The sequence below is a fragment of the Motacilla alba genome, chromosome 5, assembly GCF_015832195.1.
Source record: "Motacilla alba alba isolate MOTALB_02 chromosome 5, Motacilla_alba_V1.0_pri, whole genome shotgun sequence".
NCBI lineage: Eukaryota > Metazoa > Chordata > Aves > Passeriformes > Motacillidae > Motacilla > Motacilla alba.
The window spans coordinates 59970412-60108617 of record NC_052020.1 but is presented as its reverse complement, the minus strand read 5'-3'; the positions used below and the strand labels follow the sequence as shown (position 1 = coordinate 60108617).

The window sequence follows — 138206 nt, the reverse complement described above, 5'->3', positions numbered from 1 at the left end:
CACCCTGTGCCAGGGCCTCCCTACCCTCCCAGGGAAGGATTTTAATGAGGCCCTCAGGATTATTGCAGGGTTTATTAATTGGGGTGTTGTTTTTTCAATTAACATGAGGGAGCAAAAGGAGCCTGGAGAGATGAAGAAGTGGGAAAGGTCCGGATACTTTTGCTGTCGTGGCCAAGCCAGGAAGCTGAGAAGGTTCAGGTGTAGGGGGTCCAAACCAACTTTGCTCTAGAGTTCCCAAAAAAAAGAGAAAAAAAAAGAAAGTAAGGAAGAAAGAAAAAAGCCAGATTTTGGAGGGATTTTTATTCTGCTACTTTTACAAAATCTCTGAAAAACGCTTTGTCTGGACCCACCCAGAGCTGCTCGTGGGACCAGCGCCGAGGTTTTGCTCCTGGCGTCAGCTCCCCGTCCCTTTTGTGCAGCAATTTTTCTTCCCACTGAGGTCACAGTGGACAGAAAGCCCTGGTTGTTTGGAAGCGGAAAGTTTCCTGTAGAAAAACATCCAAATGAAACATTTCAGCACTGGGAAACCTTGCCTCCCACCCGCTCTGGCTTTGCTTGGTTCTTGCCATGGAAAATCCCGCGGGTTGCAAACCCACGGCTCATCCCTGTCCTCCTGCTCTGTCTGGGATGCACAGAGCACAAAAAGGCACTTCCCTCTGCTTATCCCTCCTGCCAAGCACGGACACAGAGTGTGTTCAGTCACTGATCAGCTTCCTGGGAAGCCCAGGGAGGTGGTTTTTGATGGAAGTGGACGTGACACCTTGATTTTCCTTGCCAGGCTGAAAGCAGGTGCCTGCCACGCTCGGGAGGTGTTACAGAGGGAGTCAGAGACCTCAGGCTGGAATTAGCTCAGGTGGCACTGCACTGAAATTGCCCATCCTCATGGAATTTTGCAGGGGAGGCAATTCTCAACCCATCTGTTGCTGGGTGATGAGGAGCACAGACAGTGATGTCGGTGACACGGCTCTGCTCAGGCTCCAGAGGGGCTGGGGACATTCCAACATGAAATTCCTGCAAGACACGCAGAGCTGTGTGCTCCTCACCCTCAGGACACTTTTCAGTGCCCCTCTCTGGACACCTCCTCGCTCTGGAGCCCACTGCAGGTGCATGAGGAGCTGATTTCTCACCTCCACTGTGCTTTGGAGCTGTTCTCCCTGGGCTGCACTCGCAGGTCACTGCCCAGTCTGGTGCAATCCTGAACTGGTCTGGCTCCTTTCCCTGCTGGGACAGTCCCAGCTGGTGGCAGGATTTCTCCTGCGTGTAGATGTTAGGTTGCCATCAAGGACCTCCTGGTTTCCCTCTCTCCAAATGCCTGAGCTGTGGGCAGGACAAACCTCCAGTGCTCCAGATCACAGAATCACAGAATTTCTAGGTTGGAAGAGACCTTTAAGATCATCGAGTCCAACCCATGTTCTAACACCTCAACGAGATCATGGCACCAAGTGCCACATCCAGTCATTTTTTAAACACATCCAGGGATGGTGACTCCACCACCTCCCTGGGCAGATGATTCCAGTATTTGAGCACTCTTTCTGTGAAAAACTTCCTCCTTAATTCCAGCCTGGATCTCCCTTGGTGCAGCTTGAGACTCTTGTTCTGTCATCGGAGAAAGAGAGCGACCCCCAGCTCACCACAGCCACCCTTCAGGAAGCTGCAGAGAGTGATGAGGTCACCTCTGAGTCTCCTTTTCTCCAGGCTAAACAACCCCAGCTCCTTCAGTCATTCTTCATACGGCTCGTGTTCCAAGCCCCTCAGCAGCCTCGTTGCTCTCCTCTGGACACGCTCAAGCATCTCAACGTCCCTTCTAAACTGAGGGACCCAGAACTGGACACAGCACTCGAGGTGTGGCCTCACCAGGAAGAATGACCTCTCTGCTCCTGCTGGCCACACCATTCCTGATCCAGGCCAGGATGCCATGGGCCTGCTTGGCCACCTGGGCACACTGCTGGCTCACGTTCAGCCGGCTGTCAGCAGCACCCCCAGGGCCCTTTCCACCTGAGCACTGCCCAGCCACACCGTCCCCAGCCTGTAACGTTGCAGGGGGTTATTGTATCAACCCCTGGTGTTCCCAAACCTGAGGAGGCTTTCCTGCCTCACACCTGGGCACTGCTGCTCCACACCTCATTCTCCTGCCTTGCCTCCTTCTCCTTTTCCATGCCATCCACAAGACAGCAAAGGGAGAGACACAATCCCAGAATCATGGAATGGTTTGGGTTGGAAGGGACCTTAAAGCTCATCGCATCCCACCCCTGCCATGAGCCTGGACACTTTCCACCATCCCAGGTTGCTCCAAACCCCATCAAACCTGGCCTTGGACACTTCCAGGGATCCAGGGGCAGCCCCAGCTTCTCTGGGCACCCTGTGCCATGGCCTCACCAATGTCTCCTAGATGTTTCTCATCCAGGATGAGCAGTGCACATGTGGGATCCCACCTGGGCAATCCCGAGCAGTGCAGGTTGTTCCTGGTGAGCTCCTGGCAGCATCAGGGCTCTCAGGCTTGGAAGCAGCTCTAGGACAGCAAGGAAAAACACAGCACTGATGATACTTTCCATGAAAATGGCAGCTTCAATCCCAAAGGACAGCTCCAGCCTCCAGTGTGGCCCTGCCCAGCCATGGGAAGGGGTTTAGTGGTGGATTTAGTTCTAGGTTAACATTGGACTGAATGATCTTACAGGTATTTTCTTAATGATTCCATGATTCTATGAAACAAAACTGGGAATCTCATCCCTCCTGAAAATGTTCATCTGCATCCTCTGGCATGTGTCACTTCTGTGACACCAGGATGTCACAGGGAAATCTTGAAATCAGACAGAAAATGTAGGGAAAAACTACCTTGGAATGATCTCCTTGACTGCATTTCCATCAGCCTCCCATGCCAGCTGCAACACAGAGGACAGGAAAAGTAATAAACTGTTTAAAAAGTCATATTTCAAGTTAACTACCCTTTTCTGATGCTCCAGAACAGCCTGTGCTGGGCTGAGCCAGAATCTTGGAAGAAAAATGAAGGGTTGTTCTTGCTTGGTCTGAACTGGTTCGTTGAGTCATGCTCTTAGTTAATCCCTGGCATCGGCACAGCACAGAATCCTGCTGGAGGGGAAAAACTCACTCAGGGAAAGTTCAGGCCGTTCGTGCTGCTCCGCGCGGGGCGAGCAGACAAAGCCCTCTTGTTTCACAGGCGGGGGAGAGCCGGGAGGAAGAGGGAGGCGAGGAAGGGCGAGGGATGGTGGGATGGAGCTGGAGAAGAGGCGGATTTGGGATGCCTGCCCACGGCGTGCTGCTCGCCCAGCCCCAGCCAGCCGGGACACATTTTTCCAATGCTTGAGCTGTGTCAAGAAGAGGCATTCCCTGTGCCAGAGGGGTGCGTGCCTCGGAGAGGCAGGACAAGGCAAAGCACGGGCTCAGTGGGGCGGGAAGAGCAGGATCTGGGGAGGAATTTGGGGAGGAATGTCAGGTCACTGGAGAAGAGCCTGCTGGTGGTGCAGGGAAAAGGTGGGATGGGAAGAGCAGGGTTTGGAAAGGAACATCAGGGCCCTGGAGAAGATATCATTGACGGCATGGGGAGAAGGTGGGATGGGAAGAGCAGGGTTTGGGGAGGAACATTTTGGCCCTGGAGAAGATATCATTGGTGGCATGAGGAAAAGGTGGGATGGGAAGAACGGGGTTTGGGGAGGAATGTCAGGTCATTGGAGAAGATACCATTGGTGGCATAGGGAGAAGGCGGGGAGAGCAGGGCTTGGGAAGGAACATCGGGGCCCTGGAGAAGATATTGTTGGTGGCATGGGGAGAAGGTGGGATGGGAAGAGCAGGATTTGGGGAGGAATGTCAGGTCCTTGGAGAAGATACTGCTGATGGTGCAGGAAAAAGGTGGGATGGGAAGAACAGGGTTTGGGAAGGAACGTCAGGGCCCTGGAGAAGATGTTGTTGGTGGCATGGGGAGAAGGTGGGATGGGAAGAGGAGAGTTTGGGGAAGAACATCAGGGCCTTGGAGAAGAGCCTGCTGGTGGTGCAAGGAAAAGGTAGGATGGGAAGAACAGCGTTTGGAAAGGAACATTTTGGCCCTGGAGAAGATACCATTGGTGCCATGGGGAGAAGGTGGGATGGGAAGAGGTGCCTGATGCACCAGAGTGGTGGGCAAGCTTTTCCAAGCAGGGAAAGCTTTCCCAGGCAGGGTGGTGGGTGCTCCATTTGTACAACAGCTCTGATGCAGGCAGAGTTTGGAATGTCCCTCCAGAACAGACACAAAGCAATTCCCTTGGCAAACACTGTGGAGACACTTTGTGCTCTCTGCTCACCTTGAGAGCCCCTTCCACCCCATCCCATGCCAGGAGAGGCAGTGGGACAGGAATGAAGGACCTTTTTCCACCACACACCTCCAGGCTGAGCCAAGCTCTGGCCTCACAGGAGTCTCAGCAGGTCAGGGCTGTGACAGGACACATGGCACAGCTTCAGGCACGCCACCACCTCCTCCTCACCTCCACTGCTGTCATCAAAGGGTGGCAGCCAGGTGAACGCCTCTTGCTCTTGCTGGCTGACTTCCAGGGCTCAATTAGAAATGCAAAACCGGTTAATTAGGGATGCCTCAGAGCTGGCCACCAAGCCAGACGCTGGTGGGTCTCCAGGGAAGATCTCTGAGCTTGTGCTCTGGAGGATCACAGCAGCCATCAGCCAAATGTGATCTAATAAGCAAATAAATAATCTGCAAATCAACTGCAGCTCTGACAAGTTCCTGCATTTGCAGTGCCCTGGAACTGCTCAGGGCAGTCAGGTTGGGTAATTCCTCCTGCCTCAAAGTCAAGCTGGTGTTTTGCTCCTCTGTGAGGAGCAGACCTGCAAAAGCTGTGGGAGGAAGGGGAATGGCTCTGGGGGCACAGCATCGGGCCAGAGGTTCTCCTGCTCACCCCATGGAGTGAAATAATTGAATAATTAGTGAATAATTGCTGCCCCTCGTGCTCCTGGATAAGGGATGTTAATGCCCAGCTCTCGTTTTCTATCCAGCATCCCATGGGATGAACACATGGGTGAACTCTTGTCTGGGCAGGGGATGTATTCATATTCCAGGTATTATTATATTCTGTAGAATATCATCTAGCCCATAAAATCACGTCACTGCACCTTTTATTCTCTTTACCTCTGTATTGTCCCTCTCATCTCAATGTCACCCACCATCTACATCTGCAGCGACTTCCAGATCAGGCTGGAGACAGAATGAATCATAAAAGTCACTTTGCATTGGCTCACTCCTAGAATATTCCTAACCTTAAATCCTTACCCAGCTTAAAGGAAGGTTTCCACATTTCAAAGGGGTGCTCTTTTTTAATCCCACCACGCTTCCCAGGTAAGCCTTCCCTGGTTGCCTCTGTTGGGAAATGAGGTCGTTGTGCAGCTGCAGGAGCCCAAATTGTGTTCACACTTGAGTTTGCATTAGATAGGGGATGGAGAAAGGAAAAAAACAGAGGGGAAACTCTTCTCTTGGAAAATGGGAAATCAATTCCAAGATGACAGAAGATGACCATGAATCCATCTGGGCTGCACAAGGACAGCTTTGCTTCTTCCCTGGGAGGGTGGGCAGGCCCTGGCACAGGGTGCCCAGAGCAGCTGGGGCTGCCCCTGGATCCCTGCAAGTGTCCCAGGCTGGGCTGGACAGGGCTTGGAGCAGCCTGGGGCAGTGGGAGGTGTCCCTGCCCATGGAAATGGGGTGGGATGAGATGATTTTTAAGGTTCCTCCAACCCCCAAATAATTTCTGGGATTCTGTGACATGTCACTTAAGGCTCAGGTGGTTGAAGTCGTGTATGGGGGAGAACATCACCCTACCAAATAACGCCCTTTTGGGGGGTAATCCATCTGCAGAGCCAGCTGGGTGGATGAAATCCACCTGTTAATATATGATTTCCTCTAAGTTTGTAATTTAGACCACAGCAGCAATGCTGCACTTCATGGAGTGGGTTTTTTTTTTTGAGGACAGCTGCCTCGTGGGATCTTCCTGCCAGTCTTTAATCCTTTAATGTGAGCTTTATGGATATTCTATGGAGCTTAGGTTTTAACAGCAAGCTGAGTAGCCCCTCCCTGCCTTTGTTAAGGCAACATTACACCTGGCCCTGCTGGTGCTGCAGGTAGAATCCATGGTGGGATCCTTTTTCCCTGCCCACCAGAGCTTAAATTCTTGTTTGTGCCAATTTTCTCTTTTTTTTTTTTGTCGTCAGCTGCTGGCTCTGTTCAACAGTCCAGCTGCACAAATCCACAATAAAAGGAGGAAACACCATCCAGCATCTCCCACCTGCAAGGCACTGGGTTTCTTGGGGCTTTTTGGACAGATAAAGATGAGACTCTGGTGTTCTTCACAGCAAGGAGTGACAGAGAGCTGGTTCCTCTGGTTATGTGTCTGCTTTCCTGGGCTTTCCCTGACCTGAAAGTTCCACCCTGCTGCATTTCAATGCTTGGTCACCTATGGAGAGAGTCGCTGGCAGGCTGTGCTGGTGTTTGCAAGGACTTCCAGGGCTTCAGCTTCCTCCTGCTCTTCCCAGAGTCTGCCCAGGCAGTTCCTTGGCTTTTGGGACTATTTGTCAGGGAAAAGGGTTTAAGGAGCTCCTGACACCTCTGTCCTTCCACAGGGCCCTTCTCCTTGCCAAGAAGCTGGAGCAGAGCAAGGTTGGTTTGGAAAATATTTTGGATTCTGACCTTTGGAGCAGGGCCAGCATGAAACAGCCACGATTCCCACAAACTGTGGGACAGGAGTCCCTGCCACGGCCACCAAATCCCCCTGGGAGGGTGACAGAGGCCACCACCCCGACCAACAGAGCTGTGCAGGGAGATCAGCCGGCCCTGGGAGAAACTCTTGCCGTGGGGTGGCTTAATTATATCCTCACTGGAGCAGCTCAGGGCCCTTTGATGTGGGGACGTGGCGCAGGTATCTCGAGAGGAGATGTCTCCACATCAGCCGCCGTCTAGACTCCTGTGCACAGCTGGGAGGGGGTGACTCAGCCCATCTGCATCCCCCCTTCCTGGGTGACTCTGAGTGACAACGGAATGGCAGCCCTGGATGGAGGCCACCACGCTCCCAGGAGCCCGTCAGTGCCCCGGGCACGGCGTGAGCTGCTCCACGCAGGCAGGGCTGGCAGGTTGCTCTGTCTCCTATGGCTGCTCCATGAATGCTTCCACAGGCTCCCAAATCCACTGCACGGGATGTTTTCCCTATATTTCAGGTTATCTGTTTGCATCGTAAGAGTTCAAGGCCATGTTAAGTGTTCCAGACCAGGTTGGAAAGGGCTTGGAGCAGCCTGGGCAAGTGGAAGGGGTCCCTGCCCTTGGCAGGAGGAAGAAAAGGATGGTTTTGAGGCCCCTTCCAACCCAAGCCATCCTGGAATTCCATGATCTTGTGCAATGACCAGCAACACCACCCCAGTACTGGGCATTTGCTGCCCAGCTCCCCAGGCTGGACATGGTCCCACCAACCAGGGACAAGTCGTGTCCAAGTCCTGCAAAATTTGGGGTGAAACCATGACTTAACTGGAGCGTGTGTGTCACCAAAATAGCTCCTAGCAGGGAGTTGAGCTAATTAAAGTCCATTTAGGGGAAGGAGCTGCCTTTCCTGTGGCAGGAGACAGCAGCTTCGTGGGCTCTAATGAAGTCAGGGAGGAAAGCAGGGACGTGGTCATGGATACAGGGACGCTGCTCGTTGAGAACCTTCAGGGAAGGAACCACTTTGTTCAATTACCTGGAAATGTAGGAACATTCCCAGGCTCACAGCAGGGAGGCGTGAGCTGATGGCACCTCTGCACCATCAGCTGTAGGGTCAGCACAGCTCCTCCAGATGTGACAGGAATATGACTTGCCCACCAGCACCGGCAAGTTTCAACACAGGGACATGAAGAAAAACACAAAATAAATTAATACTTTTTTTCTTTATTCTCCCTGTTAGGCCTTCAATGGTTTTGTATTTTCCATGACCTGGGAGAGTGGTCCTGCATCCTTGGGCACCTCTGTTTTGGCTTTCCTAGCTCCCTAAACCACCCTCACAGAGAAGAATTTCTTCCCAGTATCCCGTTTGTCAGTGGAAAGCCATTCCCCCTTGTCCTGTCCCTCCATCCCTTGTCCCCAGCCTGTCTCCAGCTCTCCTGGAGCCCTTTAGGTCCTGGAAGGGGCTCTCTGGAGCCTTCTCCTCTCCAGGTGAACATCCCCTGGTCTCTCAGCCTTTCCTTTGGGAGAGAGAACACGCTTCCCAAATCCAGAAGAGAGGCAGACTGGAGTCCTTCTAAGGCCAGCTCCTGTGCCAGCAGCACCTTCCCTACTCGGCGTTTTTCCCACTTTTGATCTCAAGAGACGGATGGAAACATCTGACAAGCAAATGACACCGTTCCCTCCCAGCCCTACCCCACCATGGAACCGCTCCCTTCCAGGTCCTGCACCCGTGACCTTTGGGACAGTGCCATGTCCAGGGCCTGAGCAGAGATTTCATCCCCCAGTCTTGGTGGGTTACGGGTCTGGTGTCCCTCAGCCACGTGTCTTCTGCAATCCAACCTTGCAGAAATTCTGGCTTTCCATGATAGGGAAAGGGCTCCCCTTTCCCCATCCTGCCCTTGGAAGGTTGGCTTAACCCAGCTCTGGATTTGTGTCTCCCACCACTCGCCGCTCCCCCGATAAAGATCCATGTGAAATTTATCTGGCCATCTTTCATTAAAATAAACCAATTAAGCAACGCTGAGGAGCCTCTGATCCAGGCCAGCTCGGTCAGTTGGTGAATCCCTGTTTCCAAAGCATCTTCCCTCTCTGTTCACCCTCACATCAAAGCAAGCCAGGGACCAGCCCCGTCCTTGGAGCAAAACCTGTCAAGAGATTGGGGAAACAGCTGATTTAATGCCAAGGAAATTAGTAACCAAATCAGTTCTTAGCCAAACGGCTCCTCTTCTTGATCTTGGGAAAAGTGGTGTTTAAATTCTCGATCTCATGGTTTTAGACTCAGGAAATGTGATTACACATCTGTCATTATTTTACTCTTCAGTGTTGATGGCTCATATTAAACAAACCACATTCCTGCATCGCTTAGTAATCTCTGCTGTTCCCTTTCCTTGCCGAGGAGACAAGTCCCAGCTTGACATCCCCATCCCTGTTGATCACAGCTCTGCTGTGAACCAACCGGCAGAGCCGTGCTGGCTCCAGCCGCGGGAGCGTTCGCACCTCCGACCTCTTTTCTCCAAATTCCCACAACTTCGCAGCCCCCTTTTCTCCTAAACAACCACTGGGTGAGGAGCAGGACATCCACACCCTGCTGAGATCCATGTGTTTCTCGGAAAGGTGGTCCAGCCTTCCCCTGTCTTCCACCGAGCAGGTAAGAACACGCGCTTTGGGCTTGGACACCAGTCAAAAAGGGTTGGTCCTTCCAAGCAGAGCACAATTCCCAGGGATCCCGGCGCCTCACCAGCCCAGGAGAACGTGGAGAGCCCCACGGCTCCTGCGGGATGGGCTCCCAGCGGCCACGCAGGAGGAACCTGCCCTGAAAAACGCCACCTCTGCAAGGACACTGAGCTTTTCTCTTGGTGGCTTTATCTTCCAGCTGTGCTGAGACAACCCCGAGCTCGCCATGGAGCTGCTGGAGGAACCTGACTCATAGATGTTCCCAGCACCAGGTAGGAAAACGAAGGCCTTTTTCAGTGGTGTTGTGGTTGAAGGGAGTGGTGGGGCAGGCGGTGACCTGGTACTGGTGGGGACATCGGAGACATGGGGCTGTGGTGTTGATTGAGAGGTGCCTATCCAGGTGTTTCCCATGGCTTGTGAAATCCTTCCCACCTGCTGGAAACTCAGCAGAGGATCTCAGGGAAAGCTTTGCCTTCTCCTGCTGAGGACATGGTTGGCCAAGCATTGGCAGCCATGCTCCTTGTGGCTGTGTTTTTCCTTTATCATGGCATTTTTGGCACAAGAGCTGTGCCAGGAATGGTGAAGATGCCTGGAATTCTTGTGGAGGGATGGTATGGTCTGGGGAAAACCCCGAGCTCCCGGCGCAATGCTGTTTGCTCGGATCTTGGGTTTTCCCTTGGTTTTGTTGGTGTGATTTCCATCTTTTGCCTGCACCAAGCCCCAGATTTGTCCCATCCTGGGAGCTGCCAGAGGTGGAAGGGTTGGAGCAGACGGGATGTGCTCCTTGTCAGCAAACCCACCATGTTTGTGCCCGACTGATTCCTGTGGGAGAAGCGAGGCTGGCGTGGCGTCGCCCTGTTCCTGTCAAAGACGAATCCATTTGGCTAAAAACAGCTCCTTTTGTTCTCTGCCATGTGACACGGGGAGTTTTCCTCCACCAACCCCTACAGGATGAGAAGGGAAGGTCCCGGTTAAGTGGGATCGAAGCGAAATGGTGGTGGGAGTGGGAGGGCAAGGCTGGGCGTAGGCAGGGCACCACTCCTTGCTGTGGGAGGCTGGGTGAGGTCCTGGGGGCACCTCTGCTCCCACCCTGCACCCAGGAGCTGGGAGAGATCCCATTCCCTTGGCACAGGGCATCCAGAGCTCCATCTTCCACAGCCACCCACCCGAGGGTGCTTTGGGCAGTGGGTGCAGCACTCTGCCTTCAGGTCCTGGTGCCTGTTGCTTCCAAGCTTCCATAACCTGAGGAATGAGCTGGGATTGCTGAATTCCAAGCTGCCTGTGGCCTTTGGGTTTTTATTTGGGTGCATGGCAGGTGTTCCTCGGGTGTTTTTGTCAGGGATCCCCTCTGGATTGCATTGGGTCACACATTTTGGGGATAAGGGCTTAGGAGCACTTGATGCTTCGTGGCTGATCTCTCCTTATTTGAAGTCATCTGCAAGGTTGATGTTGGCACAGATACTGTCAGACTCCTGGAGCGAGTCCAGAGGAGGCCATGAAGGTGCTCCAAGGCTCTGGAGCCAGGCTGGGAGAGCTGGGGGTGTCCAGCTGGACAAGAGAAGGCTCCAGGGAGAGTTCAGAGCCCCTTGCAGGGCCTGAAGGGGATCCAGGAGAGCTGGAGAGGGTCTGGGGACAAGGGATGGAGGGACAGGACACAGGGAATGGCTTCCCACTGCCAGAGGGCAGGGATAGATATGTGGGATATTGGGAAGGAATTCCAGGCTCTGAGGGTGGGCAGGTCCTGGCACAGGGTGCCCAGAGCAGCTGTGGCTGCCCCTGGATCCCTGGCAGTGCCCAAGGCCAGGCTGGATGGAGCTTGGAGCAGCCTGGTACAGTGGAAGTTGTCCCTGCCCATGGCAGGGGGTGGAACAGGGTGGTCTTTATTGCCTCTTCCAACCCAAACCAGTCCATGACTCCATGAAACTCCTCTGGGCCCAGGGGAACACGGGACCTGGCCCTCTTGGCAAGCAGAGCAGCCTGGGAGGAGTGTTTGTAGGATTGCTCTTTTTAAACAATTAAGAGCTTCTCCAGCTCATTTCCTTCAATGCCCTCACAGAGCAAATCAGCTTAATTAGCAGTCTAAGTGAATAATTAATTTTCTCACAGGTTTTTTTGATAGCTTCTTTAAAGCAAGAGGGTTCGAGCAGCTACTGGCACGACCATGGCTCAGTCCTTTAGCTGGTGCCTGCAGACCCCGAGGCCCATTAATGCCCTTATGGGCAGTGGAAATGGCCAAAAAATGGCACAAGAAGGGACCAGTGGCATGGAGAAGTTTTCCACATAGTTCTCCACCCCCAGCATCCCATGAAGATAGATGCAGCTTATCCATGTCCTAGCAAAGCACTGAGGTGTGACCCTAAAACCTGCTGCCCAGCCAGCTGATAGAGAGAGGTTTGAGGCTCCAAAGCCATAAAAATCAGGTTTATTTTCAGCTTTGCCTCTTCTTTTAATGACAGGAGGGTCTGCTGTTGTTTAGACCTGAGTGGAGAGACTTTAATTACTACTTTGGTGCCAAGGATGTAAATATGGACTCGGGGAAGCAGTGAGGGTTATTAAAAAGAAAAGACTGTAATTGCTGGGCCCCTCCCTCTCCATCAGATTTTCCTCTCGCTCCGGTTTGGAGAGGACCGGCTGATCCAGTCGGGCTGTCTCTGGCCAGGGGTTGCAGGCTCTCCCTGAGGAAGGGGAGCATCCAGCAGCACCCACCCAAGTCAGGATGGAATCACCTTTATGCAGGCAGGAAAACTTTGTGGAATCCCTGGGCTTTAGCATGGCCACACAGAGATGCTTGCAGTGTGAGGAGCAGGGCAGGCATTCTGGGTTGGTTTTCCCTGGGGAGATCTTTTTGCCGTGGAAGAAACTCCCAGCCCAGCTGTAAACAGCTTCTCTCTCTTAGATGCAAGCACTCCCATGCCTTTTTTTTTTTTTTCTTTAAACTCCTATCTTTGATTTCATTTAATAATGGATGAATTATCAGAAATATGTGCTGGCAGGCAGCCCGGGTTTTGTCAGGAGGCAAACGACTTCAGTAACGCGTCGGTTGAAAATATTTTGAAAAAGAAAAAAGAGAGCAAGAACAAATAAAAAAAAAAAAAAAAAAAAAAGAAAGTCAGTCTATGCAAAAGCCTCCAGGGGTGGGAAAAAACCTAAGCTGATTGCAGAAATTATTTTCTCTCCCTTTTCCTTCATGCCTGTGCTGAGGGTAGGATTGTCTCACTGAACTCATCTCTCCAAGAGCACGCTGTCACTTCTGTGGGGTGCAGGGGGAATATCAGGGCTCCGATGGAGGAGCCCCATCTCCTCCAAAAATGTTGGCACAGCCTCTTGGGAGTGGGGGTGCAGAGCTGTGACACCCTTGACCGCATCTCAGGCCATGCACCCAAATCCCCCACGCCTCGGTGGATCCGCGGCCGTGCCCGTCCCCGGGGCGGCACCGCGGGCAGCAGGGAGTGGGTGCCAAGGGGAACTTCTGCCCCAGGGCTGGAGCGTGTGGGGTGAAGCAATCCCAGGCAGTCATCGGGCAGGAACGGGGCGAAGCCAGGGCGAGCAGAGCCGGGGGAAGGCAGCACCTCCCTGGCGGCCTGCTCCGACACGCTGCACGGCCTCCCCGCGGGCCCGGCTCCTTCCATCCCTTCAGAGCCATCCCAGCACGGGCCGGGCAGAGAATGGAGCGAGGGAAACGCTGAGGAGAAGGATTTGGGGGTGTTGGTGGGTGAGAAGTTCAGTGTGAGGCGCCCGTGTGAGTTGGGAGCCAAAACCCAGCTGGGTGCTGGGCTGAGCCCACAGCGGGGGCAGCAGGGAAAGGGGGGATTCTCCTCCTCTGATCCTCTCAGGTGAGACCCCACCTGCAGAGCTGCCTCTGGCGTCTCCAGCATCAGGAAGATGTGGAATTGCTGGAACAAGCCCAGGGAAAGTCATGGGGTTGTTCCAAGGGCTGGAGCCCCTCTGCTCTGGAGCCCGGCTGGGAGAGCTGGGAATGTTCCCCTGGAGAGGAGAAGGCTCCAGGCAGAGCTCAGAGCCCCTGGCAGGGCCTGAAGGGGCTCCAGGAGAGCTGCAGAGGGACTGGGGACAAGGGATGGAGGGACAGGACACAGGGAATGACTTCACTCAGGTCAGGGTCAGATGGGATACTGGAAAAGAATTCTTCCCTGGGATGGTGGGGAGGTGCTGGCACAGAGCAGCTGTGGCTGCCCCTGGATCCCTGGAAGTGTCCAAGGCCAGGATGGATGGGAGTTGGAGCAGCCTGGGATAGTGGAAGGTGTCCTTGCCATGGCAGGGGTGGAATGGATGATCTTTAAGGTGCCTTCCAAGCCAAACCATTCTGGCATTCTATGACTCCATGATCCCTTTGGTCATCCTGCTGGCTCTGGACATTTTTGATGGCTTTGGGATTCCTGTTTGGGATCCCAGCTCTGGTGACCCCATCACCTCCTCCCACAGCCACGGTTGCTTTGGCTGTGTCAGGGGGGATTTCCTACCTGTCTGATTTTACAGTGGAAATGGAGAGACAGGGAATTGCATCCTGAAGCCTGACTCCATTTCAGCTGCTTGCTCCAGCTGGTGAATTTAGCTTTGTTTCCCTCTAGAGAGTGATTTCTCCAAAGAAAGCAAAGCCATGAAGAAGATCCTCGAGGTTCCCCACGGGATCCTTGGCCCTGGCAGGTTTGGGATCAGTCCCTGAGTCCTGGCAGTGTGGCTGAGGCAGGAGATGCTCCTGAGCCAGATTCCATCCCACTCCTCTGCCTGAGTCAGAGTGAGTCAGCCCTCTGGATTGCTCTCCTGCTGCCCCGAGCCAACCCAGCATATTTATTAGTTAATTAGTTTGCATTTCCTCCTCCTCTCCTCCCTTCCCTTCGCAGCAAGCCCTCTCCCCCATGTTTCCTGCAAAGCAAACTTCGGGGACCTGCATCCCATAAACATCCCCATCACCCACCCCCAAAACCACCACCCTTCCTGCAGAGAGGCCCAGCTCTTGGTCCCCTGTTGGATTAAGCTCTTTTCTGACCCAGGGATGGTGCGACTGAGAGGTGTTTTAAAAACGTTTCTTTTATTTTTAATTTCATGTGAAGGGTGAATATATACTATAGATTTATTTCACGCTATTTCAATCAGAAGCCAACTATTTCTTCATTACAATGCATGATAAGCATTTCTTGGCCTATCAGCTTATTTCCCACAGCCTCCTGTCCATGCAGTGGGTGGCAGGGGGGACCCACGCTGCTCCCAGCAGAAGATCCAGGGTCCATCCCAGACTTTTCCCTACTAAGACCCAATTTTAGCCCTGAAATGTAAGGATTGAAGTTATTTTTGTGGCCATTTTCCGTGGCAGAGGAGCTGCACCCACAGGAAGGGTGCAGGCTGTTATTGTGACATCCCAATGGGTTATTAGCAGAGGGGGAAGTGTGCTGAGGATTGCAGGGAACAGGAGGAATTCTTGGTGGTTTGCAAACTGTCCCCAGCGCTGGTTTTGCTCCATATCCATGCTCTTCCCAGACTCCTGGGATCACAGGATGGTCTGGGTGGGAAGGGATCCCATGAGCAGGGACATCACCGATCAGGATCATCCATCTCTGCTTCCCAGAGTTTTATCCCTCAGGGAAGTGCCTCAGCTGGGTCCCACAGCCTGGCTGAGCCATAAACAGCTTTGTCCTCACCAAAAAAAAAAAGGCTGGAATTTAGCAAGAAACCTGGGATTTAACTGAAATCCTGATAAAAACCAGGGCTGGCTGAAAAACCTACAACCACTCCAGCTGGGGAGAGGAGGAGAGGGTCTGTCCCCAACGGGGAAAGGGATGGGAATGGAGACAGGAATGAAGGTGGAAATGGAGATGGGAAAAGGGATTTGGGATAGGAACAGATGTGGGGATTGGGATAGAGATGGGAAAAGGAATAGGGATGGAAATGGGAATGAGGATAGGGATGGGAATAGGGACAGAGATGAACATAAGGACAGGGGTGAGCATGGAGAAGGGGATGAGAATGGTGACAGGAATGGGGATGAGAACAAGGATAATGATGGGGATGGGAACAAGGATAAGGATGGGGATGGGAATGGGGACAGGAACAAGCATAGGAACACGTGTAGGGATCAGGATAGAGATGGGAAAAGGAATAGGGATGGGAATGGGAATAAGAATGGGATGGGAATAGGGACAGAGACAAACATAAGGATGGGGATGAATATGGAGAAGGGATGGGAATGGACAGGAAGGAATGGAGATGGAACAAGGATAAGGATGGGAACAGGAATGGGGACAGGAACAAGCGTAGGAATGGGAATCTGATGGGAATGGGGACAAGGATGAGGACGGAGAGAGGGAAGGGACAGAAAGGGAAAGGGAGCAGCCTCACTCCTGCCGGCCCAGCCAGCCCCGGTAATGAGCAGCTCCCCTGCCCCTGGCTGCCCCGCCTGGGTGGGGAGGGGTTTTTCCAGCGCTGAGGGTTTGCAAGTGAGGCACCAGAAAGCAGACGGGCAGGAGCAGGGAATTTTTATCCCCGTGAACTCAGCGCTGCCATTTCACTTGGAAAACCCATGGATTACCCTGCTGTTTCCTTGCACCCTTTGTTCTTCCTTATCCTGTTTCCCACAGGAGATGGGGAGACCTGGAGGAGCTGGGCAGTGTTGGGTTTGATAGGAATCAGGTCCAGCTCTATCTCATCTCTGCTGGAGAAAAAAAACCAACAAACCCTCATTTTCTTTGGCTTTGCTGATTAAAGTTTAATTACCTTGAATGCAAATGATTCATCAAAGGAACACAGATTTTTTTTTTTTTTGTGAGAAGTTCATGTGTAGCCTGGGAAGGAAAGTGTTTATTGAGGTGTTCTCTGAGCAGGGTCTGCTCAGTGTCAGGAAAAGCTTTTGGGCAGAAACAGGGAAAAATTACTTTTGCTCTGTTCCCAGCTCGCTCTCTTTTCCCTGAAAGATCTCCCTGAGCACTTGACAGCATCACACAGCCCATTGCACAAGTGACTTATATTTTCCTGCTCTCCAGGTCTGCAAACCCATCTCTGGGAATTGCCCAGACAGGGGGAAAAATGGGGCCTTTGTTGGTTTTCCACGATCTTTGTGTGAGTTCATTCTCTGGGAGATCTGATTGCAAAACCAGTCCTGGAGTCAGGGAGACAATTCCAGGCAGGTGTTCCCACTGCACTTGGGGAGCCTCTTCTTTTCTTTTGGGGTGTGTAATTCCTTTATCTTGCTGATCTTTCCTAGAGATGCCTCTGTAAGCCCAGAGCAAGACTTGCTGGGCAGCCAGCAGAGTTAGCAGGGCGGACAGGAACTATCTGATCCCCCAAAATTAAAGGGAATGACAGTGTGGGAACACAGCTTGGAGTGTAAGCAGCTTGTGCCATGAAAAAATCACCTCAGCTTTGTATCCTGATGGATTTAAAGCAGGTAAATGACTCAGGAGGGTTTGCCACCACCATGGCTTTTATTTACAATCCCAAGGGAGCTGATCCTGCTGGGATGGGGCTGTGGAGCGGAAAGGACCTCTCTGCACAAATCCCCTCCATGAAAACCCCTGGAAATAGAAAACAAAATGATGCTGTTTCTTGCCTTTTCCAAAAATAACCCCAAATCCTCTGGAACATCGTGGGTGGAGCCTGGGCTGCTTATCCAGCTTCTCCCCAGTCTCCTGCAGATGTTTGCAGGAACGAGGTGCTCAGGGGTAGCCAAATTCCCCCCAAAACCCCAACCTGGGGAATGGGGCCCATGGATGCTGCAACTCAAGGATGCTGGAGAGCCTCGGGGTGATGGGCAACTGTCCCCCCCAGGAATCAGACATTCCCGAGAGCAGATAAAAGGGATCGGGGCTGGCTGCCTGCCCATGGAAAATCCCAGCCCAATCTTCTCACCTGGAGCTGTTTGCAGACTCTTCTCCCCCATTAGCATAAGCAAAGCTGCCTCCGTGCCATGCTGCCTTCCATCCCGCTCAGCTGCCACTCCTGTTGGGATTTGAGGCTGTTTTTAATGTCATTCCCTCCTCCCCCGTGGCACTTGGAGCAGGACCAGCCTGGCATGTCCTGTCCATGGGCAGACAGACGTGTCCCGGTGGCCTTTCATCAGCTGGGCACCAGCAGATCCAGCCCTGCCCCGCAGCGTCGCACCCATGCCATGGGTCAGCCAGGGAAATTCCCTGGGCTGGCCACTCCTGCTGGGTTCTTCTGGGAGCCCTGGGAATCGCTGAGAATTCCAGGCTTTCTGTGCTGCCAGGCTCTGACCCCCAAGAGAACACTGCATTGACCTGAGGCCGTGGAGAAGCTTCCAGAATGGAATGACAGAACTGGGATTGGGGGTGTGGGGTTTGGATAGAAGTGTGTGATATCACAGGGTGGGAAACTCAGAGTTTGGGGTTTAAGAATGGAGTAATGTATACAAAGTAAGATGGAGGTTTTAGGGTGGAGGCTGCTGCTTCTTCACCTCCTTCTCCATGGCTTTGGGTGGTTTTGTGTAATTGGATGAAAAAGTCACGGGTGGTTGGTTATTGGGTTAAAAGTGAAAATAATTGAGGTGTCATTTCTTAATTGGACAGTTTATCCTTAAAAGGTCTTGTAGAGAGAGAGATGGGGCTCCATTTTTAGTTTGTGAGAGTGAAGTGCTGGTGAACTCAGGGTTTGTGAGACTGTGACAGAGATAAGAACTAACAAACATCTGAGTCCCAACAAGAAATAGCTATCTCTTGTATTTAATCCCAACCCTGGCAAAAAAAGAAGCCAAGAATCCACAGGTGCTGTGGGAATGATCCTTTTGCACCCCTAAACACCCACTTTTCCAACTCACAGCAAAAAAATACATCATCCAAGCCCCCAAACACCCTGCACTTTGCAAACCTGAAGGCGTCAAAATAATTGATCTGCAGGTGTTTGGAACCCATTTGCATCACGCAAAGATATTATTAATTGCCAATTAGTAGTCAAACAGCACTAATGGCACCTGGCACAGGGAGGCAATAATCAGCTGGGCTTCTGCAACTGGAAAAACACCCGGCCCTGTGTAATTAAATGTCTTCTCCAGGCTCACCCCACCCGGCTGGCCTGGGCACTTGTGTGGGGAGCTTCCCACGCCACTGGGATGGTAGGACAGCTCCAGGATGGGACAGCTCTGGGATAGGGCAGCTCCAGGATGGGATTCTGCTGGTCCCATAGATGTGTCGTCCTCTCCTGGGATGGCTGGGGAGGAAAGGATCTCTCCATGGTGTGTGGAAGGAGCTGCACAATTCCAGGAGCTGGTAGGAGCAATCCCTACACGGGGTTATTGGGGTGTCTGAGGGATGAGATGTGGATTAGGTTTAGGTTTAGGCTGGGTGTGAAGCCTAGCTCAAGGGAGGGCAGGCCTGGTGTTCTTCATGTAACAGCTTGAGATCCAGCCCTGTCATAAACACAGCCATGGGAACGGGATAAATCCAAGCTGGCTCTGCAGGTAGGGCTGTTTGCTGAGCTTGGAGAGGCAGGAATGGAAAAGGCTTTTTGAGCCGTGGAAACTGTCCTGGTGATACCTAAAAACCAGGGATTGATACTCGGAAAAAGAAACTGGGAGGGTTATTTCTCTCCTTTGTTCAGCTGATTGCCTCCTAGGAGCACTGGCTGGGCAGATCTGTGTGTGCAGCAGCATTCCATGTTCCTGAGAAACTGGGAAAGCCTCAGGCACAGGGAATATTGCTGGAAAGAGGGGGAAATCCCCACTGTGGGCGAGGGGGATGAGGACATGGCACCAGCCTTCACCCAGGGGCAGCTGCCCTGGCAGAGCACAGGAGTCCTGGCTGCTCCAGGGAGGGATGCTGCAGCTCTTTCCTCACACACAGAGCACAAAAGTGGAGACTTTTTGAGATTTTATATTTTATTTTGGGGGAATTTTTGGTTTGGGGGTGATGAGCCAAGCAGTTGGTGTTCAGGTAAGCCCTGGGGAGCTCCAGGCTCTCCAGAACACCACGGGGCTGGAGAGAGCCCTGAATCCCTGCTCTGACAGCCCTAACCCTTCTTTTCTTCAAGGCAGCATCTTTCTAATCACTGGTGCCATAAAATAAGTTGCTCCAAGTCTGTGCTGAGGGCTTGTGGAAATCTGGGGTGTGGGATGTGCTGCCACATCCAGTGGGAGGCTTTTGGGGTGTAAATGGATTCAAACTGCCAGAGGCCAGGGTTAGATGGGAGATTTGGAAGGAATTCTGCCCTGTGAGGGTGGGCAGGCCCTGGCACAGGGTGCCCAGAGCAGCTGGGGCTGCCCCTGGATCCCTGGAAGTGTCCAAGGCCAGGCTGGACGGGGCTTGGAGCACCCTGGGACAGTGGAAGATGTCCTCGTCCATGGCAGGGGGTGGCACTGGATGAGCCTTAAGGTGCCTTCCAACCCAAACAATTCTGGGATTCCATAAATCAGGGGAGCTGGCTGGGGGTTTGATTAGCTGGGATGGCTGAGTTTGGGGACTCCCCTCTGCAAAGCACCAAAGTTAGGGAATCCCTTGAGAGCAAGGGGTCTAAGGGCTGAGTTTGCACCAGGAAAGTTGCAAAGGGGGAACCCTACACTGCAGAAAATCATGGCAGGAGGTGGAGGCATCTGTCCCTGGGCTTTGGAGCAGGATGGGATCTGGGCTGAGCCAGGATTGGGTTTATAGGATGGGATAACACAGCAGGACCATGATCTCTCTGCAAAAAACGCATTAATTTTAAAAACAGCAAGTGCTGCTGGAGCAGCTGGGAGTGGGGCCACAAGCAGGGTGGCAGTGAGGTGACAGTTTCCCAGGGTTTTCCTGGGGTGCCTACAGCATCCTTCACTCCTTTTTCTTCCTTCAGGGAAGGCCTTGGACAAAGAAATGTTGGCACGGGCCAGAATTGTGCAAACATGAGGTGGGCAAGGCTGAACAAGGAGCACCTGGGATTTCTCCCTCACTGCCCATCACTGGCTTCCAGGAGCTTTATTTTTAGTATTTCTTTTTAAAAAAATATATTTGAATTGAAATAATTCAATTTTTATATTTAGTATTTCTTTTTTAAAAAAATATTTGAATTGAAATAATTTGGATCACTGAAATAATTTGGATTGGATTGAAGTAATCTCCTGGGATGGATGAGAGTCAGGGCTCTGCATTTCATGCCCCTGCAGTAATGGGTGTCAGGGTTCTCCTTTAAACCTCTCTTTCCCAGGGCTTTATATCTGGATCATAAAAATTCAGAGGAAGGAAAAAAGGAATCGCATAAAAGGAGGTCGTAGGCACAGCTGCTTTTGGTTTATTGTGCTCACAGAGCTCATAAACAGCTTGGTTTGGAAGGGGAGAGGGCCAGGTCCAGCTGCTGTGGGATGTTTGGGGTAGGAGCCCAGGCATTTCGAGGGTGCCATGAAATTGTGAGCTCGTGGAAGAATGGATTGAAGTTTTGGTGGTGCCCTGATTACCCCACAGACACAGGTCCTGCCCTGCTGGGGTGGGACCCCAAAATGGGCTAGAATCCTAAAATCCCAGAATTATTTGGGTTGGAAGGAACCTTCAAGACCATCCAGTTCCAACCCCCCTGGCAAAGGCAGGGACTCCTTCCACTATCCCAGGTGGCTCCAAGCCCATCCAGCCCGGCCTTGACACTTCCAGGGATGGGGCAGAGGTTTGGGGGCTTCCAGGGCAGGAAGGGACATTTCGGGGTGGCCCAGATCCGTCCCCAAAGCTGTGACTCTTCCCTCCTGCCTTGCACCAGCTCCCAGACACAGCCCTGGGGAAGGGTGAGCCAGCTCTTCCCCTCCCAGTCTGCTCTAATGAAACCTGGGCTCCTGGGACAATCCCAGAGCCTGGGAAGGCAGAGAGGGATCTAAACATGGAGCAAATTCCCTCCTGGACGTGCAGGACCCCAGGCCAGCACTTCCCCCATCCACACCACCCATGGTGGGTGGCTTGGGCACTGTGCTCACCCCAGGAGCTCCCACCCCCCAGGATGGAAATCACCTGTGCACCTAGGGCACATCCCTGAGCCTCACCTGGCCTTGGTGTCCCCTCAGCCCCTTCAGGTGTCCTGCACATCCCAGGGAACGATGTCATTTCAGGGCCACATTTTCCAGAAATTCAATTTGGTGATGGTCTAGGAGACACTGTTCTTCCAGGAGGGGCTTTGCTGACTTCCCGAGGGATAAACACTTTTGGAGCAGGGTAACCCTGCTGGGTGAGAGCTGGGGATGGCATTGTCACCGTTCAGACATGTCCTTTCCTCTGTGCCACGGGGTGTGGGGCTGGCAGGGGAAACCCCCAGAGACCCACATCTGCTGCTTCCTGGGGAAATGGCATGTCTGGGAAAGGTTCCACTGAAAGCTGCCCTTCAAACCAAACCAAACCAAAATGATGCCTTTTCCTGCTGCAGGGAAGGGAGGGAGGGCAGCAGGAATCATGGAATTCCAGAATGGTTTGGATTGGAAGGGACATTAAAGACCATCTCATTCCAAACCCCTGCCCATGGCAAAGTTTCCACTAGCCCAGGTTTATATATAAATGACCAATTGCTATATAAAAATTATATATATAATATAGAGACGTCTAAATATATAGAATATATATATAAATAATTATAGTTATTTCATATATTATATATAAATTTAAAAATTAATGTATATATATATATATAAAAAATTATAATTATAAATTTTTACATGTGTATATCCACAGCCTTTCCCTGCCAAAGGAGCACCCCAAAATCCCATCTGGAAAAATCCACTGCAATAATGCACCATGGTTTTTCAAGCCCTCAAATGCATTTGCTCAGTTACAGGTTTACAAGAACATTCCTGAGCTCTGACACTAACTTACAGCTAAATAAGCAAACAAACACATAAATGAACTGTTTGCTGCCACAGCAGGGAGATATTCCCAATCCATGACTAAAGCTGGGGGGTTTCAAGGCTTTTTGGGACATGGTGCCAGCTCCAGACTGTCCCATGGGTGCCAGAGCTCTCAGTGACACCTGTCCAGTGAGATTCCCCAGGGAACCAGGCTGGGATAAAGCCCAACCAAAACCTGTGGTGGTTTTGGAGCTGGTGTCCAGTGCTGGTTCACTGTGCAGCCCCAAAAATGGGATTTTTAGCCCTGGGGGTGGGATGGAATGAGAGAGGGGGAAGGAGAGGCTTGGGGAGAAAAAAGGAGGTGACCAAAGTGAAGGGATACAGGGATATGGGACCACAGCAACGTGCCCAGGGACCCAGAGAGCTTGGAAACCCTGGGAGCTCAGGGACCTGGGGAGCTTGGAAACCCTGAAATCTGGAGTCCCTGGGAGCTCAGGGACCTGGGGAGCTTGGAAACCCTGAAATCTGGGGTCCCTGGGAGCTCAGGGAGCTTGGACACCCCAAAATCTGGGGTCTCTTGGAGCTCAGGGACACAGGGAGCTTGGCTGCCGCTGTCTGGCTCCTGTGTGCCATTAATAAACACAAAGGGATTAACGAGCTATTTGTGGGAGCCCATTAGGCAAATATTAGCCCAGCTATGGATCCTCCTGGAGGCCGCCTCAGTCCATTTCGTGAAAATCAATTCTCTTTTGGGCAGGCGTGGGGAGAGGCCGCGGCGGCTTCAAAAAGCAGAGGAATTGCACAAATCCTGCCTGGCAGCACTGGCACCTTTGGAACCCTTCGTGTGAGGTGCCTGGCTTGATCCAACCCCAGCATCCTGGTCTTGGTGCTCCCAGGACTGGGTTTAGGCCGTGTCGATGCTCCCAGGACTGGGTTTAGGCCGTGTCAGTGCTCCTAGGACTGGGTTTAGGCTGTGTCAATGCTCCCAGGACTGGGTTTAGGCCATGTCAGTGACCCCAGGACTGGGTTTAGGCCGTGTCGGTGCTCCCAGGACTGGGTTTAGGCCGTGTTGGTGCTCCCAGGACTGGGTTTAGGCCGTGTCAGTGACCCCAGGACTGGGTTTAGGCTGTGTCAGTGACCCCAGGACTGGGTTTAGGCCGTGTCAATGCTCCCAGGACTGGGTTTAGGCCGTGTCAATGCTCCCAGGACTGGGTTTAGGCCGTGTCAATGCTCCCAGGACTGGGTTTAGGCCGTGTCTATGCTCCCAGGACTGGGTTTAGGCCGTGTCTTTGACCCCGGTGGGAAGTGATTCCCACTGTTTCCAAAGGGGGTTTTCAGCCCCGCTGTGACTCAAGCCCCAGGCAGGGTTTGAGCCCTGGCGCCCCTGGGGTGCCAGAGGGGTGTGAGGGGGATGTGGAAGTGGTGAATGGAATGAGATGGGCTTTAAGATCCCAAATCATGGAAACGTGGAACCATTTGTCCCCAGCTGCTCCGGGCTCCTCGAGCCTGGTGGGAGCAGCGATGCTCAGGATGAGCCCCTGGAGCTGCTGGGGTCCAAGGGGGCTCTGCTTTTCCCTGCCTTGGATTCCCCTCCCCTCTCCCCTTTGGCATCCATCCCTTCCCTGCCAAATGGAGCGCTGACCTTGGCCGGGGCCGCCGGCAAGGCCCGGAGCACAAACAGCTCTTCAGAGCAGCAGTAAATCATTGATGGGTGCCTGATGGACACATGGGGCCACGGCCAAGCTCCCTGGGCTGCTCTGTCCCTGGGCATGCAGGGGGGGACTGGGCTGGCTTTTCCCTGCTGCAATATCCTGTTTACAGAGCGCCAGCCGGGTGTCCTGTTTCCACGGGCAAAAGGTGCCCGCCTGCTTTCCCTGGGGATGGGAACAGCACCAGCAGAGTGTTAGCATTAGGGTTAGGACGAGGATGAGGGTTAGGGTTATTCAAAGAGCACCCCAGAAAGTTGTGCTAGCACCAGGGTTGTTGCAAACCACGCCAAGGAAAGCACATCCCGGCAGGGCAGTGCCACCCCAGGGCACGGTGGTGTGGGTGGAGGGACAGGGTGGGATGGGAGTCTTTGTGTCCTTCTGTGCTGGGGCTGGGGTTTGGATTATGGGGATTAAATTAAATTATGGGGAATTATTAAATTTTAAAAAATAATTATTTAAAATATTATTTTAATTAATTAAATGATTAAATTATGGGGAAATCCTAATTTAACTGGCTCAGGCTGTGAGGGTTCCGCTAGGATCCCTTCAGGAAGTGCATTGGAGGATCTCCAGTTCTCCCAGTGTGAATGTGGTGCTGGTCCATGACCCCTCACGCCCAACCCATTCCTGATGCTGCTGCACTTTGCACAGAGCAAACCCAGTCCTGCCCCCCTGGCCCCTTTTCCCAGCTTTTTCCCAGATCCACCCTGGATCAGGTTTGGAGCAAAACCTTCGGCTTCATGACCCCATTCCCAGATTTCTCCATGGCTCCTGCAAACTTGTAATCAAGCCCTGCTGCCATGGAAAATCCATGGGCACAGGTGGGCAAGGAGCTGGATCACCAGGATGCCAGGGGGAACGTGCCCCCACACATCCTCCTTTGGAGCACTGATGGATGCCGGGGCTCTTTGAAGTCTTTCACCACCCAAACTCCACTTTTTTTCCTTAATTTTTTTTTTTCAGCAGAGAAATCCCCAGTTTTCCTCCCACCCCACCCCACTGAGGGGGGGATTCTCTGATGTTTTGTAGGTCAGGGCTGCTGGTGACCCCCCTGAGGGGGCCCTTGCTGGGCTTTTTCTCTCCCGTTCCAGCAGCCCTGAGGTGTCTGCCCCTCTGTCAGATGGGGCTGGGATCATGGAGTGGTGTTGAAGCCGCAGAACAGACAGGCTAAAAATATTCCCCTGCTCGCTCCTGTGATCTTTCCTCCCCGTCTGCCCCTCCCCACCGCCCTTTCCTGCTCTACACCACAATTCCATGGGATTGCAGCAGCTCTGCCAGGCTGGGAGCAAACTCTAGCAATAACCTCCAGGCCATGAAAAAGCCCTTTGGGGCCCCCCAAAACAGAAAGGATGGGAGGGGGGAATTGGGGTTTTTTAAGAGGGAAATGAGAGTGGGTTTGGGAATAGGGCTGCGGGAAAACCAGACTTACTCCGGAGAAAATCCCTGCTCACCTCACCCTGAATTTAGCAATAATTTGCTGATGAACCCCAGCCTGGTGGCCCGGGTTGGGTGAGGAGGGGGAGATTCAGTTTGGGGGCGATCCCGCCATTCCCTCCGGCCATCCCGAGGAATGTCCCGGGCTCCAGTGGCATGGCTGCGGCTGCTGAGGAGGATGAGGGCTGGAGGAGCTGGGAATACTGCGGGCTAGACCAGCACAACGCACCCATCGGCACTGCCCAGCCGGGGGATGCTTCCCTGCCCGGTGCACGCTTGGATTTCCTTGATGGTTCCAGCACTCGGGGATTCAGGCTGGATTTCCTCATTTTCCAGCCTCGTTGGGTTTAAATCTCATGCAGCTCCTTTTTAGTTTTGTCCTTGCTGACTTCCCAGCAAAGGCTGGGCACGGTGAATATAGAGGGGGATTTTGGGGGGCCAGTTAAATGTAGTACAATCCTCCCTCGGCTAAAATTGGATGGAAAGAGCCCCTCTGGAAGCGCCCCCTGAATTCCTGGGGAGCCAGGGGAGGTTTGGCATTGCCAAAATTCCAGAATGCTCAAGGAGCCATCCTGCTCTCCACCTGGCTCCTGAGCTGGGGTGTCCTCAGGCCTCTCCCAGGGATGTTCCCCCTTTCCTGCACCATCCAGGGCTGGCTCCTGCACTCTGGGATCAGCTTTCCCAAAATTCAGCTGGGATGGATGGAGTTGGAGCTGTCCGCAGGCGGGTACCCCCAGGGGCAGCACTGGGGCAAAACCCTTGAGGAGGGGTCCCAATGTGTGCTCAGGCTTTTAATTATTTACTATTATTATGTATTAATTTTATTATTAATTAATTATTAAGCTCAGACTTATTAATTATATTAAAACCAAATTGAAGCAGAGGCTGGACGAGATCTCCATGAATTGGGTATTTATGGCCAAAAATCAGGTGGAATTCTCCTAAAAGAGCCCAGGAAAAGCTGGAGAGGGTCCCTCCAGCCTGGTTGCTTCTGTGCTGGGGGGACAAGGACTCACCCACCCCAGCTTGGGCAGGGAGGGAGGAAGAGCTTCCTTGGAAATCCCCGTGAAATGCAGGAATGGGAGCGAGCTCCAGCTCCTCTCTGGAGTTTATAGCAACGCTCTGGCTGTTGTGGCTCCACGCCGGGGATTCTTTATTTAATTTCTTCCCCTTATGGGCTGAGAAACCTTCCCAGCCCCAGCACAGCCCTCTCACAGTAGCTGGGGTTTGTTTTCCTCTCATGTCCAGGGAGGAATTTCTAAATCCCAGCCGCAGCCAGAGCTGGAGCCCTGGAATATGCTGAGTGGGAAGGGGCCCTTCAGAATCGTCAAGTCTGATGCTGTGCCAGGTGTCATCGAGCAGTGGTGACACCCCTGTCCCCAAATGCACCCCACAAGGCTTGTGGGCAGCGCTGAGGTCCCGGTGCTGCTGCTCCAGGGTCAGTTTTCCTAGCAGGACATCCCAAAAATCCCTAGAAATGGATGCTGGGCACCAACAGCAGCAAGCCTGTGTTGGCACGACTGATCCACCAGCCTTTGGGAAGGGGATGGGATGCAGAGAGGGATGTGTTTAGTTGTTATTTTGTTGCTTTTGGAATAATAATTTTTATGCCATTAACAAAATCCGAGGGACACTGTGAGATAAGAGAGCTCCCACGTCTCTGTGTCCCTCCCTGCCAGTGACAATGCCAGCATTGAAATTCTGGGATGGGAGACACTCGCCTGGTGATAATGCAGGATCACAGTGAGCTGCTGCTATTTCCTGTCCTTTCCATATAAATGCATCCAGTGCGAGAAAAATCTGTGTATTTTATGGGAATGGTATTTTCAGTCATAACCGCACCACCTTTGTCTCTTTTTTTTTTAATTATTATTTTGAGATAGACTTAGCAATGCAAAAAAAAACCCCAAACCAACCCCAAAATAATTCAACTTTTTTTTTCCATTTTCCATCTGCATTTCCGCTCCTCGGGACTTGGAGGGAGATTAATTCCAGAACTGTGAGGGAAATGTCACCAGAGTCTTTGGGCTTTTCCTCTCACAGAGAGGACCCTGGCTGGGGTCCATCTTTCCGAGCTCTCTTCACGTTGCAGCCTGGGATGGCTTTTCCTGGAGTGTCTCCTCCAGCCCTGGGATCATCTCCCTTTGGAATGAGCTGAGATTTTTCCCCAGGCTCCGGAGCAGCGTCGCGCCCGCGCCATCCACGTCGGTGTTTATGCATCGCCTCGCTGGCATCCCAGAGCTCTTCCTGCTGCTTTATTTAGCCTCTGCAGCAAGGCAGGCGCTGGGCTCCTGTATCCCTGTGTTCCACAGGGCCTGGGATGGGGCTGGATGTGCTCAGCAGGACCCACTCGTCCTCCTCAGCACCGCAGCAACGGGGCCGTGTCCCGCTTGTGCTGCCCCACAGCCCCAAAATGATTTGTGGGTTCAGGGAAATGAGCCAAAGGGAGCCTTTGCTTGGTTATCCCCATGTCAACTGCAGGATAGATGTTTCCAGAGGGAGTTTTTTGGGGAAAAAGACATTTCTGGCTGGAATGCCAGGCCCTGCTTGGACGGGATGCTCTCCATGCCCTTGGCAGTGGCACCAGTGGCTTTGTAAGGACTCGAGCAGGAGGTGTGGGGTAAAAACCCTCTCCCAATTCCACCTGGCATGGACAGGAGGATGAGAGTGAGCCCAAACCCAGGGGATATCCAGCTCCAGCCCTGCAGAAAGCCAGGCTGTTTTTTTTCCACGAGGAGAGCGGCACATTGGATTCCCAGCGCCGGTACCGTGCACTCCCATAATGGAATTACCCAGCACGAGCTGTTGAGCTGCAAACAGATTTGAGCAAGGACTGTCAGGGTGTTCACAGCAGAGCTGCTCTTTATTTAGGGCTGGGAACAAGCGGCTCCTCTCTCCCAGAGCCTCGGAGAGACTGCGGGGGCCGAGGCGGCCTCGCAGGTCAGCCCGAGGAACGCCTTTAGACAGTTAAAAGTGAGGAATAAATAACTCCTCCAAAAACAATCTCGCCAGATGGCACTTCTGAAGGAGGAGCGGCTCGGAGATGCTTTGCTGCTAATTTATGGTGCTGCTGCTGTTGCTATTCCGGGCCTGGGTCACCTATGGAGAGGGATCTGTGTGTGCATCAGCTCCAAAGGGTGGCCGGGCCTCACACGAGTGAGCCCCACTCACCTTCATCCAGCTGCTGGTGGGGGATTTAATGGGAATGGGGTTTAATTCTGCTCCTGCCTCAACCTGAATCCTAAAAGCTGGGATTCTATGATCTCCCAGGGCTGGGGATACTGGGTTGGATGTGGGGGGTCCCCTACACAAGGGTGTTGGGACCCCCTCAGAGGACATGCGAGTCCCTTCCCTAGGAGATCATTGAAACCCAGAGTTGTTTGGATTAGAAGAGATCTTTAAAAACATCTTGTTCCAACCCCTGCCACGGGGAGAGACACCTTCCACTATCCCAGGCTGCTCCAAGCCCTGTCCAGCCTGGCCTTGGACACTTCTAGGGATCCAGGGGCAGCCCCAGCTGCTCTGGGCACCCTGTGCCAGGGCCTGCCCACCCTCACAGGGAAGGATTCCTTCCCAATATCACATCCATCCCTGCCCTCTGGCAGTGGGAAGCCATTCCCCTTATCCAAACTCCCTCTCCAGTTCTCTTGGAGCCCCACTGGCAGGGGCTCTAAGGTCACTCCAAGCTGGACACCCCCAGCTCTCCCAGCCCTCGGGAGCAGAGGTTCCCCAGCCCTGGGAGCCTCCTCCGGCCGCGCTCCCCGCTGAAGGATGCTCCGCTCCGCTGCCGGGCACCTTCGGCGTCTCCATCCCGCAGGGACGGTGCCCGTGTGCCCTCCCGGGGGATGCGATGCTCAGGCTCTTCCCAGAGCCTTTCGTGGGCGCCGTGGCGGCGTCTGCCCGGCTCCCCACGCCTCCTCCGGGGCCACCACTCGTCTCTCAAGCCCGGGTTCACCCCGTCCCCGACCCCTTCCCCTCTGTCCCGGGCACGGCGCCGGGGCGGGAGGCGGTGCCGGTGCCGCTCGGGGCGGTGCGGGGCGGCCCGGGAAGGGGCGGGGGCGGCGGGATGGGCTGGGCTGGGCTGGGCTCGGCACGGCTCGGCTCGGCTCGGCACGGCGGGGTTCGGCACGGCTCGGCTCGGCTCGGCACGGCACGGCACGGCACGGCTGGCACGTAGCGCGCTCCCGCAGCCGCAGGTAGGTGCGTGCCCGGCGCCCCGCACCGCGCCGCCGCTCGGCTCAGCCCGGCTCGGCTCAGCCCGGTTCCGCTCCGTTCGGCTCCTTTCGGTTCGCTTCGGCTCAGCCCGGCCCGGCTCGGCTCGCCCCCGCGGGGCCGTGCCGCGGGTGGGCCCGGCGCGGCCGCTTGTTGCGCTCGGGGGCGAGTTGGAGCCGGAGCGGTGCGAGCGGCCCCGGCTGCAGGAATGCGAGTCATTTCCTCCGCCCGCCCGCCCGCGGGAGCTGCGGCTCCGCCGGAACCCCCCCACGGCCCCCGACGGCCGCGACACGGCCGCGACACCGCCACGGCCACCCCGGACCCGCTCCGGCGCTGGGCGCGCTCCCGGGGCGCGCTCGCCCACGGGACCCCTCGCCCCTGGGTCGCGCTCGCCCACGGGTCCCCACATCTGCGGGACCCCTGGTCCCTGGGTCACACTCGTCCCCACATCTGTGGGACCCCTGGGTCACACTCATCCCCACATCTGCGGGACCCCTGGCCCTGGGTCACAGCCACCCGCAGATCTCCTTGCCCCGGGGTCACACTCGCCCATGGGTCTTGCTCACCCGTGGGCCGCCTTGTCCCCTCACCCACAGGTCTCACTCACCCTTGGGACTCTTTTCCCTGGGTGGCACTCACCCACAGGTCCCCTCACCCATGGGACCCCTTGCTTTCACCCACAGGTTCTCTCACCTGTGGGTCACCGTCACCCACGGGTCCCCTCATTCCTGGTTCACAGTCACCCATGGGTCCCCTTGTCCCTGGGTTACACTCGGCCACGGCTCACGTCACCCATGACACCCCTTGCTTATGGGTGACACTCACCCCCAGGTCCCCTCACCCACAGGTCCCCTCATTCCTGGTTCACAGCTGCCCACGGGTCCCTTTGTCCCTGGGTCACACTTGCCCGTGGGTCCCTTTGTCCCTGGGTCACACTTGCCCGTGGGTCCCCTCTCGCCCCTGGGTCTCACCCACAGGCCCCCTTGTCCCTGGGCCACACTCACCCAACTGTCCCCTGGGGCACACATCCCCAGTGTGTCCCCTCACCCGTGGGTGCTCTGTGCCTGTGCCAGCTCTTCTCTGTGGCTCATGGTGACCCCCAGGTCCCCTCAGCCGTGGTTCCCACCATCTCTCGGTTCCCATACCTGTGATCCTCTCATCCATGCATCCTCCTGTCCCTGGGTCACAGCCACTTGTGGGACCCCCTTGTCCCCGAGCTCCCCTCACCCTCGGGTGCCCCCCACCCCATGCAGGTGCTGGGGGTGCCTGCTGCTCCCTGGGGGTGTCTCTGATGGCCCTCTCTGCATTTCCCACCGGGAATGCCAATCCCTGACACGTTCTGGAAGCAGCCAGGATAAATCCATGCAGCTCCTAAGCCGGGCTTTATCTGACCCGGTGCCCTGGTGGCAGCGGGGAAATTGTGCTGAGCTTTCCCAGCCCCATCCTTGGTGTTCCTGTGTCCTTTGACTCGCCCGTGGGAGTGAGGCACATCCCGACCCTGCCGTGCCCCTGGCTCTCTGCCACCTTTCTGCCATCTCCCATTCCCGAATCCTCCTCTTCCTGCTCGTGGCCAGTGCCTTTCTGGCCATCAGGATGTTTTTCCCTCTGAGCCGAACTCTGCTTTTCCAGAGCTGCTTCCGCGTGGCACCGATGGAGCTTTGCTGCTCTGCCTAATTCTGGGCTGCTTTGTGTTGGTGTTTTTCCACAGGGCTCGCTCTCCCTCTCGGAATCTTGGATAGAGCTGGGATTAATTCGAGCTCTCTTGCCTGAAAGAGATGTTCCGTTTAAAATTCCCAATCCCGAAGGCATATTGGAGTTTGGTTCTAGGTACTGGATTTTTACTATGGGGTTTTAAAAGGGTTTCTTTTTTTTCAAGCTGGGTTTATTCAGGCTCTTTAAACCCCGAGTCTGTAAGCAATTATTCCATTACATGAAAGTCAGGACGCTGAGAAAGATTAATTCAGACCAGATGTAAAAATAAATGGGAATTTGAAATTAAGATGATGTCAGTTCCCTCCTGCTAAAAAAAAAACCCGGCAGCCTTTGGACTCCAGATGGAGTATACAAACCATGGCGCTGGTTAAAATATCTGCCTGCTCTTTCATTGAGTTTTATACTGCTTTTTTCCCCTCCTTGACTGAAAAGTGGGCTTAGGATATTTTTCCCAAAAAGCTTTCCCCGACTGTGGCCGGAGCAGGGAAGTTGACGGAGGCTGCGGCGTGGCTGAGGAGCTTTCCCAGCTGGAAAACTGGAGAGCGGCGCTGCTGAGGGAAGACAAATCTCCCTCTGCCCGCCCCAGGGTTAAAAAAATCAGGAACTTGGTTTGGCTTTGTTTTGCTGGATTTGGAGCCGGAGGCGAGGACGCCTCAGAGGGCAGCAGGAGCTCCGGATAGTCCAGGCATGGATTTGAATTTTTGGCATAAAATGGAGCTGGGTTTTGGGTTCTTGTGTGTCTGCAGAGCACTTTGCATCCCGTTTTTCCCCGCTGTGTGCAGCAAGTGTGGCGCATTCCCCGGAGTGGGAATGGGTTTGGGCACCAATGCCACGTAGAGGAGCCTGTGAGTGGGATTTTGGGAATGGGGCTCCCCAAAAGTGCCTCCTACTGGGAAGGAAGGGTTTGCCCAGGGTCAGAGCATCTAGGGGGTGTGTTGTTATAGAAAATAACATAAACATTCATCATTGCATATTATTAATATTAATATTTACGTTGCGTTATTAATTATTTAATATTATATTATTAATTACATTTAAAATATGACTTTAATTTCTAAATAGGGAGCTCCGTGGTTTGGAGACTCAGGGCGGTGCTTTCTGTGGCGCAGGGATTTGGGATGGTGACTCTGGCCCTTGGGGCTGCTTTGTGGTCCAGGGATCCCGCAGCCAAATCCCAAGGGATTTATGGCAGCTGCTGCTGGTGTGGGCTGCAGCCTGCCCACGGGGAGGGGAGCAAAGGCAGTGCTCCACATCCGTGTGCAGCCTTGGGAGTGATGCCTGTCATCCTGGGAGTGGGATCAGAGCTCTGGCAGCTTTGGGCTTCTTGGTGCTTGGGGATGGTTCCTGAAATGCCTGGGAATGCCATGGGACAGGCTCTGGAGCTGGATGGGGGAGCTGGGCTGCCCTGAGCACAACCCAGTCCTGATATTGTTCTAATCCCAAAGGCTCAGGCAAAGTTTCCTGGAAGGAAATCTGATGGAAGGGGCTGGTTCTGGAGCAGAGGAAGGAGGAGGAAGAGCAGGCGCTGTCCCTCCCTCCCTGGAGCCCTTGCCAGGAGAAATCCATCTCTGTGTCCATCCCTGGCGGAGGCAGGGACGCTTTATTTATATTTTAGTGCTCCAAAGTCAGGGAGTGGAGAGGCCTGGGGTGGCTCTGCTGCGGGCTGGATGGAAAATCAGCACTTCCTGGCTGGGTTCTGCTCTGTGCATGCAAGATAGGCAGGGCAGCAGCTTCCTGAGCTGCCGTGGCTCAGCCCGTGTTTCCCCACGGAATGTGATGTCCCATGGGGCTCATCCCCAGCAGGAGGGGACATCATCCCATTTTTAGGATGATCCACATGGCCCAGCCATTCCTGCTCGTTGCTGCTGTCCCACTGCAGTAGCCAAGGGGGAGGAGGATGAGGAAGAATGTTGAAGAGGTGGAGACAAGCGAGCTCCTGGAGGAATTTTCCTTGGAGAGGCGTTTTGGATACCCCCAGCACTCGGGGGCATCTGCTGAGGCTGTTGGGGGCTGAGTTTGCCCAGGCTGAGTTTCCAGCATCCAAATAGCTTTTGTGGTGGATGAAGTAATGGAATATTTATAACCGAGTCCTTTTTCCCAGTGAAGGTCTCTTTCATCTGCCTCCCTTCATTAGGAGGAAACTGTTGAGTTCATGAAGAATTGGAGACGATTTTAATTACGGGGCAACCGCAAGCAGGAATTAAGCTGGGTTCTGGGTTCGGAGAAGCTGCATTAAGGGACGGCCCTAAAACTTGTAATAACAGCTCTGTGCATACCTGTGCCTGTGATGTGGGGTGAGACCCACTCCAGACTCTTCAAAACAAGAAATTCCTGCCCCGTGAATTCACCTTCCCATCTCGCCCCGCGCTCCGGGCAGCCTCTGGCTGCGGGATGGCCCCTGCCTACGGGTGGGTCCTGGGCTGGATCCTTTCCCTCGTCCCTGGGGTGCCTCAGGAGGGCTGGAACAAAAGCCTGGAGGTGGGTTACATCAGGGAATCGTGGAGTTATTTAGGTTGGAAAAGACCTCTAGGATTGTAATCAGCCGTTCTCCCGGCACTAAGCCATGTCCCCAAGTGCCACAGCCAGGCAGTTGTTGAATTCCTCCAGGGATGGCAATGTCTGATAAGGCTGCAGTTTTTTTGAAAAGTGGGTGTTTTGGCAAGGAGGGATGGATTTGGTTGATGGAGAAATGGACAGGATCTGCCTGGAGGCTGGATTGAATGGGGGGCACCGGGATGTCTGGTGGGTACCGCAGAGGGACAAACCTGACCCAAACCCACGAGGATGGAGACTCATCCACTTCTTTTAAATCCATTTAAATCCACGGAGAGGGAAAAACGCTGCCCATCCACCCAGCCTCGCTTCACACGCACCGAATCTGGAAGAAAACCCCACCTCAGCCAGCAAGTTCAAACCATGTCCAATCCCCACCCTGGAATTACATCCACATTTCTATTTCTGACGAGATCCTGCTCCAGCACCTCCATCTGAACCCGTCCCAGGCTCTGCCTGCCCTCGGATGTGTTTGCAGGACCCCGGGATGAACAAATCCCTCGCCGAGTCAGCAGCGCCAGCCCCGGCTGCTTTTCCCCGTTTTTTTTGTGGGATGTTTTCTTTGCAGCGGAGCTTTGTGACAGGATTTATCCCATGGCATCAACACCAGGGAGGGAGACAATATTCCAGCAGCCTGGGCCTGGAAAACACAGTGGATCGAGGAATTTTCTCGGCTCTGGAGTCACGAGCAGTTTGCAGTGCCTTCCTATGGAGTTTTGATGCTCTTTTCCTCAGGGAAAAACAGGGAAAAGCAGGGAAAACGTGGCTGGAGGACCTGGATCTCCTCACTCTGCTGATCCATGCCCAAGTCCTCATTCCCAGTGTTTTTTCCAGCTGACTTTGAATGGAAAACCCTTTGGAAGACTGCCCAAGGTGGAGGTTCCTGCTTGGAGTGTGGGGTGATCTGCGTCAGCCCCTGTGCTGTGGGGCAATCCAGGGGGGCTCTCCCTCCAATCCAGGATCTTTCCAGCTTGGACTCAGGAAGGTTGGGCTAGATCTTTAAAGGTCCTTTCCAACCCAAACCATTCCATGCTTCCATGTTTGTGCCTCCTACCAGCGTTTCCTCTGGAGCAGCAGTGACTCGGCGAGGGCAGCGGCACGGGGTCCCAGGGAATCAAAGCCGACATTGTGGGAACGAGCAGCAGATGCTTGGAAAGAATTTCCCGGCGTCTGGCTGGGGCTGCTGCAGGCACAGCACCCTAGGAAAGGGCTTTGTGTGTCCCCTGCTGAATCCCTGCAGCTCCCAGGGCTCACAGAGCCCCCAGGAAGCACCTGGAGCTGAGGGAATCTCTGTAGGGACCATCCCTGTGTGGTGGGCTGATGGAATGTTCCCATTCAGCAGCAGGAGCTGGGATGTTTTCTAGATGAATACCAAAATACATGGATTGGGGTTGGGTGGTTTTTTCCCTCTCCCGTGTCCATGCTCTGCTGACGCCAGCTCGTGTGGTTTAATCCCTGGTGCTCTGGGATCAATCCAGGCTGCGGGAGGAGGAGGAAATGCAGTGACTGGTGTGGGGATGAACAGCCCCAGAATGCCAGAGAGTGACAGGACAAGAGGGAGTGGTTTTAAACTGGCAGAGGACAGGGTTAGATGGGATATTGGGAAGGAATTCTTGGCTCTGAGGGAGGAGAGGCCCTGGCACAGGCTGCCCAGAGGAGCTCAGGCTGCCCCATCCTTGGAAGTTTTCCATGTTGGACAGGATTTGGAGCACCCTGGGACGGTGGAAGGTGTTCCTGCCCATGTGAGGGAGAGAATCCCAGTGATGGATTCTCCAGTAGCTCAGCAGTGAGTGCTGCCCATGGCTGGAATTTCGAGCTGGCTGCACCCCCGGAGCTGCCATGGGAAGAAGCTTTTGTGCACCCCTGGGACTTGAGGAGCCTGTGGGTGGGAGCAGGACACGGAGGGTGCTGCAGGAGCCCCGGGACACGGCTGCTTTGCTGGGCACGTGGCCCCTCCCCAGCCCAGCCTGCACAAGCCACATCATGCCAGTGCCCGGGAGCTGCCGGGCCAGGACGTGCCAAATTCCTTCAGCCCTGGAACCAACCTGGATCAGCCACGGCCGGGCACGGCCCCAGAGCGTGGGGACCGTGGAGAGGCGCCAGGCACGGCCACGGTGCAGAGCTGTGGTTTGTGCAGGGATGCAATGCATGGATACCGTGAGATTCCAGCACAATTTGTGGATGCCACAGTGCAGTGCTGCCATGCACAGATGCACTGCAGGGATACCATAGTGCTCCAGCTCAATGCATGGGTGCCAAAATGCATGGGTGCAATGCGTAGGTGCAATGCATGGTTGCACGTCTGTGCTGCACGGATGCAGTGCCTTGGTGCCATGAGGTTCCAGCTCAACGCATGGATGCCACAACGCGCAGGTGCAATGCATGGCCACGGATGCAATGCATGGATGCCATGAGGTTCCAGCTCAATGCATGAATGCCGCACTGCAGTGCTGCAATGCACAGGTGCAATGCATTGGTGCCGCGATGTTCCGACTCAATGCACGGGTGCCACAACACATGGATGCAATGTGTAGGTGCAATGCGTGGCCAGGTTGCACATCTGTGCTGCACGGATGCAATGAATGGATGCCATGAGGTGCCAACACAATTTATGGATGCCACACTGCAGTGCTGCAATGCACAGGTGCAATGCATTGGTGCCGCGATGTTCCGACTCAATGCACGGGTGCCACAACACATGGATGCAATGTGTAGGTGCAATGCATAGCCAGGTTGCACATCTGTGCTGCACAGATGCAATGCATTGGCGCCACGATGTTCCAGCTCAATGCATGGATGCCACAACGCACAGGTGCAATGCATGGCCACGGATGCAATGCATGGATGCCGTGAGGTTCCAGCTCAATGCATGGATGCCACACTGCAGTGCTGCAATGCACAGGTGCAGTGCATTGGTGCCACGATGTTCCAGCTCAATGCATGGTTGCCACAATGCATGGATGCAGTGGAGGGCCATGATGCACGCAGATGCAGCGCAGAGAATCCATCATGTACCACCGTGATGCATGGCTGCAACGTGCAGGTGCAATGCATGGCCAGGATGCAGGCATGCAATGCATGGGTGCAACACGTGGCCGCAATGCACCATCCCAAGGCACGAGTGCAGGGCATGGATGCAGTGCACGTTTGAAATGCAGAATCCGCGACACACGGACACGGCCTCCGCGCCGCAGTCCCGGAGTGCCCTGGCCATGGGAAAGCATCGCCTCCAGATTTCCCAACTTCTGCGAAACCCCAGGAACCACCAACAAAAGTCACCTCAGGGCACTTTTGCCCGAGCTGCTGCAGGAATTCCAGGCTTTCGGAAGCCAAAGGCGCTTCCATTTAGACCAAAGCAAATATTTGGTGACAAGGGAGACGCTCTGCTGTCCGGGTGCCAGCGTGAATCTGGGCTAGGAAAAGGCTGAACTGGGTCAGAGTTTAAAGTCCTTCCTCGTGGTGTCACGTGGGAATTCGTGTTCTCGTGGATGGTGGGGTGAAAAGTGCTTTGGGAATATTCACCCTCGGCAATGAGAATTTCCTGGGGTCAGCATTAGGATGTATTTGTTGGCTCTGAACGGCAATTCCGACCTGCAAATCCCTGCTGGTGCTTGGATTGTTTTATTTCACCCCAGTGAAGAGCCAGAACTGGGGGGAAGGATGTTGGAAGGGATGTGGGGATCCTCTCAGGAGACCCCACAGCATTTCCTTGCCTTTCCATGGCTGGCAGGGAAACCTCCCGCTTCCAGCGCCGCTCCTTGCTGCCCCATCCGGGTTCTTCCCAGTGGATAAACTTCCATTTATTTTAATTATGCCAGAAAAGCCTTTCCTGAGGTTTTCCTGAACCCCAGCCGGGAGAATCAAACTGCTGACTCAGGTTTTTGGGGCTGGTCCTAAAACCATGGGGTTGGCTGTGGTGGGGTGGCTGCGGTGGGATGTGCCCAGAGTTTTTGGGGGACACCCCAACCATGAGCCCACACCGTGTGGGGACACACTGGTGGGTGGGAAGGATGGGGGGTGCAGCTGGGGAGCTGAGGGCGCCGTGCCCAGGGCTCATCCCCCTTTTTTCCCGCAGGGATGGCACCCGCGGAGCCCGAGGCCGCCCCGGCCCGCCGGTGAGGTGCCCCCCAGCAGCCACCCTGAGCCCCCTGCCCAGAGCACGATGAACAAGCTGCCTTTCCACAACAACAGAGTCATGCAGGACCGGCGCAGCGTGTGCATCTTCCTCCCCAACGACGACTCCCTCAACATCATCATCAACGTAAGGAACGCCCCCTCCCGAGCCTGGCATTTCCCTCATCCCCCCCGGGGTTGTGTTTGCACGCCCTGGGTTTCCTTTGGAGCCTGCCTGGCCTCGCCCTGCTGGGGAAATGCACACGAGTTATTCCCCTGGAGGTTGCAGTGGTGTTTCACGCTCTCCTGGGTCTCCTTGATGGATGTGATGCTGGCAGCAGCGGGGTTTGGGGAGGGTGACCTGCTGCTTGGCATGGCACGAGCCCCATCACTCCACTAATCCCTTCTGGATGGCTCTTCAGCCTCCTCTAGCCCGGGCAACAAACAGGAGGGGCTTTGGCTCTGACTGGGATGGAGCATTGAATGTTACATTTCCCCACTCCTTGTTTTTGTTTTTTTTTGTTAATTCGCCCCCACCCAATGTTGCTTTTGAGTCAGGAAAATGTTGAAATTCCTTTCAGGACTTAAAGGGAGCTTATTAAAAAAAAAAGATGGAGAGAGGTTTGGAAAGAGGTGGATAATGATAGGATAAGGGGAATGGTTTTAAACTTGAAGAGGAAAGATTTAGATTAGATAATAGGAATAAATCCTTGCCTAGGAGGGTGGGCAGGCCCTGGCAGAGGTTTCCCAGAGAAGCTGTGGCTGCCCCTGGATCCCTGGAAGTGTCCAAAGCCAGGTTGGATGGGCTTGGAGCAACCTGGGATGGTGGAAGGTGTCCGTGGGGTGGAATGAGACTGTGAATGTTCTGATTTCTGCCCCCAAAACATCTCCCCAGTGCTGGGTTCCTCCCCCACCTCGAGCTGCCTCGTGGTTCTCTGAGCATCCCGCCCCTGGCAGAGCTCTGGTCCAGGCTTTTGAGCCCCTCAGCCCATCCTGTCACCCCCATCCTGCCCGGGGTCCTGCTCAGGGGTTTGGTGGGCACAGACGCATCCAGGGCTCATTTAAGGGTTTTTTTAACAGGTGAAGATTTTGTGCCAAGAGTTACTGGTGCAGGTGTGTGACCTCCTGAGGCTGAAGGATTGTCACCTCTTCGGGCTCAGCGTCATCCAGAGTAAGTCAGGGGCTTAAGTGTGAAAATTACCACTCTTGGTGACCAGGAGGTCACAATTCCCCATCCCCCCTCACTAAGGGGTCACGGTGGGAGGCTGGGGACACTGGGGACGCTGATGCCACCTCTGTCCCTTGCAGACAATGAGCATGTGTACATGGACCTGGCCCAGAAACTCTACAAGTACTGCCCCAAGGAGTGGAAGAAGGAGGCCAGCAAGGTCAGCGGTGAGGTCTTGCATGGAGAGCTGACGGCAGTAAGGCCACCTCTGTCCCCGTCGCAGGTCACTCCCAGGACCCGGGAATGCTGCCAAGGGGTGGGGGGGGCATTTGGTCAGTGTGGGGCTGGGGGATGGATGTGCAAAATCACAGCCCTGGGGTTGGCACGCTGAGTGTCACCATGTGCCCCAGCTGGGGGTGTGTCCTCCACGCTCCATCCCTGGAGCTCTGGGGTTTTTTTTTCTCTGATTTTTCTTTTCCTCCTTTATCCTTCAGCAGAATTTTTGAGGTCCCTTCTTTCAAATTCTAAAATCAATTTGGGTTTTTGCTCCCCAAAGCACCTTTTCATTCTTTCTGTGCTGAGGGGGTGGTGTCCAGGCTTGAGTGCTGGTGGATGATGGTCTGGGAGAGGGAGAGCAGCAGTGAAGTGTTGCAGAACTCCTGGGCTTGTCACACCCAGCCTTTAAAAATCCAAATCCCCCTCTTTTCCTGCATTTTATGTGGAAAAATGGGCACCAAACTCTTAACTGAGGAACAAAAATGCCATCAGTGCCGTGGGGGGGCAAGGGGTGGCTGTGACAGACCTGACCCCAGAGAGATGAGGTGAGGGGTGGGGTGTGATGCTGGGATCCTCAGGAGATGCCTGAAAACCTCCTCCATTCCAGGGCATCGACCAGTTTGGCCCCCCCATGATCATCCACTTCCGAGTGCAGTACTACGTGGAGAACGGGCGGCTCATCAGGTAGGGCGTGCCCCCTGCCCGGGCACCTCTGGGGGGCTGAGCCCTCCCAAAAGCTGGGGCTGGGCGTGGCTGGGTGCTGAGCGGTTTCCCACAGGGGCAGGTGGGGACATTGCCCCCAGACAAAGCCTTTTGGGGGGTGGGGATTGTTGTATTCGGGTTGCCCCCAGATGAAGGCAGGAATGATGAATCTGACTCTGTGCTCTCAGAAGGCTCATTTATTGTTTTATAATACTATATTATATTAAAGAATGCTAAACTGCACTAAAGAATACAGAAAGGATATTCACAGAAGGCTCAAAAGATAATAATGAAACTCGTGACTCTCTCCAGAGCCTGACACAGCTTGGCCCTGATTGGCCAAAGAGTGAAAACAACTCACAGAAACCAATGAAACAATCACCTGTGGGTGAACAATCTCCAAACACATTCCACACGAGCACAACACAGGAGAAGCAAATCAGATAATTATTGCTTTCCTTTTCTCTGAGGCTTCTCAGCTTCCCAGGAGCAAAATCCTGGGTGAAGGGATTTTTCCAGGAGATGTGAATGCCACAGGGGGTGATGTGTTTAGGGGTTTAGCACGGCCTGATTTGAACTTACCCACGGCTGGGTGGGAGCTGCAGCTCCTGCTTTGGGGCTAAAATGGTGTCCAGGGCTTTGGGGACACAGTGGCACCTGCACAGACGTTTTGAGGGGGTTGCTCCAGCTGGCTGGTGAAGCACCTGTGCATTTGCAGAATTTCAACAAATAGGGAAGAGTGAGCAAAACCCTTCGGTGAGCCCTCCCTGTGGGCTTCCCAGCGGGTGTCCCCTGGCTGCTGACTCCTCCCTGTGTCCCTTGTCCCCTCCCCAGTGACAGGACAGCTCGGTACTACTACTACTGGCACCTGAGGAAGCAGGTGCTGCACTCCCAGTGTGTGCTGAGGGAAGAAGCCTATTTCCTGCTCACTGCCTTTGCCCTCCAAGCCGACCTGGGAGACTTCAAGAGGAACAAGCACTACGGGAAATACTTTGAGCCCGAGGCTTATTTCCCTGCCTGGGTAAGGCATCCTGCTGTGCCCCCTGCTCTGGGCTGCTCAGAGCCCTCTGGCTGCATCCTGGGTATAAATGAGGTGTGGGGGTGGAATAGCTGCGGGTTGGGGCTGCTGGGGAATTCCCTGTGAGCTGCAGGGATGCTCCTGGGGGATTCTCTGTGGGCATTGCCCCACTAGCATCAGTTCCCTTTGGGGACTGGTGGCACAGGATCCCAGAATGGTTTGGGTTGGAAGGATCTTAAAGCTCATCCAGTTCCACCTCCTGCCATGGGCAGGGACCCTTCCACTGTCCCAGGATGTTTCCAAGCTCTGTCCAGCCTGGCCTTGGGCACTGCCAGGGATCCAGGGGCAGCCACAGCTTCTCTGGGCACCCTGTGCCAGCACTCCACCACCCTCACAGGGAAGGGTTTCTTCCCAAAATCCCACCCATCCCTGCCCTCTGGCAGTGGGAAGCCATTCCCTGTGTCCTGTCCCTCCATCCCTTGTCCCAAGTCCCTCTGCAGCTCTCCTGGAGCCCCTTCAGGTGCTCAAAGCTCTCCCTGGTGCCTTTTCTTCTCCTTCCCAATCTCTTTTCTTGGTTTTGTCCCAAAATCTGCCCACTTCTCCTTTTTTCACACATGTCACTGAGGAGTGGTGGCCCTGGGCCCGTGTCCCCAGCCACACAGGGAGCCCATGTGTGACTCTCCCTGCCCCAGCACAGCTGTCACCATGGAATGGCCACGGAGCACAATTCCCAGCAGGAAATCCTGCTGCCAAGAAGTCACTGGCTGCTGTAATTATTTTATTTTTGCTTCGAGGTGTCTAGAACAAAGCTCCAATTTGCCCTTTTCCCTTGAAACCACCACTGCCAGGAGCCAGCACGGGGCAGCTGGACAAGCTTCTCTCCCCCTCCCAACAGGTGGTAGCCAAGAGGGGCAAGGATTACATCCTGAAGCACGTCCCCAACATGCACAAGGACCAGTTTGCCCTGACAGCCTCAGAAGCCCATCTCAAGTACATCAAGGAGGCCGTCAGGCTGGACGACGTGGCCGTGCACTACTACAGGTTGTACAAGGTGAGCCCTGGCCCTGTGGCTGTTGGGATCTGAATTTTGGGGATGCCCTCCCTGAGAAATAAATGCTGTTTTTTTCTCTCCTGGGAACAAAGCTGGGAGAGCGTGGGGTGTTTTAATTGAATCCCAGAATGGTTTGGGTTGGGAAGGAGCTTAAAGCTCATCCAGTGCCACCCATGCCATGGGCAGGGACACCTCCCACTGTCCCAGGGTGCTTCAACCTGGCCTTGGACACTTCCAGGGTTCCAGGGACAGCCACAGCTTCTCTGTGCATCCTGGCCTTCACAGGGATAATTTCTTCCTCACATCTAATCTAAATCTCTTCTCTTTCAGTTCAAAAGCATTCCCCCTTATCCTGCCACACTCTGCCTGTGTCCAAAGTCGCTTTCCATTTTTAATTTGGCACATTAATCATAGAATGGTGACTGGGGTGATTGTGGGCTGAGGTGGGGTAGATTTGACCACTTCATGCTGCCAATTGTGTATTTAAGAGCATTTTTTCCCCCTTAGGACAAAAGGGAAGTGGAGGCCTCCCTGACTCTGGGGCTGACAACACGGGGCATCCAGATTTTCCAGGTAGGTAGTGAAGGTGATGCCTCAGCTCAGCTCCATGCCCCTGCCTGAATCCTCAGCCATGGCTCCCTCTCCTCTTTTTGCAGAACCTGGATGAGGAAAAGCAGCTGCTCTACGACTTCCCGTGGACAAACGTGGGGAAACTGGTGTTTGTGGTGAGTGCCACCATCTCCACCTGGAGCACTGCTTCCAGCTCCGGGGTCCTCAATACAGGAGGGACATGGAGCTCTTGGAGCAGCTCCACAGAAGGCCACGGAGATGCTCCCTGGGCTGGAGCACCATTTCCTATGGAGCCAGGCTGGGAGAGCTGGGGGTGCTCACCTGGAGAGGAGAAGGCTCCAGGGAGAGCTCAGAGCCCCTGGCAGGGCCTGAGGGGGCTCCAGGAGAGCTGGAGAGGGACTGGGGACAAGGCATGGAGAGACAGGACACAGGGAATGGCTCCCAGTGCCAGAGGGCAGGGATGGATGGGAGATTGGGAAGAAATTTTTCCCTATGAGTGTGGTGAGGCCCTGGCCCAGGGTGCCCAGAGAAGCTGTGGCTGCCCCTGGATCCCTGGAAGTTTCTAAGGCCAAGCTGGACAGGGCTTGGAGCAGCCTGGGATAGTGGAAGGTGGAAAGGGGTTGCACTAGGTGGTCTTCCAAGCCCCTTCCACCCCAAACCCTCAGTGATTCCACGATCCCCAGGCAGGGCATCTCCTGGGCGAGGATGTGGGCATGGGACACCGACCTGGAGGTGGTGACAACCCATGGCGTTACTGAGGAGCTGCAGCAGGGCTGGGTGAGAGCCGGAGCCTCCTCCTCTTCGGGGCTGACCCCTCCCTTGTCCCACGCAGGGCAAGAAGTTCGAGATCCTGCCGGACGGGCTGCCCTCGGCGCGGAAGCTCATCTACTACACGGGCTGCCCGCTGCGCTCGCGCCACCTCCTGCAGCTGCTGAGCAGCAGCCACCGGCTCTACATGAACCTGCAGCCCGTGCTGCGCCAGGTCCGCAGGCTGGAGGAGAACGAGGGTAGGTGCTCCAGGCCCCAGTCCCGCCAGGACAGGCTCCCCCGGGGTGTTCGCACCTGTAAGAGCTCCTGGTTCTTCTGCTTAGGGATGGGTGCGAGCCCTGCTGCTCACCCGGTGTCCTGGTTCTGCCTCAGCACAGGTTTCCCAGTGTCTCTCGTCCTTGTGAAAGCATAAGGTCTTCTTCCTCTTCTTTCCTCTCCTCATCTTCTCTTTCTCTTCCTCATCTTTCTCTTTCCCCTCTTTCTCCTTTTCTTATTTGTTCTTGTCGTACTCCTCTTCATCCTCCTCATCTGCCTCAACTTCTTCCTCTTTCTTATCTTTTTCTTCTTTTTCTTCCTTGCCCTCTTCATCTTCTTCCTTGTTCTCATCTTCATCCTCCTCTATCCTCCTCTTCTTGTTTCCCTCGTCCTCACCATCCTTCTCATCTTCTTCCTCATTCTTATCTTCATCCCACTCTGCTCTTGTTTTCTTCCTCCTCTTCCTTCTCTTCCTGTTTCTCTTCCTCCTCCTCTTCCTTCTCTTCCTCTCCCTCCTTCTCTTCCTGCTCCTTTCTCGTCTTTCCCCTTCACATCTTCCTTTCTCTTCCCTATTCTCCTCTTTCCTCTCCTCTTCTTCCTCCTCCTCTTCTTACACCTTGTTTCATCATCCTCCTCCTCCTCATCTTCTTCCACTTGTTTCATTGTCTTGCTTCTCCTACTCATCATCTTCTTCCGCCTTGTTTCATCTTCTTCCTTCTCATCCTCATCTTCTTCCTTCTCATCTTCTTCCTTCTCATCCTCATCTTCCTCCTCATTTATTTTCTTCTTTTCCTGCTCCTCCTTATTTTCTGTCTTCTTTCTCTTCTTCCACGACATCTCTTCCTCCTCCCCTTCTCCCTCCTCCTCCTCTCTTGGAGGAACAGCCCAGCACAGGAGCTTTGGATCTCCTGCCCCGCCTTCCCTGACGCCACTGGGACAGAGCCATCTCCAGCTGTGCCAGGGCTCGGGTGACAATTCCTCTGTGTGCCAGCACACCCATGCCCTTCCAGAGGGTCCAGTTTGCCCTGGGGGGGGGTTGTGGGAATCACTCTGATTCCGTGCCCCCCCTGCAGAGAAGAAGCAGTACCGGGAATCCTACATCAGCGACACGCTGGACCTGGACATGGAGCAGCTGGAGAAGCGCTCGCGCGCCAGCGGCAGCAGCGCCGGCAGCATCCGGCACAAGCGGCTCTCCCGGCACTCCACCGCCTCCCACAGCAGCTCCCACACCTCCGGCATCGAGGCCGACCCCAAAGCCCGGGAGATGGGGCCCGAGGACGGCTTCGCCGGCGCCCACCGCAAGCTGAAGACCTGCAGCTCCATGACCAGCCACGGCAGCTCCCACACCTCGGGCGTGGAGAGCGGCGGGAAGGACCGGCTGGAGGAGGATTCCCAGGACGACGGTGAGGCGCCGCCGTGGGCTGTCCAGGCCCTGGGCTTGGAGGGTGTTCTGAAGGGGCACGGCTGACTTGTGCTGTCTGCTGGTGTCCTGCAGAAATTGAGATGCTGGTGGATGACCCCCGGGAGCTGGAGCAGGCTGGGGAGATGGAGGTGAGCCCCGACATGTGCGTCTACATCACCGAGGACATGCTGCTGTCCCGCAAGTTCAACGGGCACTCGGGTAAGGTGGTGGCTGCTTCTCCTCCCAATCCCCCGGTGCGAGTCACGCCTTTGGGAGCTGGCATGAGATGGTCTTTAAGGTCCCTTCCAAGCCTGGTCATTCCGTGTTTTTATTGGTGTTTGGCAGAGCAGAGTTAGCCCGAGGTGTCTGTTTGGGATGCTGGGAAAAACTGGTCACCCAATGGGTTGAAGGAGAGATGGGGTAAAGAAAAGAGGAACCTCTCTCACGTTGTGCCAGGGGAGGTGTGGATTGGACATTGAGAAAAATTTCTTCGCGGAAAGGTTTGTCCAGCCCTGGCCAAGCTGCCCAGGGCAGTGGTGGAGTCCCCATCCCTGGAGGGATTTACAATCCGTGTGGATGTGGCACTTGGGGACATGGGGCAGTGGTGGCCTTGGCAGTGCTGGGGAACACTTGGCCTCCATGATCTTGTCTGGAGCTGTGCCTGCACCCAGAAAGTCACTCGCAGCTCTGAGCTGGCAGCTACTGGGAGGTCTTTGGGGATGCCAGGCTCCCTGGGGACAGCTTTGGGTGCCACTTTGGGGCACATTTGGGATGCTTTGTTGGCGACGCTGTTTGCAAGTGGAGCTGTGTTGTTACGATATTTTATGAGAATCCTTTGCCAGGATTTTCTTTTCCTGAGAAGCTGAGAAGCCTCAGGAAAGAAATGTAAACAATAACTGTCTGCTGCTGTGGAATGCAACAGCTGCATCTGTGACTGGTCCATGATAATTGCTTCTAATTAGTGACCAATCACAGATGCAACTGCGTTGGACTCTCTGAGAGTCACAAAATTTTATTATTTATTCTTTTTTATTCTTGCCTAGCTTTCTGATGAATCCTTGATTTCTATTCTTTTTAGTACAGTTTTAATATACCATTTAAATATAATATATATAATAATATAATAAATAGTATTATATATAATATAATTAATATAATATATAGCATTTTAACATAATATATATACTAATTTAATAAATAATATTATATATAATATAATATAATATATAGCATTTTAATATAATATATAATTATATAATAAATAATATGATATATTATATAATTAGTATATCGCATTTTTGATATTATATATCATCATATAATAAATAATATAATATATAATATAATTAATATAATATATAGCATTTTAATATAATATATAATATGTATAATAAATAATATTATGTATAATTAATATAATATATAGCATTTTAATGTAATATATAATAATATAATAAATAATATGATATATAATATAATTAAACTATCGCATTTTTGATATTATATATCATCATATAATAAATAATATATTATAATATAATATATAATTATTATAATATATAGCATTTTAATATAATATATATAGTAATATAATAAATAATATGATATATAATATAATTAATATGATATATAGCATTTTAATATAATATATGATAATATAATAAATGATGTTTTATATAATACAATTAATATATCACTTTTTTATATAATATAGATAATAATAAATAATATGATATGTTATATAATTGATATAATATATAGCATTTTTAATATAATATAGATCATAATATAATAAATCAGCCTTCTGAAACATGGAGTCAAGACTCCCATCTCTTCCCTCGTCCTGCTTCCCCTGCAAATCCCGCGGAGCTGTTGGGCTGGAGGCGCCTCATTGCGCTGAGGGAGCCTTTGTCCCCGTGGGCAGCAGGAGTGGATCCCAGGAGAGCTCAGCCGCCCCAAAATAACCTTGGCGCCCTCCTTTGTGCAGGACTCATCGTGAAGGAGATCAGCTCCTCCACCTCCAGCTCCTCGGAGACGGTGGTGAAGCTGCGGGGGCAGAGCACCGACTCCTTGCCCCAGGTACGTGGGGCGGGAGCTTTGGCATTCCCCGACCCCTGCGGGCTCCCTGCCAGATCCTGACCCTCCTCTTGGCTTTTCCCAGACCACGTGCAGGAAGCCCAAGACGTCGACAGACCGGCACAGCCTGAGCCTGGATGACATCCGGCTCTACCAGAAGGACTTCTTGCAGTTGGCCAACCTGTGCCAGGACACGGCGCAGAGCTTCACCTTCGGCTGCGCCCACGGCCTGGACGAGGACGGGCTCTACTGCAACGGCTGCCTGGCCCAGCAGTGCATCAACATCCAGGACGCCTTCCCCGTGAAAAGAACCAGCAAATACTTCTCCTTGGATCTGACCCACGACGAGGTGCCCGAGTTCGTGGTCTGAGCGTGGGGAGGCTCCGCCGCCGCCTCGCCCCAGCCCTGCCCTGCTCCCTGCAGACCACGCTGGAGACCTTGCCCCTGCTGGAGGAGGGGCAGGGTGGGGATCCCCAGCACGGGGTGGATTCCCGAGGAGTTTGTGCCAAACACAAGTTGTCTTATTCCGACTGGCAGGAGCACAGCTCCGCTGGAGCTGGCAGAAGCTCACCTGTGGCCTCTCTCCCCCCTCCTTGCCCCCAGGTGACTCTGGGGTGGCTGGAAAGTGCCAGACTGTCGTGTTCAAGCCAAGCCAAAGAAATGTAAATAACCCTAAAGGCCAGTATGGGAAGGGAGAATCAAGCAATAACCAGCCAGGGATCTCCAGGCCTGGTGATGTTCCGTGGAGGAAGGCGTGGCCAGCAGCTCCTGGGGCAGAGCATGATCCCAGTTTTTCCAAAAACGCGTGCTGGAGGTCAGGCCACAGCAATCCAGCCAGGTGGATGATGGCTGGAAGCTCTCAGAGCCATTTGCAACTTGTTTTTATATTTTTCTCTTTTTTTTTTTTTTTCATTTCTTTTTTTTTTTTTTTGAGAGCAAAACCCCAAAACCAAAAAAAAAAAAAAAAAAAAGAGCTCACCCTCCCCAGAAAAAGAAAGCAAAGCAGGATGGAAAAAAAATAAATCCTCTATAAGGATAATGCAATAATGCATTCCAAACATTGACTGTCTAGAGAATACATATATAAATATATCAAGGTATGTATGTTTATATATGTCTGGATCTTACAGACCCATTTGCATTTTACTCCTGCTCTGAAACACCTTTTATACAAAGATCTGCCTCTCTCCTTTCATGAACTCTATCAACAATCCTATTTTTTTTTCCTAAGCACTACTAAGGTGAGAAAACAGACTTTCCTCCAGAGGAGAATGTGCATCCTTGCCTTGTCCGTGTGGCTCTTCCCACTGCATCTCCCTTCTCTTTTCCCAAGGCTTCTCGTGCATCCTTAGGTGTCTTACAGCTGGAATAATTCTGCCAGAGGATGATGGTGACGTGCTAGGCAAATCCAGGGGTGGTTTCTGAGTGTGTCCCAGGGAAGGCAGACAGCCCAGGTGGAATATTTGACTATTGCAGAGTTAATTATCACAGCACAACGCCTTTGTAGTGGATATTTTTAATTAGAGTTTAGCCATTGACAGCCAAAGTTTTGCCATATTTTGATACATCACCTTTTCTTTTTTTTTTCTTTTTTAACTGGAAGCTTTTCTTAAAAAACCAAACCAAAAAAAGAAAAAATAATTATTTTATAAATAAGCACAATCTTATTTTTGTAAGAAATGTTGGGGGAGGGAGCTGAGAAATGGAAGCTGGAACCAAAAGAAATGAAGAGTAGCTATAGGCACAGTGCAAAAAACAAAAAAATAAATCTCTTGGGATGTTGGGACATGGGAGAGCTGCTGTGGGAATGTGGGACTGTGGCACTGGCACCGTGCCCCCACCCCAGAGCTTGATCTGGCCCTGCCTGAGGGGTTTTATGGGAAAATATCCAATGCTGGCAGGGCAGGATGCTGCTCCCTAAAGCATCCTCATCTCCCTAAATCCACACAGGGCAGCTGGAGGGATGCTGCTGGGGCTCAGGGCTCTCTGCCCCACTCTGGTTTGGGGAACACCCCACCAAATACCCCAAAACCCTCTCTTTGGGTGCTGGGATAACATTTGAGTCCAGCCCCCATCCACAGCTGGGTTTGCAGCGTGTGCACCGGCAGTGTGAGTTTCCATGCTGGCACGGGCAGGAAAATTCCCCAAATTCATCCCCAGCCTCTTTCTCCCACCTCTCCCAGCCTCTGGGTGCTCTCCATGGGACCCTGACCCTGCAGAAACACAGAGCTGGAGGGGAAAAATGGGATAAAACGTGTAAAGAGATGCTCAACACTGCTGAGAAATGGGGAGAGGGCAGCCCCATCCCAGGATCCTGCGCCCAGAGCTGGGGGGAGCAGTGGGGTTGGGGTTGGGATGGGATGGAGCTTGTCCCTCCCAACAGCAGCAGGGAGCAGGGGGACACAGAGGTGCCACTGGAGCAGGGGGACACAGAGGTGCCACTGGAGCAGGGGGACACAGAGGTGCCATTTATTCCCAGTTTTCCCCCAGGTGGCCGTGCCCTCCTGCCCTTGGGGCTGTTCCCCCTGCAATAAGGATCTGTCTGTCTGCACAAAATAGTCCTTTCTGTGAAAGGATCTTCCCATCAGGGCTGATGGGAGAGCCCGGTGACTGTGTTGCAAAAGGAGCAGGGGAAAAAAGGAAAAAAAAAAAGGGAAAAAAAAGAAAAAAAGAAAAAAAACCTCCAGGAAAATCAAACGGAAAATCCCCGGAGCGAAATTCTTTTGTACCAATGAAGTTTGTTGTGTGCCTTTTGCAGAACGGCTGGACGTGACAATAAAGTGACAGTTGTTTGCATCACTTTGGCTCTTGGAGATGTAAAGTGCTCCCAAGCTTCGGGGGGAGATGGAGCAGGGCTGAGTTTAAGGATGAATTGCATTTATTGTGTTCTCTGCTCTGGGATCCCAGCTCAGGTTAAGGCAGCTCCTGCCTCAGGCAAGGCAGTGGATGGGCTGAGCCTTTCAATCCTGATTTTTTTTGGTGGCTTTTTGGTGGTTTGGGGTGTTTTTTGGTGGTTTTTGTGGAAGTTCCAGCCACTTCCAACACTCTGGAGTTGGGAAGAGGAGCAGGGGGAGCTCCTGAAATAAATGGGAGTGTGGAGTGTCCATAGGAAGGATCCTGGTGGGATGCTCAGGGGGGTCCCCAACCTTCAGGAGCTGGGGGGATGAAGGGGTGAACCCCTCCTTGTGGAGCTGGGGGGGCAGAGCCTGTCCCAGCCCCCAGAACCCCAATCCTGCTCCTCACCCTGGGCAGGGCACAGGCAGCACTCCGTGTGGGATGAGTGAGCCCATCCTCTGCTTCCCTCTCTTCCCTCCTCCTCCTCTGCTCCTCAGGGACAGTGGGATGGGGATTCGGGAGCAGCTCCCAGGTTTGTTTTCCCCAAGGGAGGAAAGGTTTTCCTCAAGGGAGGAGGCTCCACGGCGTTGGTTCAGGAGGTGATTCCCAGCAGGATCCCGAGCTGATGGTTTTGGGTGGATTCTCCGGTGTCTGATGGAAGGTTTGTGCTGCCTTTCCCCTCCACAGCACCCAGGACCACCCTCCCGTCTCCCACTGGTGCTAATTAAACTCAGAACATAATTGGCCCCTTCTTTTCCGTGTGGCTTCGGGCCAGGTTTGCTGATCCTGGCGCCTCCTTCCTCCAGCCAAGGAAAACTCTGGAAGGCACCAACACCACAACTTCTCCATGTCCCCATTTCCAGTTTCTGGAGCCCCTCTTGATCCTCAGCGGATTTATCCTCTCACGGGGAGAGGGTGTGGAGTGCCAGGGCAAGGGGGAATGGCTTCCCGCTGCCAGAGGGCAGGGATGGATGGGAGATTGGGAAGGAATTCCTGCCTGTGAGCATGAGGAGGCCCTGGGATGGAATTCCCAGAGCAGCTGTGGCTGCCCCTGGATCCCTGGAAGTGCCCGAGGCCAGGCTGGAGCAACCTGGGACAGTGGGAAGTGTCCCTGCCATGACAGGAGTGGAATGGGATGAACTGTAAGATTCCCTTCCGACCCAAACCATTCTGGGAATCCGTGAGGAAGATGATGATGATGAAGAAGAGCCCGTTTTCCATGGGGAAGCAGCATCAGTGAAGCCTCCGGGGTGGTTTCTCCCAGCACACAGCCCTGCCCCGTGGCCCTGGATGCAGCCGGGTCCCGTTTTGAGGCTGAGCCCTGGATCCTGCCTCCCTCTGCCATCCAAACCCTGGCACGGGGATGTGGGGCTGTGCCCCTCTGGGTGCCCCCGCTGCCCCTCCCCTGCCGCCCCCAGCACCCACACTGCCAGGAGCATCCAGCCTGTTCCGCAGGCTCCAGAAATAATTGCATGTTCCCGGCAAATTCCTTTTGTCCTCTAAAAATATCCCTCGGCCCCGGCGCTGACCATCGGCCCTAATTGCTGATTCCTGCTAAAAATCCGACGTTTTCGGGGCAGGAGGGAGGAGCAGGAGGGGATGAGCCGCTTCTGGGAGGGGGGCTGCATTGTCTGCTGCCAAGTATAGCCTGCAGAATTCACGCCTGGCCCATAAAACCCCGGAATTTTCCTCCGAACCAGCTGGGAAGGGTTTGTTGCTCCGGCCAGCCCCCGTCTGGAAGGGGTGAGGAGGGGAGGGAGCTCTGCCCTCCCCGTGGGCTGCGCTCAGGAAAGGCTAAATGGGGATGGATTTAATCAATCCCTCTCCTTTTGATGCCTTGACCTCCGTTTTCCTGCTTCATCCCAGCACGGGGGAGCTCCCCAGGGGAGGGAAAGGCCCTCGAGTTCCCATCCTGGCCTTTTCCCCGGGATGCTCCCTGCTGCTCCCTGCTGCCATTCCAGGGGTTTCAACCGAAACCCTGCCCTGCAGCCACCTCTTCTCCAGTGGCTGCGCTTCCAAACTGTGCAGCTCCCATCCAAATCCCGAACCGGAGAAGTCGGAGATTTGGGATTCATAAGGCGATCACGGGCAAGACATTTTAGGGAGCAAAATGCGCAAGGCTTGGGGCTGTTTCGGGATGTTTGGGGCTGTTTTGAGATGTTTGGGGCTGGTATGGGATGTTTGGGGCTGGTTGTGGCAGGTTTTGGGCTGGTTTGGAGCGGTTTGGGGATGTTTTGGTGCTATTTTGGGATGATTTGGGATGTTTTGGGGCTATTTTGGGATGTTTGGGGCTGTTTTGGGATGTTTGGGGCTGTTTGTGGCTGGTTTTGGGCTCTTTTGGGGGTGTTTGGGGATGTTTTGGTGCTGTTTTGGGATGATTTTGGATGTTTTGAGGCTGTTTTGGGATGTTTTGGGGCTGTTTGGGGCTGTTTTGGGATGTTTGGGGCTATTTTGGGCTGGTTTGGGGCTGTTTGGGGCTGTTTGGGGAATTTCTGGCACCCTGAAATCACCACTGGAGGCAGAGCTTTTCATTAATGCAGTTCCAGGGGGTGCCAGGGCTGCAGGGACAGCTCTGGGTGGGTTTTTGGGATGTTGGGTGCTGTGCCAGGGCTGCAGGGATGGCTCTGGGTGGGTTTTTGGGTTTCTGGGATGCCAAGGTGACGTGCCAGGGCTGCAGGGATGACTGTGGATGGGTTTTTGGGATGTCCCAGGGGGGTACCAGGGCTGCAGGGACAGCTCTGGGTGGGTTTTTGGGATGTTGGGTGCTGTGCCAGAGCTGCAGGGACAGCTCTGGGTGGGTTTTTGGGATGTTGGGTGGTGTGCCAGGGCTGCAGGGACGGCTCTGGGTGGGTTTTTGGGTTTCTGGGATGCCAGGGTGCTGTGCCAGGGCTGGGCAGGGTGGAGGGCAGCGGAGGAAATCCCTGATGGCAGGAAGCCGGTCAGCGGGGGTTGCTGTGGGAACGGGGGGGAAGCCGGGGCGGTGGCAGCGCGGCTCTGCCGAGCCCGGCCCGGGAGGGGGGACACGCAGCCCGCGTCCCGGAGCGCTCCCGCTGTCACCTTTGGGGATGCTCCCGAAAGGAGCCGCGTCCCCCGTGCTGCTGCGGCTGCTGCGGGTCCTGGCACGGCTGCTGCGGGCTGGTTCGGGCTGGTTCGGGCTGGTTTGGGCTGGTTTGGGATGTTTGCGGCTGTTTTGGGCTGTTTTAGGGCTGTTTTAGGGCTGTTTCAGGCTGGTTTGGGATGTCTGGGGCGGTTTGGAGCTGTTCTGGGCTGGTTTGGGGCTGTTTAGGGATGCTTGGGGCTAATTTGGGCTGTTTGGGGCTGTTTGGGGCTGTTTTGGGATGCTTGGGGCTAATTTGGGCTGTTTGGGGCTGTTTGGGGCTGTTTTGGGATGTTTGGGGCTGGTTTGGGCTGTTTTGGGGCTGGTTTGGGCTGTTTTGGGCTGTTTTGGGCTGTTTAGGGCTGTTTTGGGCTGTTTTGGGCTGTTTAGGGCTGTTTTGGGCTGTTTTAGGGCTGTTTTGGGGATGTGCAGGGCTGTTTTCGGATGTTTGGGGCTGGTTTTGGCTGATTTGGGGCTGTTGTGGGCTGTTGTGGGCTGGTTTGGGCTGGCTTGGGCTGTTTTGGGCTGTTTGGGGCTGTTTTGGGGCTGTTTTGGGCTGTTTTGGGGATGTGCAGGGCTGTTTTGGGATGTTTGGGGCTGTTTTGGTGCTGTTTTGGCTGTTTTGGGGCTGTTTTGGGCTGTTTCAGGCTGGTTTGGGATGTCTGGGGCTGTTTGGGGCTGTTCTGGGATGTTTGGGGCTGTTTTGGGATGTTTTGGGGCTGTTTTGGGCTGCTTTGGAATGTTTGGGACTGTTTTGGGATGTTCAGTGCTGTCTTGTGCTGGTTTTTGCTGTTTTGGGGCCGGTTTGGGCTGTTCTGGGCTGGTTTGGGGCTGTTTTGGGGCCGTTTTGGGCTGTCTTGTGCTGGTTTTTGCTGGTTTGGGATGTTCTGGGATGTTTGGGGCTGTTTTGGGATGTTTGGGACTGTTTTGGGGCTGTTTGGGGATGTCTTGTGCTGGTTTTTGCTGTTTTGGGATGTCATGGGATGTTTGGGGCTGTTTTGGGGCCATTTTGGGCTGTCTTGTGCTGGTTTTTGCTGTTTTGGGATGTTCTGGGATGTTTGGGGCTGTTTTGGGGCTGTTTTGGGGGTTGTGCCCCTCTCCAGCTCTGCTGTGCCCCCTTCCCCAGCCGTGACTGAGAGACTCGGGAACTTCCTTTCAGAAAATCGTGGAATTCCGGAGTGGTTTAGGTTGGAAGGGACCGTAAATCCAATCCCGTCCCACCCGTGCCACGGCAGGGACACCTTCCGCTGTCCCCAAGCCCCCATGGCCGACCTGGCCTGGAACAATTCCAGGGATTTGGGGCAGCCCCAGCTCTCTGGGCACCCTGTGCCAGGGCCTTACACCTTCCCAGGGAAGGATTTCCATGAGGACACGGCTGGGCTGGGGCAGGTGGAGGAAAGGGAAAAGCCACCTCATAAAAACCCCATCCCTCACGCCACCCAAACCCCCCCAAACTGGGCACGAGGGCCGATAGCGATGAAAAAAATAAAATAAATAAAATAAAATAGAGAGTGATCCCCTGAGCTGTGCCCTTAAATGGGAACCTTGGAGTTGGGGAGGGTTGGGAGGGATCGGGGGGTTTTGGGGGGCAGGGATGGCTGTGGGGGGTTCAGGGTGTGTGATGGGGTGCAGGAGGGGTTCAGGAGGGGTTTGGGGGGATTTGGGGTGCAGGGATGGCTGTGGGGGCTTCAGGGTGTGTGATGGGATGCAGGAGGGGTTCAGGAGGGGTTTGGGGGGTTTTGGGGGCAGGGATGGCTGTGGGGGGTTCAGGGTGTGTGATGGGGTGCAGGAGGGGTTCAGGAGGGGTTCAGGGGGATTTGGGGTGCAGGGGGGGGTGGTTTATGGGTATGATGGGTCCGGGGGGGGGGGGTTCAGGAGGGGTTTGGGGGGATATGGGGTGCGTGGGGTGGTTTAGGGGTGTGATGTGTGGGGAGGGGTTGAGGAGGGGTTCAGGGGGGGGATTTGGGGTACAGGGGGTGGTTTAGGGGTGGTTTAGGGATGTGATGAATGCGGAGGGGTTCAGGAGGGGTGCGGGGGGGGGGGTTCAGAAGGGGTTCAGGGGGGGATTTGGGGTACAGGGGGGTGGTTTAGGGGTGTGATGGGTGCGGGGAGGTTCAGGAGGGGTTCAGGGGGGATATGGGGTGCAGAGGGTGGTTTAGGGGTGTGATGGGTGTGGGGAGGTTCAGGAGGGGTTCAGGGTGTGTGATGGGGTGTGTGGGGTGGTTTATGGGTGTGATGTGTGTGGGGGGGTTGAGGAGGGGTTCAGGGGGGGATTTGGGGTACAGGGGGGTGGTTTAGGGGTGGTTTAGGGGTGTGATGAATGCGGAGGGGTTCAGGAGGGGTGCGGGGGGGTTCAGGAGGGGTTTGGGGGGATATGGGGTGCAGGGGGTGGTTTAGGGGTGTGATGGGCGCAGGAGGGGTTCAGGAGGGGTTCGGGGGGGATTTGGGGTACAGGGGGTAGTTTAGGGGTATGATGGGTGCGGGGGGGTTCAGAAGGGGTTCGGGGGGGATTTGGGGTATGGAGGGGTGGTTTAGGGGTGTGATGGGTGCGGGGGGGTTCAGGAGGGGTTCGGGGGGGATTTGGGGTATAGGGGGTAGTTTAGGGGTGGTTTAGGCGTGTGATGGGTGCGGGGGGGTTCAGGAGGGGTTCGGGGGGGATTTGGGGTACAGGGGGTGGTTTATGGGTGTGATGGGTGCAGGGGGGTTCAGGAGGGGTTTGGGGGGGATTTAGGGTGCGGGGGGTGGTTTAGGGGTGTGATGGGTGCGGGGGGGTTCAGGATGGGTTCGGGGGGGGATATGGGGTGGGTGTAGGAACCGTGGGTGCACACGGGTGTAGGGTGGGCACGGAGCGGGTGTGGGGCGCCATGGGGTGGCCGAGGGACAAGGGGCCGCCTAAGGGACAGGGACAGGGGATGGGCAGCGGCAGGGAGAGGGAGCTGCGCAGGGCGCGGGGCAGGGGAGGAGGCAGCGGGGTCCGGGCAAAAGCGATCCGCAAACGCCGGGGGAGCGCAGACGAGAGGAGAGGAGAGCAGCAGGAGGAGGAGAGGAGGAGGAGGAGGAGGAGGAAGTCGGGGCTGAGCCGCTTCCTGTAGGCAGCGGGATGAGCGCAGACAAAGCTGGGTGGGGACTCGCCGCTCGGGGCTGCTGCTGACCACCATCCTCCTCCTCCTCCTGCTGCTGCTGCTGCTGCTGCTGCGGCCGCATCCCTCCCGCCCTCCCTCCTCCATCCCTTCCTCCATCCCTCCCAGCGGCCGTCCCTCCGTCCGTCCGTCCGTCCGTCCATCCCTCTGTCCGTCTGTCCGTCCCGCCGCCGCCCGCCCCGCGGGGACCGGGGGGCATCGCTTCCAGGTACGGCCGGGAGCGGGGGAGGAATGGGGGCACTGGGAGGGCTGGTGGCACTGGGAGGGCTGGCACTGGTGGCACTGGGAGCACTGGGAGGGCTGGCACTGGTGGCACTGGGAAGGCTGGCACTGGTGACACTGGGAGGGCTGGCACTGGTGGCACTGGGGGCACTGGGAAGGGTGGCACTGGTGGCACTGGCAGGGCTGGCACTGGTGACACTGGTGGCACTGGGAGGTCTGGCACCGGTGGCACTGGTGGCATTGGCAGGGCTGGCACTGGTGACACTGGTGGCACTGGCAGGGCTGGCGCTGCCACGCCGCACTGGCGCAGGTGGGGCTGGGCAGGGCGGTCCCCACCCCCGCCAGCCGCTGTCACTGACCCCCGTGGGCACCGAGCCGCTCCTAAATCGGCAGAAATTCCCCCAAACCCCTCAACCCCCGCGCCCCACGGGCACCCCGCGGTCTCGGGGGGGCGGCGGGGGCGCGGGGGTCCCACCCCGCCGGGCTTTGTGCGGGGAGCTCGGGCTCCCAACAAAGGTTGGATTTAAAGGCTTTGATCCTCCTTAATCAGCTGATTTGCCATCACAGGCAAGGCTTTCTCCGGGCATGAATGAGACGTAGTGTTCTTTCTTTCCCGATTTTTTTTTTTTTTTTTTTTTAATCACGGGAAGGAAGGAAGGAAGGAAGGAACGGGGAGTCTTTCCCAACCCCAAATCCCTGCAGCAGCCGCCTGTGGTGGGATCAGCCCCAGCCTGGCTGGGAGGGGTTTGGGGGTGATGTCCATCCTGCCGTCCCTACAGCCATGTCCCTCTCCTTTCTGTCCAAATCCGTGTTTTGCCAGCAGTGCTGGGGGTGAAGGATTCCCGGGAAAATCGCCGGGAAGATGAGCTCGAGGAAAGCTGGTCCAGGGCTCCTTCCCTCAATGGGAGGGGGGAATCCGGCGAAAAACTGACACAGGGAAGATTTGGAATGGAAATTAGGAGGAAATTCCTGGCTGTGAGGGCGGGCAGGCCCTGGCACAGCGTGCCCAGAGAAGCTGGGGCTGCCCCGAATCCCTGGAATTGTTCCAGGCCAGGTTGGGCAGGGCTTGGAGCAGCCTGGGATGGGGAAGGTGTGGATGGCAGGAGCGGAATGGGCTGGGCTTTAAGGACCCTTCCCAATCCATGTCAGAGATTCCATGATTCTCGCCTCCTTGGTGGAAAATGATTTATATTTAAGGACGATCCTGACGCACGGCGATACCCCCTCATTAATCAATCGCTAATGAGCTGCTAATGAACTTAGAGCACGGTGCCCGAAGGGCAGTGGCCGGGAGCAGCAGTGATCTGCCTCTGCTCTCCCCGCTGCTGCCTCTGGGTTCTTATTCCTTTCCCCCTTTCCCCCTGCCCTCCCGAGTTGCTCCTGATCCATCTCTTCCCGAGCGATCCCGTGCTCCTCACCCTTGGAGAAGGGGCTGGGGCCGTGTGGATGGGTGGCAGCAGGCTGCAGCCAGGCACTGAGGATATTTTCCTTTTTAACTGGATTTCCCTGAATGCAACTGGAGCATGCCATTTTAATCCTCTTTCCTGCCATATGGCCGCTGGCTGGATTGAAATATGACTCAATTAATTATTGCCAGGAAAGCCCCGGGGCCAAGCCTTTCTCTGCGAGGGGGTTTGGAGGTGCTCCCGGGGTTTTTCTCACCCTGTGCTGTGGGATTCAGGCACGGGGCTCAGCCCCATCCCACCCCAGCTTCTGTGCTGGCCCCACAAGGCCGGGCATGGCCCCAGCTGCTCCTTGGCACCAGTTTTGGGGCTTTTTTTAGGCATTTCCAGCCTTGAAGGAGGAGGCAGGGATGCTGCTTGGTGCAACGTGCTGCTGGCTGCTCACCTGGAGCACGGGCCCGGCAGTCTCAGCATCGCCTGGATCAGGACTGGAGGCAGCCTGGTCCCCCAAAATGGGATATTCCCACCTTGGGAGGACCTGTGGTCTCTCCACACGTGCCCATCCTCTCTCCCAGCTTCCCTGGGAGCTGCCAGCTTTGCTCCCAGTGGATAATGCACCAGCCTGAAGGATCTCGTGGGGTTTTCTCCTTGCAGCCATCAGCTGGTGGTGGCTTGGTGGGGCACGTTTTGGATCGGGGGGGGGATGATAACTGAGGCTGCTTCATGGCATGGGGGTTCTCAAGACCAGGAGCAGGAAATGCTGGAGGGATTCCCATGGATTGATGGCTGCGAGCTGGTGAAGAAGCTCTAATTTTCTTTTTAAATTATTATTATTATTATTATTACTACTATTATTACTGTTATTCATCTCCAATCCCGCCTGCTGCTTTGCCACCCCATGCCAAGTGGAAAACGCAACAAAAATGCAATTTTCCCGGGGTGGGCAGTGCCATCCCACCTGGCAGCCCCGCTGGAATTCCAGGGGCTCCTGAATCCCGGTGAGTCACCGAAGGAGGACAGCCAGGCGCCGGCGCCGGCTGTTTCCATAGTAATTAGGGCTGCAGAGACGGTGCTGGAGCCCCACGGACCCCCCGCGTCCCCAAAAAGCGCTGCCTGTCCCGCTCCATCCCGCCCATCCCACCGGGATGCTCCAGGCGGGCACGCCCGGGACCGCGGGGCTGCTCCCTCCCCCTGGATCGCCCCGTTTGGGGCTGGGATTTAGGGATTCACCCTGGGAAAACTCCATTTTAGGCTCCAGGGGCATCAGTTCTCAGCGTGACCCCTCCAAGGGTCTCCCTGCTGTGCCCGGAGCGGGGTGGGAAAAGCGGGATGGGTAAAGCGGGGTGGGAAAATGGGATGGGAAAATGGGATGGGAAAAGCGGGATTGGAAAAGCGGGGTGGGAAAAGCGGGATCGGAAAAGCGGGATTGGAAAAAGGGATGGGAAAAGAGGGGTGGGAAAAGCGGGGTGGGAAAAAGGGATGGGAAAATGGGATGGGAAAAGCAGGGTGGGAGAAGCGAGGTGGGAAAAGCGGGATGGGAGAAGTGGGGTGGGAGAAGCGGGATGGGAGAAGCGGGAAGGGAAAAGCGGGATGTGTCCGTGTGTGTTCACAGCCGGCATGGAAGAGGGAGGAACGAGCTGAGGGATTAGGTCGGATTTTCAGTTTTTCTTGCTTTTCAGGCTCTTCAGCCTCTTTGTGGGGAGGAGGGATGAGGGCAGTGGGAAATGAACCCCATTCCATGGAAAAGGATGTGGCTGCATCCCGCTCCACTGGGCAAAGGGATTTTTTCCTGTCCTCGCACAGTTTTATTCCCTGCTCACTTCCAGCCCGGCTTCCCATGTGCATTTTTCCTTCTGGGTGCCTCGTGCACGGTGCAAACCCCCCAAATCCACCTCCTTCAGAGCACAGGAGCGGCCTCGTCCACCCAAAATCCCTGGGGGAATGGCCAGGGGTCTCCTGGTGCTGCTGCTCCTGGGGAAGCTCGGGGTGGCTGCAGGGACAGGGGCTCTGAGCTGGGAAGGGCAGGATCCAGCTGGAGGGATTTGGCTCCATGGAGAAGCCAGGCTGGCTCCAGAGCCCATCCGGAGGGGCTGGGATGGTGCTGGAGGGGCTGGATGCTGGATCAGGCCAGCGGTTAATTAATGGAGCCTTTGATTAGGGATGTGCAAGGGAATCGAGGTGGGTGGGCAGGGAGGGGGCTGGATGCAGGAGCAGGGAATGACAGGAGCAGGGAATCAGGGAATGACAGGATCAGGGAATCATGGAATCACAGGATCAGGGAATCACAGGATCAGGAAATCACAGGATTAGGGGAGCAGGGAATGACAGGAGCAGGGAATGACAGGAGCAGGGAATGACAGGAGCAGGGAATCAGGGAATGACAGGATCAGGGAATCATGGAATCACAGGATCAGGGAATCACAGGATCAGGAAATCACAGGATTAGGGGATCAGAGAATGACAGGAGAAGGGAATCAGGGAATGACAGGAGCAGGGAATGACAGGAGCAGGGAATCAGGCAATCACAGATCAGGAAATGGCAGGATCAGGGGATCAGGGAATGACAGGAGCAGGGAATGACAGGAGCAGGGAATCACAGAATCACAGGATCAGGGAATCACAGATCAGGGAATGACAGGATCAGGGAATCACAGGTCTTGAATGACAGGATCAGGGAATGAGGGAAAGACAGGAACAGGGAATCACAGAATCACAGGATCAGGGAATCACAGATCAGGAAATGATAGGATCAGGGAATCACAGATCAGGGAGTGACAGGATCAGGGAATGACAAGATCAGAGAATCACAGATCAGGGAATCATGGAATCACAGGTGGCTTGGGTTGGAAGGGATCTAGGAGACCATCTGGGATGGGTGAGGACACAGCTGTGCTGAGGCTGGAGTCTAAAATCCCTCATCTCCTGCATTTCACGTGGGAATGATGGACTCCAAGCACCAGGATCAGTGGGAATAAAAAAATCCCTTCTGAAATGACATTGGGCCAAGCCTTGAAAAATCAGCACCTTGCAGTTGAGGCACCCTGGATAATTCCTGGGAAGCAGCTGCACCAGGACCTGCTTATCCTCCCAAACACAATTAGGTTTCACCTTATCTCGTCCTTCCCTGGCTTTTCACTCAGCACTTTCCTTCCCCTCTTGTCTGTCATCATCATCCTCGTTAGAGCCCGGGTTAATTAGTTTATCCAAGGGCAGCTCTCGTGGTTGGAGCTCTCTGCTGCTCTCCTGCAGGTTCCTGAGCCAGCTGAGCTGCAGGTTGGTGTTATTCCAGGGGTGCTGCTGGATAAGCTCCTTTGGCTGAGCTGCTGGCTCAGTTTAACAGGTTTATCTTCCTCTCTGCTCTCCCAGGGGCTTTGGGAAGGAAAGTTGGCTCTGTCCATCCTGTGATGCTCCCTAGGAACAGCTTTCCTGCCTGGAAAGGTCCTGGATGGGCACTGTGAGAGGGATCTGTGTGGGAAGGAGCTCCTCAGGGATTTGTGCTCCTTCCTGGGTCGCATCAAATCCCTCCAAAAGGGAAAAAATCCTTGGCAGAGCACGGGGTATTCCCACTGCCAGCTCCTCGGTGTTCCTGGTGTCACAGGGCTGCTCAGCATCCCCTGGCCAGGGGGATAAAGCCCGGCCCCAAAGCCTGGCTGCTTCCTGCTTTTCCTGTGCCCATCCCTGCCGGCAGACCCGGCAGCTGCAGCGGGGACCACGGGGACATCGGTGCCCTTGGGGACATCGGTGCCCTGTGCCACCACCGCCTAATTCTGGCACATTCCCGCAGTAAATCCGTGCTGGGGATCCTCCCTCTCCTCCTGCACCTGCCTGGGTGGGAAGAGCCCCGGTGTCCCCAGGGCTGGCACCTCCAGGAGAAAGGTGACACTGCCGGGTGGGTTCCTGTGCTAATTACGGTCATTAAGGTCATTATGGTCATTAACGTGTTCGGGTGCTGTCGCGTCTCTCGTGCCGGGAAACTTAAGGCTTGGAATGGTGGAATCGTTTAGGTTGGAAAAGCCCTCTCTCCAAGTGCAGCCGTTCCCACCCCTGTCCCCAAGTGCCACCATCCACACAGCTTTGGGTCCCTCCAGGGCTGGGGACTCCACCCTGGGCAGAGCGTGCCAGTGCCTGAAACTCCTCTGCAATTTTTACCCATTCCCTTTTAATAATTTGCTTTTCCTGGGTCGTTTCCCAAGGAGCAGGCGTGGTGCTGAGCCAGGGAGAGCCACCACGGTGGTGGCTCCTTGGGGACAGGCAGGGTGTCCCTGTGCAGCCACCAGAGCCTGAGGGGATGTGCAGGAGCTGTGTTTTCTCTCTTGTTCCCATCTGGGCTGCGTCCCAGAGGACAAACCAGGAGCTGGACAAGGTTCAGGAATATGGAACCTGTTGCAGCATCCCCTGGGATGGCACAGGGAGCTGTGCCAGGTGTCCAGCAGGCACAGCCTGGGGTGTGATCCCTTACGGGCAGCGCTGAAGGGATGCTGGAAGGATCCTTCAGGCTTCGATTGTCTTAAAATCCTCCCTGAGGCCGTGAGTTGCTGTGCAGGAGCTGTGGGTTTGGAGGAGCTGCGGTTTGGGGTCGTTTTGGGTGAGAAAGCAGCAGCTGTCAGCTGATGGGAGCTGCTCAGCACCGATTTGATTTTCCTCTTTGGTTTTGCTTTGGAGCAGGTGCAGGCAAGGGAGGGGAGGAGGATGAAGAAGGTGTTGAGAGTCAGGGGTGCCAGGAAAATGTCTTCACAGTGCCACTGTCACCAGGGGACACCAGGACAGCGCCAGTGGCTCTGCCTGTGAGGTTTGTCAGCGTTGTTGTGTCTGCAGCCAAAGGTTTCTCTGCACAGAAACCTTGGGAGAAACAGGCAGGGCTTGGCCTGAGCCTCCTGAGGATGGGAACAATTCTCAGTGCCCAAGAGGAGGCCACGGAGCTGCTCCGAGGGCTGGAGCCAGGCTGGGAGAGCTGGGAATGTTCCCCTGGAGAGGAGAAGGCTCCAGGCAGAGCTCAGAGCCCCTGGCAGGGCCTGAAGGGGCTCCAGGAGAGCTGCAGAGGGACTGGGGACAAGGCATGGAGGGACAGGACCCAGGGAATGGCTCCTAGTGCCAGAGGGCAGGGATGGACGGGAGATTGGGAAGGGATCCCTGCTCTCATCCATCACTCAGGGCAGGTCAGAGCTGTCCCCTGGCTGTGGTGTGAGTCCATGTGGGTCCAGGTGTCCCCAGGATGTCCTGCAGGAACATGGCTGGGTCTTCTCCATGCTCCCGGTCTCCTCCATGTTCCTTCTCAGGGATTCCCTGCCCCCTCTCTGGTTCTGCAGCAGTTTGGGATCCTTAGCTGGGGACCATCACAACCTGTCTGAACCTCTTCAGTTTCTAATTCGCCTCCAGGCCTGTGGCTGCTGCTGGAGCAGCTCTGGTCCTGCTGGAAAGGGCCCGAGCAGAGGTTCCCCGCCTTGGGAAATGCTTGTTCCCAATGTTGCCACCTTGGGAACACTGACCAGGCCTGGTGGATTCCATGGCTGTGTGCAGAACCTTGGCAAGGGGCAAGGACCTGGTGGGGACAGAGCTCCAGTGTGACCCTGGGGCAGCTCTAGGTGTTGGGAAAGGCTTTGGGCTCAGTTCTTGCTGCATCCCTTGGATTTTTAATCTCCTGGAGACGTGGTGGTGTTTGTGTGGTGCTGGCAGGGCCGGCCCCATCAAAATCCCTTGCATTATTCATCAGCTGATTTAATAGAATTGCTCAGCCTCACATCCTTGCTCAGGGATTTGTATCCACCTCTGGTGCTTCCCTCACTCCCCACTTAATGCCAGCGCTGGGGGAAGCCTCCCTCCTCCTTCCTCCCTCCACTCTGTGAATAAAAATGGGGAATAAAGGGAATAAAAAGATTATTTTAATGCAGCGAGCCAGGCTTAAGGAGAGGTATAAGCAGCAAACAAGGGAGGCAATGATTATTATTTTTTAAGCCTAAAATCTAAGCCCTGTGTAAGTGTTTCTGTTAAATGATGTAAAAGTTAGGCTGGTTTGGAATCCACATCCTGCCTGGAACTGAGAGCCCCCAAAGAGCAGCTGCTTCCAGTGACTTCACAGCTCAGGAAAAATCCAGAAATCCACTGAAACGGAGGCTTCCCAGCAGCAGGTGGGCAGGGAAAGGTGTTGAACCCTGGGGAATGAGAAATAAAATGAGTGAATGTAGACAAAGGAAGTGGTATGTAATGTGGATTTGTGTATTTTAAACTCCACTGTATCTCCTTGGAGGGAGGTGCATTCTATTGAAAAGTAGTGTGGAAAAAAAAAAAAGGTTTTTTATTTTTGTGCGTGTGTAGTTGAAAGAAAATTGGTATTTAGGTTGTTGGAGAAAAGTGAAAAGCAGGCAGGGGATGAACAGATAAAATCTTGAAAAATGGGATGGAAAACCAGTAAGTTGGATACAGGAAAAAAAAAGAAAAGAAATAAAAAAGGGGGGAATAAAAGCATACTAACAGAGATACCCCAAAAATAGCCCTTTGGGAATGATGCTAGCTAACAGGGATACAGCTCCTTGCAAAAGGAGAAAATACAGGGGATGCAGTAGTTGATGGGAAAAACATGCAAACCATGGGAGAAGAGAAATTAACCTTAAACTAGTAAGCTCAAACTTGTGGGTGATATACTTTAAAAAGAGCACTGGAATGTTTAACACAAAAAACCTGTGGTGCCAAGGCAGTGATTCCAGAAGGATCAGAGCTCTGGGAGTGGGCACAGGGATAAATGAAACACTTGAGGGATCCCTGCATGGGGAGGGAGGGAATCCAGCTGTCCTGTGCTGCTTAATCCAGGCTTTACAGCGCTCCTCAGGCTTGAAAATTTTCATTTTTTATTCTTTTTTTTTTTTGCCACGTGAGAGAAAAAGCACCGCCCAGGCTGGCAGGTGCTCCTGCTGTGCTGAGCTTGTGTCACCCACAGTGGGGAAAGCAGCAGCCTGGACTCGGCAGGAAGGGTGCTCTGCCAGGATTTTGGGCTGGCTCGGGGATTTAGGGCTCTCTAGGGAATGTGAGGGGCTGTAGGTGGAGGTCAGCAAGAGATGAGGATGGAGACAGGCCAGGGAATGGGGGGGGAAAGGCTCTGAGGGAGCAGCTGGGGAGGGAAAAGCCAATTTTGCTGTTTTGCAGGAGCAGCGTGGTCAGGGAAAATGTAGGTGGGTCAGGCCTGGAGCAAAGGGAAGCTGCTGAGCACACCCACCCCTTTTTTCCCTCCTTTTTTGCTTTTTTTTCCTCTATTTTTCTTCTTCTTTTTTCTTCTTATTTCCCCCCTTCCTTTTATACCATTTTTCCTCTCCTTTTCCCCTTTTTTCCCCCCTCAGAAACCTGCTAAACCCTGCCCTGTCCCCTGTGGCCCCTTTGCCCTCAGCAGATGCTTTACTCCCCTCACAGCTCCCTCAGGGATGTCAAACCCTCCCAGCCCCAAGAGAACTGGGATCATTTTGGGGGATTTGGTGTGTTTTACCCCTAAAACACACTAAACCCCCCAAAATGATCCCAGAACTCCATCTCCACGTGGTGCAGCCACTGTTGGAGCAGCTCTGGATGCTGTGAAAAACCTGGACCAGAAATGCTGCTGCTGCTGCCTCTGTGTCCCTGCCCCAGTTCTGCCAGGCTGGCCATGCCCTCCTCTCCTCATTCCTGGGCAGGGCTCAGGTGTACAGCCTGCCTCCAAAAGCAGGGCCTACTTTAGCCTGGAATGCAGCAGGGCACAGGGGAGAGAGAGAGAGGCAGCAGCAGGGCAGGGAGTTAAATTTAATTGGGATAATATGGGTCAGAGCAGCAGCACCAGCGACCTACTTCTGCCAGCCCGCCCAAATAACCTGGTTTGAGCTCTGCCAGGGCTCCAGGCCTGCCCAGATCCCCACACACAGCCCTGTGTGCATCGGGTTTGGAAAGCCAGGTGTCTGCTGAGGAGGGCAGGAGCCTCCCCTGAAATGGAAAATGCAAACTCCCTCCCTAGGAATTATCACAATTTTGAAATTAAGGGGCTCTCAGGCAAAGAGATGGGAGTAGGAATAGCAGTTCTTTATTGGGAAAATTAAAAATACAAATGCAATAGTACAAAAAAGAAAACAAACCCCTGCCAGAGCCAGAGCAGGCCCTGCCCCCCTGTGTGTCAGGGTGGTGGCACAGTGCCATTCCATGGTGGCTCAGCCCTCCTGCAGGGCCAGCTGTGCTTCTGCTGGAGCAGGGATCCTGCACAAGGCTGGAGTTTTCCTCTGCAGCTCCAGGGCTGCTGGAGATGGGCCTGGAATTCCTCTGGGAATGCAGGGCAGGAGAAAGCTGCTCCTCTGGGAATGCAGGGCAGGAGAAAGCTGCTCCTCTGGGAATGCAGGGGGCAGAGGCTGCTGTGCTGTTCCAGGCTCAGATTGGATCCAGGTAGGAATGCTTGGCTCCTGCCCTGGGCAGAGCATCTCCCATGGGATGATGGAATTGGATCAGCCCTGCAGGGACACTCCGTGGCCATGGACAGCAGAGATCTCCTGGAGGGAGGATTGGCTGTGGCAGAGATAAAGAGAACTGCCCCATGGACAGAGGAGAACTGCCCCAGCTCTGACAGAGGGGAAATGGAATGCACAGCTCCATTTCCAGCCTAAGACAGCACCCCTGACAACATCCTGCTCACATCCCTGCCCAGATCTTGTCCACATCCCTCTCTGCATCAGTTCCTGCATCCCTGCCCTGATCCACACCTGCATCTCTGCCTGCATCCCTGGATCCCTGTCTGCACCTCTTTCTCCATCCCTGCCTTCATCCCTGCCCTCATCCCCCTCAGCCTGCAGAACCCCTCTCACAGCCTCAGCTTTGCCAGGCTGTGAAATGTCGGAGCCAGCACAAGCCACTGTAAATTCCTTTTCAAAATTATGGATGGGGAAATGCAGAGTGCACAGGGGAATTTTCTCCTTTTCTTTTTCACCCCTTTTTAGCTTTTTTTTTCTCTCTTTTTCCTCTTTTTATTTCTCTTTTCCCCCCTCCTTTTATACCATTTTTCCTCTCCTTTTCCCCTTTTTTTCCCCCTCAGAAACCTGCTAAACCCTGCCCTGTCCCCTGTGGCCCCTTTGGGCTGTGGCCCTCAGCAGATGCTTTCCTCCCCTCACGGCTCCCTCAGGGATGTCAAACCCTCCCAGCCCCAAGAGAACTGGGATCATTTTGGGGGATTTGGTGTGTTTTACCCCTAAAACACACTAACCCCCCCCAAACTACCCCAGAACTCCATCTCCACGTGGTGCAGCCACTGTTGGAGCAGCTCTGAAGGCACCAGCTCTGGATGCTGTGAAAAACCTGGGAAAAAAAATGGAATCCCCCAATGGTTTGGGTTGGAGGAGACCTTAAAATCACCCAGTCCCACCCCCTGCCACGGGCAGGGACAATTCCCACTGTCCCAGGTTGCTCCAAACCCTGTCCAACCTGGCCTTGAACACTTCCAAGGATGGAAGAAAAATTAATTTAAAAAAAAAAGGTAAAAAAATTCCCAGCCTTGTTCTTTCCACGACAAGGAAGAGAAACACCAGGCAGCAGCCCTGGGAATTCTGTCTCCACTCTCAGCTGGGCTGTGACCTGTTTGCTGTATTTGAAGCTTGAAATAGAGCCTTATGAGTAATGTGGTTCAGGTGCTTATCACCAATTAATTAATTCTTTTGCACGGTGGATACCTAATTAAAGCAGTCTCAGGTAATTCCTGGGGGATGGGGGGGGGCTCAGATTAATGGGGCTGCTTAACGGGGTTGCTTCTGTGCTGATGTAACTTGTTGGGTGATTCCCAGAGGCTGGAAAGGGTCATTGGGCTCCCTGTGAGTGTTACTTAAAATAAAATTCTAATAAAGGTTTGATTGGGGTGAAATCATCGGGGGATGATTTCTCATCACGAGGATTTCTGCAGCCTGCTGCACGAGGGGTTTTTTTGGGGAGAAAATGATGAGGCTCTAGCCAAAAAAAAAAAAAAGGGGATTTGAGGTTTATTTGAGCTGAAAACTGATTTGCAGAGGGGTGGGCCCGGCAGCCTGGCACGAGCCACGGCAAAAATCCACATTTTCCTCCCCATTTCCTGTGGTTATAGGGAAGATGCCCCTAAAATAGGACTTTTAACCAAATCAGGGCAAGGTTTTGTCCCAGTTCCTCGGGGTGGCTGTGTCCCCAGGCCAATGAGCAGGGATTGGGAAATCATGGAATCATTTAGGTTGGAGAAGATCCCTGAGATTGTGGAGCCGAACCATTCCCCAGCCTTGAATTTGGGTGATTTGCATGAATGCACGCCACAGTAAATTCCTTTTCAAAGTTATGGATTGTGGAAATACAGAATGCACAGGAAAATAATTTTCCCCCTTTTTTCACCCCCTTTTTTCCTCCTTTTTTGCCTTTTTTTCCCTCTCTTTTTCCTCTTTTTATTTCTCTTCCCCCTCCCCCTCCTTTTATACCCTTTTTTCCTCTCATTTTCCTCTTTTTTTCCCCTCTCTTTTTTCCTTTTTTTTTTTTTTCCCTTTTTCTTTTCCACCCTTTCCAGGGTAGGTTTGTCTCTTTCCAAATCCTCTTGGAAATGTGGTGTTGACACAGCCGAACACCCAAATCCTCTTGCAAATGTGATGCCGGGAGAAACAACTCCATTTGCAGCTCTCCCTTCATCCTCCCTTCCCTTTCAATCCCCATTTCCCATCTTCCCATCAAGATCCTTATCTTCACCCTGGCCAGTACTTCAGAGCAGGATGTTAAAAAGCTGAAACCCGTGGCTGGATATGTTAATTAGCATGAAATAATGGCTCTTGGCTGCTTCCCTTAATGAAGGGTCAGGAGTTCAGAGCTGGATGAGCTGATAAGGAAGAAATTCCTGGCTGGGAGGGTGGGGAGGCCCTGGCACAGGGTGCCCAGAGCAGCTGTGGATTCCCAATCCCTGGAAATGTTCAGTGCCAGGCTGGATGAGCAGCCTGGGATAGGGGCAGGGAATTGGAATGGGATGAGCTTGAGGGTTTCTTCCAGCCCAGAGCAGTCTGGGATTCTGTGATCTGGGTGCTGCAGATGCTCTGATCCAGCCATGGATTTCGGGAGGTTTCCTGAAGTTGTGATTCTCCTCTCCTCCACTCCTGTGCTGCAGCAGCCTGCAGTCTCCTGGTGACCTCTGGGTGTTTTTAACATCTCATTAAACCTTAAAAACCCAACCCCCCCAAAAAACCCCATTTAAACCTTAAGGCATTTTCATTTTCTCTGAGGTGCAGCCTGACAGGGCTGAGCCCTGGTAGAGAGCACGGGGTTGGGGCTGGGGATGGTGTGACAGGATGTGTGCCCTTATCTGTCCTGCTGGGGTGTCACAGCATGTGACAGCCCGGGGCCCTTCCCTTCTGAGCCACAGCAGGAGGAGATGCCAGCCTGTCTCCCCAGGATCTGGGCATCTTTATTCCTCAGAATTTGGGCATCCTTATTCCCCCAAATTTGCACATCCTTATTCCTCAGAATTTGGGCATCCTTATTCTTCAGGATCTGGGCATCCTTATTCCCCAAAATTTGCACAATCTTTATTCCCCAGGGTTTGGGCATCCTTATTCCTCAGAATTTGGGCATCCTTATTCCTCAGTATCTGGGCATCCTCATCCTTCAGTATTTGAACATTCTTGTTCCTCAAAATCTGGATATCCTTGTTCCCAAGTACTTGGGCATCCCTATTTCTGAAATACCTGGGAATCTGTATTTCCTTCTGTATGGCCTTTCTTATTCCTTATTCCCTGATATTTGGGCAGCCCTGAATTCCCCAATATGTGGACATTCTTATTCCCTGGTATTTGGTCAACCTTGCTCTCCAGTATTTGGGCATTCTTATTTCCCACTATTTGGGAAATCCTTATTCCTCAGAATTGGGGCATTTTTGTTCCCCGAGTATCTGGGAATAATTGTTTTCTTTATGTGGGCATCCTTATTCCTCAGTGTTTGGGTATCCCTGAATTCCCCAGGATTTGGGTGTCCGTGTTCCCCAGGATTTGGACATCCTAATTCCTCAGAATCTGGGCATCCTTACTCCTGAGGATTTTAGCAGCCCTGAATTCCCAGTATCTGGACATATTTATTCCTCAATATCTGGGCATTCTTATTCCCCAGGTAGGTGGGAATTCTTTATTCCCTCTTTATGGGCACCCTTATTCCTCATTCTTTGGGCATCATTATTCCCCAGGCATCCAGGAATTCCTTATTTCCCCTTTATGTGGGCATTTGTAATCCTTGGCATTTGGGCATCCTCGAATTCCCCAGGAACTGGGCACTGCTCAATATTTGGGCATCCTTGTTCCCTGGTATTTGGGCATCCTCGAATTCCCCGGGAGCTGGGCACTGCTCAATATTTGGGCATCCTTGTTCCCTGGTATTTGGGCATCCTTGTTCCCTGGTATTTGGGCATGTTATTCCACCTTACCCCTCGGAATTTGGGCATCCTTATGGCCCAGTGTTTGGCTGAGGTGAGGGAACACCCAGAGCCTGATCTGCTCCCACCACTGGGATTATCCTTTGTGCACCAGCATTTTTCCCAGGATTTTTCCCCAAATGACAACCTTAGAGCAGCCTGGGGGTTTGTTCATCCACCAGTGCATTCCCTAGTGGCATTCCCATGGCTCTGGAGCCTTTTTCCAACCCCGGAGCAGGTCTGTGCTCCCTCCCTGTGGCACTGGGATGGAGAGAGCCAAAACCTTGTAGGGATGGTGGCAGGAGGAACCAGAGCAGCTGATCCTTCACCTGAACAATATTTTTTTTTTTACAAAAACCACAAAAACCCTAAAAAACAAAAAAAGGAAGTGGAGGTTGGTTCCTGTTTGCTTCATTTCGGGCCGTTAGGGGCTGGAGAGAAAACAAAAGCAGCTGAGGTTCCCCTGCACATGATGCCCACGGGGGCAGGGGCTGCTCCAGGGACAGAGGGGACACAGCAGGGATGTGAGCCTGGAGCCTCCTGCCTCCAGCTGGGCTCCACACAAGGTGAGTGAAGGGCACATCCCATCTCTGACACAGCCAATCCCACTGCCGAGCTCCTCCTTTAGAGCAAAATTAGGGAAGAGCAAAACGTGCTTTTGCCTTGCCTTGATCATTCCCATCCTTGGAAATGCCCAAGGCTGGGCTGGGGGTGCTCACCTGGAGAAGGGAAAGCTCCAGGGAAACCTCAGAGCCCCTGGCAGGGCCTGAAGGAACCTTCTAAAGGAGGACAGATTTTCATAGGGCAGCAAAAAGGGTTTTAATTTAAAAGAGGGTGGATTCAGACTCAGATATAAGGAAGATTTTTTTAATGGGAAGGTGAGGAGACCCTGGGATGGAATTCCCAGAGCAGCTGTGGCTGCCCCTGGATCCCTGGCAGTGCCCAAGGCCAGGCTGGACAGGGCTTGGAGCAGCCTGGGATGGTGGGAGGGGTCCCTGTGAATGACAGGGGGTGACACTGGATGAGCTTTAAGGTCCTTTCCATCCCAAACCATTCTGGGATCAGTAATTGGGGCTGAACCAGGTGCCCATCCCACCCCTCCTGTTTGGGTTTGGCAGGAGGGATGGGATGCTGCCAAAGGGATAAGGAAGCTGTTTCCATGGAAACAGGCTCGGGGGTTTTTTTTCCCCCTCTCCCTCGCCTTTTAATTAATTTATTTATTTATCTGCCAGCACATTCTCTGACCTGCAAGCTGCTTCCCAGGGATTTAAACACTGGATTGGACCTCCAGGATAAAAAATGGCTGGGAAAGGGAATAAAATCCCTGTGGAGAGGGGCTGGGAGCTGGGGCTGGAAGCAGCACTCAGGATTAAGGTTTTCTTTGCCCCATGGAACAAATCAAGCTCAGATCATTTTATTTCCTTAAGGAAAGAGTGAAACATGTGAAATTTGGGTGTGCTAAGGCTCCTTTTCCAGCCAGATCTGTAACTCCTGTTGGGATCAGTGGGACTATCCCATCTCCCACCCCCAGGAAAACGTGGCTCTGCTATTTTCTATTTTGCCTGTTGTATTTTTGTACTTTTCTGGATATATTTAGCAATTTTTAAATTTTTTTTTTTCAGCTGAGCCACCTATTTTTAGCCATGGCTTTTAGCAAAAGCCACAAGATGCCTGGCAAAGGCATCCAGCCCCTCACGAGGGATTCCCACGCTGGGACCCTGTTCCCAGTTATCCCTTCTGGATGTGCATCCTGGCTGGTTTTGGGGAGGAAAAGGCATTTTTTTGGGGGGGAAATCCTGCTAGTCTCAGTGGGGATGCGACGAGCTGGGCTGGGCTCAGCTCTTGGGAAGCACAGGGACAGGGAGAAATCCCAGCATGAATGAGATTTGGGACAAATTTCTCCATTATAACACCCAGCCTTGTTCAATTTCTGGACCAAAGGCCCTTTTTTCTGTCCAAAAAACCCATTTTCTGTCCAAAAACCCCCCATTTTCTGGACCGAACCCCCACATGGGTGATGCCTGCCTGGTAGGATCAAGCCTGATCCCCACTCTCCCCAAAATCCTGGCTGTCCCAGTGGGATTCCCCCACTTTGCTGTAACTGAGTGGAAAGTGCTGGTGCATCAGGGGTGGAAAATATGACTTTTGGTTTTGCAAGCAAGGAGCAGGGAGGCTGCTGCTTTCACCCCAAAAAGGAGCTGGTTTTGGGGTGGGGGATGCTGCTTTCAGTCTTTGTGGTGAGGGAAGGGAGAAGCTTCAGCCTGGCCAATGTCAGCACTTTCTGTTTCACTCCTGCTTTTCCTTTTGGTTCAGAGGGGAGAGATGAGGTTTATGGAAAGCAGAGAAAAACCTTGCTGGGAAGTGGAAAAAAAAAAAATCTGGAAAACCGAGCCATGGAATCATCCAGGTGGGAAAAGCCCTCTGAGGTCATTCCACCATAAATTATGGAATGCTTTGGGTTGGAAGGGGTCTTCAAGCTCATCTTTTTCCATCCCCTTCCATGGGGAGGGACACTTTCTACTAACCCAGGTTGCTCCAAGCCCCATCCAACCTGGCCTTGGACACTTCCAGGGATGGGAAAATGCCATTTTTTTCTAACATTTAGGAGAATTCCAATCTCCACCCACGCAGACCTTGAGCTAAAACCCAACTAAAAGAGGAGAAAAACCTTCTGGAGGTGGTTCGGCTCTGATTCCATGGGTTTGGAGCTGGAGCTGGGGATGGATCCAGCACCAGGCACCCAAATTCCAGGATCCTCTCTGCTCCACAGCCTCTCAGCTCTGTGCAAAGCAGGCAGCAGCTGCTGCTGACGAGGAGCTGGCAAATGAAGCTTAATTAGTCCTGCAAGCAGAGCTGGCAGCTCTGGGGTGCCCGAGCCCCACAGGAGCCCGGGCTGGCAGGGAGGAATGGGATGGCAGCTCAGCAGGAGGGCTCAGCATCAAGAAATGCTCCTTTCGCAGCGGCTCTTTTGGGGTGGATGTGCCATTTGGTGTGGAAATGCATCCAGGAATCCAGGAGGGTGGGACAGGCTGGGATGGAGGAGGGCTGGTTGGCCCAGGGCAGTGGTGGCTTTTAGCTCAGGGCACTTTCAACCCCAATCCCAGCCCATCAAGCTGCTCCACATCCACATTTGTTCCTCCACATCACAGATAAGAGGTGAAGATTCCTCAGGATTTTGGCATCCTCATTCCCCAAAATTTGGACATCCTTATTCCTCAGTATTTGGGCATTTTTGTTCCCCAAGTATAATTTTTCCCCCTTAATAATATTTTTTCCCCTTAATAATATTTTTTCCCCTTAATAATATTTTTCCCCCTTAATAATATTTTTCCCCCTTAATAATATTTTTTTCCTTTATATGGGTATCTTCATTCTTCATCTTTATCCTCTTTGGATATCCCTGAATTCCCCAGGATTTGGGTGTCCATGTTCCCCAGTATTTGGACATTCTAATTCCTCAGTATTTGGGCATTTTATTTTCCAGTATCTGGGCATCCTCATCCTTCAGTATTTGAACATTCTCACTCCTCAAAATTGGGATATCCTTGCTCCCAAGTATTTGGGCATCCCTATTTCCCAAATATCTGGGAATCTGTATTTCCCTCTGGATGGGCTTTCTTATCCCTCAGTATCCGTATTCCCTGATATTTGGGCAGCCCTGAGTTCTCCAATATTTGGGCATTCTTTGGGAAATGTTTGGGAAAGCTGGAATGAGCAGACCGAGAGCTGGCACAGCTGCACCAGGGATCAGGGATGTGCCTCACTGTTTTCACCTAAATCCCGATTTTTGGTGCCTGCTCAGGCTGGGTGCTGCTGGTGACAGAAACAAAACGTCGTTCAAATGTACCCAAAGCTCTTCATTCGGCAGAGAGCAACAGATGAGATGGGATTTTTTGGAGCTTTTTCAAATAGCAAAGATCAGCAGCAAAATTTTCATATCCAGACATTTATTGCCAGCGTTTTCCGTGGAATCCCAGAATGGTTTGGGTTGGAAGGGACCTTAAAGCCCATCCCATTCCAACCCCCAGCTCCTCTTTACCCATTGCAGTCAAGCAAGCAACACCCTGGAAAGTGTCCTCAGATCCAAGGAAAAAAATGCCAAAATATTTGAGCGTGGCATTTAGAGGGAAGTTTATTTTCCAGGCACTGGATTTCCTAGCAGTGACCTCCCTCCCTGGGCCAGCACAGGGATGGAAGCTTCCAGAGACAGGGCTGGAGATGTACTGGATGCAGAGAGAATGCCTGACCCCATTTGGGGAATCTGGGAATTCCCAGCCTGCTGGAGTGATGGCAGCACTTGGATACAGGTCACTCAGGAGCTGTGCCAGCATTATCCCAAATGATCTCCAGGTCTCCTCCATCAGAGCTCAGCTCCTGGCCTTAGGCAGCAAAATCCCTTTGGATTTTTAACTTTTATTTCTATTTTTTATTTTATATTTTTATATATTATATAATATATTTTATATTTTTATGTAACATTATTTTTATATTTTATTCTATAGAAATATATAAAGTATATTTCTTTTCTATTTTTATTTTTCTATTTTTATTTTATAATTTCATTTAATTATATTTATATTTATATGGTCATTTATATTTATACTTTATTTATAGTTTTATTTATATTTTTAGTTTTATTTTTAATTTTATGTTTCTTTTATGGTTATTTTAAAGTTTATTTTATGTTTATTTTTATGTTTCTTTTACAGTTATTTATATGGTTATTGATATTATATGGTTATTTATATTTATATGGTTATTAATGTGTTTATTTTTACATGTTAATTTTAATTTTTATATTGAAAAAAATATTTCCTGGTCTTCCCATTATCACAGGGCTGCTCTCACACCCACTGCTGCTGTGCTGAGCTTTGCCTGCAGCGAGAGGAGCTTTATGGCACTCCCAAGGGAATCCAGGCAGTGCCTTATTTCCCTCACTTAATGGCACGCGTGTGCCTGGATAATGGGATTCCTGCCTTGGAGCCCACAGGTTAATGAGTCCTTCCTCGTTATTTTCATGCTAATGATGTTTTACGTGGCCGGGACATGGATCGTGTCCCCTTTGGGCTCTGCTCTGTAATCACAGCTCGATGGTTGGTTGTTGTGCAGCGGGGCTGGGGGTTATTCCCTGCGCCTGGAAAGGGCTGGCTTTCTTCACAGGGCTGCAAAAAGCTGCAGAGAGGGACTTTGGACAAGGGATGGAGGGACAGGACACGGGGAATGGCACGGTTGCATAGGATTTTGGGAAGGAATATGAGGGTGGGAAGGGGCTGGCACAGGTTTCTGTGCATCCCTGGAAGTGTCCCAGGCCAGGCTGGACAGGGCTTGGAGCAGCCTGGGATCCCTGAAAGGTGTCCCTGCCATGGCAGAGGTGGGATGAGATGGGATTTAAGGTCCTTTCCAAACCAAACTACTCCATCTCTCTATGATAAATCCAATCCAAACAAAAAAAACCCATGGAATTTTGGGGTTCCACACCTTCCCAGGGGCACAGTGGGGTCTCCTCTCTCCGGGATTTAAGAGCTGCTTTTGTGCTGGGGCAGCTCCACCAGGGCTGTTTTCCAGGGTGGGACGTTCACCAGCTCACTTCCAAGTGTCACCTGCTGCTTTTTTTTTTGGTTATTTGTGGTGGAGGAACCGCCCCAGGTTTCCCCAGGGGTGGAAATGCTCTAAAACCATCACTGGCCCCAAAGTGGTTCTCGTTTCTACTTGAAGCACCTGCAGAGCGGCTGAGCGTGGCCCAGGGTGTGGCGGCTCCTGGGAGGCTCCTCTGAGCTGCCCCAAAGTCCCCAGCATTGTCCCAGCAGGCCTGTGCTCCTCTCAGGAGGGTCCCACCCTTCCCTCACCTTATTTTTGGGGCTGTTTTTCCCATTTTAGTGTCCCTAGGGTGGGCTGTAGTAAGAGCAAGGGGTTGGATATATTGAATTATTTAAAACATCAGAGCTGTAAGAGCCATACAGATGCTCTCAGCAGTCCTCCCTGCTCCCATGGATCCTAAACATGGAAGACCCTGAAGTGATTCCCTGCCACTGGAGCAGGTCCTTTCATAGAATTCCCAGAATCACTGGGTTGGGAGAGACCTTCAGGATCATCCAGTCCAACCCAGCCCCAACAGCTCAACTCAGCCCTGGCACCCAGTGCCACATCCAGGCTTTGTTAAACACACCCAGGGATGGTGACTCCACCACCTCCCCGGGTAGAACATTCCAGAACTTTATCACCCTTTCCATGAAAAACTTTTTCCAAATATCCAACCTGTGTTTCCCTTGGTGCGGCTCGAGACTTCGTATGAAAGGGCACAGCGTGGAACTGTTTAGGTTGGAAAAGCCCTCTAAAATTGAGCCCTCAGCATTGCCAATCCCACCACTAACCCGTGTCCCCAAGTGCCACATCCACACACTTTTGGAACCCTTCCGGGGGTGACATTTGCTGCCTTAGGAAAGTCTCTGTGGCACCCAAGCCAGTCTGGGCTGGACCTGCTGCTTTCCCAGCTGCTGTGCCAGAACCATGGCAGATTCCATGCTGTGGGAAACGGTGAAGGTGAGAGGAGTTTGAGAAAGTTGGGAGAGCAGGTTTTAGAAACAGGGAGAGTAGAGAAATCAGAATTAGTTGGAGTTGTAAAGTTTGAAGGTAGGAAAAAGTTATTATAGTATAGTAAATAGTAAGTAAATTAAATAGTAAGTACAGTAAATAAGGTCATGAAGCAATAGCTTGAGTTTTAGGTTTGGTTAAGATAGACTTTAAGACTCTAGAAAAATTTGTTTAGTAAGATAGTAGGAGGTTTTAAGCTTAATTATGGTATATTATGTATTGTTAATAGAAGGCATTTAAGTAAGTATTATGTGAAGTACAGGTATGTTTAGTGATTGGTTGGAACACTTGTTTGTAAGCTTTAGCAATATGCTATTGGCTAGAAAGTTTTTAAAATGTTCTGTAGCAAAGAAATCCTTGGCAGCTGCTGGCAGGACGTGAGCTTTTGCTATCTTTCTATTGTCCCAACCGTGTCATGTTGAGACAATGAGGCTGATGTTGGAGTGAAATTCCAAGGAACATCTCTCGCTAGTCTCGTTCTGGTTGTGAAAGAGAAAAAGCTTCCCCAATGCAAAAGAAAAGATTCATTTTAGAATCCTTTGCAGACCATTCAGTCATCAGTGTTAAGAGCCCCAGAATAAGGGAATTGAAAGAGGGGGAACTCGAAAGAGAGCTGCGCTCTGCTGCTCAAACCCTTCTCCAGCCACCAGAAAAGAGGGGAGAGGTGACATAAACAATGCACGGGCTGAGCTGAACCTCCAGCCACGGCCCTGGCGGAGCAGATCCAGCCAGGAGCTGGGCTGGAGCATTTTGGCAGCACTCCCCAGGAGATGCTCCTTCCACCCCAGCACGAGCTCTGTGCACCAGACTGCTCAATGCGTGCCCTGGGCACCCTCCAGCCTGCTCGGGGCTGCCAGCAGCCCTGGGCTACTTGCCCACTGACTGAAACCTCTTCCTGTGCTGAAAACCTCGCTGAATGCAAACAAAAAGCGTCACTGGGGGCTGGGATTGCAGGGCACAGGGCGGGGGGACACGGAAGGAACCTGGGGATGAGGCACCCGGAGCCTGCGGGGGCCCTGGTGGGGTAAATGATGGTCCCACGGAGCTGAGATTCATTTTCTGTTCTCTTTATTTAAAGGCGGTGAAGGGCCAAGAGGAGCAGAGCTTCCCTTAGAGGCACAGATCACCGGAGAGATCGGCTTCTGGTAAAAAACAGCCCCTCCTTGTGCTCCCCTCCTCACCCTCAAACCTGGCTGGCCCTGGCATGACTCGTTCTGCAAGCACAGGCACCAGAGCCAGGCTGATTCCTTCTATAAATCCCTTAGGTTGATATGGGATCCCATATAAATCCCATAAAAACCCATAATATAATATAATATAATATAATCAATACAATATAATATAATATAATATAATCAATACAATATAATATAATATAATATAATCAATACAATATAATATAATATAATATAATATAATCAATACAATTCAATATTTACAATATAATATATCATATTATGTAAAATAATAATATAATATATAACATATTATATTATAGTATATTCTTAATGTAATCTATATTATCGAATATAATATCGATTATCTAATATATAATGTGTAATATCTATAACCTAAAATATATTATATTTATATAATATGTATTACATATTTTATATATTATATATAATTCTAATATAATAGCAAATTTATATATATATATATATATATATATATATATATATATATATATAAAAATTCCATTAAAAACCTATTTTGGAGCTGGCAGGCAGCCCCAGTCAGGCAGGAGCACTGCTGGAAAGCCCTTGCTGCTGCAGGAGCTGGATGCTGGGATTCTGCTGCCTCTGCCAGAGCTCACTGCTGGTAGAAGGTGCTGGAAAAACATCCGGGATCCAGCCTGGAGTGGCCTTAATGAGCATCCCCCGCCTGCCTGGGGTAGAAATCTCCAGAAACAGGAAACTCCAGCATCCTGTTTAGCATCTCAATGTGCAAATTGGCAGCAGGGACAAAGGCAGGGAGGCCAGGGGACACTGGACACACGCTGGGCACCGGCACGGGCTGGAGGATGGGCAGGGAAGGAGTCTGGCGCAGAAATCCTGTTCCCTGGTTTTTGTTGCTGTCACAGGCTGTCATGGAACAGCAAACGCCAAAGCACAGCTCAGCTGGGCTCCTGCTGCTGCTCAGGACAGTCCCAGTGCCACCTAAGCGACATCCCAGCTCTGGGGACACCACTGGCAGCGAGTGCCACCCTGGGTTGGCATCTGCCATCCTCACCTATTGCCACGTCTGGGGTCACCATTTATTGCCGTGGGTCTTCTGGGCAGTCTGGACTTGGTGAAGGGAAGGAGAGATCTTGACTCCATTTCAGAAGGCTGGTTTATTATATTATTGTATATATTACATTAAAAAACCCCACACTATAACGATACTACAAAGAACAGAGAGAAAGATTCATCAGAAGGTGAGACAGGAATAGAAAGGAATGAATAACAAAGTTCTGTGACTCCTAGAGAGTCCCAGAGCTGCTGCCCCCTGGATTGGCCACCAAGTAGAAACATCCCACACTGACCAACCGAGGAAGCACCTGCTGCATCCCACAGCAGCAGACAACAAATTGTTCACACTTGAAGCTGAGGCCCTTCAGCTTCTCAGGAGGAGAAAATCCTAGCAAAGGGATTTTCACAAATATCACAACCACACTCACGCCCTCATTTTGATGGCTCTAACACTCCAGAACCCCAGCCCATGCCTCTGGCAGGGCTGGCAGCAGCCCAGCAGCTGACCCCGGTGTGTTCCTGCCCGCAGCCCGTCCCGGAGCCCTCCTGGCCCTGCCCATGGCTAGCAACAACACTGCTAGCATAGCACAGGCCCGCAAGCTGGTGGAGCAGCTGAAGATGGAGGCCAACATCGACAGGATAAAGGTAGGGATTCCTGGGAGCTGCCTCTGGGAACGCTGGGAGGTGGTGGCTGCTGCCCAAAGCTCCTGGAGGGAGTTGGGATGTGGAGCCAGGTGGTGTCTGTGGGGGATGCTCTTGTTTTAAGTGATCCCTGGCCCTGGCAGTGGGAGATGGGATCATAGAATCTGGGAATGGTTTGGGTTGGAGGAGACCTTAAGGCCCTTTTTGTTCCAACCCCCTGCCAGGGACACCTTCTACCATCCCAGGTTGTTCCAAGCCCCATCCAGCCTGGCCTTGGGCACTCCCAGGGGTGAGAGGCAGCTGGAAGCGTCACCTGGAGCCCTGTGGGGTGGTGGGAAGGAGTGGCTGTCCCCAAGGCATCTCGGCTCCTTGCTGAGAGCTTCAATCCAGGGAGAGAAGTGCTCCAGGGCTGGGATGAGCTCTGGGAGCTGCTGCCGTGTCTGGAATAAAGAGCGAGGCTGGTGGGTGAGGGCAGGAAACGCTGCTGTGGATGTTCCTGCCAAGGGATGCGTGGGAGAGCCAGCAGGGATGCTGAAGTCAGTCCCTGTCAGGTGAAGGATGGGAATGGGGGAAGGCTGGGAGTGGGAATACAGGCTGGCAGAGCAGCTCAGAGGTGAAGAACCAGCCCAGAACCAGCCCCAGCAGAGACGTGCTGCCGTATTTGTCAGTCAGGTTCTCATCTCAGATCTGATGTTCCCTGCTCAGGGATGCCGCCAGCCTGGTGGCACCTCTCCAGGTGGGACGTCCCCAGCACAGCCTGTCCCTAACCCAGGGCTCCTCCTTTTGCAGGTGTCCAAAGCAGCAGCAGACCTGATGGCGTACTGCGAAGCCCACGCCAAGGAGGACCCTCTATTGACCCCCGTCCCGGCCTCAGAAAACCCCTTTAGAGAGAAGAAGTTCTTCTGTGTGATCCTGTAAACCCAGGAGGAGCCTGACGGGCACTCAGGCCACCCTGAACATTGATGTAGAGTTTTTAGGAATGGGGACGACCTGCTGGTCTGCAGAATTTAAACAAAAATAAGTAAAAAACACGGCCTGGAAGCTACAGAGATGTGCATGTTTAAAGAACCTGGCCACCTTTGGGGGAATCAGATGATCTGCATTGCGAGGCAAAAGATCTGAAGTCTGTAGAGTTGCCTAGAAAGAGAAAAACAAAACAAAACAAAAAAAAAAACCCATGTAAAGAATAAATCTGTGTCACTTTTCTGCTCACAAAATTGTTTGATTGTTCCATATTTAAAGCACCAGAGCTGTGCTGAGCAAAAGTTAACTGCTAAGGATGTGTATAACCTTCTTGGAATGATATTGTTGGTTTCTTTCCAAGCTAATATTTTTGATTTAAGTTGTCAGGTATATAGCAGACAGGTTAGGTGGCTGTGCTGTTACTCAATGTTTGGTCTTGTGCTTTTTCATTTCTGGCCGTAGCGTAGCGGAGGGGTCGAGGGGACACCAGCAGCTCTGTGTCCCCACAAAACCCCACTTTTTACCATTCTCTCTATGGTTAGCTTTGGTTCTGCAAGTAAAAGTGGTTCCTGTGTTGTGCTTGGTGCTTCCTAGCCCTGTGATGACATTCCGTGGTAGTGCATGAGAGTTTAATTCCGTTCATCCGCTCCAGACTTTTCTTTTCCAGCGTTTGGCACCACGTGCTGGTGGAAGAAGCCGTAAGGAGGGAACAGAGGCGATTCTGAAAGCAAAGGGAGCTCCTGAGATGCCTTAGACGTGCCTGAAATGCCTCCTGCCACAGGGCAGGCGCCAGCCCGGGTGCAGGGCGAGCCAGAAATCCGAAAATCAAAGTCGACCGCTTCTTTCCGGGTCTTTCCTTTCTCCTACACCTCTGTGCCTCTGCTCTCCTCGCTTGGTCCTGCTCTTTTCCCAGTTCCTGGTAGCACTTCCTTCCCTTGGGGCTGGCCTGGAATGCTGCTGGGATGTCGTTCAGTGGTGGGATGCTGCTTCAGGGTGGGATTCTGCTCCATGGCGGGATGCTGCTCCACCATGGAATGCTGCTCCTTGGTGGGATACAGCCCCATGGGGGAATGCTACTCCAAAACGGGATGCTGCTCCTCCATGGAAAACTGCTCCGTGGTGGGATGCTGCTCCTCCATGGGATGCTGCTCCTCCATGGGATGCTGCTCCTCCATGGGATGCTGCTTCATGGTGGGACACTACTCCAAAATGGGATGCTGCTCCATGGTAGGATTCTGCTCCGTGGTGGAATGCTGCTTCTTCATGGAATGCTACTCCTCCATGGAATGCTGCTCCATGGTGGGATATAGCCCCATAGTGGAATGCTGCTCCAAAATGGGATTCTGCTCCACCATGGTGGGATGCTACACCATGGTGGGATGTTGCTCCTCCATGGAATGCTGCTCCATGGTGGGATACAGCCTCATGGTGGGTTGCTGCTCCTCCATGGAATGCTGCTCTGTGCCGGGATACACCCCCATGGTGGGATGCTGCTCCTCCATGGGATGCTGCTCCTCCATGGGATGCTGTCCCACCATGGGATGCTGCTCTACTTTGGGATGTTCCTGCCCCTTCCTGCCCCCACCTCCCCTCCCATTCCTGCTGCCCCCTCCCCACGTTGGGAAGGGCCAGGGGAGCAGCCCTGGGAGCCGTGGGGCCGCCCCTTCCCGGAGGTGCCTGATTCCCTGTTTACACACGGCCTGGGCTCTGTTCCAGGCTGGGCAGTTATTCCCAGGTCTGCTTCATCTGCTCCCAGCTCTCGGGGGACACACGCCACCTTTCTGGGCTCCTCCTCGGGTCCATGCTTTTGTGGATGTGGCTTGTCTCTCCTTTCTGCTGCTAAACACCTCCTGGCTTTCCCCTGCTCATCTGTCCTCCTGGGAAACTTTGGGAACCATCACTTTGGGAATCATAATGTGGGGATTTATGTACAAAATGAGCTGGGGGGGGGTCAAAAAGGGGTTTAGGGGTCTGTGGTGGCCCTGCTGAACCAGTCCTGAATCAGGTGTGAGCTTTTAAAAATCCCTGTGGATCCGGGAGGGGAAAAGTCTTTAGGTACCTTTTGGTAACTCTTTCTAGCCCGTAAAAAAAGTGCTTTTTGTTTTTTCTACCTTTTCATACTCTTTTTCTAGTTCTTCTATAGAGAAGGCCAGATCTTCTCACACTGGACTCCAAACTTTTGGCACCTGGGAATGTTTATAAGCCACGAGTAGCCTAGATGGTCCCAGCCACCCCTAATTCTCCCAGTTTTGGTCTTTTTACTACAGCTCCTATAGCTTTAGGATGAAGGGCGGATGAAGTGGTTTGCTCTGCAGCTGGTTTCACTCTTGGAGTTACCAGGCAGAGATGTAAAAACCCCATCCTGAGTTTCATCTTTTCTTCTTAATCTGATTTATTGTCACAGAGAGTGAAGCGCAGCCGGGCTGACCCGGGGCTCCCACCCCACCCCACCCCAAAAGTGGTTTGTAATAATTTTTTTAACGACTTGCCTATTTTACAACTCGAATTCTTAATACCTTAGACAACAAAATAAACCTGCATGAATATGGGGGAGCGGGGAGGGGGAGATTTTGAATTAACCCAAACTATTCATTGAAGGTGTTTTACGTTGCTGGGCTTGATTTTCTGTTGGTTGTGGTGTTGCCACCGGTGTGCTGCCAGGTATTTCACCCCAGTATTTCTATTCACGCAGATCTGCCTTTGTTAGCCAAGCAGAGATCTCCTGCCAAGGTTGTTTCCCCTCCTCACAACAAAAATCCCACCCATCCCTCCATCCCCACGCTGGATTTCCAGCCTGGCCTCAAACGACATTCCACTACCCCCAGGCTTTTAAAGAAAAAAAATATCTGGAGTACTGGAAAAAGGACTTTCATTGTCTGCAAAGGTTGCTGGTGGCAATTCCGTCCATGGGTTGTCACCCTGCCAGCAGCAGGATTTTGGGGAGGGGGTGGTTGTAGGTAAAAGCCAGTCGTGGTGTAGCGCATCCCCATCCCACATGGTCTGTGTACTCGTTGGAAATAAACTTTTGGATTTGTTTCAAGCCTTTGGAGATGTTGCTCTGTGCCTGTCGAGCCCTGGGGAGGCGGGATCCCGTCCTGGTTGTGGTTGGATGCAGTTCCCGAGGGGTTCTCCCTCTCGGGGAGGGTTTAGCAGGAGTTTTGGGCCTGGGGTTTCAGCAGCTTTTGGTTCCCACAGGATGGGGCAGGTCAGGGGAGAACAGGCTTGTTCAGGGTGGGACATGGCTCAGAAATTGAGAGACACCTAAAATTCCCAATTCCATTGTCCATCCTTCTTCCCCTCTCTTTCCTCCTTCTCCCAGCCCGGGCACTCAGCACAGGAGCAAATCCAGAGCAGGCCATGGAGATGCTCCAAGGGCTGGAGAACGCTCTGGGAGAGCTGGGGGTGTTCGCCTGGAGAAGGGAAAGCTCCAGGGAGAGCTCAGAGCCTTTTCCAGGGCCTGAAGGAACATTCTAAAGGAGGACAGATTTTTATAGGGCCTGGAGGGACAGCAAAAAAGGTTTTAATCCTAAAGAGGGTTGATTCAGACTCAGATATAGGGAAGAATTTTTTAATGGGAAGGTGGGCAGGCCCTGGCACAGGGTGCCCAGAGAAGCTGTGGCTGCCCTTGGATCCCTGGAAGCGTCCAAGGCCAGGCTGGACAGGACTTGGAGTAGCCTGGGACAGTGGAAGGGGTCCCTGTGAATGACAGGGCGTGAAACTGGATGAATTTTAAGGTCCCTTCCAGCCCAAACCATTCCAGGATTCTGTGATTCTATGATTCTTACTCATTCTACTATCAAAACACTTCCTGATCACAAAATCAAACATACTCTACTCCTGGCAAATTCCCCCCATCCTGAATTTTCCCTCCAGTTTCGCAGGACCCTCAGGGGTGAGTGTTTCCCCACACATTTTGGGGCTGCTCGGCCTCAGCTCATTCCTGGGATTGGGAACAAGGTATCACTGTAGGTTCTGAAATAAAACCACCAGCACCAAGTCCAGCATGGCTCTGTGCTGATATTCCAGTTTTTCCAAGCAGCAAGATCAATTCCCAGCCCCTCCATCCCTTTCTGTGCCCATCAGAGCAGCTCCAAAGCAGAACTCAGGAATGAGCTGAGGCAGAGCAGCCTCAAAATGAGGACCCTCACCCCTGAGGGTCCTGTGAAACTGGAGGGAAAATTCAGGCTGTGGGGAATTTGGCAGGAGCAGAGTATGCGATCAGGAGGCATTTTGGCGGTCCAGGGTAAGAATTACGGAATCACAGAATCCTGAAATGGTTTGGGTTGGAAGGGACCCTAAAAATCATCCAGTTCCACCCCCTGCCACGGGCAGGGACACCTTCCACTGTCCCAGGCTGCTCCAAGCCAGGTGTCACCGTAGGTCCTGAAATAAAACCACCAGCACCGAGCCCAGCACAGCTCCGTGCTGATATTCCACTTTTTCCATGCACCAAGCTCAACTCCCAGCCCCTCCATCCCCTCCTGCGCCCATCACGGCAGCTCCAAAGCAAAATGGTGCCGCCGGGGAGGAAGGAGCCGAGTCTCTCCTGGCCTGCCAGGCAGCTCAGCTGTTCCGTGGCTCCCTGGCTCCTCTCCAGCTCCAACACTCTCCCCCTTCCATCCTCACCTCGCCAGGATTTGGCTCTGGAGCAGCATCTGCCGAGCAGGAGGAGGTGAGGAGCTTCCATGGAGAGCGTGGGCGAGGCGCTGCGAGGCGCGCGGGCCGGAGCCAGGCCCGGCTCCCTAATGAGAATAAACCCATCTGCACTAATTGCATCCATTAGCTGCGAGCCCGCGGAGAGGAGAAGCACAGCTCGTCTCCTGGGCCATGGATTTGCGCCCCGTGCTCCTGCAGGAAGGCTCGGAGCCATCGGGGAATGGGAAAGGAAGGGCTGCTCTGAGGGTGATGGAGGCAGGAGGGGTGGAGGGCGGAGGTTTCGCTGCCTCCATGCTTGTCACTCTCGGTGGCACGGACACCTGGTGACACTCGTGTGGCTGAGGGCACCGTGGGGATGGGCCCGAGCTCCTTTCCTCCGTGCTGGAGTTGTTGTGCCTGTCCTGCTGGCTGGAACGTCGCTGCTGGCTCCAGCTGTGGGGTGGGAGAGGGACGCTCCCTCAGGAGCTGCGGCCACAGGACAAGGGATAACAGGTTCAAATGGAAAGAGCAGAAGTTTAGGTTGGATATGTGGAATTCTTGGCTGCAGGGGGGATCAGAGAAGATCCAGGCTGCTCCTGGATCCCAAGGCCAGGCTGGACAGGGCTTGGAGCAGCCTGGGACAGTGGAAGGTGTCCCTGCAATGACAGAGTGGAACTGGATGGGTTTTAATGCCCCTTCCGACCCAAACCATTCTGGAATTCTGGAATTCCACTGTAGCTGAAGGAGGCTGAGTGCCCTGCCCTGCTGACACCACTCCAGGAAGGAGCTGGAGGAGATCCCGTGGATGGGATGGGAATGTCCTGAAGGGAAAGGGAGGCAGAGCCCCCCGGGTCCCGCTGAGGCCATGGCGGGGGCTGGCTCATCCTGGTGCCATCCTGCAGCCGGTGCCAGCTGGGAAGGGCTGGCACTGGCACGGAGGAAATGTCAGCATGAATATTGCAGTGGCTCGTCACGCTGTCACCGCCTGGCTGCCTGCAAAGTGCCACCCCAGCCACGCGGCGGGGGACGGGGGCGGCCTCGCTCCCAGCTGGAGCTCATCCCTTCCCCAGGGAAAAAACCTTCAGCTGGAACCTTCCAGTGCAGATCACTGCTCCCCAGTGCTCCCCAGTGCTCCCAGACCTCCCAGTACAGCTCAATGCTCCCAGTACAGCTGTCAGTGTTCCCAGTACAGCTCAATGCTCCCAGTGCTCCCAGAGCTCCCGGTACAGCTCAATTCTCCCAGCATAGCTCCCCAGTACAGCTCCCAGAGCTCCCAGTATAGCTCAATGCTCCCAGTAAAGCACTCCCAGCTCTCCCAGTACAGCTCTCAGAGCTCCCAGTAGAGCACTCCCAGCTCTCCCAGTACAGCTCTCAGAGCTCCCAGTACAGCTCAGTGCTCCCAGTACTCTCCAGTTCAGCTCCTAGCTCTCCCAGTACAGCTCCCAGCACTCCCACCTCTCCCAGTACAGCTCCCAATGCTCCCAGTACAGCGCCCAGCACTCCCAGTACAGCTCCTAGCACCCTCCAGCACAACTCCCAGTACAGCTCAGTACTCCCAGTACAGCTCAATGCTCCCAGTGACCTCCAGCACAGCTCCCAGTACAGCTCAGTGCTCCCAGTGCCCCCCAGCACAGCTCCCAGTACACTCAGTGCTACCAGTACCCCCAAACACAGCTTCCAGTACAGCTCCCACTGCTCCCAGTACAGCTCAGTGCTCCCAGTACCCCTCCAGCACAGCTCCCAGCACAGCCCCCAGTGCTCCCAGTGCCCCCCAGCACAGCTCCCAGTACAGCTCAGTGCTCCCAGCACAGCTCCCAGCACAGCTCAGTGCTCCCAGTGCCCCCCAGCACAGCTCCCAGTACAGCTCAGTGCTCCCAGTGCCCCCCAGCACAGCTCCCAGTGCTCCCAGTGCCCCCCAGCACAGCTCCCAGTACAGCTCAGTGCTCCCAGTACCCCCCAGCACAGCTCCCAGCACAGCCCAGTGCTCCCAGTGCCCCCCAGCACAGCTCCCAGTGCTCCCAGTGCCCCCCAGCACAGCTCCCAGTACAGCTCAGTGCTCCCAGTGTCCCCCAGCACAGCTCCCAGTACAGCTCAGTGCTCCCAGTGCCCCCCAGCACAGCTCCCAGTACAGCTCAGTGCTCCCAGTGCCCCCCAGCACAGCTCCCAGTACAGGGCAGCGCACAGGGCAGTTCCCCACTGGGCGGACATGGCGCCAAAGCCCCGCCCCCCACAGACCCCGCCCCGTTCAGACCCCGCCCCCTCAGGCTGACCCCGCCCCGTTCAGACCCCGCCCCCTCAGGCTGACCCCGTCATGTTGCTCCCCCCCTCAAACAGACCCCGCCCACCGCACGCCCCACCCCATTCAGACCCCGCCCCCTCGCCGTCGCGTCCATTCCAAGGCGGACCAGCCACTTCCCCTCCCGGCAGCCCGTTCCGCTCTCTGATTGGTTATGGCTGCCGCCGCTCAGCGCGCTGATCAATGAGCGAGCAGAACGCCGCGCAGGGGGCGGGCGTTCACCAGCTTCCGGTCCGTGCGGAGCCGTCGGCGCGGCCTGAGCGGGGGAGGCGGCGCCGGCACCGGGATCGGGATCGGGATCGGGATCCGGCTCGGGATCGGGGCCGGGGCCGGGCCGGCTCGGGACCGGGACCATGTTCCGCCGCAAGCTCTCGGCGCTCGACTACCACAACCCTGCCGGCTTCAACTGCAGGGGTGAGAGGACTACGGGGCGGCCGGGGGGAGGCTGGGATGGGATTGGGATGGGATGGGATGGGATCCATGGGATGAGATGGAATGGGATGGGATCCATGGGATGAGATGGAATGGGATGGGATCCATGGGATGGGATCCATGGGATGAGATGGAATGGGATGGGATCCATGGGATGGGATCCATGGGATGGGATCCATAGGATGGGATGGGATGGGATCCATGGGATGGGGTCCATAGGATGGGATGGGATGGGATCCATGGGATGGGATCCATGGGATGAGATCCATGGGATAAGATGGAATGGGATGGGATCCATGGGATGGGATAGGATAGGATAGGATGGGATGGGATGGGATCCATGGGATCTATGGGATGGGATGGGATGGGATCCATGGCATGGGATCCATGGGATGGGATGGGATGGGATTGGGATGGCATGGCATGGCATGGGATGGCATGGGATCCATGGCATGGGATCCATGGGATGGGATAGGATAGGATGGGATGGGATGGGGTCCATGGGATGGGATAGAATGGGATGGCATGGGATCCATGGCATGGGATGGGATGGGATCCATGGGATGGGATAGGATAGGATGGAATGGCATGGGATCCATGGCATGGGATCCATGGGATGGGATGGGATAGGATAGGATGGAATGACATGGGATCCATGGCATGGGATGGGATGGCATAGGATGGGATGGGATGGGATCCATGGGATGGGATGGGGATTGGGATGAGATGCACGGGATTGGGATGGGATGGAAACAGATCCATGGGATGGGATGGAAAAGGTCCCTTCCCACCAACCCATTCCGTGGCTGGAGCCGATCCAGGGCCAGCGTGCCCCGGCTGGGCTTTGGCGCAGCGGTGACGCCCCAGAGCTGTCACCTCGTGTGTCACCAGCCCGCACATCCCTGTGGGCACACAGCCTGGGAGCCGTGGAGCCCCAGCCCCAGAACTGGGGATTTGGGTGGAGAGGAGGCAGCAGGGAGCGGGAGCAGCGTGCAGCGAGGATGTTGCTGCTGCTTTTGGGGGGCGCTGGGCGTGGGGCTCGTGCTGGGTCTCAAAGCCCAGTCCTCGGGCGTTCCTGCGCCTCTCTGTGCTCCGTGGGTGTCACTGTGTCCCCATGACAGGAATCTCTTGGCTGAGCCTTTAGTGAGGTCACTCAGCTGAAACGTGGAAACCACTCGGGGTGATTTTTGGTCAGAGATGCACGATTTTAGTGGGCTTTTATGTATATTATATATAGTAGGAGTTTATATATCAATATATTCATAACCCACTATTATATATATATTTATATTTATAAATGCATACTAACTAAAATAAATATATACTAACTAAATATATGAATATATATTGTAGATACAAAAATATATGCTAATTAAAATAAATATATACTGAGTATAAAAATATAGATATATAAAATATACTAAGTAAATAAATACATATATATAAATATGTGCTAACTAAAATAAATATATACTAACTAAATATATGAATATATATTGTAGCTACAAAAATATATGCTAATTAAAATAAATATATATTAAGTATAAAAATATATATTATAGATATATAAATATATACAAATTAAAATAAATATATAAATATGTGCTAACTAAAATAAATACATACTAAGTATAAAAGTATATATTATAGATATATAAATATATACTAACTAAATATATAAATAAATATATAAATATGTGCTAACTAAAATAAATATATACTAACTAAAGATATGAATATATATTGTAGCTACAAAAATATATGCTAACTAAAATAAATATATACTAAGTATAAAAATATATATTATAGATATATAAATATACACTAACTAAATATATAAATAAATATATATAATAAATATATAAATATGTGCTAACCAAAATAAATATATACAAAGTGTAAAAAATATATTATAGATATATAAATATATACTAACTAAATATATAAATAAATATAAAATATGTGCTAACTAAAATAAATACATACTAAGTATAAAATATATATTATAGATATATAAATATATACTAACTAACTAACTAAATAAATATATAAATATGTGCTAACTAAAATAAATATATATTAACTAAATATATGAATATATATTGTAGCTACAAAAATATGTGCTAACTAAAATAAATATATACTAAGTATAAAAATATATATTATAGATATATAAATATATACTAACTAAATATATAAATAAATATATATAATAAATATATAAATATGTGCTAACTAAAATAAATATATACAAAGTGTAAAAAATATATTATAGATATATAAATATATACTACCTAAATATATAAATAAATATATAAATATGTGCTAACTAAAATAAATACATACTAAGTATAAAATATATATTATAGATATATAAATATATACTACCTAAATATATAAATAAATATATAAATATGTGCTAACTAAAATAAATACATACTAAGTATAAAATATATATTATAGATATATAAATATATACTAACTAAATATATAAATAAACATGTGCTAACTAAAATAAATCTATACTAACTAAATATATTAATATATATTATAGATATATATTTATATAAAATAAAAATATATTAACTAAATATATAAATAAATTTATGTAATAGACATATGAATACATACTAACTAAAATAAGTATATACTAACTAAATATATAAATAAATTAATATAATAAATATATAAATATATGCTATCTAAAATATATACTAACTAAATACATAAATAAGTATATATTATAAATATATACTAACTAAAATAAATGTATATCAACTAAATATATAAATAAATATATATAATAGTTATATAAATATATACTAACTAAAATAAATATACCAGCTAAATATATAAATAAATATATACTATAGATATACAAGTATCTACTAAAATAAATATATACCAACTAAATATATATTTTAAATATGTAAGTATATACTAACTAGAATAAATATATACTAGCTAAATACATAAATAAATATATGTTATAAATATATACTAACTACAATAAATCTATACCAACTAAATGTATAAATAAAAATATATTACACATATATAAATACATACTAACTAAAGTAAATATTTCATAACTAAATATATAAATATATATAACAGATATATAAATATATACTAACTAAATACATAAATAAATATATAAATATATACTAACTAAATACATAAATAAATATATAAATATATACTAACTAAATACATAAATATAAAAATATATACTAACTAATAAATATAAACTAGCTAAATAAATACCCACTAAATATATATATTTATAACTCACTAAATATATATTTAGTGGGTTTTATATATGTATATATATATATATATATATAATATAAATATATATATTTTATATACATATATATATACATATATATATATATATACATATATATATATATATATATATATATATATATATATATATATATATATATATATATATATATATGAGGTTTTTAATGGGAAAAGTGCTCAGAGGCATCAAGATCTGTATGAATCAGATGAAAACTTAAAATATATTGGAATTCCTGATTTTTTTCCTTCCTCCCCCCAGATGAAACAGAGTTCAGGAATTTCATTGTCTGGCTGGAGGACCAGAAAATCCGACACTACAAGATCGAGGACCGAGGCAATCTGAGGAACATCCACAGTGAGGACTGGCCCAGATCCTTGGAGAAGGTATTTCCTTGCTCCAGCCCTTGCTGGAGATGATATTTCCCAGCTGCTGTGGCTGTGGAGCGGGGATAAATAACTCGGAATATTTCTGCTGTTACGTTTCCAGGAATTTCAAGGATTATTGAAGCCAGGCTGGAGTTTGGGGGGAATTTTGTGCGTAGTTTTCCCTCAGCCTTGTTTGTTTAATAGGTGGAGTGTCCATCCTAAACTGGTTTTTTTTCCTTTTTCTTTCGCCTGATTTGATGCAGCTCTTGAAGCAGAAAAAAGACTGACTGCAAATAAACAATTTTTAAATTTTTTTCTGCATGAATGCCCCTGCTGTCCCAAAAGGAGGTGGATGAGCTCCTGCAGGCCTTGCCAGCGTGGGGGGAAGCTCATCCCTGCACCCCCTGCCATTCCAGATGGATTTTTCTGGACCCAGATGGAGTTTTCTGGTTCCAGATGGACTTTTTTCCTGGTTCCAAATAGTTTTGGGTTTTTTTCTGCTTCCAGATGGATTTTTTTTCTGAACCCAGATGGATTTTTCTGGATCCAGAATGGGGTTTTTTCTGGTTCCAGATGGATTTTTTTTCTGAACCCAGGTGGATTTATTTTTCTTTTCTGGACCCAGACAGATTTTTTCTGGACCTGGATGGATTTTCTTTATGTATCCAGCTGGATTTTTTTTTCTGGATCCAGCTGGATTTTTCTGGTTCCAGATGGATTTTCTGGACCCAGATGGATTTTTTTCCCCCCTGTATCCAGATGGATTTTTCTGGATCCAGAAGGGTTTTTTTTTCTGGTTCCAGATGGATTGTTTTCCTGAACCCAGGTGGATATTCTTTCTTTTTTCTGCACCCAGACAGATTTTTTCTGGACCCAGGTGGATTTTCTTCATGTATCCAGCTGGATTTTTTTTTCTGGATCCAGCTGGATTTTCCTGGTTCCAACTGGATTTTTCTGGTTCCAGATGGATTTTCTGGACCCAGATGGATTTTTTTTTCCCCTGTATCCAGATGGATTTTTCTGGATCCAGAATAGGGTTTTTTTCTGGTCCCAGATGGATTTTTTTCCTGGACCCAGATGGATTTATTTTTTGGACCCAGATAGATCTTTTTTCCTGGATCCAAGTGGATTTTTTTCCTGGATGCAGGTAGATTTTTTTTTTCTGGATTCAGGTGGATTATATTTTCCTGGACCCAGACAGATTTTCTTCATGTATCCAGCTGGATTTTTTCTGGATCCAGCTGGATTTTCTGGTTCCAGGTGGATTTTTCTGGACCCAGATGGATTTTTTTCTTTTCTGGACCCAGAGGATTTTTTTTCCCCTAGACTCAGCTGGATTTTCTCCTGTATCCAGATGGATTTTTCTGGATCCAGAAGGGGTTTTTTCCTGGACCCAGATGGATTTTTTTTTTCCCCTGGTTCCAGCTGGATTTTTCTGGACCCAGATGTTTTTTTCTCCTAGACCCAGATGGATATTTTCTCCTGGACCTAGGTGGATTTTCCTGGTTCCAGATGGATTTTTTTTTTCCTGGTTCCAGGTGGACTTTTTCCTGGACCCAGATGGATTTTTTCCTGGTTCCAGGTGGATTTTCTAGATCCAGGTGGATTTTTCTGGATCCACATGGATTTTTTTTTTTTTTCTGGATCCACATGGATTTTTTCCTGGACCCAGATGGATTTTTTCCTGGTTCCAGGTGGATTTTCTAGATCCAGGTGGATTTTTCTGGATCCACATGGATTTTTTCCTGCACCCAGATGGATTTTCTGCACCCAGATGGACTCTGGGTGATCTCTGTGCTCCTGAACACTTGCAGCCCCCACAAAGCTCTTGGAGCTTTTCCTCTTGCTCTGTAATTCCCAGTGCCCATCCATCCCAAAGTTTTTTTTCCCCTCCTGGAAACTCTTTATTTGCTCAGTGAATTATTCCAATATCCTGGAGGTAGATGGGAACAGCTGGAATTCCTGGCAGCTGGTGCTGCTGTGGGGCCTTTCCTGCCTTGGTGACAGTGTCCTCTCCATAATTCCCAGGCAATTTCTGCTTTCCAGTCCCTGGCATCCTTTTCCCAGCTGTGTGGCACTCCTGTCCCTGCAGCACAGGGACATGACAGGATGTCACCATGCCCTGGTTTTTGGGAGCCTTGGCAGCAGCCAGGGCTGGGTCTCGTGGTCTGGGACAGAACCTCAGCCTGGTTTTGTCCTCTCTTGTTGGACAAAATCCCTAAAAAAGGGGAATTTTTGCTGCTCCAGGGACTGCTCTGGTTTGGGGAAGCCTTAGGTGGCTTCATTCCAGTTTGTTCCCCCTTCCCCTGTTCCATTTGCTCTGTGACATGGGCAGAGAGTGAAGCGGGGGCATTTTGGTACAGTCTGGCAATAAAAAAACATTCATTAAAAATCAAATTCCATTATCAGGTGTCAGACCTGAGCCAGAGGTGGGCTGGGACACTCCAACACGGATCAGATGCCACAGCAGGAATTTCACAGTGACACCTCTTGTTAATTAACATTTTCTGTGAGGCCTGTGGGAAAGTGGCAACAGTTCTGTGCTCCCAACTGGTTCCTCCACTAAAATCCATTTGTTTTCTCTCTTTTTTGTTCTCTCCAGTACATGAAAGATGTGAACTGTCCCTTCAAAATACAGGAACGACAGGAAACTGTGGATTGGCTGCTTGGCTTGGCCGTGAGGCTGGAGTATGGAGATAATGGTATGAGGGAATCCATTAAAAACCTCAAAATGGGAGGGGAATGGGGGATTCTGATTCACTTCACACAATCCCAGCGGGCTTTGGGTTGGAAGGAACCTCAAGGATCCATGGGCAGGGACACTTTACGCTATCCCAGGCTGCTCCAAGCTCTATCCAGGCTGGCCTTGGGCACCTCCAGGGATCCAGGGGCAGCCACAGCTGCTCTGGGCACCCTGTGCCAGGGGCTGCCCACCCTCCCAGCCAGGAATTCCTTCTCTTTGGTTTGGAGGAGCTCTGCAGCATTCCCAGTGTGGGGTCACTGCCTGTGTTCCTTGGATCCGTTCCATGTCCCATTTACCTTGGGGACAGTTTCACCTGCAACCTTTATTGCCAAAGCTGTGCTGTCCCTGTGCTTTGGGACAGCTCCATCCACTGTCCAGCTTTCCTGGGATCCTTGCTACAGCTGGGAATGTGTTGGCAAACAGCCAAATGTGTCTTCTCCTCCTTGAAGCCCTCCTGTGTTTTCTTGCTGCTTTTTCTGGAGAATCACAGAGAGATTTGGATTGAAAGGAAGCTGTAAAGACCTTCCAGTCCACCCCCCTGGGCAGGGCCCATCCAACCTGACCTGGAACACTTCCACAAAGGATGTCCTGCACTTCTGCAGGTGCTTCAGGTAGAGCTTCAGCAAGTCAGGATCTTCCTTCAGCTTGGAGAGCAGCTTGGAGGTCTTGCAGGAGCATCCATCCTTCCTGCCACTTCTCTGGACAGCACAGGGTGACAGGGACAGAGGCACCTCAGGTCTCTCCTGGGCTGCCCCGGGGAGCAGCTTTGTGGGAATCATGGAATGGTGTGGGTTGGAAGGTCCCTTAAAGCCCATCTCATTCCAATCCCCAGGAATTGAGCCTGTCCTGGTTTTCTCCACAGTGACCAGGACCCACCTGTGCCTGGCACAGTCTGGGAAGGCCCTTCCTTGTCCCCATGTCCCCCCTGGCACCCCTCCCTCACCTTCCTCCAGCAGGTCCTGCTGAGGAAAAGCAGCAGGAGCAGCAGGCCCAGGGCTGGGATGCTCCAGTAAAGCACCTGTGCCGTGGTGATGCCCTTGTGGGCACTGCCCCTCTCCAGCTGGGGCACATCCCACACCAGGGTGGCCCAGGAGGGTGGGCAGGAGCGGGGGGTGCTGCTGGGGTAGAAACAGCTGAACCCAAAGGCCAGCAGCAGGAGCTGCTCCAGGCTGGGCATCCCTCTGGGACGCTGCTCAGGCCATCCCCGTGTGGCACCAGGAGCTCTGCAGCGTGGGGACAGGAGCTGTCACCCCCACGGTGTCACCAAATGGGCTGTGATGTCACAGTGCCCTTGCACACGCCGCTGAGTTCCATAGGCAGGGACACCTTCCCCTGTGTAAATTCACACTGGTTTTAGGTCTTCATCAAAATCAGACCGTGCCAAAAGGATATTTCACTTCTTTAAAAAAATAAACCACAATTTTGTGTGCTTGTTTCCACCCCCTGCTCAGAGGAGCTGGTTCTTTTCAGCTCCCACAGGACTGGAGCAGTGTAATTGCATTTGTTATTTTATTTTATTTTATTTTATTTTATTTTATTTTATTTTATTTTATTTTATTTTATTATTTCTGGACAGAGCCAATCCCATTGTAGATATTTACCCCCTTCTCCCTGTGGGATTGCCTTTATGAGAACTTCCTCTGAAGTGTATGAAATGCATTATATTTAGCACTACATTTATTCAGAGAAGTTATTCTTAGACCCCCCCCTTTTTTTATTTTTAGCAAGGAGTGGATGTGGAACCCTTGGGAACTAGGACAAAGTTATGAAAAAGTGGAGTTAAAATCTCCCTAAGTCACAGCAGTTCCCTCTCCTTGTGGAGAGAGTGGGAATACAAATGTGGTTACTGGTGGCAAACTAACAGCAGCCAAAGTGCTGCTTTTCCATTCCCTTTAATCCCTGCAGGGCTGAGCTCTGCCCAGAGCAGGGATGGGATACAAATACCTGTGATGTGATTCTCAGTCCCTCGTGATGGGCAAAATGAGCTGCCTGTTCCTCGGGATTGTGTGAAAAAGGAGGAGTTCGGGAGATTCCATCCTCCAAAGGCTTGGAAAACCCCAGAGTGGGCTGTGAAACAAACCCTGAGCTGGAAATGTTTCATTTGCTCATCAGGACCAACATCACCCCCCAGTTCTTGATCCCTGCTCAAGGCAGAGGAGCTGATGGATTTTAGAAATGGCAGATCTGGGAGATGCAGCTTGTGTGCTGAGTCTTTGCTTCTTTTTGCCAGGGTTGGGATTAAATTGCAAGACAGTGATGCCTCAGGTTTAGCTTTTCTATTTTTCAGGTTCTGTGCTGCTTTAGTGTGTGGGGCTGGGTTCACATCAGGGGATGCTGAGCTCTCTGCACAGAGCAGGGAGACAAAACAATTCCTGCTCCAGCTGGGACCAAGGACAAATGATCCAAAGCTCAGCCCAGGAGCACAAACAGCGTGGGCTGCAGAGAGACAAACAAGCAGGGTGGGAGTGCCTGGGCTAAAGCTGGAACTGGACAATGAACTGCAAGGTGCAAATGGAGCAGAGCTGAGCCAAGGCAGAGACCCCGGGAGCAGTTGTCCATTTTTGTGGCCATTTTGGGTTGTGCTGCCCAAGGTGGATCCATTGAGGCCTCTTAATAAATCCCTGCTTTGTTCTTTAGCTCCATCCAGCCTCTGCTCTAGGTCAGCCTTCTCAAGGCATCATGGCATTTCTTGTTGGGACTCAGATGTTTGTTAGTTCTTATCTCTGTCACAGTCTCACAAACCCTGAGCTCTGCAGCACTGCACTCTCACAAACTAAAAATGGAGCCCCATCTCTCTCTCTACAAGACCTTTTCAGGATAAAGTGTCCAATTAAGAAATGACACCTCAATTATTTTCACTTTTAACCCAATAACCAACCAGCCCTGCCTGCAATGGGGACTTTTTATCCAATTACACAAAACCACCCAAAGCCATGGAGAAGAAGGAGCAGCCTCCAACCCTAAACCTCCATCTTGCTTTATAGATATTTCTATATTCTAAACCCTTAAACTCTTGAGTTTCCCTGTGATATCACACACTTCTATCCAAACCCCACACCCCCAATCCCAGTTCTGTCATTCCATTCTGGAAGCTTCTCCACGGCCTCAGGTCACTGCAGTGTTCTCTCGGGGGTCAGAGCCTGGCAGCACAGAAAGCCTGGAATTCTCAGCAATTCCCAGGGTTCCAACACTTGTTCAGCCTTCTGGGCTGAGGCTGTAATGAAGAGGATCCTGCCCTAAATGAAAGTCTGCAGCTCTGAGGCTGCTCCTGGAATTCCTGCTGCTGGGAGCTCTTGGAGCAGCTCACAGGAGTGGCAGCTCTTGGTATCGTGAACAGGGAGCTCCAAAATCCCAGTTTATAAACCCAGAAATCTCAATTTAAAATCCCACAAGGCTCTTCTTGGGCAACCACCACACCCCAAAAATCCAGCTGTAACACCACAGCTCTTTGCTAAACTTTGAGTTGGTTCTTTTTGCCCTTAGTGCTGATGACTTTTGTGTTTGCCTCCTCATTTTGCAGCTGATAAATACAAGGATTCCACCCCCGATGGTGCTAAAAATGCAGACAACACAGCAAAAAATGCAGAGCCACTGATTAACCTGGATGGTGAGTGTGCCACAAGCCCCTGGATGGGGATGTGCTCCCTGGCCTGGGTGTTCCTCAGCTGGTTAATCCTATCATGTAGATTTTTTTTAACCCCATTTAAAGCTTTAGGAATGCAGATCTGAACATTTACATGAACAGCTTTGCTCTGTAAATCATAATTACTTATTGGAAGTGAGGGAGAAGCAGCAAGATGCCTTAAAAAATAAAAATATCCAAGGAAATGTGATGGCAGGCTGGTTACTTCCATGCTGTCAGGGATTTCATCTTGGCTCAGTCTTCCCCAGCTGTTCTGTCATCATAATTTTAATTATTTTTTCCTGCTAGGCACAGCCATAATAAATCAAAGTGATGGGAAAGAGCTGCTAAAATCAACCCTAAATCTTCCAAATATTCTTCCATTCCTTAACTCCTAAAAGGCAGGGATTGATCCTGACCTCACCAGCAGCAGGGATAAAAATATACCAAATATACAAAAATACAAAATATACAAAAATATACAGAATACAAAACAATAAAAATGTACAAATAATGTACAGAAGACAATATCTGCCTGTAATTTGCTTTATTTTCAAGCACTTTGCCTGGTTGTGTAGCCCAGTGCTGATTCCTCTGCAGCCAAATTGTTTCCTCAGTGCTTGGAATAATGGAAATAAAGTTGGGAAAGCCCTCTAAGATCACAGAGCCCAGCAATGAGCCCAGCACTACCACAATTTGCACTAAATAATGTCCCCAGGTGCCACATCCTGGTTTTTGGAGCACTTCAAGGGTGCTGAGGAATTGCCTTGTCCATCCTGAAGAGCAATCCAATGCCATGGAGTCAGGCAGCCAGTTCTGCCTGCTGGAATCAGTGAAACTAAAATAAGTTATCATTTATTTTTAATGATAATCCTTCTTTTTTTCCAGTGAATAATCCTGATTTCAAGGCTGGAGTGATGGCTTTGGCTAATCTGCTTCAGATCCAGAGGCATGATGATTACTTGGTGATGCTCAAGGTGAGTTTCACACTTCTCCCACTTCTTTTCCCATTCTTTTCCCACCTCCTTTTTTCCTTCTTTTCCCCAGTGCCTGGTGTGTGTTCATAGCTTGAGGTGCAGTTACTGATGAACACGAATTTTTGAGGCAAAGATAGGAAAAAAAAACCCCTCAGTCTCTTTTCAAGCAGATAAGAAGACAATTCATGGAAATTCATGCAGGGAGAATTATCCTGGTAAACAATTTTAGCTGAGTTCCTTAAGGAGCATCCTCAAAGGAGAAAGTTCTGTTCCAGTGCTAGAAATTAAGAGAAAAATGAAAATTTAAAAGTTAATGATGCCAAAGATGTTTAAAAACAACATCCAAGGGAGGAACCACTGTTAAAAGTTTCTTTTTTCTTTCGAAAAAAAACTGTTGAACTGTTGAATGAACTGTTTACTCCTTCTCATTATTTATTTTAATTTAGTTTTGATAATTAATCAGTGCTTTTCAGTGCACTAAATAGGCTAATTAATTTTCTAAACCATCTTTCTTATGCCTTTAAGAAATTTTCTGATTTTCTGGTGGAACTCTGTAGATTTGGGGTCAAGCCCATACTGTATTTTTTAAAATAAAAAACACTTTATTGATGAGAGTGAAAAATCCCAAGTTCCTGTTTGGTCATGTCATACTATGGGAATCAACTTTGTTTGGTTTGGAATAAAAATAAAAACATTTAACTTTGAAAAAAAACCCATAAATTTCTATTCATGCCAATAGTTGTGATATTTGCTAAACCTATTTTGGAGAAACCAAAAGCTGTGGGTATTGAAGTTTATTTAGTGTAAATCTGTAACTCTTGGAAGAGTATAATGGTAACCTGTTTTTTTTAGGAATTCTCAGCCTGCAATTATTCCATCCATTTTTTCTCCTTCTCTCCAGTATGGTTTCCTACTTTCCCTCCCCAAAATATCCTTTTTCAGTCTTTAAGGAGCATGGAGATCTCATACCCACTACCAAAAACCACTCAAAACCCCACAAAAATCAGTGAAAAGGGATATCAGGTAGGGAGAGGAGACCCTGGGTGAGGTGATACTGAGCTTTGGCAGCATGAATGAGCTCAGCTCTTACCAAAATTCCTTCAGATCTTCTTTGAAAGAAACTTTAGAGAATTTATAATTCTGCAGAAATAAATTTATGCAGAATTAAGAATTATACACCCAGTAAAGCAAACTTTACTGGGTGTATAATTCTGCATAAATGTATTTTTTTTTTATTTTATTTCCACATCTGTTTTTTTCAGACAGATTTGGGCAAAACCAGCCTGGAATTTTCTTGCTTTTAATTCCAGCAAGAGTGGAATCCTGCAGTGGAAATCCCCATTCCAGGAACAATGCAAAGCTGCTTTTGGGGTTGAGCTGATGATATTAGAAGGTGTCAATCTTTAATTCTCCCCCACAATAAGCAGGTTTGCAGGGAATTTCTGATCCCTGTCCAGGCTGGGGCACTCAGGAGTGGATGTTTGGGAGAGCCAAAGGGTGCAGGCACACCACAGACATCTGGCCAGAGATTTAAATCCCATTTTCTGCATTTAAACCTGGCATGTTGATCAGAAAGCATCTGTGGGACACAGTTGGATATTGCCTAATGCCAAAAGCACTCGGAATTCTCTTCCACAAGGTCTGGTTTCACTGCTGGAATTAAACTCCCCATCCAACCATTCCTTTGTCCAGGCCACTTCCTTCAGTGACAGATTTCTACAAGTATTTAAGTGACAAATTTCTGGTGTCAGCTCAACTTTAATCATGACCAAAACTGGGAGAAATCCTGGGGGAGAAGCACAGAGCTGCTTCTGTCACTTTGGGCTGCTCATCAGGGAGAGTCTGAGCAATGTCTTGGACAGAGCCAGTTCTTCTTTCCTGTGGAAATCTGCCTGCATGGTATTCCTGCAGTTATTTTTGGAGGCATTTGGAGCTGTAGGTATCAGTAACTGATAGCTCTGATAAGATTTCACCCCGTGTGCTGGAGCCAGGGAAAGCAGATGAGCACCAGGATTGTCAAAGTCAAGGCTGCTCTTGTTCCCAAGGCTAAAATTAATTCCTTTCTACTCTCAGTCTTTTCCAAGCCTGCCTGGGAAGCCTTGCTCCAGGTTTCTCTGCATGTGGGAGGAGGTTCAGCACCTCCTAAAAGATGCTGGCAGCAGCATTTCCTTCCCAAGGCAGCATTTCCTTCCCAAGGCAGCATTTCCTTCCCAAGGCAGGATTTCCATCTCAAGGCAGCATTTCCTTCCCAAGGCAGCATTTCCTTCCCAAAGCAGGATTTCCATCCTAGGACAGCATTTCCATCCCAAGGCAGCATTTCCTTCCCAAGGCAGCATTTCCTTCCCAAGGCAGGATTTCCATCTCAAGGCAGCATTTCCATCCCAAGGCAGCATTCCCTTCCTAAGACAGCATTTCCATCCAAGACAGCATTTCTGCCCCAAGGCAGGATTTCCATCCCAAGGCAGGATTTCCACCCCAAGGCAGCATTTCCTTCCCAAGACAGGATTTCCTTCCCAAGGCAGCATTTCCATCCAAGGCAGCATTTCCTTCCCAAGACAGGATTATCTTCCCAAAGCACCATTTCCTTCCCCAGGCAGCATTTCCATCCCAAAGCAGGATTTCCACCCCAAGGCAGCATTTCCATCCCAAGGCAGCATTTCCATCCCAAAGCAGGATTTCCACCCCAAGGCAGCATTTCCATCCCAAGGCAGCATTTCCTTCCCCAGGCAGCATTTCCATCCAAGGCAGCATTTCCATCCCAAGGCAGCATTTCCTTCCCCAGGCAGCATTTCCTTCCCAAGGCAGCATTTCCATCCCAAAGCAGGATTTCCATCCCAAGGCAGCATTTCCTTCCTAAGACAGGATTTCTTTCCCAAGGCAGGATTTCTTTCCCAAGGCAGCATTTCCTTCCCAAGGCAGCATTTCCATCCAAGGCAGCATTTCCATCCCAAGACAGGATTATCTTCCCAAGGCACCATTTCCTTCGCCAGGCAGCATTTCCATCCCAAAGCAGGATTTCCACCCCAAGGCAGCATTTCCATCCCAAGGCAGCATTTCCTTCCCAAGGCAGCATTTCCTTCCCAAGGCAGCATTTCCACCCAAGGCAGCATTTCCATCCCAAAGCAGGATTTCCATCCCAAGGCAGCATTTCCATCCCAAGGCAGCATTTCCTTCCTAAGACAGGATTTCCATCCAAGACAGCATTTCCTTTCCAAGGCAGCATTTCCACCCCAAGGCAGCATTTCCTTCCCAAGGCAGCATTTCCATCTCAAGGCAGCATTTCCATCCCAAGGCAGGATTTCCATCCCAAGGCAGCATTTCCATCCCAAGGCAGCATTTCCTTCCCAAGGCAGCATTTCCATCCCAAGGCAGGATTTCCATCCCAAGGCAGCATTTCCATCTCAAGGCAGGATTTCCATCCCAAGGCAGCATTTCCATCTCAAGGCAGCATTTCCATCCCAAGGCAGGATTTCCATCCCAAGGCAGCATTTCCTTCCCCAGGCAGCATTTCCTTCCCAAGGCAGGATTTCCATCCCAGGGCAGCATTTCCTTCCCAGAGGAGCTGCATTGCTGCAGTTAAAGGTATGAGAACCAAGGAAAAGAGGCTTGGTGCTGCTGCTTTGGGGCTGTGCTCAGCTCATTTAGGAATCATGGAATTGTTTAGGTTGGAAAAGACCGTGAAACCATCAAGCTCAGCCATTGCCAGCACTGCCACATGTCCCCAAGTGCCACATGCACACAGCTTTGAAATCCCTGCAGGGATGGGGATTCCACCACTGTGAAACCCTTTCCAGTGCCTGTCCACCCTTCCCAGGAAGAAATTTTCCCTGATATCCAACCTAAACCTTCCCTGGCACAGCTTGAGGCCACTTCCTCTTGTCCTGTCTCTTGTTCCCTGCCAGGACATCCCGACCCCCTCCTGTCACCCTCCTGAGCCTCCCTTTCTCCGGGCTAAAAACCCCAAGCTTTCCAGGCTGTTCCTTGTATTTTGCAGCTTCTGTCCCGGGAGGGGCAGGAATTAATGGTGTGAAATCCATGTCCTTGTCACTTCTGGTTCTGTCACCTGGGTGACATCCTACATGCCACGATTATTCCTAAACGGAAAGGTTTAAGGGCTGGAAGAGTTTCAAAAAAAAAACAAAAACAAAACTGTCACAAAACTGGGTTTGAGGTTATAATTTTGGCTCTTTTTCCCTTGGAATTAGTGAGAAATGCCTCAAGACATGAATTAATTCCTGTCCCCTTCCCGTGTTTTTCCCAGGCAATTCGGATTCTGGTTCAGGAGCGCCTGACACAGGATGCCATAGCCAAAGCCAGCCAGTCCAAGGAGGTTTGTACCCATGGCCAGGCTTAATTATTCCACGCTAATTAACGAAGATAAGGCTCTGTCCCCTCGGTCAAAACCACTTCTGTTCCAAGGCTGCATTCAGGAGGGTGGTGGCAGCTTCGTTTATCCCAGCCATGCTGATCCCAGCAGATCTGGGGGGTTTGGAGAGCAGGACACAAAGCTGGGCTTGTTCCACGTGAATACAAATACACCTGTGTGAGAAATCATGGAAAAGCTCTTCCCTGAGTTATTTTCCACAGGATCATCCTGACTGTTCAGTGCAGCAGGCCTGTAGAGTGAGGAGAAAAGCATGACCTGGCTTTTCCTTGGAATTACCAGTGTTGGCTGCATAAAGAAATTGAAATATTCCTTGTTTGGAGGGGTTTTTTTTGATATAGACACCTCATATGCGTTCAAGGAATGGGATGTTGGAAATCCAGCTCCTCCCTCCTCTCTTCCCCCCCCCCCCCCAAAAAAAAGAAAGAGCAATGAAGGAAATTTCTGCCCTTAAAGTGAGATTTTTGCAGAATTCTTTGCTAACCCCGAGCTGGCTGTTGGGAAGATGTTCCAGGGGATGACTGTGGGGTTTTTAGTTTGGGATTTCCTCGTCATTCCAGATCTTTCCAGCATTTGGCAGAGCTGGGAAAGGCTGGGAAAGGCAGCCTCACCTGCCCTGCTGGTGTATGAGTGTGAGCGTCCCTGCTAAAGCAGCTGGATCTGCTCAAAGCACCCAAATTCCTTCCTTTTTTTGGCAGCTGCTCACAACAATCCGTGATTTCTTTCTCTCTTTATTTATTAACCAAAGCTTTGGACCTGCAAATCCATAAAACTGTTCAAAAAGCAGGAAGATGGGAAAGCAGCTGAGCCTGTTGTCTTCATTTTAAGGTTCTGTAATGTTAATAAAAAGCAGCTTTTAGTTGTTGTTTTCACAGCTGGGATCAAAATGGGATTTTCTTGGAGGAACAGGGATTTTTTTAATTTTTTTTTTTTTCCCCTGCCAGGGAATTGTTGATTTCTGACAGATCTTCAAAGCATCAGCAGGGCTCAGAGGTCTCCGTCTGGGAGATAACCTGGGAGTGTTTTTTCCTTAGGAATGCCACATTCCAAGGGGTGTGGAGAAAAGGGAGTGGTGAGAAGCAGGAAAATCTGTGCCAGGGGAGACCATCAACATCTTTTTGTGCCAGGGGAAAAAAAAAAGAAATATCTCCAAAGCAGAGAGGATGGCTGGGTTGGGAATTAAAAAATTAAAAAAAAGAAAGGAAAATTAGATTTATTCTTCAGGTTTTGACTGCTTTGTAAATGGCCACATTTTTGTGCAGCATTCATAAATCAGGTTTGTAGGGAATGAGGCTGGAAGTGAAGTGGTGTGTGTAGTTCCTGATGGAAAGATGCTCTTTTTTTAGTTTATTCCCTGCTTGAGGGAGCATGAGCTTGTTTGAGGATGGGCTGAGGGATTCCAAAGGCAGCTTCCCAAAAAGGGTCAGACTCAGGGAGTGTGGGAAGGAGGGAGGGGAAGGAATTTCCTGCTACCAGGTGGCACTGGGGGAACCTTGGGGAATTCATCCACAAAGAACTGAGAGGGGGAAAAAAAAGACAAAAAAATGACATTTTTTTTCCTCAGAAACACCCCAGGCAGCCGGGGAACCTAAGTACAAACCTCAGTTCTTGAACAAAATCCTTGTAGGAAGTCTGATATTTCTGGAATCTTTCTGAAGTGGCTTTAGTGGCATTTTGATCACCAGTTTTAACAGTGGAAATGGATTTTTTAAATTGCAGTTGAACGTGGATTTTACTATTAAAAAAAAAAAACCCCACTTTTTGTAAATGAGTTGCAGCCACCAGTTTGTGTTTAATGCGTGTTTTGATCAGCTCAGATTCTTTTTTCTTTTTTTTTTTCCGTGTGTATAAAAGCCTTTAAAGGAAATTTTCAGTGTCTAAAAGCTTTGCAGCCCCGTCCCTGCAGAAATTGATGGTATTGAACTCTGCTGTTTTTGTTGTGCAAAATGCAAGGCTTTTGGCAAATGTTGACAAAAACTCGCTGAGGGTAATAAAAGCAAATTCTGGGGTTTGGAATGTTTAAATCTAATTTTAAGTGCGTGTTGAAGCTCCCTGGGTAATGATTTAGTGTGACCACCCCTCTGCAGCTGGACGAAGGAAACGGAGCAATGCTCAGAAATTACCACTAATGAATTTTGTGTTTTAATAGAGAAAATGTTGAGGAAATGGAACGTTTCCCTTGATTCCTAAGCTTAACGCCTGGGCAGATGCTTCTGGGGGTGTCCGTGAGCTCAGCAAAGCTTGATTGCAGAGGATTTCTGCAGCTCTTTGCAGTCAGGCCCTGCTCAAAGGCTGGCAGCTGCTGAAAGGCAGAAGTTCCTAAGAAAGCCCAGTTTTGTTTTGCGGGGTTGGGTGATGGCTCCCAGTCCTGCTGCTGGCCTTTTAAGGATTGAACGCAGGCGCTGTGTATCCACGGAGGGATTCTTAAGCAGGAAGGTTTTTCTGTAATAATGCTCTGGGTTTGGTGTTTCGGGACGCAAAGGGAGCTGTTCCATCAACTTTTCACACGTTTTTGTCTAAGCAAAACCCACATTTCCTCCCCAGTACCTGCTGCAGTACTTGATTTGATTTACCAAACAATAAATGACATTTTTACCAGTTTTTTTTTTTTCCTTTTCCAGGGTCTGCCTGTTGCTCTGGAAAAGCACATTCTTGGATTTGACACGGGAGGTGAGCACTGCTCCTAATGGGACTTTTAAACGGGAATGTTTGCCTTTGACAGAGTTATTAGTGTCAAACCCAGAGCTGATGTGGACAGCAAAAAAAAAACCCTGCGGTGGAAAGAATCCCTCCCTCCAGCTGGGTATTTGGGAGCATTTTGGGTTTGGAGCAGCAAAGCCTCGATCCGGTCTGCTTGGAATCTGGAATAACAGCTTTTAATGCAGCCCAGGGAACGGAGCCGGCTGGGGGTGGATCCTGCTGCTGCCCGCAGAGCCGGCGGTGCTGCGGCCCGGAACCCCGTCCAGGCAGCCTGGCTGGCAGCACCTGGCTATCGATAAACCCTATGGGTTATTGATAAACTGATGGGTTATTGATAAACCCGATGGGCTATTGATAAACTGATGGGTTATTGATAAACCCAATGGGTTATTGATAAACTGATGGGTTATTGATAAACTGATGGGTTATTGATAAACCCGGTGGGCTATTGATAAACCTGATGGGTTATTGATAAACACGATGGGCTATTGATAAACTGATGGGCTATTGATAAACTGATGGGTTATTGATAAACCTGATGGGCTATTGATAAACATGATGGGTTATTGATAAACTGATGGGTTATTGATAAACACGATGGGTTATTGATAAACCCAGTGGGTTATTGATAAACCCAATGGGCTATTGATAAACATGATGGGTTATTGATAAACACGATGGGTTATTGATAAACCTGGTGGGTTATTGATAAACCCAGTGGGTTATTGATAAACCCGGTGGGTTATTGATAAACCTGATGGGCTATTGATAAACCCTATGGGTTATTGATAAACCTGATGGGTTATTGATAAACCTGGTGGGTTATTGATAAACCCGATGGGCTATTGATAAACCTGGTGGGTTATTGATAAACCTGATGGGTTATTGATAAACCCGATGGGTTATTGATAAACTGATGGGTTATTGGTAAACCCGATGGGCTATTGATAAACCCTATGGGTTATTGATAAACCTGATGGGCTATTGATAAACTGATGGGTTATTGATAAACCTGGTGGGTTATTGATAAACCCGGTGGGTTATTGATAAACCCGATGGGCTATTGATAAACTGATGGGTTATTGATAAACCCGATGGGTTATTGATAAACCCTATGGGTTATTGATAAACCCGATGGGCTATTGATAAACTGATGGGTTATTGATAAACCCGATGGGCTATTGATAAACTGATGGGTTATTGATAAACTGATGGGTTATTGATAAACACGATGGGTTATTGATAAACACGATGGGTTATTGATAAACCCAGTGGGTTATTGATAAACCCGATGGGCTATTGATAAACCCGATGGGCTATTGATAAACACGATGGGTTATTGATAAACCCGATGGGTTATTGATAAACCCAGTGGGTTATTGATAAACCCGGTGGGTTATTGATAAACATGATGGGCTATTGATAAACCCGATGGGTTATTGATAAACATGATGGGTTATTGATAAACCTGATGGGCTATTGATAAAGCCGGTGGGTTATTGATAAACCTGATGGGTTATTGATAAACCTGATGGGCTATTGATAAACCCGATAGGCTATTGATAAACACGATGGGTTATTGATAAACCTGGTGGGTTATTGATAAGGAACAGCCAGCCAGGTGACCTGAGGCTCCACAGGCTTCACTTCTGCTCCACGTCACTCAAATCACTGCTTGGAATGTCTCACACCAAGCTTGGGAGGTTGGAATGAGATGATGCTTAAGGTCCTTTCAGCCCAACCCAGCCTTTTTTTTTCCTTTAATTTATTATTTATATTCATTTTATTGTAATGTATATATTGATTAATAAGTTGTTGTTATAGGTATGTATTTTATTATATTTGAGTTTTTATTTTATTTTATATAATTATACTTCTATGTTATAAATATTATAATATTTAAGTTCTTATTTAATATAGTTAAATTTTATGTTATAAATTTTATTATAATATTTAAATTCTTATATAGTTATGTTTGTTATAATTATTTATTGTTTTATTAAAATAGCTTTTTATTTATTTAATGTATATTTTTATTTCTAATTATAGAAGTATAAGTTTATGATATTTTTATTAGTTTGTATACATTTATATTAATTTAAGTGTTTTTAGTGGTGTTAATTAATTTTTTTTCTATTTATGGAAGGTTTTCTGGGGGGGTTTTGGGGGTTTTGGGGGTTTTTTTGTTTCTTTGTGGTTTTTATATTTTGTTTTGGTGTTTTTTTTGTTCTGGTTTTTTTTTTGTTGTTTTGTTTTTTGTTTTGGTTTTGGGGGGTTGTTTGCTTTTTGCGGTTTTTTTGTTTGTTTGGGGTTTTTTGTTTGGGGTTGGTTTTTTTGTTTGGGTTTTTTTTTTTTTTGTTTGGTTTTTTGAGGGGGTTGGTTGTTTTTTGGTTTTTTTGTTTGTTTGGGGGTCTTTTTTGTTTGTGGGGTTTTTTTTGTTTGGTTTTTTGGGGGTTTGGTTTTTGGTTTTTTTTTGTTTGTTTGGGTTTTTTTTTTGTTTGGTTTGTTTTTTTGTTGGTGGGGGGTTTTTTGTTGTTGTTTTTTGTTTGGTTTTGGGGGGGTTTTTTGGTATTAAAACATTTTACTTTTACGATTCCCTCATTCCCTGGGCTGCAGGAGGGTGGGGAAGGTTTGGAGGCCACCCCCTCCCTCTCCAGCAGCAAGGAACCTTGTTCTCTATTTCCACCCTGGAACCCACCAGCAGGAACACCATGCAGAGCACTAAACCTTCCTTAAATCCCTCCTGCGAGCTGAAAACGCTGATCAAACGCTGATCAAATAATTCCAGCTGCTCTCTGTGCCCTCCCCAGATGCTGTTATCAACGAGGCTGCCCAAATCCTGCGCCTGCTGCACATCGAGGAGCTCCGCGAGCTGCAAACCAAAATCAACGAGGCCATCGTGGCTGTGCAGGCCATCATTGCTGACCCCAAGACTGACCACAGACTGGGAAAAGTGGGCAGATGAAGGGGGGAAAAGCTTCCAGCCCCCTGTGTGTGTCTCTTTAGGAGCAGCTCCACTCTGGCATGCAGCTTGAAACGGGATTAATTTGCCTGTTCGGGAAAGAAAACAGGAAATTGAATTCTGACTTCTGATGAATTACCAGATTTTTCTTGAAATAAATGAAATCGAGGGAAACAGATTGTTCTGGTGAGCTCTGAGTTGGCAAATAGGACTTTTTTTGTGTGTGTGTTTGTGTCTCTTTCTCATTGTGTTTGGCTTTGTGGTGAGGGAAATGTTACATAAAATCTTCTTTTCCTGAGGTCCTGCCCTAGGAACAGCTTGCTCCTGGCTTGCTTGCTGCTTCCCCACGCTGAAATATTCCCCTGCAACTGAAATAGTGAAAAACTGAATCCAAAGGGCAACTTAAACCAACCTTTTTTTTATTCAATTATTGAAGTAACCTAGAAAAAGTGAAGCATTACAACGTAACTGGTATTTCTGAACATGTATTGGTCTACACTGGGTAGGTCCAGGAAGGCACTTGGAAGACCCAACAAGCATGAACAGATCAATTCTAGCATATTCTTCTAATATAAATACTAAAAGACATGCATGGAGGCAGTGGTGAAAACACAGAATCATCCTCTGGAAAATCTTCAATGCCTTTGCCACATCCCATCCCTGTTCTGCAGGATTTTGGAGCACGCACAGTCTCTGTCTTCAGGGCTGTTTGTTAATTAGACCCAGTAATTAACTGCATCCACAGCTTCCCATAGGCACTTAATTTCTTCTTTTTGGATAAAAGGACCTCTTGGTCAGATTGTCAAAACTATGAAAAATGAATCCATTCTTCTGGCAATAAAATAAAACATTGGATTAAAAAAAATTAAAAGCTACATTTTAAATCTTGCATGAGCAAGAGTTCGAGTCATGGCTTGAGCTTCCCAGGATCTTTTTTTTTTTTTTTTTTTTGGTGATATCTCAATATTTTCCACTTGGTAAAAAAAAATACAGTAGTAAAGTCTTGAGGTATAACTATAAAAAATACTTGAAAATCTTTTGCAGGAAAGCAGGGCACTTCATTGGCCTTGGTGAGGGACTTCTCCCCCCTTGTATGCAGCGACAGTTCTCTGGGTCTGAAATCCCTCTGGGTGCAAAGATCCTCCTTTCCTTGGAAGTGGAGTTAACTATTTCCTGGCTGTGGGGAGAAATGGAGATTTTCAGTGTGAAATGGAGATTTTTCAGGCACCCAGCAGCCATCAGAATTCACAAGGGGGTGGGGTTTGGGTGGGTTTGTACCTCCAGGGCAGTAGGGATAAACTGCTGTGATTCCATAGAGGTGGGATCGCTGCTCTGGAAGATACTCATCAGTGAAGGAGCCTGTTTCTTTATTTACAGCTATCACCCCATCCCTGGTGAAAAAAAAAGGGGAAGAAGTGTTTGATTCACCTATGAAACTTGGGGTTTTTTCCCTTATTTATGTGTGTGTAAGAACAGGCAGCTGAAAAGCTTGCTCTGAACACCTGCAGGACAAGTGGAAAGAAACTTGCTCTGTAAAATCCTCCTCCAGCTCAGTCAGTGCATTTCTCTGTGGTGATGCAGCCACAGAAAAGAGCCTTCCAAGGAGAGATTATCTCCCTGAGAGTCTCCTCCAAGCGTGGCAAGCCCTTAAGTGTTTGTTGTAACCTAAGATTGGATGGGAGTTGTGAGAGCTTCCAGCTGGAGTGGGAAGAGAGGCGAGTTCCTGCTGCCGAGGCAAAGGAAACGGCTGAGGACAGGATCTTTCCTTGGACCTAATCTACATCCAGAGACTTGAGCCAAGTTTCAGTTTAAAAAAAAACCCCAAACCACTGTTTCTGTCCCTCCCAGGGAGCTGGGCTTGTGTCTAAACAACTCCTCCATGCTGAGATTTACAAGCAGGTGTTGCTGGAGCCGCGCTCGGAGAGCCAGGAGAGCTCTGGGGAGGCTCCAGGATTTGGGAGCAGGCTGGGATTCCTCTCAGGGAGGGGAGCTGAGCATTCCCAGGCGTGCAGGGGGTGGGTTTATCCCTGCTCACCGTCTCCAGTCCGTGTGGTAGAAGTGGTTGGCGTAGCTGATGATGCTGAAGGGGTAGTTGAGGTTGCTCTGGATGACGCGCCGGCCGGTGCCGTCTGGGAATGTGCATTCCAGGTGCTTGGTGCCTGTTCAAACACAAAATATTCCCCATCCCACTGGAAATGCCACACCAAATATGTTCTTGGTGTTTCACAGAGTCACAAGGATCACAGGACAGCCCAACCATCCCACCCTGGGCATCCCTGGGAGCTCTGGCAGCCTCAGGGCCATGCCAGCTCCCTGGGGAGCCTGGGCAGTGCCCAGCACCCTCTGGAGGAAGAGCCTTTTCCTGATTTATTACATCTTGAAACAGCTTTTCAGCCTGAAGATGTAGAATGATAAAATCCAGAGTTGGAAAAAGTCCCTAAGACCAAGTCCAGCCATTCCCAGCACTGCCGAGGCCACCGCTGCTCCATGTACCCACATGCCACATCCACACGGCTTTTAAATCCCTCCACGGCCAAGGACTCCACCACTGCCCTGAGCAACAGCATTTTCCATGAAGAAATATTTCCTAAAACCCAATCTAAACCTCAGCTGGCACAACATTGGAGCCCACAGGCAGCACTGGGCTGAAGACATCCACGATATTCCCCTGAGGCTCAGTGTGACCTTCTCTGATCCATCCCTGGGGACATTACCTGCGTCTGCCCAGCACAGCAGCTTGGAGAAGGGGTCAAAAGTCAGGCCATTGGGCAAACCAATGTCTGTGTGCACCAGAACCCTCCTGTTGGCTCCATTGACAGTGGAAGTTTCGATTTTGGGAGCTTCGCGATTCCAGTCCGTCCAGTAAAGGTTGCTTGGGAAATAATGCACAACAGTAAGGAGTGGTGGGAGATTATCCTGGTTCTTGCCAGGAGCAAGGCTTGGTTTTTCCCTTATCAGTGCCTGAACCATCTTTATTTGATTAGGAAAAAACCTCTCCAAACAAAGCAGAGCGGTATCAGACATGTTTATGACCCAAACTGCGGCTCCTCGACGAGGGCGAGCCTGAGGAGCAGCACATTTTGAATCCCAACAGCACCCTGGAGGCACAGCTCCTCAAAATAATCTACATCCTGATACTGAAACAGCAGTTTTAGCCAAACCTTGAATAATTAAATAAAAAGAGGGGCCGGGGAGCGGAGCCAATCCCTCCTACAGGGCAAGGTCAGGACGAGGCCTGTAGCAGGCTGAATTGCTGCTAGCATAGTCCAGGGTAAGGAAGCAAAAAGAACCTTTGCACAATATCCACAGATGTTTGACTCAGCCCCGTGGTGAGATGATCAGGTCCCAGCACCCACACAAGGAGAGTCGGAGTTTCTCTCTGCAGGGGCCTGGGGGTGAACCTGGTCTCGGGGCAGTCCAAAGATGAGGGCAAATCAGGGAATAGGGAGGATGTGGAAACCCAGGGCACCGGGAATATTTCTCTGTCTGCTCTGGGGTGCCCTGGCCCCTGGGGGAGCACTGACTTTGACCCTCATTCACGGAGAAAGCTTCCTAGACTTCAAGATAGACTGGGATCCACAAAAGTGTGAAATAGATGATAGAGAGCAGTGTAGGTGTGTCACTTGGGGAGAAATTGAGGTTCTGGGATTTTTAGTGCGTTGTGGAAGGAAGCAAGATGGAGGGCACAGGGTGTCCTCCTGGGTTTCTTCTTCCTTCTCCTCCATGGGTTTGGGTGGCATTTTGTAATTGGGTGGGAAAATCCACATTGGGGCTCTTTGGGATCAGTTATTAGGTTAAAAGGGAAAATAATCCAGGTGTCAGTTCTTAATTGGATAGTTTTGTCTTAAAAGCCCTTGGAACAAGAGATTGTTTGTGCCTTCTAATGCAAAGCTGCAGAACTCACGGCAGTGAGACTGTTTCACTGATAAGAAATAATAAACTCTTGAGTCCAAACATGAATTACTGTCTCAAGTGCCTTCAATCCAGACCCAGAGAAACCCACAACTGGCACCCCCACAGGAGGAGTGGCTCAGGGACATAGGAACAGACAAAGGAACAGGGGATGGAGCCCATGGGGTCGAGCAGCTTTTCGAGGGAAGCTTCTTTGTAGCAGGCACAGGGCCTGCGAGGCCTCCCTGATAGGAAATGCCTGGTCATCATGACCGGGCCTAAGAAGCCCCTTTTTCTGCCTCCAGACCCTTGCTCATCTCTCTGTAAGACTAGAGGTCACTTTTGCTTTGACCCCTACTACTGGACAATTCCTAAAACTTCTGTACCCTATATAAAGGGCTACTTTTGCCCAGCTCGGCAGAAGAGCTGTCCCCGAAACTTTGGCAGAGGCTGCAGATAAAGACATCTCCGTGGAACTTCACGCAGCCTCCTCCTCCTCTCTCCCTGTGTCTGCCCAAGGCACTTAGCAAGCTAAAGAGCTGAAATCACAAAACGAGCTAAGAGCTGAGCTTGCTGAGGCAGCCTGCAGCTGGGAGCTGCCTGTGCTGAACAGGACTGCGCTATCCGGAGCAGGACGGCCGGCTGCGGATACCCCAAAACCCAGCCGGAGGTTGCATTACTTCTTGTCTCTCCCAAAACCAGGGAATGGCCCCCCAGGGTGCCCACAGCAGCCTTGGCACGGCACCTTGCAAAGCCCAAACCCCAAACACCCCGCGGGGTTTGCGCCGCTCACCCTCGGACGGGGTCCACGGCGATGGCGCGGGGGTTGACGAGCTCGGTGTCGAAGAGCACGCGGCGCTCGGAGCCGTCCAGCCGGGCCCGCTCGATCCTGTCCAGGCCGCTGTCCGTCCAGAACATGGCCCGCCGCAGGTGGTCCACGGCCAGGCCCTCGGGGCTGATCAGGCCTGCTGGGAGATGGCCACGTAAAATCCAGAAATCCGGCAAAGTTTGCAAATTTCTAGCTCGGCACCCCGCTGTCTGCCAGTGCAACTGGAAACAAACGGAGGCCTTTTTCCATGGGAAAAAAAAGTCCTTTCCCCAGGGTCTGGGTATCAGCTCAGGCATGACCTTTGGACCTCAAAGGACTTGCAGGGTCCCAGTTGCTGGCAGCTTTAGTTTGGGAGAAATCCAGCAAAGTTTGCAAATTTCTAGCTTGGCACCCCGCTGTCTGCCAGTGCGACTGGAAACAAACGGAGGCCATGTTCCATGGGAAAAAGTCATTTCCCCAGGGTCTGGGTATCAGCTCAGAGGTGGCGTCTGGGGCTCTAAGGACTTGCAGGGTCCCAGTTGCTGGCAGCTTTATTTTGGGAGAAATCCAGCAAAGTTTGCAAATGGTGGGGAAATGCTGCTCTGGGATCCCTCAGGCATCCCCAGGCCAAAGGTGAAGGATGGTGATGCCTTAAGGTTTTAGCTTTTATATTTGTCATGTACTTGTAATCCTGAAATTCTTTAGTGCATAACTCTAAACTACATATACAGGATGAGCTGCTGCTTTCCCATTTTGGGCAGACACAGCAATTCCTCAAGGACACCTCACTGACTCCGGCCCTGAGAGATGAAACAAAAGTGAGCTGGGGACGGAGCAAACTTGGGGTAAACTGTGAAATCTGGGTCTCCTCCAGCCAGGTCTCATAAGCTGTTGGAGATCTTTTTCACACCCAAGACAGCTCAGCTGCCATAGAAGGCATAAAATCAGCAGGATGGCTTCTGTGGCAGTGTTGGAAACAAAAAGGTTTTAATAAAAGGCAAAATAACAAAACTCTTTACAGAGCAAAACCGAGCCAGGGCAAGAGGCCCTTGCTCCTGGTAAAACACCTCACAAAAGGGATTAGTTTCTTTGTTCTCTTCTTTTTCTAGTAAATTGCCCAGGCTGGACTTTTTGGCTTCTGTCCAATTGGCTATCCTTAAGTTTGAGGTGAAGTCCCCCAGGTCCTGTGAGGTGTCTTTTCACCTAATTGAGGAGAGAAACTTCTAGACTTAATTTCCTTTTTAAGGTTTTGTCACTCCATCAACAGAGGGCACATTCCTATAAATGACTTCATTACCTGAAGCTGTAATTGGAAGATCAACCCCCAATATGTGAATGGACCAAACTTACAAAAGTGTGAAAACTGTCCATTTTTTGGGTGTAGCCCCTGGGTGGCCTTTGTCTGCCCAAAACGCACCTGAAGGCCCTTCAATAAATACAAATATAACTGCTTTTTATTGCCTTAATTTTGTCTGGCCTCTGTTTTCAGGTAGCCTGATTAGGCACCAATGGAGCAGCCCGGAGCAGGGATGGGAAGAGCAGGTGTGGCTCTGGGCAGGTGACACTGGGGACAGGAGCTCACCTGAGCTGATGATGGTCTCTGGCTCGGAGCCTGGCTCCAGGCCCGCCCGGCTGATGGTCCGGCCGGCCACGTCCGTCCAGTAGATCATCCTCTCCCGGCAGTCATAGTCAATCCCCACCACGATGGAGCCCTGCCAGGGTCAGGAGAGGGACACGGGGTGAGATCCTGCCAGGAGGGAGGAACCTCAACCCATGCCTGAGACACGCTGAAAGTGGGAATGACACTCCAATCCCACGTCCCCAGCAAAACTCTGCCCTGTTCCCACTGCACACTCCCAGCTGAATCCCTCAGCAGAGGATTTTAGGCCAGCTGGCGCAGGCTCACACCCACATCCAGATGGATTTGAGCCCTTTGCCTGAAGGAGAGGATGCTCTGAGAGCGAAGCCAGCCCGGGGAATGACCTTCAGGATGGGGAGAGGGAATACTTGGCAAGGTCCTTCACTTGCCCAGGGTGCAGGGAGGGTCCTGGCCTAGATTTCAGTGTTCCTCTGCCTTGGTCTGGCCTGGCTGGAGAGGGACATGGCCACGCTCCAAGGGGAGTCCAAGGAAGGAAAAAAGGCCAGCCCTGCAGCTGGAAGTCTGGGCTGAGACCAACTCCAGAGAGCTCTGGGAGCACCTGAACTCCTTCCCTTCATGAGCAGGAACTGTTTGGGTGACCTGTCTGAGACCTCTCTCTCTGCTGGGGATGGCTGGAGGGAGGTGAAAATAGAATCCATAGAATCCCAGAATGGCTCGGGTTGGAAGGGACCTTAAAGATCATTCAATTCCACCCCTGCCATGGGAAGGAACACCTTCCACTATCCCAGGCTGCTCCAACCAGGTCTTGGACACTTCCAGGAATGGGGCAGCCACAGCTTCTCTGGGCACCCTGTGCCAGGGCCTCCAGACTGCCCAGTCAATAATTTCATCCCAATATCCCATCTAACCCTGCCCTCCATCATTGGGAAGCCACTCCCCCTCATCACTTGCCCAAAGTGCCACCAAGGCAGCCAGCACAGCCAATGTCCCCAAAGACCAGCATCAACCCTCAAGAGGTGACCCCCCTCAAACCCCGACAAGTGCTTCAGAGAGAGGTGAAATCACCGAGTGGCAGCACCAGCCTGTCCCAAAGCCCCTGGCTGTTCCTGCCCCCCATCCCCACCCCAAGGATACCGTACATGCAGGGAGAGCAGGGTCTTGGCCGCCTCCTTCTGCAGCCGGGTGCCGTTCAGCGGCAGGTAGCCAATCTGCTGGCCCTGGGCGTAGAGCAGGAACGTCCCCGTGCCCGGTGGGGACACGTCGGGCCGGGGCTCGGGCCGGACGCTGGGTGGGGCGACACTGGGCAGACCTGGCGGGTCAGAGGGGACAGAGACGGCTCAGGTAGTGTCATCCCCTCGGCTCCACGCCCGGAGCGGGGCGCGGTGCCCGTGCTGTCAGTGCCCAGGGTCACTTTGGGGTGCTGGGCTCTTACAGGGTGGGGTGGTGCCGGGCTCGGAGCGCGTCCCCGGGATCTCCCTGCCGCTCTGCTCCACGCACCAGCAGTAGCCGCTGTCCCCGTGGCACTGCAGCGGGGTGAAGTCCCCGCTGGGGTCACACTGAGGCACGTACTGGTCCCCGCGGGGGCTGCCCCCGTAGTGCTCCAGCAAACTCTGCCGCCAGCGCTCGCACATGCTGGGAGGCCTCTCCGTGGGCTCTGGCACGGGAGGGTGACAGTCACCACCCTATCTGGGCGACTCAGGGCTTTGCAGAGCCCTGTGTCCCCCTCTCCCTGCTGGCTGTGTCCCCCGGGCACTGACCTGGGCTCCCACAGCGTGGTGGGGTGGTGCCCGGCGCCGTCCGGGTGCCGGCGATCTCCTGCCCGGCGGCGTCCACGCACCAGCAGTGCCCGGAGCTGCTGTGGCACTGCAGGGGCCGGTACCGGCCCTGCTCGTCGCACTGGGGCACGTGCCCGTCCCCCACGGGTGACGGCCCCGGTGGCACCTCCCGCGGGTACATCCGTGCGTGCTCGCAGGGCGTCAGCTGCTGGATGGACTCTGCCGGCAGCAAAGGCCCCCAGCCCAGCTCAGGGGGTGCCACCAGCTCCCCTGGAGCCACTTGGCACCTTGGCATCACTTCTCCCCTGTCTACCAGCACCCCTTGCTCTGGGGTGGGGGTCAGGGCTGCCCCACTCCAGCCCCCTCAACACCCCACAGCTGTTCCCTCCATCATATTGACACAGGAGGTGGCCCAATGGCCACAGCCAGTGTAACCCAATGGACCAGGGCACCCTAAACACCCAGGAGCCCCTCGATGCACCCACTCGACAGCACCCTGCCCTCAGCGAAGCCCCAGAAGGGTGCTTGGGCAGAGGGTCACAGAGTCACAGAACCCTTAGGGTTGGAAGGGACCTCTGGAGATCCTCCAGTCCAACCTCCCTTCCAAGGCAGGGCCACCTGGAGGAGGTGACCCAGGAATGTGTCTAGGTGAGTTTGGAAAATCTCCACAGAGGGAGACTCCACACTCTCCCTGGGCAGCTTTTCCAGGGCTCTGCCACCCTCAGCACTAGGAAATTCTTCCTCATGCTGAGGTGGAACTTCTCAACTTTTAATTTATGGCTGCTTAGTTTATGGCTCCCCTCCACTCGCTGTGGCCCCACTGTCCCCACACTGCTGGCGGCTGGGCCAAAGCGGGAAGCCACTGGGACACCAGCCAGATGCCCAAGGACCCGACCCCGCTCCCCTCACCCCTGGAGGGTGTCACTGACCTGGGCTCCCGCAGCGAGGGGGGGTGGTGCCCGGCGCCGTCCGGGTGCCGGCGATCTCCTGCCCCGCGGCGTCCACGCACCAGCAGTGCCCGGAGCTGCCGTGGCACTGCAGGGGCCGGTACCGGCCCTGCTCGTCGCACTGGGGCACGTGGCCGTCACCCAGGGGTGGCACCTCGCGCGGGTACATCTGCTCGTGCTGGCAGGGCGTGAGGCGCTGCGGGTTCCCTTCCGCCGCTGGAAAGGCAGGAAAGAGGAGAGTGAGGCTGGGGAAGCTGTGCCAGGCGCAGAGGGCACGGGGCTGAGCGGGCACCTCACCGTACGTGCACTGGAAGCCGTCGCCCGCGTAGCCGGGCCGGCAGCGGCAGGAGAAGGAGCCCGGGGTGTTGTAGCAGATGGCGGCCGGGTGACACGGGCTTTCGGCACACTCATCCACGTCTGTGCAGGGGGAAGACTGGATCAGCGGGGACAGGGACACCCCGACAGCTGCGGTGTGGGGTCCCTCCCGCGCCCACCTTACCGGAGCACTGGATGCCGTCGCCGGTGTAGCCGGGGAGGCACTCGCAGGTGGCATGGCCATCACCGCGGGACAGGCACCGCGCCCGGTCCCCCGGAGCGCACGGGTGCCGCCCGTCCTCGCAGGGGTCACTCGCCGGTGCCAGCGCTGTGGGGACAGGGGAGGGGTGGTCAGGGCACGTCTGTGGGGCACGGGAGTGGGGGACACCCCAGCTGGGGTCAGCACTTACGCACACACGCCCGCCCGTCCCCCGCGGGCTGGTAGCCGCCGCGGCACTCGCAGCGGTAGCTGCCCGGCACGTTCAGGCACACAGAGAAGGGCCCGCACTGGCTCAGGCCCTCGGTGCACTCGTCCACATCTGGGGAAAGGAGGAGACACCGGGCACCCCGATGGTGATGGGACACCCCCATCTTCATGGTCTGACAGGGAATATCCTACCCCATGCTGCCCATCCCGTGTCTGTCACTGAGCTTAATCAACTACGGAATTAACTTTCTAATCAGCTCAAAATAGAAGGGGAAAAAGAACGAGATCACTTTTGGTGTATAGTTGTGACAAAGAAGCGTTTGTTCAAGGCACACCAATGTTCTCAACTATTTGTGGTTTAAAACTTGGTTTCCTTCTCCTGAAATTAAATTATCAGACTGGTCACTTAATCTGGGATTTTAGGAGAGGGAAACCTATTCCTTATTGAAAGGCAGGATCCTTGAATTCCTCACCAGCATCACTGTGCAGTGCAACTCACTGGCACTGGGCAGCCTCTGGTGGAAAGGGACTCTAAAACTGGAAGACAAATTTGCAACGTGGAGTTTTGGAGTGATAGGAAAGCCACAACAAAGCTGGCTGGATTCATGAAACACGGGAATTATTTTTACACTGGTTTTGCTTGTTTTCCTGTATCTCCTTTTTTCCCCTCCTCTTTTTCATTTGCTCCTGAAGCGCTTCCTCCAGCACCCTGCCTCAGTTTCCCCCCCATGGCGCATCCCTGTGCTGGTGAAGCTCTGTGGGCGCCAGAGCTCCTCCCCAGAGCCCACCCCCAGCCCCGCTGACCTCGGCAGCCCCGTCCATCTCCGCGGTACCCTGCTGCACACTCGCACGTGTACTCGGTGCCCACGCCGGGCTGGCAGCGCGCCGGTGCCTCGCACGTGTGGGTGCCATCGTGGCACGGGCTCACCCCGGGATTCTCGGCATCGTCTGCGGGCACAGAGGGATGTTGGGGGGAATAAAAGCTCTGGGAGACACAGGGAGCGACCATCCCCACTTACACCCGATGCAGGCATCACCACTGTGCTGCAGCGCCGTTGTCCCATGCAGGGAACCACCGGCACCACGCCAGCAGCGCTGGGCTCAAACTGCTCGGAAAACGCCTCCTTTTCGGCTGATTTTGGGCAAAGCCAGCTTTGGGACATGGTGGCATCCCCACTGGGAGCTGGCACCCTGGATTGGCACACGGATTGGCACCGGGGGTGGGTGCTGGCGCTCACCTCGTGCCGGGCCGATGCGGGCAGCCAGGGCGTAGCGCAGGACGTGCTCGTGGCCGTCGAAGAGGGCGAAGGCGCGCGCCACCGAGAGCCGCTGCCGCGCCGGCAGCCGCGAGTGCGGGCACCCCGCGAAGGTGACGTTCTGGCGCAGGTGGTAGGACAAGGTCTGGTTGGCGGTGCCCGCGGCCACCACGTATTCCCGCTGGCCTGAGGATGTCACGGCTGCCGGATGGAACAGAGGACCCCGTGGAAAGTGGGAAAAACGGCGTCAGCATCGATGCGGCTCGGGTGTTTTCGGGCGTTCAGGGGTGGTGTGTAGGGGACTGGAGGCAGGTGAGCACAGGTCTTACCTGAGCTGGAGTAGGAGTAGAGCTCCTTGTAGGGAGTGATGTGGACGGTGACGTTCTCTGGCAGGAATGGCACCTCACCCTGGATGTGTGTCCTGAGGCTTAAATAATTGTCTGGGCCCAGGCCCTCGGCTGTCTGAGTGACCTGGACCGTCTCCCCACCGGGGTAAAACGTCACCTCCAGGCTCTGGGTGAATTCAGCGCCTGGGCAGGAAAAGGGAATGGGCACCATTTGTAGGGACAGCCCCAAAGCGTCCTTCCCTGCTACTCCAGCATGGGGGGGGTGACAGTGAGAGGTAAGCGCCAGCTGAGAGAGGGATTGGAGAAACCACAGAGCTGCCCTGAACCCCCCATCACCCACCCCAAGCAGCCACACCCCTCAGAGCGATGGCACCTCCCAAATCCACGCTCACCCGTGATGCTGAAGCCATTCTCAGAGCCAGGCTCCTCCAGGGCGAAGAGCCAGGCGAAGAGCCCCCCGAGGGGCAGCAGGGGCAGCAGGGCGCGGGCAGCGGGCTGGGGCACGCCGCTGATGGCCGTGTAGGCTCTGCCGTCGCTGCCCACGATGTAGGCGTGCAGGTCCACGTCCTGGAAGCGGACGGACGCCCGTCCCACCCTCAGGCTCCCGCTCACCTTCCCGTTGAGGCGATGCACGGCGCCTGGGTGGGGAGATGGGCACCCCTGGCAGCGGCCACCCGGGCACGGGCTGCCCGTGCCCGCCGCCCGCCCCGCGTACCTTCGGGCAGGCACTGCCGCCCGTTCCCGTAGAAGGTGGCCCGGCAGTGGCAGCAGAAGCCGGAGGCGTAGTCGGTGCAGAAGGCGTGAGGGGAGCAGCGCCCGTGGTGCTGGGCGCACGTCTCCTTGCTGGCTGCGCTGTAGGTGAACACTGGGGACAAGGGGAAAAGCTTGGGGACACAATGACAAAGCCACCCTTCACGGGGGGTGGGTGCTTGGCCTTCTTGGCACCAAAAGCACCGCCTGGAAACGAGCCGGCTGGCGGTGGCGGGTCCCAAGAGAGTCACCCGGGATGCAGAGGGGTGGTGGAGGGTTTGGAACCTGTTGCCTGATTTCAGGCAGATCTGACAGAGGGCACGAGATCAAATTCCTGAGGGTATTTTTGGGAGACAGTTGGCTGGGGACAGGGCTCTGCTCCCCCGGGCACGTGCCACGGCGGCTCCACAGCTGGCTCGGTGGCGGGGAGGGTGGCAAGGCCAATTCTGGGGCCCGTCCCCTGGGCTTCCCACCCCATGCCAAGCTCCAGGCCTCCCTCCTTTCCCTTGGCACGCCCGGCAGGCAGGGCTGCGTGGCTCCAGCAGCCCCTTGGCAGCGGGCTGGGGCTGAGAGGAGGAGCTGCAAGGGCAGCAGCTTTGCAGGAGCGGCTCCTCCAGCACCAGCCACTTGGAACGGGGTGAAATTCCAACCAGGGACCTTTTTTAGGGAGCCACCCCCACTCGGTCACTGTCCCCACTGGGTCATTGTCCCCTCTGGGCCGTCGCAGGGGCTGTGCCCGCTCACCATCGGGGTTGAAATGCACGTCCTCCTCCACGCCCACGCCGTGCTGGCCCGAGCTGTAGGAGGAGGGGTTGGCAGAGAAGCTCTGCCCGGTGCCACCGTCCCCTCTGGGCTGCAGCCAGCGGCTCCGCTCCTGGGTGTCCCTCCTCCCGGGGACAAAGCCCAGGAGCACGGGGCTGTGGGACCCGTGGCTGGGACGCTGGGCCATGGGCGAGTGGCTGGAGAGAGGGTGGGTGTAGCCAGTGGTGCCAGGGTTGGGGTGCTCAGCGGGGCTCCGGGGCACAGCAGGAGCAGCTCCCTCGCCACCCCCCGGCTCCACGTGCTCCGTGCTGCCCACGTGGAAAACCCACACGCCAGGGATTCCCGTGTTGCTCTCCCTGTGGACACAGCACACGGAAACATCATCACAGCCATGCCGGAAAAGTCACCCCAAAGGTGGCACCACCCCTCCAGGACCCCTGTGCATGTGGGGCTGAGCCCCTGATGCAGCCCAGCACCCCAAGGTCACTCCCCAAATTTTTCCAGGCTCTGAAAGGCTCCAGGGCTGGGAGAAGGTGGCCCTGCTCCCCCTGCCCACAGCCACAGCCCCCCAGGTTCCACCTACCTCTCCAGGTTCCTCAGAGCCTGCTCGCTGCTGGCCAGGCTGTGGAAGAGCCCGTCCCTCTTGGGGTCATCGCTGTCCCCCCAGCTGAAGCCCACCCTGGCCGGCAGCTCCAGCTGGACGTTGTAGGACTCCTTGGGTCGTGTCCCCAGGAACTGGAGGCCGCCCTCGGGGTAGAGGAAGATGGTGTAGGTGTCCTCATCGTTGTAGGCTATGACTGCCTGGAAGGTGTTGAGCTGCCAAAGGGAGAGCGGGACAGATGGATGGCATGGAGGGGCAGGAACGCAGCAGAGGAGTGAAGGAAGGGGAGCAGGGATGTGAGAGGCAGCCCCACACACACCAGAGGGCATGCAAACACCCCAAAAGGGCCCTCAGACAGAGAGCACCTCTGTGGAGCCCGGCTGGGAGGGCTGGGGGTACTCATCTGGAGAGGAGAAGGCTCCAGGCAGAGCTCAGAGCCCCTGGCAGGGCCTGAAGGGGCTCCAGGAGAGCTGGAGAGGGACTGGGGACAAGGCCTGGAGGGACAGGACACAGGGAATGGCTCCCAGTGCCAGAGGGCAGGGATAGGTGGGAGATTGGGAATTGGGAATTCCTGGCTGGGAGGGTGGGGAGGCCCTGGCACAGGGTGCCCAGAGCAGCTGGGGCTGCCCCTGGATCCCTGGCAGTGCCCAAGGCCAGGCTGGACAGGGCTTGGAGCAGCCTGGGACATTGGAAGGTGTCCCTGCCATGGCAGGGGTGGCACTGGATGTTCTTTAAGGCCCTTCCAACCCAAACCATTCCATGATCAGCCTGCAGAGATCTCCTGGGGAAGAGCAGGAGCTGGGGCTGCTCATGCCTAGCCAAACCCCAAGTGCCACATCCTGGGAAGATGCTCAGCATCCTCCTAGGAGCCCATGGCACAGCCAGGCCGCTCCCTCAGTGCAAGAGTGTCCCAGGAGCATCCCTGGCCATGGAACCCCTGCACTGGGAGCCCCTCACTCCAGTCCCCCCACCGACACCCCCCTGCTCCATCCCATCAGCACCAGAGGAAAACCCACACCCCCCGCTCGTCCCTGAGAACAATTTTAGCTCGATTTCCTCCGGAAAAAACATTCCTGCGCTCGCAGCTTCCCATACATCCCGCTATAGGCAGGCTGGCCGCCTGCCCTGCCAGCCCTGCGAGCCTTGGGGCCGTGCCAGGCAGCGCCACCGCGGCCACTACCCCCGGACAGGGGCGGCTCCGGAGCCACCCGGCATCCCACCCGCTCCAAAACCACCGAGAAACCAACCCCACAGAGCTCCTGCTCCGAGCAGGGAGCAGCAGCCCTTCCCACCGAGCCGCGGGAACGGCGCCCGAGCGAAGGAAAAGCGATTAAATTCCCAGTTTCACCCCCGGAGCAGCGGGAGGGAGGCTGGGGGGCTCCCCCCTGCTCCACCCGCCCTGATTTTGGGGCGCAGGGCCCCCGGAGCATCGCTGGATTTCCTGGCGGCCCCGCGGGATATAAAGAGCCTTGTTGTGCCTGTCACACACTCGGGCATTCAGAGACCCCGAAAAGGCGGCCAAAAAAGCTGGAGGGGGGGTGGAATAACCCCCCTCCCCCCGGGGCTGGATTCCTCCCCCACGCAGCCGAATCACAGCCGCAGCTGCAGGACTCATTCTGCCTTGGGGTGGGTGGCCAGGGGGGACACTGGGGTGACATCGATGTGCTGGCGCGGTGGCGTGAAGGGAAGGAGGGGGGAAGCCCCCCAGCAAAGAGCTGCAAAGGGCAAATTCCAGCCCGAAAGGGCAAGTTTTGCTCCTACAGAAGCAGGCTCAGCCTTGTCCCCGTTCTGCAGCCCGGGAAAATGTCACCGCAGGGACCAGGAGCGTGTCCCCATGGAGGGGACACGGCACTGCCAGACCTCCCACCCAGGCAGGACCCCCAAAGAGGGGGGCTGGGGATGCTCTGCTCCCCATCTTAACCCAGTTTTCTACTTTTGGGGCTCAAAAGGGATTAGCTGTGACTTTCCAGCGCAGGGGGAAAGGCTTTGGAGTCAGTCCTGGTTCTGAGCAGCAGGAGGGCAGCGCTTCCATAAACACATTTGGTCAGGGAGGAAAAAAAAAAAAAAAACAACAAAGTGGTGTTTGGGGAGATTTTTAGCAGTTTTGGGGAAGGGGGAGCTCAGCAAAGCACAGGCACAAGCTGCATTTCAGGAGCTTTCCCCGGAGCTCCTCGTTTCCAAACAAGACCGGTTTCATTTTAAATCCTGATCCAAACTCCTCAGAGGGGGGAAAAAAAACACAACGGGGAAGAGAAAAGAAGAGGAGGCTGCGTTTTCGATGGCCACGAGGTCGCTGTGAGGCCCCTGATGGCATCTCTTCAGCTGCTTTCCCAACTTTTAAATGAGAGGAAAAAATGTGCCTTGTCTCCTTCCAAACCTCAGCCTCTTGCCTTGCTTGGCTTCCCTCTCAGCGAGGCACTGCTGAAGGGCCCTGCAGTGGGGGGATGGCTCCTGGTGGTCCTTGGGGACCTGGCGGCTGCTGCTGGGCTTTGGGGGAGAGCCCGCCACCCAGCTCTGGGGGTCCACCACCAGAGTTTTCATCCCGTTCAGCTCCTTGGAGTCCCCGCAGCTGGCGGAGCGTCGCCGTCACCTCCTCAGCACGCTGTCATCAGCCTGATGTGACAGCTCATGGCCCAGTGCTGGAGGTCCACCCACGCAGGAGCCTTATCAGCCCCGTGGGTGGAGAGCACAGGTCACCCCCCCCCCGAGCTGGCAGACCACCTTTGAGCTTGTTTTCCAGGCACAAAATCGGCCCACGGTGGAAATTCCAGAGCCGGTTGCTCACCAGCAGCGCAATCAGCACAGGGCAGGAGGAAGGACCAACCCCCAGGCACCAGTAAAGGTCAGCAGCACAATGGGTGACCTCAACCAGGGCCTCCCCAGCTGCCCTCAGCCACCCTCTGCCCTGCAAAGGCAGAGCTACCAGCACTGGAAAGCTTTGTCTGGAAAGAATCAGCATCGTGGAATGGTTTGGGTTGAGGGGATCTTAAAACTCATCCCATTCCTCCCCCTGCCATGGCAGGGACACCATCCACTGTTCCAGGGTCCTCCAAGCCCCGTCCAGCCTGGCCTTGGGCACTTCCAGGGATCCAGGGGCAGCCACAGCTTCTCTGGGAATTCTATTCCAGGGCCTCCCCACCCTCACAGCCAAGAATTTCTGCCTAACATCTGATCCAAGCAATGTGAAGCCATTCTCCCCTATCCTGTCACTCCATGTCCTTGTTCAAGCACCTCCAGCCATGAAGGCAACCTCTAAACCTCTTCTGGCCAACAGCCCCACGCCTGCCAGAGCTCTGAGCAGGGGGGGAAAGCTCCGCGTTCCTCCTGGTGCTCCCCCAAGGATGGACGGATGGATGGAGCCACCACTCAGCTGCTCAGAAAGAAGACTCAGCATTTTGGGTACCACGCAAGAGAAACTCATCCTCCCGTGACACACAGCATGGCAACCAAGCTCAGCCCTCGGTCTCACCTTCGTGGAGGGCTCGTTGTCCTGGGAGAGCTCCTGGTAGGGGCCCACCTCCTCCCAGGTGGCAATGAAGGCATTGGTGGGCACGAAGGCGCCAGCAGAGCGGGGAAACCCGGCCTGGATGTATCCCACAGCCTGGTCCAGCACGTCCCTGGAGTCATCCTGCCGGTAGTAGATGTTCCCTCTGTCCCCCGAGGTGTCCAGGTCGGCCAGGAAGGGGGCGATGACGGGGAAGTCTGTGGGGAAATCGTCATCCACGTACTGGGTCTCCCTGGGGAAATCCTGGCTGGAGATGACCCCGTTGGTCCCCACCTGCGGGGAGAGCGGTGCGGGGCGCTCAGGAGCTGCAGAGGTGCCACCACTGCTGGTCCCCTGGCCCTGTGCCCCCCTCCTCGGTGCGGTGAGAGCCCTGAGGCCGCGTGGCCCCATCCGGCCCGGGCAGAAAACAAAGACCTCGGGCTTCTCCATCCCCCAGGGAGCTGCGGCTCGGGGGCCATCCCAGCTGCAGCCGCTGCGGCGGGGGAACAGCTGCCGAGGAGACGGCCGAGGAGAAAGACGAGGAGAAGGAGGAGGAGAAAGCCCTCTTGTTCCTCCGGAGACTCTGGGCAGGACACCGCGGGAAAGGGGAAATGATGGATGGATGGGTGGATGGATGGATGGATGGATGGATGGATGGATGGATGGATGGATGGATGGATGGGGAAAACACGTGCGGCGGGACAGCGGAGCTGCACATGGAAGGGCAGGGGCGGACAGGAGGAGGAGGAGGAGGTGTAAAGGCAGGGGAGGAAGGGGGTGAGTGGGAGGAAGGATAGAAAGATGGAGGGGTGAAAAGCCAGAGGGAAGGAGGGAGGATGGGACAGAGGGAAGCAGAGTGGGAAGATGGAGAGAGACAGGGCTGGAAGGAGGGAGGGACAGAAGGTGGAGAGATGAACGGAGTGCAGACGGAGGGACAGAGGGAGATGATGGAGAGGAGGAAGCGGGGCAGGGAGTAAGAGCGGCCGGGGGGAAGGAGCGCCGGGAAGGAGAAGGGAGCGGGGCCGGGGCCAGCCGGGACTCACGTAGAGGCGGCGGGCGGCGCGGCCGTAGAGGCGCAGGGCGCGGCGGAGCAGCAGCCCGGGAGAGCTCTCATCGTCCCCGGGCCGGAGCCGGGCATCGCCGCGGGCCGGGCCGTGCGGGAGCAGCCCCGGGCGGGGCAGGGCTGTCCCCACGGCCAGCACCGCCGCCAGCAGCGCCGCCACCGCCCGCATCCCCGCCGCGGCCACGGGAGGAGCCCCCGGCGGAGCCGAGCGGGAGAAGCCGAGCGGGAGAAGCCGAGCGGAGCCGCACGGACCGGACGGGGCGACCCCGGCCCCGCGGGGCGGGACGGGGAGTAGCCCGAGGGGCGGGGCCAAGCGGCGGCCGTCCCCGCGCTGGGCCAATCAGATCTTACCCAAAATCCGTCCAGGGTTGAGGCCCCCACCCCCCCCTCCCCCGGTGCCGGCATCCCGGGGGGAGCGGGGTCCCGCAGCGGCGGTGTCCCGGGGGAGCATCCCGGGAAGGAAGGGGGGATCCCCGCCTGGAGCCCCCCATCCCCCCCGTGACGCCCCCGCGGCCGGCCGGGGTCGGGGCCGGGGTCGCGGGAGGCTCCGGCCGCTCCCCGCTCGCTCCCGCGGGTCCTGCTCCCTGGAGCCGGGAAGAAACGTGACTCCTCATCCCCCGGGAGCCGCGGGGGAGGACACGGGCAGCCCCCGGCCAAAATCTGTCCGCAGCTCGGCTGGCAGGCGGTCAGCGAGCGGCCCCCCACGCACGCAGGGTCAGCGCTGTTTATCCTTCCTCCGTGCCGTCATCCATCATGTCCAGCTCTGCAGCGAGCCATGGATCGAGGAGAATTCCCTGTCTCTGGGTCGGGGGGTCGGGGTGGGAGCAGCCGCAGTGGTGGAGGGCAGGAAGAGCTCAAATCCCGACAGCTGCACTCCATGAGTGCTCCTGGAAATCCGGGCTGGGAGCAGCCCAAAGCTCGGCTGCAGCTTCCTGGAGCGTTTCCCCCTTCCCTGGCCTGGAGGCTGCATCTGTCCCAAGGCACAGCCGTGCCCGAGGAATGCCAGATAACAAGGAGGGAAGTGTCAAACCCCCCCCCGTAGGCTGTCGAGAGAAATAAATCAGGGACACATTCGTGGCATTCCCGACAGGAATCCTCACAGGGGAAGCAGCGGGACACCCTCTGCCCTGCCTATTGCAGTGACAGGGATTTGTCACTGTGGGCCCTGTCCCCCCCGTCCTAGCAGAGCGCAATCCACTGCCCCCTGCTCACCCTGGAGAGCAGCTCCCGCTGGAGCTGGGATTGAAGTCTGGCTGTTCCAGGGAGTGCCACTGCTGGGGTGTGTCTGGAGAAGCCGCTGCCCCTTGGCTGCAGGCAGCTGCCTGGCTCCAGCCCCTGCAAGGAGTCGTTTGCCTGGCCATGGAAAACCATTAGGACTTTGAGCAGGGTCCAGGCCAGCTGGACACGATCCGCAGCCTTTGAGGAGCTTCTCCTGCCAAAATGTGGCTTTTCTTTGAAGCTCAAACACCTCCATGGCTCTCCAGGGAAATTTGGGAGCAGCAGGGAGCCAGCAGCTGCTCTGCCTGGTGAGATCCCAGCTGGGATGTCACTCCCAAGTGGAACGGTGGCAATTGGTGGCACCTCAGAGGTGGCAGTGGGCAGAGGGGGCAGGGAGTGAGGGAGGGAAAGGGAGGAAAGCCTTGCTGCTCTGTGAGACCTTTGGGGGCTACTGAAAATCCGAACCACGGGCCCTAAGAATCCTCTGGGCGGGGAAGAAGGAGCTGCCAGGCCTCCTGCAGCCTTTAGGATGCTTTAGGATGTGAGTGTTCCCGACTCCCTGAGCCAGACTGGCACCAGCCAGTTTAAAAAATGGCATTTGGGAAGAGCTGGAGCCTGTCCTGGCCTTGGGAGCAGAATCCTGCTGGCAGGGGCATCCCTGTGGCTTTGGGAGGAGCTGGGAGCCTTAGAGGGGGTGGGAACAGGGATGGGGATAGGGGTGAGGAAGAGGATGGAGACGAGAAATGGGATGAGGATAAGGATGGGGACCATGATTTGATGGGGTCGGGGATGAAGGTGGGGAGGTGGGGATGGGACAGAGACGGGGCTGGGGATGGGACAGAGACAGGAACAGGGAAAAAGATGGAGACAAGGATGGGGATGGGGATATGGATGAGGATGGAACAAGGATGAGGATGGGCAATAGAGAATGAAGAGGAAGGTGAGGAAAGGGGCAAGGACGGGGATGTGGATGGACACAGGAATAGGTTTTGGGATGTATATGGGATTGGGGATGGGGATAGGGATGAGAATGAAGATGGGGACAAGGATGAGGCTGGGGACAGGATGTGGATGGGGACAGGGACAGGCTGTGCTCGCCCACACCCTGTGCTGGGAAGGGAGGTGGCACAGGGACCCTGTAATCACTTCCATGTGCCTCAGCAGAGCCTCTGGCTGCAGGGTCCATCCCTTCCCTCAGCTTGGGCATAAAAACAATCCAGAGCCATTTCCTGGGAGGCATTTTGGGCAGAAACAGATGTGCTGACATTATGGAAATGGGGAAAGATCTGGGATGGGGCTGAGGACGGATCTGTCCCCACCCAGCAGACACTCCCAACTCCCTGAGCTCAACCGGGAAAACCGGGACAAGCTCACACTCCTGCCAGATGTGGCTGCCGGGGGTGGGGATGGCACCTCCCTGTCCTGCCCGAGGCTCACCTTCCCCTGGGCTCCCAGCGAGGAGCAGCAAAAGCAGAGGGATGCCTGGCTCGGAGGCTGCGGAGGCAGGAAATCCCGGCAGCCTCTCCCGCAGCCTGGCAGCGCCGCGACCGCGGAGCCCCCGCAGCCGGCAGAGATAAGGGCAGCGCAGGAAACGCTCACCTCTCCCGGGGCAGCCAGGAAAGGGGAGGAAGCGACATTCCCGGCGATGGGAGCGGGGCTGGGGGCTGCAGCAGAGGCTCACAGGATGCCCCGGGGCCGGGGGGAGCTTTGGGGTGTTTGCAGGGAAGCGGGGCTGGGACGGGAGCAGGGATTCAGGCGGCGCTGCTCGGTCAGCAGGGTCCCGCTGCCAGCTGGGTTAGTGGGACACTGCAATAAAGCCCTCGGAGCATTTCTCCCTCTGGCATGGGAAACCAGCCCTGCTCGAGGCCGGGGGGGTGGCAGGAAGGGCCAGGAAGCGGTGCCTTGGACATCCCTGTGGTTCCTGCAGGGACAGGGCTGTGCGCCCCCGGGACCCCTGGAGCAGCGCCAGAAAGGGCTTTGGCCTCGTGTCCTGAGAAAAGGAGAAGACTCTGAAGACCTTCCTTACAGAATCATGGAATTGTTGAGGTTGGAAAAGCCCTCTAAGATCATCCAGTGCAATCTTCCCCCCAGCTCTGCCAAGGCCACCACTGACCCTGTCCCCAGGTGCCACATCCCCACAGCCTTTTAATCCCTCCAGGATGGGGAATCCACCACTGCTCTGGGCAGCTGTGCCAGGGCTGGACAAGCCTTTTTTGTGGAGAATTTTTCTCAATATCCAATCTAAACCTCCCCTGGCACAACTTGAGGCTGTTCCCTCTCCTCCTGTCCCTGTTCCCTGGGAGCAGAGCCTGATCCCCACTTGGCTACCCCCTCCTTTCATGGAATCCTAGAAAGAAAATTCCTCCATCCTTAATAACTGGAACCTGCTGGCTAACACCAGCCAAATGTGACAGCAGCATTCCTGAGGCTCTGCAAAACCAGGCAGAACAAACCCAGACCCCACCAGCTGCCCCTGGCCCAGCAAGGTGGGCGCAGCCCCAGGTTTGAGCCCAGCCCTCAGGAGCCATCCGGTGCCCCAATTTCCAGCAGCAGGAACGAGCTCTGAGCTGTGCCAAGGACAAAGGGGGACTCCCTGGGTGGCTGTCCCCCTCCTGTGGGGTGGCTCTGCATCCCTCCAGGCCATCCCGAGGGATTTCCCCATCTCCCTGCCTTCCCTGGGGCTGTTTCCTTTGCTGGGAGCACCCTGAGGGAGCTGACAGCAGGGCAGGTCCCCCCAGCACAGCACCCAGCTGTCCACATCTCCATTTTTGGGAACATTTCTCCTTCATTTTCCTCTCAATTCCTCGACTCAGCTTCTCCTCATGACTCAGCAGCTCCTCGCCCTGGCCCGCTGCAGGGATGCAATTCCCAAAGGATCCAGGGATGGATTCGCTTCCCAGTGGATCCAGGGATGGATTCACTTCCCAAAGGATTCGGGGATGGATTTACTTCCCAGTGGATGCAGGGATGGATCTACTTCCCAGTGGATCCAGGGATGGATTCACTTCCCAAAGGATCCAGGAGGGATTCACTTCCCAAGGGATCCAGGGATGGATTCACTTCCCAGGGGATCCAGGGATGGATTCACTTCCCAGTGGATGCAGGGATAGATTCACTTCCCGAAGGATCCAGGGATGGATTCACTTCCCAAATGGATCCAGGGAGGGATTCACTTCCCAAAGGATCCAAGAGTGGATTCACTTCCCAAAAGGAATCCAGGGATGGATTTACTTCCCAAAGGATCCAGGGATGGATTCACTTCCCAAAGGATCCAGGGATGGATTTACTTCCCAAAGGATCCAGGGATGGATCTCCTTCCCAGTGGATCCAGGGGTGGATTCACTTCCCAGTGGATCCGGGGATGGATTCGCTTCCCAGTGGATGCAGGGGTGGATTCACTTCCCAGTGATCCAGGATTTGCTCAGGGCCAGCCACCCGTGCTGCAGGTGATTTCCCACCCTCCAGCTGTGACCCAGCCCGGATCTTTCTGCTCAGGGCGTCACAGGTGTTGTGGGAGAGAGGTTTTCCTTATGGGGGGGTGGAATTACGGGGTCCAGGACACCATGGAAGAACAAGATTTTTGTAAAAAGAGGGTTTCTTGGCAACTTGGCTGGAGCAGAAAGGTGGGAAGAGGTTTCAGTGCATGGAGAGGAGGAAAACCAAGCTGGATGAGGCTCAGAGCAACCAGGTCCAGTGGGAGCTGTCCCTGTCCACAGCAGGGGGCTGGAACGGGATGAGATTTAAGGTCCCTTCCAGCCCAAACCGCTCTGGGATTTCAGGATGAAGCTGCTGAATCCTCCCAGCTGCAGCGTGGAGCTCAGCCCTCCCAGCACCCCGAGGAGCTGCAGGCTCACAGGATGGAAAAACATGGAAAAACTTTCTGAGCCATCCGAGCCCCAGCCCCAAGAAACACTCCAGGTTTAAAAAGTATTTTAAGACATAAAGGTAAAGAAAAGGTTGTGTTTTTTTTTAATCTCTGGGGCTCTCCTTTCTTCCTTCCTTCCTCTCTCTAAATATTGCTGCAGAGCTGTTGTTGCTGCAGCAGCTGCCGGATGAGCGTGAGGAGCTCCCAGCCCTGCCTGGCTCGGACTGATTCCTGCTCCCCAGGATTAGCCTGGAGTTCCTTATTTGGTCCAGGCTCCAGCAAATTGCCTGGCAGAGGGGATTGCATCTGCAGGGAGAGCAGCACGGATGGGTTTGTGCTGGGGCATCGTCAGGAGGGAGAGAGCTCAGAGCAGAAGGAAAATCAGGGCTCAGAGCAGAGAAAATCAGGGTTCAGAGCAGAGAGAAAATCAGGGCTCAGAGCAGAGAGAAAATCAGGGTTCAGAGCAGAGAGAATCAGGGCTCAGAGCAGAGAGAATCAGGGCTCAGAGCAGAAGGAAAATCAGGGCTCAGAGCAGAAGGAAAATCAGGGTTTAGAGCAGAGAGAAAATCAGGGTTCTGAGCAGAAATCAAACCAGGGCTCAGAGCGGAGATTAAATCAGGGCTCAGAGCAGAAATCAAACCAGGGCTCAGAGCAGAGATCAAATCAGGGCTCAGAGCAGAGATCAAACCAGGGCTCAGAGCAGAGATCAAACCAGGGCTCAGAGCAGAGATCAAATCAGAGGCGTTTCCAGGGAGTCTCGTGTTTGTCCCTGCAGCACAAAGCACACCCACATTGCCTGTCCCCATCACTCTCCAGAGCACAGAACCAGAGCAGAATCACGGAATTCCCTGACCTGGAAGTGCCCCCAAGGGTCAGAGCCCAGCTCCTGGCCCTGCCCTTGGCATCCCTGGCAGCTCCTGGAGCTCTGGCAGCCTCGGGAATGTCACCATTCCCTGGGGAGCCTGGGCAGTGCCAGCACCCTCTGGGGGAAGAAAATTTTCCTAATATCCAACCTAAACCCCCCCAACACAGGTCTGATCCTGCCCCATCCAGGGCTCTGACCCCAGCACGTGCTGGGCTGAGCTGCTGCAGCTTTGAGACCTTTCCTTGGGTGTTTGTACCCAGCACCAAGGGTTTGCAGCAGAATTGGGCTTTATTTGTTGCATGGATTAGATGCCCCTGGAATCCGGCCAGCTTCTCCCCAGCTGGAAGTGGACAGGGAATCCCAGAATGGTTTGGGTTGGAAAGGGCCTTAAATCCCACCTCATTTCATGGGCAGCACAACTTCCCCTGGACCAGCTCCTGGGGAAGCTGGGATCCCACAGCCTGCCCTAGGAGCACCATCAGAGCTGGGATTCAGCCCTTCCCACAGCCCTAAAATGTTAAAAATGGGTTAGAAACGGCTGTAAAATAGTTCATAGATGGTTAAGCATGTACTGATAGTTTGGTTATTCTATTGTAAAAGGGGGTAGAAGGGTAGGTATAAGAAATTACACCTGCGTGCACCACCCCGCCAGCGAAACGAGCCAGCCTGCACAGAGCTGTAATGGCCAACCAAGAGCCCTAAACCTTCATGCAAACGAAGGATCCAAAAAGAAACCAATTCAAAAGGACAAAAAACAGGATAAAAAGGGGCTTCTGACCCAGTGAATCTGTGCCACTCCATGTGGGACATCGAGGATGCGGCAGCGCCGGCGCTGGGGCCCCTCAGCAGGGATGTAGCGATGTCCCCGATGTCACAAGCCCCTTTTTATCCTGTTTTTTGTCCCTTTGGATTGGTTTCTTTTTGGATCCTTCATTTGCATGGTGGTTTAAGGCGCTGGATTGGCCGTTACAGCTCTGTCCAGGCTGGCTCTTGGTGCACTTCACTGAGGTGTGTTACGGTACCTTCAGTGCCCTGTTTCCGGTAATTACCCTTTTAATGCAGCCCCACGCTTCTCCCCACAGAGAAAAGCAAGGCGCAGCTCTTCCCAAGAATATTTCTGGGATTCACGTTCCCTGAACCTCCGAGAAAGAAAACACAATTCCTGTCATTTGCTGTGCCCGTGTTTGCGCACGAGTAGAATGCAATGTGGAGACTGTTTACCCAGAGGGATGGTGCTTTGTTTCCTTGGCCTGTCAGGGCCAAGAGAGTGTGTGTGTGTGTGTGGGGACTGCCGGGGGACAGTCGTGATATTCTGAGCAGTTCTGAGCAGTTGTGTGCAGAGCTGAGTGCTTGGCAGGTTCAGTTTTAGATGCATAGAATAATATAGCATAATGAAGTCATTAATTAGCCTTCGGATATCCATGGAGTCAGATGCATCGTTCTCCCTCCCTCGTCGGGGTTCCCTGCAAATTCAATATTTTAACCCCTTTTACAACATAATAACCAAACCAACAGTACAGGCTTAGCCATCTATCAACCATTTTACCACACTTTCTAACCTATTTTTAACACTAACAACCCCAAATCTCCCCCCAAAACCCCTTTCCCGCTCATCTCTCCTCTCCTGACCTCCGGGGGCCTCCAGCCCTGACCCCAGCAGCCCCGGGGGGCTCGGGGGGGTGACTAATCCCAGCAATTAGCCTCGTTCCCTGCGTTTATCCCCGCATTTATCTCCTTCCTGCCTTTGTCTGCCCCTGACAGCTCCTCGCAGCAAATCCTCTCCCAGCCACATTTCCCCGGCTCCATCTCCCCTTTGTCCCGCGGAGCCTCTGGGAGCTGGGTGAAGAGGTTATTGCCCCTCGACACGTGTCCCCTGCATCCCTGTCCCCAAAAGCCATGGCTCAGCAGCGCCGGGGCCGGCGGGACCCGCTCCGGCTGCGGGAGGATGGATTTGTTCTTTAAATTGAAGACGGATGCAGCGCCGGCGGCGTTTCAGGCTGAAAGGGATTTTAGGGCCGAGCGACTCGGCTAAATGGGGACAGAGGGCTCGGGGTGGCTGGAAATTCAATGGGAAATGGCGGGACACATGGGAAGCACATTTGGGAGCTGCCCGCTCCGCCCAGCCCGGTCCCCGGGGCGGGCTGCGCTCCCACGGGGCAGCTCCGTGGACACACGGACATCCAGACAGATGGAAATCCTCCCATGTGTGGGGTTCACAACCTTTCCGTGCCTGAAGCAATCAGCCAGCCCGCTTGGATTTAATTATGTTTCCTGAGATTTTTTTTTTTTAATTCAGGATTCTTCTCTCCTTAAACTGAGATTCAAATCTTTGGAGGATTTTTTTTTTCCCCCAAGGAGGTGTGGGCTGCTCATGAAGGAAGGAAAAGAGAGATGGAGGGGAAAACAGGATGGAGGGAAGGAAGGATGGATTGGGCTTGAAAAGGACCTTTAAGATCATCCAGTGCCACCCCTGCCATGGGCAGGGACATTTTCCACTGTCCCAGGCTGCTCCAAGCCCTGTCCAGCCTGGCCTTGGGCACTGCCAGGGATCCAGGGGCAGCCACAGCTGCTCTGGGCACCCTGTGCCAGGGCCTCCCACACTCCCAGCCAAGAATTTCCAGTTCCCAATCTCCCATCCATCCCTGTCCTCTGGCACTGGGAGCCATTCCCTGTGTCCTGTCCCTCCATCCCTTGTCCCCAGTCCCTCTGCAGCTCTCCTGGAGCCCCTTCAGGCCCTGCCAGGGGCTCTGAGCTCTCCCTGGAGCCTTCTCTTGTCCAGCTGAGCACCCCCAGCTCTGCCAGCCTGGCTCCAGCCCTTGGAGCAGCTCCATGGCCTCTGGGTCCCTCTGATGTTGGAGGCAGCACTTTCGGTGGGAGCGGCCGGGTGGTGCTGGGCACAGCTGCTGGGATGGAGGGCAGGAAAGGGAGTGGGGTGGGGAGCGGGGCTAGTCCTGGTGATCCTGGCAATCCCGATGATCCTGACAATCCCACCAATCCCGGCGATCCCAACAATCCCAGTGATCCCGACAATCCTGGTGATCCCAACAATCCCAACAATCCCGGTAATCCTGGCGATCCCAGTAATCCCAACAATCCTGGTGATCCAGGTGATCACAGCAATCCTAGTGATCCCAGTGATCCTGACAATCCCAGTAATCCCGGCGATCCCAACAATTAAGGCGATCCCGGTGATCCCCTCACTCCTGACAATGCTGGTGATCCCGGCGATCCCATCCATCCTGGCGCTGCTGCCGCAGGACGCGCACCCACACCGACGGCCACACGCACCCAGGGACAGCCCCCCATCCCGGCAGGACCCTCGCTGTGCCCCCCATCCCGGTGCTCCCTGCTCAGGACAGGTCCCACCAGCCCTCAGCCACCCCGGGCGGCACAGCCGGGACCCGGAGATGCCCAGAGCTGCACCCGCCAGCCCGGACACACCGGGCCCAACAGGTGCCTTCCTTCTGTTTTCCTTTCCTTCCCCCTTTTTCCTTTTCTCTCCTCTTTTCTTTCCTTTCCTTCCCCTTTTTTCCCTTTTCTCCCCTTTTTCCTTTCCTCTCCTTTCCTTCCCTCTTTTTCCTTTTCTCTCCTTTTTCCTTTCCCCCCTTCCTTCCCTTATTTTCCTTTTTTCTTTCCTCTCATTTTTCCTTTCCTCTCCTTCCCTTCCCTCTTTCCTCTCCTCCCCTTCCCTCTTTCCTCTCCTCTTTCCTTTCCTTCTTTCCCCATTTTCCTTTTTCCTCTCCTCTTTCCTTTCCTTCTTTCCCCATTTTCCTTTTTCCTCTCCTCTTTCCTTTCCTTTCCCCTCCTTTCCTTCCCTCTTTTTTTTTCCTTCCCTCCCCCTTTTCATTTTCTTTTTCTCCTTCCCTTCCTTCTCCTTTTTTCCTTTCCTCTCCTTTCCTTACACCTTTTTTTTCCTTTTTCCTCTCCTCTCCTCTTTCCTCTCCTTTCCTTCCCCCCCCTTTTCCTTTTCCCTTTCCCCTCCTTTCCTTCCCTCTTTTTTTTTCCTTCCCTTCCTCCTTTTTATTTTCTTTTTCTCCTTCCCTTCCTTCTCCTTTTTTCCTTTCCTAACACCTTTTTTTTGTTCTTTTTCCTCTCCTCTCCTCTTTCCTCTCCTTTCCTTCCCCCTTTTTCCTTTTCTTTTTCCTCTCCTCCCCCGTTCCTCCCCACCCCAGGGCCGATCCCTCCCTGCTCTCCCCCCGGACTCCCAGCCCGCTCGGGTCCCTCCCTGCCCGGATCCCTCCCCGTGACTCTCCCTCGGTCGTGCTGGAAACGCCGCCGAGCCCAAAACCACTTTCCTCCTTCTTTCCGGTCATCCCCGGGCCGGGACAAACCCTTGTGCAATTTCGGGGCAGCCTTGCTCCATCTCCCCCTTCCTGCCCAGCCCTCGTGTCCCTGCCCCGGGGGGGGATGCGATGCCCCCGGCCCGGCGGCGGGAGGAGATGCCGGCAGCCCCCGGAGCCTCCCGGGGCACAATTCCCAATTTCCCCGGGATTTTATCCTCCCCGGGGCACAATTCCCAATTTCCCCGGGTTTTTATCCTCCCCGGGGCACAATTCCCAATTTCCCGGGGTTTTTATCCTCCCCGGGGCACAATTCCCAATTTCCCCGGGTTTTTATCCTCCCCGGGGCACAATTCCCAATTTCCCCGGGTTTTTATCCTCCCCGGGGCACAATTCCCAATTTCCCCGGGTTTTTATCCTCCCCGGGGCACAATTCCCAATTTCCCCGGGTTTTTTATCCTCCCCGGGGCACAATTCCCAATTTCCCGGGGTTTTTATCCTCCCCGGGGCACAATTCCCAATTTCCCCGGGTTTTTATCCTCCCCGGGGCACAATTCCCAATTTCCCCGGGTTTTTATCCTCCCCGGGGCACAATTCCCAATTTCCCCGGGTTTTTATCCTCCCCGGGGCACAATTCCCAATTTCCCGGGGTTTTTATCCTCCCCCGGGAGCAGCCCGCAGCTGGCAGCGATCGGCGGGGCTGCAGCCGCTGGCTCAGGGCGGGGATGTTGCTTTCCCGAAGAGGAGGGAGCGCGCACCAAAAGTCCCCTCTGCTGGCGACAATGTCACAGGCAGGACGAGGAGACGCGGGGAGGAGCGCTGGGTGCGTTTATCCATTTAAATCAATTTAAATCTGGGGGGGTGGGAGTGGGTAAGGTGCTCGGGGCATGTTCC

General features: G+C 52.7%; 6 protein-coding genes across 16 annotated transcripts; 4 read left to right on the top strand and 2 right to left on the bottom strand.

Moving 5' to 3' along the window:
- The first annotated feature begins 9176 nt into the window (after positions 1 to 9176).
- On the top strand, positions 9177 to 49913 carry FRMD6 (FERM domain containing 6). 6 transcript variants are annotated; one of them, XM_038139024.1, is made up of 15 exons: positions 9177 to 9323; positions 9549 to 9621; positions 37791 to 37976; positions 38909 to 38999; positions 39137 to 39279; positions 39880 to 39956; positions 40809 to 40995; positions 41888 to 42043; positions 42551 to 42616; positions 42700 to 42768; positions 43446 to 43620; positions 44710 to 45039; positions 45132 to 45257; positions 47026 to 47117; positions 47200 to 49913. In XM_038139024.1, the coding sequence occupies exons 3-15, from the start codon at positions 37878 to 37880 to the stop codon at positions 47482 to 47484; spliced, it is 1896 nt and encodes a 631-aa protein (XP_037994952.1). In that variant the 5' UTR covers positions 9177 to 9323; positions 9549 to 9621; positions 37791 to 37877; the 3' UTR covers positions 47485 to 49913. The 6 variants fall into 6 exon arrangements, with proteins under 6 accessions (XP_037994952.1, XP_037994953.1, XP_037994954.1 ...); XM_038139026.1 differs by lacking the exons at positions 9177 to 9323; positions 9549 to 9621 and adding exons at positions 29345 to 29433; positions 31158 to 31276 and having other exon boundaries at positions 39137 to 39216; XM_038139021.1 differs by lacking the exons at positions 9177 to 9323; positions 9549 to 9621 and adding exons at positions 29345 to 29433; positions 31158 to 31276.
- On the bottom strand, positions 28914 to 29858 carry LOC119701979 (collagen alpha-2(I) chain-like). Its single transcript, XM_038139300.1, has 2 exons — positions 29332 to 29858; positions 28914 to 29214 (listed from the first exon to the last, which is right to left on the bottom strand). Exons 1-2 carry the CDS (start codon positions 29856 to 29858, stop codon positions 28914 to 28916), a joined length of 828 nt encoding a protein of 275 aa, XP_037995228.1.
- A 6166-nt stretch (positions 49914 to 56079) lies between the features above and the next one.
- GNG2 (G protein subunit gamma 2) lies at positions 56080 to 80883 on the top strand. 3 transcript variants are annotated; one of them, XM_038139226.1, is made up of 5 exons: positions 70708 to 70765; positions 75036 to 75189; positions 77869 to 77935; positions 79554 to 79669; positions 80456 to 80883. In XM_038139226.1, exons 4-5 carry the CDS (start codon positions 79583 to 79585, stop codon positions 80582 to 80584), a joined length of 216 nt encoding a protein of 71 aa, XP_037995154.1. In that variant the 5' UTR covers positions 70708 to 70765; positions 75036 to 75189; positions 77869 to 77935; positions 79554 to 79582; the 3' UTR covers positions 80585 to 80883. The 3 variants fall into 3 exon arrangements, with proteins under 3 accessions (XP_037995153.1, XP_037995154.1, XP_037995155.1); XM_038139225.1 differs by lacking the exons at positions 70708 to 70765; positions 75036 to 75189 and adding an exon at positions 56080 to 56394; XM_038139227.1 differs by lacking the exon at positions 75036 to 75189 and having other exon boundaries at positions 70744 to 70765.
- Positions 80884 to 81355: 472 nt separating this feature from the next.
- Positions 81356 to 83669, top strand: LOC119701923. Its single transcript, XM_038139223.1, has 2 exons — positions 81356 to 81928; positions 82040 to 83669. Exons 1-2 carry the CDS (start codon positions 81395 to 81397, stop codon positions 82616 to 82618), a joined length of 1113 nt encoding a protein of 370 aa, XP_037995151.1. The 5' UTR covers positions 81356 to 81394; the 3' UTR covers positions 82619 to 83669.
- A 4102-nt stretch (positions 83670 to 87771) lies between these two features.
- Positions 87772 to 109269, top strand: RTRAF (RNA transcription, translation and transport factor). The gene is made up of 8 exons (XM_038138869.1): positions 87772 to 87974; positions 91564 to 91688; positions 94273 to 94372; positions 97934 to 98020; positions 98924 to 99012; positions 103274 to 103342; positions 106018 to 106066; positions 108907 to 109269. Exons 1-8 carry the CDS (start codon positions 87914 to 87916, stop codon positions 109059 to 109061), a joined length of 735 nt encoding a protein of 244 aa, XP_037994797.1. The 5' UTR covers positions 87772 to 87913; the 3' UTR covers positions 109062 to 109269.
- A 191-nt stretch (positions 109270 to 109460) lies between these two features.
- Positions 109461 to 128035, bottom strand: NID2 (nidogen 2). 4 transcript variants are annotated; one of them, XM_038138868.1, is made up of 22 exons: positions 127436 to 128035; positions 126007 to 126315; positions 122520 to 122752; positions 121919 to 122292; positions 121140 to 121289; positions 120817 to 121062; positions 120407 to 120607; positions 120060 to 120278; positions 119626 to 119769; positions 118805 to 118933; positions 118579 to 118722; positions 118377 to 118496; positions 118062 to 118295; positions 117115 to 117351; positions 116790 to 117011; positions 116497 to 116666; positions 115340 to 115469; positions 113743 to 113917; positions 111773 to 111930; positions 111094 to 111217; positions 110337 to 110449; positions 109461 to 110235 (listed from the first exon to the last, which is right to left on the bottom strand). In XM_038138868.1, exons 1-22 carry the CDS (start codon positions 127487 to 127489, stop codon positions 110225 to 110227), a joined length of 3897 nt encoding a protein of 1298 aa, XP_037994796.1. In that variant the 5' UTR covers positions 127490 to 128035; the 3' UTR covers positions 109461 to 110224. The 4 variants fall into 4 exon arrangements, with proteins under 4 accessions (XP_037994796.1, XP_037994793.1, XP_037994794.1 ...); XM_038138865.1 differs by lacking the exon at positions 127436 to 128035 and adding an exon at positions 127065 to 127356; XM_038138866.1 differs by lacking the exon at positions 127436 to 128035 and adding an exon at positions 127065 to 127355 and having other exon boundaries at positions 113743 to 113914.
- Positions 128036 to 138206: the final 10171 nt, after the last annotated feature.

Coding starts and splice junctions, on each gene's coding strand:
- LOC119701979 (XM_038139300.1), bottom strand. CDS start 29,858: ATGTGGGGACCCGTGGGCGAGCGCGACCCAGGGGCGAGGGGTCCCGTG. Junction 29,215..29,331: donor GTGCCGAGCCGAGCCGAGCC/GTGCCGAGCCCA, acceptor TGCCCGGGACAG/AGGGGAAGGGGTCGGGGACG.
- FRMD6 (XM_038139024.1), top strand. CDS start 37,878: ATGAACAAGCTGCCTTTCCACAACAACAGAGTCATGCAGGACCGGCGC. Junction 40,996..41,887: donor AGGCTTATTTCCCTGCCTGG/GTAAGGCATCCT, acceptor CCCTCCCAACAG/GTGGTAGCCAAGAGGGGCAA. Junction 47,118..47,199: donor GCACCGACTCCTTGCCCCAG/GTACGTGGGGCG, acceptor GGCTTTTCCCAG/ACCACGTGCAGGAAGCCCAA.
- GNG2 (XM_038139225.1), top strand. CDS start 79,583: ATGGCTAGCAACAACACTGCTAGCATAGCACAGGCCCGCAAGCTGGTG. Junction 79,670..80,455: donor CCAACATCGACAGGATAAAG/GTAGGGATTCCT, acceptor CTCCTTTTGCAG/GTGTCCAAAGCAGCAGCAGA.
- LOC119701923 (XM_038139223.1), top strand. CDS start 81,395: ATGCCTCCTGCCACAGGGCAGGCGCCAGCCCGGGTGCAGGGCGAGCCA. Junction 81,929..82,039: donor CCATGGAATGCTGCTCCATG/GTGGGATATAGC, acceptor TGCTGCTCCATG/GTGGGATACAGCCTCATGGT.
- RTRAF (XM_038138869.1), top strand. CDS start 87,914: ATGTTCCGCCGCAAGCTCTCGGCGCTCGACTACCACAACCCTGCCGGC. Junction 87,975..91,563: donor TGCCGGCTTCAACTGCAGGG/GTGAGAGGACTA, acceptor TCCTCCCCCCAG/ATGAAACAGAGTTCAGGAAT. Junction 103,343..106,017: donor AAGCCAGCCAGTCCAAGGAG/GTTTGTACCCAT, acceptor TTCCTTTTCCAG/GGTCTGCCTGTTGCTCTGGA.
- NID2 (XM_038138865.1), bottom strand. CDS start 127,253: ATGCGGGCGGTGGCGGCGCTGCTGGCGGCGGTGCTGGCCGTGGGGACA. Junction 122,753..126,006: donor ACAACGAGCCCTCCACGAAG/GTGAGACCGAGG, acceptor TCCCTTTGGCAG/CTCAACACCTTCCAGGCAGT. Junction 116,667..116,789: donor GCCCGGCACCACCCCACCCT/GTAAGAGCCCAG, acceptor CTGACCCGCCAG/GTCTGCCCAGTGTCGCCCCA.